The following is a 143,395-nucleotide window of genomic DNA, read 5'->3' as shown; positions in this document are numbered from 1 at the left end:
TTAGTGCGTGTGGCAGAAGCATGTGCCGCCATTTTGGACACATACGGGCACCGCTAGGACGTCGAATGGAAAACGAACGAAACGGAAACTTAACTAGCCAGCAGGTAATCGATAAGACGGGTTCACTGCAAACGCTCCTCTTACAAGTCGGCAAATGTGGCACGAATCTGCAAAAAAGGCTTTCGTGGTTCACATCTTTTCAAGCCAATCACGCGGGTGCCATGACAACGGTCTACCTTTCGTGGAACATGGACCAATGACGCCATCCTGCATCGGAAGTCTTCCATCCCGAGGTGTCACGATGCATGATGTCATTCATGGCATAGACCTGGGGTGACTGAGGGATACTGAGGTGCTTCAACCGCGCAGTGAATCGCAAACGTGAGACGCATTTTATTAAGTCATCAAATCAGCTAAACGTTACTGAAGCTACCTTCCCCAATTGAGGTAAAACAGACGTGCACTGCGGATACTATGAGCGCTGATATAAACCATAACTAGAATTCGTGAAACATTTGAGATGCCCATAACATGCCAGCCTGCATGTTAGGTCAAAACAATTAGCCGATTTCGTTCTCGTTCATGATAAGTTTCTGTAAAAATCGTCGTTTCGTCCCGGTTTTATTCAAAATGGTCATCGCACGTGCCGAATATTTAGCCACAGCGGGTACCTCGAGAAGTGCGTCGGGTGAAAGTGAAACTCAACAGGGTTAGTAATTTCCCTCTTGCGGGTGCTACGGAGATGATCAAAGAATTGTTCTCTCACGGGGCGTATACATTCCCCCACGTAGGTGGCAGGGCGTGGGGTGCGGCTGACTTGATAAACTACGTTGTTGGTAGCACGGGCTATCTCGGAGCCGGACGTGCAGGGAATACGTATTGCTCGTTGATGGAACACTCTGGGTTGTGCATTTTAGTGAGGATGGAATGCTGTCGCGGGCATCATTCGCCTGTCCATTCTATTTTACAGGGCGGACTGCAGCTGCTCGCTAGCTGCTCCAACTTCCCACGAAGGTCAGCGGATGAACGTTCTGTCTTGTATGTTTCGTTTCGTTTGTTCGTTTGTTATTTTCGTTTTGTTGTCTCTGCCAGTGTTTGCTGAGTGCCGTGTCCCTGAGTGCTCTTTTCCCGAATTTTCTTTCAATGACATCCCTCTTTCTGAGTTGTTTCGTCCCCGGACTTTCCGGGTTGTCTTCAAAGTGAATTTGAAGCGAATGAGACACGACTGACTCGGTGAAGTTCACGCTCAGTGCGTGTGTTTTTGTGTGTGAGGCCAGTTGGAGCGTGCTGAAAGTGCAATGATATCCTGGAGCGTGTTTCTTTTAGGTTCGGTTTTGTACTCATGCATGGTATGCATGGTGAACCGTTCCAAAAGTGGGGACCATACACACCATGGTGACGAGGGAGCTGATGAGCCACCCCTGAGGTCTCCTTAAGTAGCTCGGTAATTATCAAAGATATCCTCCATATCAGCTTATTCAGATCAAGAAACACTCACTGCTAGATATAAAGGACTAGATAGGACGACAACTGTCTGCCAGGACGTGAAAGCTACCGCCATATTCGTACAGCCATCGAGCCGTCTATGCGGGTTGCATGGAACGTTGGAGGAGATCGATATATGTTGTTGCTGGCAAGCACTTCGTTGTTTTGTGGCTTTCATTGGATATATTGCGTGATATCATGATCTATGCAAGCCACAAAAATACCCAATTGGCCATGGATTTGTTTTTCATGCTATTGTAGTTAGGATGGTGGTGACTGCGCCCGTTGGAGGCGCCAATCAGACGGCATGATTCCCTGTCAAGTAATCATTTATGGTCTGGTTGGGGTCAGTGCTCCCCAGGTTATATTTTTGATGACCTCTTCCATCTTTCTTAGCGGAGTTGTCATATTTTCTGAAACTACACTCTTATGGTGGAGTCTTAACGACGGTGACACGCGGAAGCTTCGTCACTGGATTATACTCCAGGGTCAGGCCTGGGCCTTAGGGCCATTTCCAAACGGGACAGGGCCGAGGTCTGCGGTTTACGTTGGTCGGGGCCCATAAGTCAATGAGGGGCCCCTGTTCGATCAGTGGACCGCAGCACCTAACAAGGGTCTGCAATTGACAAGGACCCCAGATTCAGCCTGGGACGTGTTCGAGGGCCCGCAGAGGAGGGCCCGAAAGGCGCCTCGGGACCAATGATCAGGTGCCCGACCGGAGGGCACGAAGGCGGGGCTGAACGATCAAATGTCAGGCAGAGAGCCTCCTGCACCGACTGGGGACACCCTAGAACAATGCGTGTCCCCATTTTGGGCATAGATCACCAACACTGCACATTCGGCTCCGTGCCATTCGGAGCCATGTGGTTGCATTTCACAAGCCGGAACAAGGTCGGAACCCGTAAATTGCATTGGTCAGGATCCCTGAAGCAAAAGAGGCTTCTTTGTTGGTCAGGGGCCACAGTGCCTAACAGAAAGCTTAATGTGGAACTGGAGTCTCTATGCCAGTTATTGGACACCAGCGACGATAAGGAACCTTTTGCTTCAGTAAAGGCCTTTAAATCTATCTTGGGCGAAATGGCCGAGTCAGTGCTCTCCGGTGCCAAGCAGGCGATTGGTGATGCATCCCTTTAATGGTTTCCGTATCGTTCAGGGGATCCCACTCTTTTGTCACCGGCATGACAGCCAGCGAGCACGCAACGCTGAAACCGAATGACCCTAAAACTCCTAGCCGGCAAATATAATGTGCTTCTATCGGTTCACCAACTGAAGCCCTTGCGCGGACAAGGAAAGGGGCATTCTTAGTGTTAAATAGGGCGGACTACAATGAGGTCAAAAATGAAAAAAAAGCCAACAAAAACGAGGCGTCCATTCTTTTTCAGGTCCAACACGTGAAACAAATGAAGCGAACAGTTTTGAGCCTGCGTGCTCACAACCTGGGAGCGAGAACACCAGTGCCCGAGGTTGCAGTTTCCGTGGGACGGGGCGACGTTGGCCACTGCAGCTACCACCGGGTGGTGGACGCCTGGTGACCGCGAACAGCCGTCGCGAAATATTTCCAAACATCTTTTTAAGTCAATTCGTACCATTCAGAGATTGGACTGTGGCGTGTATCTAGCTTGAATAATTTTGAGATTACCCTCTGAAGAGATAAACAGCGACAGCAACCTGACGATAGCGATTCTGCCGTTGCTTGTCTAAAATTATGCCATTAAATTCCAGCACCGGTTCGCGGTGCTGTGAATGCTCATACCTTCGTATTATAACTCTAAAAACTGCACAGGTCAGGCATACTCCCGGGGAACCTTCCAAACGTATCAGTTGACATCCTAAAGCGTTCAGAGGTACTTTCTTCGGAAACGTTGTCACTTTCGTCCGGCCATTAGCCAGCACTTAATGTGGAAACGAGACCAACGTGGCGCGGCTTGTAGAGCTTGCAGCGCCAGGCGCCCGGGCTTCTATTGTAAGACTTGCGAACGTGCACAGCCAAAGCTGTGTGCAGTAATTCTTCCACGGCCTGATTCTGCACAAAGTTGAGCATTCTCAGACTATGAAAGGCTGATACGAATGCAAATATATGACCCCACTTTTATGCAGCATCTACGTGTACGATGTCCCTGTACAACCCAGCCAAAAATTGAAAGAGTCTTCTGAAACATTTTGAAGTGAATAAGCACCGGTGACATGCTAAACGCAGCCATTTAGCATATGTTCCCTTCAGTTCAATGGTTTTAAAATACCAAGAGAATGACATTTGTCGGCAGGGGCAGATCCAGAGAGGGGGGAGGGGCACGGGGCCATGTCCCTCCTTGAGCCCCGAAGGGGCCATTGGTTCCGGGGGGCCCATAGCCGGCCGAACAGGTATAATTTTTAACATTAAACGCAACAAAACTGAGTATTTCTGGACTTCCAGACTACCAAAAAACTTTTGTAAGCAAAAATAAAGGGCCTATGAGAAATCCAAAAAATTATTCAATTTTTGGAAAAGCTGTGAATGGGAAATTTTAAGCCCCATCGCACTGTCTAGGGGCCCATGCTGTTTCTGGGGGACCTCTATGCTCACTTGCAGGATCATTTCGATCGTTAAGGAACATTCCACGTTGTCCTTCATTTCGTTGCGGTTGCTCAGAAGGCGCTGTGCTGTTGTTGGGGCCCTTCTTGCTAGCGTGCCGGGGAACTCTTGTCAATCACGGACCCTTCCACAGATTCTTTCCATTCGCCAAAAAGGCTCTGTGGGCTATAACCGGGGTCCCATATCTTAAACTGCCAGGGTATTTTCGGTTGTTCGGAGCCCTTTACGTGGGTCTCAGTTAACCTACCGACACGCTTGCCATAAGCTCATGGGCCTCTACATTGGTCTAGGGCGTTTCCAATCCTCTGTCGCTCGCTTAGGACCTTACACTCTTGGCGGGGACCTATCTGATGGCCTGCTTGGACACACTCAGTCGTTCGGGGACCCTCCACACTGAGTCTTGGGTGCTTCTTTCTGAACGGGGGAGGGGGGGGGGGGGGGCGCCCTACGCTCTTGCGGGAAGGCCTATCTGCTAATCTGCTCGGGCACATTCGATCGTTCGGGGGCCATCTACATTGGGCCTTGGGCACGTGCTCTTTGATTGGGGCCCTACGCACTTGTCGGGGGCCCCCACTGTTCGCCTCCCCGGCCGTGCTGGATTGGTTGGGGGGGCCCTGCACATTGATTCTTGATGCTTGAGTTTAGCGCCTTCTGCCCCTATCGCGGTTATCTGATAAACTGTTGGGATACGCTCCATCTTCCGGGGCCCTCCGCTCCAGGTTTTGGGTGCTCCTTGTTTAAATGGAGGGCCCTACGCTCCTGTCGGGGCCCCTTCTCATAAGATGCTCTGGCCCATTCGATCGTGGGGAACCTCTTCATCTGGTTTCGGGTTCTTCCTTTTTGAATGGAGGGCACACCGTTCTTTTCGGGGACGCTATATGTTAACCTGCTCTAGCGCACTCGATTATTCGGGGCCATCTACACCGTGTCATGGATATTTCATATTTGAACGAAAGGCCTTACGCTCTTGCCGAGGCTCCATCTGTTAACGTGCTCGGAAACACTCGAATATACAAGGGAGGGGGGAGGGGGCCTCCACATTGTGTCTTGGGTACTTCCTATTTTAATGGAGTGCCCTAAGCACTCGTCGGGGACCCCATCTGTTCGCCGTTTCGGCCACACTGGACTGTTCGGAGGCCCTGTATAATGAGTCTTGGTGTTTGAATTTAGGGCCCTACACTCCCACTCCTGTCTGGGCCAGGTGATAATGTGCTCGGGCATGTTCTGTCTTTCGGAGCCCTCCGCACTGGGTTTTGGGCAATTCTTACTTGAATGGAGGGCCCTACGCTCTGGTCGGACTCCTTCTGATAAGCTGCTCGGGCACATTCCATCATTCTGGGGTCATTTACATAGGGTCTTCGGTGCTTTCCGTTTGAATGGAGGACCCTACGCTCTTGTTGAGAGCCCTATTTGTTAACCTGCTCGGGCACACTCAATCATTCGGAGGCCCTCTACATTGGGTTTGGGGTGCTGCCTTTTTGAATGGAGGGCCCTACGCTCCTGACGGGGCCCTTTATGTAAACCTGCTGTGACACACTGAGTCATTTGGCACTCCTCTGCATTGGGTCTTGAATACTTCCTATTTGAACGGAGGGCCCTACGCTTTTTTGGGAACTTATCTGTTAACCTGCTCGGGCGCACTCGATCATTCGGGGGCCCTCTACATTGGGTCTTGGGTACCTCCTATTTGAATGGAGGACACTACGCTCCTGATGGGGGCCCCTATATGTTAACCTGCTCGCGCGCGTTTGATCGTTCAGAGCCGTAGACATTGCGTCATGGGTGCTTCTTATTTGAATACATGAACCTATGTTCTTAGCGAGCCCCACCTATTCAGCTGCTCGGACCGGTGGTGGATGCAGATGGTGGGGTGGGGGTGGGGGTGGGGGGATGGGGCAGAGGCACAGGATCATGACTCATGGACCATGCTGAGGGGACCTAAAGGCTCCGAAGGGGCTCGTAACTGGCTAGACGGACGCAGTTTTCTTAACACAAAAACACAACAAAAGGGATGCCTTTGGGCCTACACACGACCAGGAACCATTGTAAGCGAAAGTAAAGAGCTCGTAAGTAAACGAAGTTTATTCTTCGCTGATTGAGAACGTGTTGCTTAAGGGAAATTTTTGGGCTCACTAAGCTGTCCAGAGGCGTTACGCTGTTGGTTTGCCTGGGCCTATATGTCCACTTATCGGGTCAATCTGATCGTTAAGCTTTCCACATGGCCCTTGATCTCTTTGCATTTTCTCTCAATGCCCAATGTACCGCTGGGACGCTATCTGTCTCCATGCCTGAGCACTGTATGACCGATCGGGCTTTCCTCCACAGATTCTTTCCATTCGCCCAAAAAGCTCTATACACTTTTCCGGGGCCCCATATGCCAGGGTACACTCAGTTGCTCAGGGGCCCTTCATATAAGTCTCGGGTTATTTCCAATTGCTTGGAGGGCCTTGTACTGCTGCTAGGGCTCTTATAAGTTAATATAATTAAATTATATAATATTTATGTATTTTTATGTATTTTTATTTCATATATTTATATATTTTTATATATTATAATATTTATACATTTTATAACTATGAATTATATAAATACAAATAGGTTAATATAGTTAATATATAAGGGCTCTTATAAGTATAAGGAAACACTCGTTGATCAGGGGCCCTCTACTTTGATCGAGGACTCCCTCCCATTGGTCTCATTTGCGGAGGACTTTTCACTTCTGTCAAGGCTCGTGTCGTTAACCTGCCCGTGCACTCTTGATCGCGCAGGGGTATTGATTTATGGTCTTGGATAATGCCCTTTGCTCAGAGGGTTCTGTGCTCTGGCCGGGGCTTTATATGTCAGCCTGCCGAGGCACTGCCGATCGTTTAGGGGCCATCACTTTGGTCTCGGGTTCTTTTTGTTCGCTCTGAGGACCATTTACTTGATGACGGGGGCCACTTTGTTGACCTCCTGCGGCACCCATGATCGCTCAGGTTCCGCCCCTGTTGGCCTTGGTGCCTTCTCCTTAGAGCAGCAGTGGAATATACGCCAATGAATTTTTACGCGCAACGGCCGAACGTAATTTCACATGCTGCCGACGTCGTATGTGTCATTTTCATTGGCTACTAAGTGTGTGCCACGCATTATACTAGCGCATCACGTTCTTAACACACTTTGAATGCTAGGATATGTTGTACTCCTATACAACGTATAAGGAAAAGTTCTGCATTAGTCACCAGCCATCAGCTGATTACATCGTCCAGCCGGCTAGCCGTGATTACATGACCTAAAAATTAATGCCATGCTTGGTTTTGATAGCTGTTAGCAGCCAACTCCAGTTTATTTTGCCTGTTGTTCCGAAATAATTAGCCTCAAAATCACTCATTTTCACACATCAAAACATTTAACATGACCTGTAGACATAGGCTTAGGAACGTTTCAAAAAGCGGGGTGGGGGCAAACTCATGGTCTACTTCAGGCACTTTTTCTGGAAAGCGAGCCCGATGACCAGTTGGGGGGGGGGGGGGGGGGGGGGCAGGCGGAGTAGGGATGGAGGCTGCTATCGCTCTTTATTCAAATGTTGAGGCTGCTATGTTAGATATGCATCTAGAACTGTTTATCCCTGGTGCACAATATTGCCTATTCGACTCATCTGTCATTTGGCATATAAAGCTATCCAGCTTCCCTAGATTATTCGTCCATTTTAACATTGTCTTTCCCGGGGAGGCGAAATCCCACGGGCGGGTAAGTATTTTGAATCATTAAGGAAGCATCTGCCTCCACAGTGTGGGTGCTACAATACGGCTTGGATATAGGCTGGTGAAAATTTTGAAAGTGGATCGATGGCTCACAGTGCAACATATTTTTAATGCACCTTCATTGCGCCGGCTGCTTTTCAAGAAATAAGACTTGTCGCAGCATTTTAGGCGGAAACAAATTCGGGAGCTTGAAACTGCTAGAAACAATGTGACGAAAGCCATAAAACTGGAGATTCTCTTTTAAGCATCAAGCCACGCGATAACGCCCAACTGTCATATGTTTCTCATCTGGACCCTGCTCCTGTCCGCCGTCAGTGGCCACTGCTCTGACCTGGATGTCTCCCGCATGACTGATGGCGAACTGATCGTGTGGCTGCTTTGTTGCATACTTTTGGACCAGCGTTAGTACTACATGGTGTATGAAACACGTGTTGGACACCTGCAACAGCATGTTTTTCCAAATTGTCTTCCCTCACACCACACCATCGCAGAAAAATGGCCTCTGGGAAGCTGTCTGCCTTAGGCATGAATTGGCCCAATGGCCACTGTATTGCCCATCATGTAACATATACGACTTGATCTGCTTTTGTGTGTGAGCAGAGACGTAGCCAGGGCCTTGTCAAAGAGAAACACAAGGTTGACAAAAGCCCATCTTACGGTGATCTCCCCCCCAAATCCCCGGATATAGGTTGCTTGTTAACAAGTGACACGGTTTTCTTCGTGTTATTGTTATTTTCACCTTGTAGCCAGAACAGAAACCAGGAGCTACCGTGAGCTCAATTCTGTTTGCATTTTGAGGTCAATAAACTGCAGAAATCAGGCGTTGAACGACTGCATGGAAGAAGTCACCGGCTCTCTTAATTTAAAAGGGTTAGTTGACTATAAACCAACATAATTCAGAAGATTTGTCAATTTTTTTATCTGGGTTCTACAGACATTGAGGACATCGTGAAGGTAGATTGCAGATCGATATGTTTGATCCAAATTTCAGGATGAAAATTTGATTGCAGATCGAGTGGCCAACAATGTGTATTAATATGGTCAAGCCATGCTTGTCCGAAAATGTTCACCATTCAGTCGGAATCGATTAGTGATGCAACTTATGTAACGTGTTTTTTAACATGCGCGCTCGCAAATCTTAGCAACAAAAACCTTGACATCAGGCGTTGAAGTCTCCATGGTCCTTGGAGCGTTAGCCCAGTAGCTAATGTTTAGCCATGGCCCACCGGTGGACGAAAATGGTTACGCTTCTGAAACTATTACCTTTAAACACTTTATTCAACTAGTTACACAAGTTATGTGACGTAATTTTGAGCATGCACACTCGAAAGTTTTAGAAACACAGGCCTCGCCCCCCAGGCGTTGCAGTCTACGTAGGCCGCGCAGGGTCGGCCTAGCAGCTAATATTAAGTTTTGGCCAACGGGTGGACGAAAATGACCACGCTTCTGAAAAAGAATCCTTGGACGCTTCATGACATCATATCATGTATTAAGAAGGCAGTCTGAACACACATTTCCCGTGTGCAATTTTTAGACTGATGAAAAGAACGGATTGGCCCCTAACGCACCGCGAAGTGGGGCTATAATCTGATTGTTGAACTGGAAGAGTGAATGCAAATTTTTCGTGTTTTCGCAGCTACTTATCTGTCCAGAAGACAGATTAACACGGCGCCTGCCGTCTGGTGGCACTTGCAGTGGCCGAAACTTTTCGGTTTACTGAAGTTGCAGCCCAGACCATCCTTGTCCTTGCTCTCGTGGTTGCGAGCGGGCAGGTTCAAGCCCCTTGGTTTAATTTGTTTCAATAATACATTCTGAAAAAATGAACGTTCTCAGGCAAACATGGCATGACCTTGCTCGCTTTTTAATTCATTTCGACCCGCGCTATTCAACAACAATGGAGCCCCACTCCACTCAACAATAATGAGACCCCTTAGTTCCTTCCGAGCAGGGGGCCTCTTGAGTAGAACACCAGGGGTACATTACCGTTTCCGGTCAAGGGCTGAAGAGCCATTCCGTTCCATCACAAAGTGTCTTCTGACTGTCATTCTGGTGGCACGGGGCGGGGTCTCCTGGTCGATCAGGAGGCCAGTAGGATATGTCAGATCACGTTGTTCCCATCCCTGACACGGGAGGCCAATTCCACACATCAATCAAGACCATGTTCTTGATTGATGTGTGGAATTGGCATTAACCATAAGTAACGTGAATTCGTTAACATTGATATTCACTAGATAAGACAGTAGTAATAGCCTTTTTCCTCGGAGAAAAACCAGGAGAATGGAGATATAGATGAGTTGATAATTCTGCAACATGCCTTTATCAGAGCAATAGCGAAGTGAATTCAAAATTGCCTGCCGATGATCTTACTCGCTTTTCAGGTTTCTTTTTGTGCAACAGCGATCCGTAATTTTTACAGGACACCGACATTCAGGGGACTGAACAAGGAACATTTACTAATTGCCCCTTTTAGAGCTAAAAGTCGTCTACAGAACACATGACCACCCAGGCAGGAAAAAATGTGACCCTTTTCTTATAAAAAGTCGGTGACCAATCGTTACGTACAGGGCTCATCATGGCCGACTATGCGGACCTGATATGTGCCTTTATGTGTGATGTGTCCTGGCCTAAAATCGTTCACATGTGTAAATGATGCCTGACGCGTGCGATGCCCGTTTAATTGAAATCGCTTCCATATATAATTGGTGCATGATATGTGATGCCTGTTTACTTCAAATCGCTTGCATGTTTGAACGAAGCGGGATGCGTGATGGCTGTTCACTTGAATTCGTTTGCATGCACACCCATTTTTGTGCAGTCTAATTCTCAGTTAGATATGGACTGTATCGTAGTGATGGCTGGGAATTGCTCCTTGTTTAATCCCCTGAATGTTGATGTCCTGTAAAAATTGTGGCTCGCTGTTTAAAAAAAACAACAACAGGAAAATGGATCGGGATAATCGGCAGGCAATTTTGAATTCACTTCTGCCGTTTTTTCGATAAAGGCACGATGCCAAAATATAAACGCATCTATAGCTCCATTCTCCTGGTGTTTCTCCGAGAAATAAGGCTATTACCGCTGTCTTATCTATGTGAATAATGCTCCTCCCAGATCCTATTAACAACCTACTTAATATTCGCTATCTAAAATGCATATGTTTTATCGATGAAACTTTGGTGTGTCGAAAACAAGCGTTTACATGGGTTGCGATAGTCACATACATTGCGAACACTGGGCACTCTACCCTTGTGCATGCACGAATTAATGCACGACAAATTACCTAAGTGCATGGTGGTAAATTATGCATAATTTTAACTTTTCAGTTTGCAAGAGAGCGCTGCAACAACGCCAGTTCAGCTTCACAAAACAGGTACCTTGACAAGCAGCTGATGCAATTTACGAGGCTTTCATGTATGATTGCTGCGGCTAAGTACATGACCTTTAGAAAGATGTCCAAGTATTGCATATATATACACACGCATATATACCAACTCACCCACACATGCATGTATATATATATATATATATATATATATATATATATATATATATATATATATATATATATCATAGATAACCAGACAATAGGCACCAAATACGAGACGTTTTTGGACCTGTTCCGTTCTGACGACTTCCACGGACCTGCCCCGCCCCCAATCATTTCAAGAAATCGACACCCATGGCTACAAATATCGATGTAAACAGCATCCAGTGGTAAAACTATGTAAAACTGGGTCACAAATGTTGCCAAACACGCTTGCTGGTGCATAATCGCTTAAGATGATGATGCACGGCCACTCGATGTATGTATATAGTAATGAACTCCATTGTTCCATTCTTTACTACCATCATTGACCTTGATGAGCTACCCAATAAAAGACTATTGATTGGAGTGAAATTAGGCTGTGCTCCTTGTTATGCAGGCTGTATTTTCTGGTTTGTTGAATATGACCTTACCGTTTATTTCTTGCTTCCGCCACCATCCATGGCATCCCCGACCCTCTGCGTTGCAATGACTCTGTAATAGCGAGTTCATGCTTCTTAGTCGTACCAATATGACGGCCGGTTTTACGTACCAGCAAGCAGATCACTGCATCCAGGTGACCTATCTAGTCTTGCATATCTATGGGCTGGACGATGATACCATTTTTGGCCTTGAACCCCACATGGCCAATGGGGTGGCAGAATTTAAATGACGCTGCCATGGCGTCATGCATGCCTGAATGATCTTGAAACAGTCCACACATCTCCGCGAGCGTGTGGCTCAGAAACCGCAGGGTTTAGATCTTAAGAAGGGCAGGGCTGTAAACTGCACATAATGATCCTCAAGATGGCTCTTTCTGTTCAAAACGTCATATAAATGTGGAGCACTCTCTTCTGGAAGAGCACGATGACCGAGCCTGTGAATATAGGTAAATAATTTAAACTCACAGATAAATATGCTAGACTATTACGAAAAGGGGCCGCCATACACGAGTACATACGCGAGTGCATAACGACATTTAATTCAGCACCGTCCAGGACACGCCTCCAGCACCGCCACGGCCACGGCTCCAGCACCACCACGGCCACGGCTCCAGCACCGCCACGGCCACGGCTCCAGCACCGCCACGGCCACGGCTCCAGCACCACCACGGCCACGGCTCCCGGGCGATTGGAGTACTACAAGTCAGTGCTAGGGTGGCAATTTCACACGGCTAGTCTGGCAGCACCTCAACATCACACAGATGTTCTATGACGCCACCAAACGATGATGTACTGAGAAGCACATTTAATAGATAAAGAAACTTTGTTGCCTTGAGCAGTATTTTCCATTTAGAAATATGCTAACGATTATAAGTGAGTTTATTTTACCATATCCAATACTTGCTTTAACTTCCTCAAAAGTGGAATATTTTCCTAGATTATTCAACTGCAAGTCTCATTTCCGTATGAACTAGTAAGGATGTACAACTCATGTTAAATATGCCATTAATAATGCGTATATGCTCGAGAACACATAAAATCTAGGTAACATTGCACTCAGAATTAAACAAGGAACACGCCTATTTACGTTTCGTGTCGCAAGTGGTATGGTGTCATGTATATGAGCAAGCAAAAAGCTTGATCTTCGGAAAAATACGACCTTTGACCTGGCCGAGTGGGAACAATTAGTGACGTAGTAACACTTGGCTTCTTACCAATCGCGAGATCACTTTGAGACCACCCCACTGCTTTTTCGTGAGGCTCTATCTTTCTCGACAACGGGGGTCGCGTCGACCCCCTTCCTATCAGTCCGCATTATGAAAAACTGTACATGAGGTTGTTTTCGACATTGAAAGTTCAAAGTTCTTGTGTTGAACGTAACGGCCTTGTAACTTGTAACGACCTTCAGTATACCGGGAGGGACTGGTATTCGTGCGTACAGTAGGTACGTTTTGCTACTCATCAGGAATTGCTTTGATCCAGACCGGCGGCAGCAGCCTGGAAGGCTTGTTCGCTTGGTTTGCTGTAATGCAGAAACAGCAGAGGTCGACCGCTTACGATAAGCCTGTTGATCGTGTGCCAGTCGGTTGCGGCCAATTTTTCCGAGTGAACCGGCGACATCACGCAACATGTGAAGTGTTGCCTCATAGCGAGGCTTCAAGACCGTCATGGTCGCATCCGTATGAAACAAACCACCGAGATGCCGACCGACGCTTTACTGTTGCCATGGTGCCAGCGACGATCAGACGCGTGCTGGACCAGCTCGTGACGTTGCGGCGAAGATCGTCTATTCCTAAATAACCAAATCAGACGATAGCTGCTCCCACGACCGCAAGGACGCTTCACAAGGAAGGCGGCCAAACAGCAGGTCGTGGATCTAGTTCAGAATCAGAGGAGCTGAAAGCGTACTTTCCACTTTTTGAGCTAGATTTAGGTCGGAGGGTGCCACCGGTCAAGGGCCAGGTGGTGGCATGACCTGTGCGCGCATGCGTGATACAGGACTTAAGGTCATTCGATTCACGCAAGCCAAGACCCAGGGCTCCCAAATTTGGTGGACAGAGATATTTCAAGTCACTCATTCAGTTCAACTCAGGTCGCATTCAAACCGCTCAATGGAATGGTGCAGTGTTGTTAAGTAATTTGCATTTGCGGCTACTCAGGGACAAATCATTGTATCTACTCTCAAAATATACAAAAAGTATTTCTCCCCGTGTTTGGCCCAATTTCCTCTCAAGTCTAGGGAGATGACTTCTCCTTCCCCCTCGAGCTGAACAGGACTACACCTCTGGTCCCTGCCACTGGCAGCGCTGTCCTGATTTGAAATATTTCCAGTCTCACCACTCAAATGAAGTACTTCATCCCCGTACAAAGAACAATTAAAAGGAATAGGTTAGACCCCACTTCAATTAATTCACCATTATTTTTTATGAAATCTTACCTTCCTTATCACAGATAGCACGCATTCTCCGACACTGTTGATGGATTATAGAATTCACCGCCCTGTTTAAACCCATTCACCGTTCCGACGTACAATGTCGCAACCCCCGCCCCACCCGGGCATTCTGCGGCCATGAGTCAGTCCCACAGCCGCATTGGTGAGGGTGACGGCTAGACACCTGCACACAGCCTGAAGATGGGTCCTTGGGCGCGGTCCGGCCCGGTGGCGGAAATCTCCCACGCCACAGCATTACCTCAGCAATCACCTTTCTCCTTAATCCCATAACTCGGAAATGGTCACTGCTGACCGAAAGAGCTGTAATCAAACCATTGCAAAGTAATATCCGTCATGGTTTGCTTATTCACCGCTTCACACTGAGCCTTTGTGGCGTCCAGCGTCATCGAGGCCGGGGCATGCCGCGGCCATGAGCCAGGGGTCGGCTGACGGCCGGCTCGGTCGGCGGCAATCCCTCCCAAGCACCTGCACAAGCCCCACAGAAGACTCCCTGCGCAGCCGGCGAGACTCGGTGGTGCTCACGTGCTACGTCGGTCGCAGCTATTGCTCAAACGCTCCCTTTTTTGCTCAATCCTATGACTTTGAGATAACTATTCCTGGCCAAAAGAGCTATTTCCGAACCGATCACGACCGAGCCGAAGCATTGCAGAAAAGAACAGTCTCCCACGCTTTTGGTTCGAACTGAGTAACCAATAGGCGCATTCCACCAATGTCCTTGAGGACAAAAACCTTCTCAGCCTGCTCCGGTGACATGTTACGTCGAAAACCCTTAAAATCGGGGGCGAAAAAGCGAGGTAAGTGCGTTGTTTCAGCACCAATTTCTATTCAGCGACTAACCTGTTCAACGTCGTGGTCACGTGCTTGTCATGGCCGTCGACCGTCTGACATAGTTCTCTACAGGTAGTGACTGGTTGTTTAGCAGTAGCATGTTTAACAGTGGCAGGCCATGACTTTTTGAAGTAAAAATGACCATGAGGTGAAACAATGACGTCATCACTCTGGGAAGGCAGTCCTCAATTAAATACAAGCCCCATCCGGAAGGCAAAAGTTTGTTGTACTTGACACGCAGCGCATGTTCAAAAAGGTCTCGCCGGATTACCACACGATCAGCGGGATCACCAGTTACGACCTACCGCCCCCGTTTGCGCCGCGTGACCGAGCAGTTGGTGATTAGTGGAGAATGCCGATATCATCGGCATAGCGATCGGCGCAGCAACTGGACGGCCCCCATCGGGCGGCGTGTCTGGCGCGCGCCGTGTGAGTGGCCGCGCGGCGTCGCTCGGACCTGGCCGCCGGCGTGACAGCGGCGTCCCGCGGCCGTTCCACGGCGTCCGCAAACACGCCGCCGTCGCGACGTGGTCAAGGCTGGGAGCAGCGTGCGGTCAGCGGTGATCAACGTCACCGGGCTGAACACATGCAAATCGCACCCAGCCCGTCCGGACCGGCCGACGACCTTCGACTGGGCGGCCGGCGCGGAGCGGCGCGCCGCCGAGCCGGCCGGCCGCACAGGGTCGGGACGAGCGGCGGTCTGGCAGGGGTCCACGGACGAGGGGCCCGCCACCATCGAGAACTCTGGTCTGGGGCCTCTGTCGCTCTTGACGCAGTGGCGAGACTGAGGAAAGCAGAGCCGTCCACGGGGGCAGACAGAAGTAATCGCTAATGGTTTGTCCCCTGTCAACGGCTCTCTTCCTCTCTAACCGAGCTGTGAGTGCGCTCTATTCATCACATGAAATCAAGTCACGAGTACTGGTTACATGAGGTGTAGGTGCGTTGTAAATATCTTCACATGAGACGAAAACCCTAAATCGAAACAAATTATGCATTTTTTCTCACCTGTTCTCGAAGATTCATGGCAGATTATTACATTTTTATATTACTTAGATCTCAAAGCATTTTCCGAGACTTTGAAAACATGTGATCGTTTTTACTTCAACAGCACACAACGAGGGTTCATTATGTCAACAAAAATCATATCATGTAGCGTCAAAAAGTTATTCATTAGCCAACAAAGTATCATATATCACCTATAACATTTCATATAAGTTGAATTCGTACCATTTCCTAGCACATCAGTTCAGTTCATATCTATTGCTGCTTGTGTGATAATACTTGATGTTTGTCTCCCCCATCCCTTAGTTTGAAACTGTCCACTACCGGACCAAAGAGCCGTGACCAAACCTCCTCATTGCAGAATGCTATTTGTCTTGCGTTTCCCATGCATTGGTTCATACCAACTTAGTGTGACGCCTGGCCTCATCGGGGATAATAACAATGATTGGGGCTTAACGTCTCACCGACCATCAGGGACATTACGAGATGGATATCACGGGGGATTTAGCTTTACGGTTGAGGCTTAGTTTTATGGACGCTGTGCGTATCGGCTGATTTGTTTCGCCTATTGCGTCATGGTCATGTCAATTGAACTGATCTTGCACACCTGCGAATCACCCATAAAAACAATGCAAAAATACCAATTAGCAAAATAAGTTTGATAATTTGGACAGCAACAAAGTAATGGTAGACATTAAGACAGCCATTAGTCATCAACAAGGCTGTTTGATTGAAGTATGACCGAAGTTTGGTTGCCGAAGCCTGACAGTACAAGCTGCCTCATCTTAAATTGTCTTTAGTTCATGAATATATGAGAAGCGTTGGATGTCCAAAACGTGTCGCCTTTTTCGTCAGCCACGCAGCGACACCAAGCTCAGCAGACTGTAAACAGGCTTTTGGGGGGGGGGGGGAGGGCAGGATGACAAAAGGAAGTTAGCCTAGGATAGTCAGGTGAAGGTTGAAGACTCAGGGCGGGATGGGAAGCAGAGGCTTGCAGCCCAGGCTCGTCAGTCATGGCCGCAGCACGCTCGACGGGCTGCGGATGCATCATTAGGCATCATTGAAGGTTAGGGATACATGGGAGGCACTGGTGTTGCAAACAGCCCACCCTCTTTTATGCACTTTCCTGCACGCTAACAATTTCTTTAGGATGCAAGCATTGGGTCGAACAGAGTTTGAGCCCTCGTCAAAAGCCTAGGTTATTCCCTCTTGAACGACGCTACGTTAGATAGAATTCTGTGACGTCACTGGTGACGCCACATCGCATAAGCATACTCTCGTCCGAATCGCCTGCCTTGTAATTATACCATAACGTTTAATAACGTTGATAGTTATATATATATATATATATATATATATATATATATATATATATATATATATATATATATATAGTCCGAACATCTTGATTGGATGGATTATTAGGATCAGCGCCCACGCTAAGCAAGTGCTTGTTGTGCGAGCCCTGGCCCCACCATCAGTGATCATGCAATTCCGGGCGACTGCGGAATGTTACAGCGAAAGCCTACCATCTGATCGTGCAATTCCGGGCGACGGCGGAATGTTACGGCGAAAGCCCACCATCTGATCGTGCAATTCCGGGCGACGGCGGAATGTTACGGCGAAAGCCCACCATCTGATCATGCAATTCCGGGCGACGGCGGAATGTTACAGCGAAAGCTGAGCGTGCCGCGATGCTCGGCATAGTCTGCCCAGTCCACTGACGTCACCCGACCTTTAGCACGGCCACTGTGATCGGCGGCAGCCATGCCCCAGTCAGAGGCAGAGAGCGCCTAAGCGACTCGAACCCGCTCCGTCACAGGTGGGAGAATCGGAGAGCAGGCTCACTAACGAACTGAGCTGCCCGGGCGGACACTTCTTAAGATAAAGTCAGGGAAATTGTCTGTGTTTGGACCCATGAGACAGACAGATCGTGTGAGGCCAAGGCCTGTGAGCCAATGTGACCGAGAACATCCCAAACAGTGGTAGCATCTATTTTTGGTGCGCTAGGCTTGGTCAACAGCGATGGGAAAGAGCGGCCGGCTCCACCAGCGCCAGCGCAGCCGCCGACCTCGCTCGTTCGTCGGGGTTTTGCTACCGGAGCTCATGGACAGATGCCGGCATCGTTAGGACCAGTGCAGTGGCTCAACTCTCTAAATCTCGCATAGCGAACCACCTCACCTTAGCCGGAGTGGCGGCCCACCCAGAGCAAACCCCCTGTGTTTCCATATGTATGTCCACAATAAAAGGTAAGACACTCCCATAGCGTTTCAAAAGGGTTTCGGTGGGACAACCCAATTGCACATAACAGTGGGCTTTAAGGGTGTCGTTTTTTAAAATGAGTCTGGGGATTAAACAGTGCAAAGTTGCGTAACCTACTCCGTAAATATGCCAGCAAACATGTTTTCCCAAGATTTAGCCCACTTTTTTCCCAAAGTTGGGTCGGGGTGGGGTGGGGTGCGGGGGGGGGGGCGATCCCTCAGCTGAAAAGAAAACTTTCTCCTGGGCGAGTTTTTAAAGGGGCCAGCTGGCTACTGAAGCTTTCGAGTAAAGGCCGTGACACGACGCCTTTTGCAAAACTAGCACTGACTAAAGGGCAGAAATTGAGAGCAGAATCAAAAAGATATGCTTTTTCTCGGATCATTGGGACACGTCCTAGAGATTTGACTGCCTCGAACACCTTCTACAAAGTAGATCTCGTGCTCATCGAGAAAATGAGCAAACTGTCAAAGAAGATCATCATCCTAAAACGTCGCGGCCAATCGCATAAAGTACCTGACACTGTCGCATCGCATTTGGTCAACGCTATGTGTAATAAATAATTTTTTTCCGCATTCCTGGCCGCAATTTACATGCAAATTACGTTGAAGTCGGATGTCCTTCAGCTAGTCACAAACAGCCCCAGCAAAACATTTTGTTTGTCCCCCAAGTGATGTCACGACGCACAGGCTTCTGGAAGCCCTTAACCACAAAGTTGTCTGCTGCCACGTCTATTTTTGTGCCGCGTTCTGTTGTAATTACGCCTGTAATATAGATTCATCGTGACGTGTTTAATTCTCTTTCTCTGCTGTCAACGAATGTTGACATGAATAATGTGGCCAACTACCCGTTTGAACTGCACTTTAATTGAGCAGGATTACGTATGTGTAGGATTAGTTTTCAATCACTCTTTAACTCAAATAAGCGGCAAAGCACAAAGTTTTTAAAAATAAACATTTCATTGTACCGCTTGGTGATGTATCTACTTACGTCATAAAGCGCTGCAACACAATACTCACCGTTCTACCCTCTTCTACAAGAGAGGAAACGCTGCGTTCCAGCATCACGGCATGGTTTGAACACTAGTTTAACGTCGATGACAAAAACAAAAATGGAGTGACACCGTGATGCTTCGACTACGTGACCAACTTTCCTGGGAACGCTTACCCTGAAACTTTTACACAACATAGGTAAATGCTACCGCCAGCGAGCCGTCACATGGAGATGACAGAATCTGAGAAGACGAACCGGGGCAAAGGCAAACGCAAGTGATGATGGAGCGGTGTGCAGTGATTTGTGTCGCTTTTCGCAGAGAACGTGGTGCCGATCGACCGAAGACGTGTAACCTTGTCTGCTGAGGAGAGTGCAGTCGGCTTCTAGACTACCGCTTCTCCAGTGAGTCAAGACATCTTTTGGCGTTTTCCTGTTCCTTACGGATTTATAGCGTACGGGCAGTACATCAGAGCGAGTTCATCGACAGCAGGGAACTGGGCCCTGAGAGTGGTGAACGATCTTGGACCACGCCGGTAGAGGTTTCGTTTCGCAAAACAGATTGGGGGGATACTGCAGTGAAAAATGACGAGGTCTGCTCTCAAAATACGGCAGCAAGCACATTTCCCTCCTACTTTGGCCCAATTTTATCTGAACGTTGGAGAGCGGAAGATGGAACCTACTCAAATGAACCGGAAATTGAAGCCCTAACACCCCTGTGCACCAACAGATCACTAGAGGCACCCTAGCTCGTATCGTGATGAGCGCAAAAAGCCGCGCCCATTTGCTGGGGCACGGTAGGCAAACATGATAAAATACGGTCTCTGGCAGATGTATAGCTCCCCTATATGTGCCATCCCAGTGGGTCGACACAAGACAGCTGGACATCACAGCAACAACTCAACTCTAACGCAACTCTAAAGCTACACTTCTGGAGCCTCGTATAAAGGGGACATGATAAAGGACATGATGACAAAATATGACAGCCCGACGCAGCGGCGTCATACGAAGCGGGCATCATACCGGAAATGATGCGAAAATGACATATTCCACAATGTTGCGACAAAGGACATACAACACAAAGATGTGACGCATGGCCCGCACTATTTTACGGGCAGCAGAATAAATCATGAGGCTGGGCGTGCAGAAGCCTCTCATCCAAGTCTTAAATTTCGTCTTGAGTACTCTCAGGTACATGAATATATGCTTGCATATATTTTAACTGGGGGCCTCAGAGCGGTCATATTTACAGCGCTTTCAATTACCACCCGCGCACACAGCAAGAGACCGTAAATTATTTGCTCCTGTTACCATGATCAAACAACAGTTTAGTGTTAAGCACCATTTGTTCGATTTGACGTACTGTTCCTCAAAGCCAGCGGCGCAGGCAACCGGGACAATTTATCGTTTTTCTTCGCTGATGGCTCCCGAAGAAGGTTGGAATTGGCGTGATGCGTGCTAAACGAGCACCGCCCTTCCCCTTCCCCACATCCTGAAGAAGCTAGGTTGCGCCCTTGCACAGATACCTGTCAAGATCCGGCAACACGTCTTCAATCTGTATGTCAGCGCCATGGCGTGACATGGACCACGTTTCCATTGGCTGAGTAGGCCGTCCACAGCCTGCGTTCTTAAATGACATCGGTTCAATGTCTCGAAGCATGGGAAGCACCCATGCTGAACGCGACAGCGTAATATGCGTAATATCAATCATCTTCTTCCTTAAAGTCAGGTATCGTACATCACTACCAAACGACGTCCTCAATTCGCGCCATACGGCAGATGTCTCGTGCTGAGCTCGACAGCCTTCCTCCGCGTCACGACGCACGTCACGCCCCATGCCTGATCCAGGGTGGGCTTCCCCGTCGTTTGTCAGCATCGCGTTCTCTCGTGTCAGCTGCAACGGTAAGTTCGAACACTGAGCGGTCTCCAGACTGGCATTCCACAGCTCGGCACGAGTCATGGGCACGGACCACCCACTAACCGGGCCGCGACATCCCATTATGCGCGCGGCGATCTTTCCATGGAATTGGTATGATGCATGAATGCAGGATGTCGGCAAATGTAGTGCACCCCCACTCCTGTTAAGGATCACATGGTCATCATCGAAATACCATTTGACTTTCCCTGGGTTAGTTTAACATAATATCAACGACGTGGACCATCGACCATAAAGCCGTATTCAAACAACTGATAAAGATGTTCTAGATGCACGCCCAGGCGTTGTAGAAAGATCGGCTGGCAGACCTCACGCAGGTGGCTTACAGTGTACTCAGCCATTTCGGCTGTCACACGGTTGGCGCCACAGACGACCGCGGCCTTCAGCTTCTTTCAGTGCAGTTTTTTACACGCCCCCGATCGAAGCGAACAGTTCCGTTACCTTCACAGATGTACAAGGACGATCGTCGCCATAAGCCATGAGCGTTACATCGACGCTGCGCTGGAGCCCTTCTGGACAGAGCTCGGCCTAAAACGCGGCCTGGTCCCAACGGTTATCAGGAATGGCTGCAACAAGATGGTGCAACGCTGTACACTGTCGAGGGTGCACCAGCCTTGCGGCAAGCTCATTTTCCGCCACACCAGCCTAAAGACGGGCATCCCGTGAGTTTCTGACTCACCGGGTCTCAGTCCAAGCGATTTCTTCACGTGGGGCCACCGCATGGCTTGGACGTATGTCGGCAAATCTTCCACAGCAGAGGAGCTGAAGGCCGTGATCGTCCTCAAGGAAGGCTGTGTCGCGGCCCAGATGGTGGATAGCACCATCCCCCACCTGCATGAGATCCGTCTGCCCATGAAACCCATCCCCCGGCAGCACCGGGGCGTGCATCTATAGCATTGTGCCCAGGGAGCTATTGAGCAGCGTTTGATGCCCAATGAAAGACATTGATGGTTGTGCTATGCCAACGTAACGCAAGTCTAAAGATGTCTAGATGTCGATCACGTGAGGTGTAATAAAACAACATATTAATGAGAATCCGAACAGACTTCATGTGCAAACACTCTTTCACTCGAAGCAGGCACTCTTCTAAGACGTCCACGCGAGAGACTCTGAGCCTTTAGTCCCAAGGTGACCGCATAAGCAGCCGCCTGGCTTCCCAGCCTGGTGTCTGATGGGCTCGGCTCGGGGGGCGGGGGTGGGGCACCGCTGACCTCATGTAGGCTCGGTCCCAGGTCCGGGTGGGCAGCAGCACATCCCGCATCTCATCACCGCAAGCGTCTCCGGAAAGTGACGTGGTAACAAATACGCCAGCGGATCTCATGCACGCGGTCAATGTGCGTCTGTGTGGCTTGGAACTTAGGGCCACAAGCTGTCGTGTTGCTGTCCAGAGTTTGGAGCTCTTGGCCACAGGCTGTTGTGTTTCTGTCCAGAGCTTCTTACGGGGATCTAAGGAGAATAGATGTTCGCCAGTGATTTCTTCTTGCGCGGCAAAGGAAATTTATTTGATGTTTTAACACCAAATTACACTATGCGTGGTGAGAAGTGCGCAGCAAGACATAACTGGCTCACAGCACGAGATTCAGCGCCGTCTCGGACGATCAACATCACGTCTGCTTGCATTTCAGGGAGACCATGTCACGCTATTATTGTTCGTTCAAGTGCATGCATGCATTTGGGGATGGTTGGGAGCTATATAGATGGTAGTGTCCTCTATACCACGCCGGCCAGACGCTTGAATGGTGTAGATGACACTACCATCGTGGAGTCTGCCTGTGCTGAGATGTGTGTGCGTGTCATTCGAGCTATACGATGCATTCAGCTCCCGAGGTTGTATGGCGTCGCCGGCCTATCACCGCGGTGGGAATGTTAGACTCCCTGGGGCATCTAGCATACTGAGATGAGAGGCAAGCTATATCACAGCGTGATTGTCACTTAAGAGGACGCGGCAAATATCTCAACCGAGGGCGCGCTGAGTTACCCTACAGACGGGGAGGCTGGATCGGGGGAAGCCTGCGAGAGATGAGTGGGCGGGGTGGACGGGCTGAGGGACGCTTTATGGCTGGAAGGGGGTGCTAGTCTGTGAATGAGGCGGAATGTGGCAATTAGACGCTATAATGTCAGCTGGCAGCAAAAGAGCTGCAATAGAGAAAGACAAGGTGAGTCACCCAGGCATGATATGAAAGCACAAAATATAACGTAGTGAGTTGTTAGGTATCTTCCCAGGTCTTCAGGATGCAGATGGTAGGAATAAGGTATTGGAGCTATTAAGTTTGTAGAAACCGCATTGCTAAAATGGAGTTAAAAGTTGTAATGGTGTCTTTTTCCATATTTTAGCTTATTTCAAATATGTCATTGATAAATCAACGCGGGCTCGATTTCCGCGTTGGCGAAAAGCAGAAAACTATCCGACACCCCACCCCATTTTTCCTCACCAGATGTTGGACATTTTATTTGAAATTTGGGCGAAAGGATGACTTAAGTTATTGAACTATCTAGTATCGACGTTAACGCGTGACCTGGTGCGAGACTCAAATATCAAACATCCATATATATATATATATATATATATATATATATATATATATATATATATATATATCATTTTGCATGTAACTCTTTGTGTCGTACAATGCTGATCTTCCTATGCATATTTTGACCACATTTGGCTATATATTTAGGACGATAGTGGAAAGCATGTGCTATCAACATATTGTAATGTAAATAAATCCTCAGACCCGTGCCGTTCGCTTTCACGATCACGAAAGCCAGCGCCGAATATGAGAGTGCTGGAAATGACGGAAGTTTTTAAGTGCCAACATTCATTTTATATCAAGACTGATCATGAGCGGATGGTCGTTGAATTCAGGTCCATTATTTACCACAGGTGGAGGTAACTCATTCAGTAACGCGGCGCTATAACTGCAATGACCCCGCCACATGTTTTCGCTTCTCACCGTCACGTTTACTTCGAGTGTCCTGCTGACTGCTGTTGTGGCCCGTTTTTGTCTGAATAACAAGGGCCGTTGAAATATTACGAGAAGATGGGGATGCGATTGCATCAACACTTCTAACCCTTCCAGCTCTCTGCAACGTCCGGTCGTGATGGTTAACCAGCTCAGATTACGCATCCACTCATTAACTGGTCCATGACTGGCAGCCGATTATGAGCAAAGTCACATCAATGTACATGTGTTCTTTGCATCGTTGTACATCAAGCTGTACCGGTATTACGCTAGCCGTCACGCTATCGTGTCATACATTAAGCCATACCGCTATTATGCTAGCCGTCACGCTATCGTGTCATACATTAAGCCGTACCGGTATTACGCTAGCCGTTACGCTATCGTGTCGTACATTAAGCCGCACCGGTATTACGCTAGCCGTCACGCTATCGTGTCGTACATTAAACCGTACCGTTATTACGGTAGACGTCACACTATAGTGTCGTACATTAAGCCGCACCGCTATTATGCTAGCCGCCACGCTATCGTGTCGTACATCAAGCCGTACCGCTATTACGCTAGCCATCACGCCATCGTGTCGCACATTAAGCCGTACCGGTATTACGCTAGCCGTCACGCTATCGTGTCGTACATTAAGCCGTGCCGGTATTACGCTAGCCGTCACGCTATGGTGTCCTACATTAAACCGTACCGCTATTACGCTGGCCGTCACGTTATCGTGGCATCAATTTAATGGAGGGAGCGAGCAAGCAACTATAACACTGAATTGATGCAGGTAAATATTATAATATCAGAATTCGAGAGGCGGATGTGAGTGGACGGGCAGGGCAGACGCCGGCATCATCTTCTTTATCACCATCTATTCCTTTGACCTGGGCTGGAAATGACAGCACAGGAAAAAAACTGTGATACAGTGCATCTTGTCATTGCTTTCAAAAACATTAACTGTTGAATAAGCAAGGAAATGAGACTATAAGAAATATCTGGGTAGGGGTAGCGTGTAAATAAACTAAATTTGCCATTTATGTGCACGTAGCTAGCCGAAGATATAAAAAAAACGCTGTCGAAATAGGTCAATCCGCTGAGGTGATAAGCTATTTTTTGTGTCGTGCAGATCATTATGCGTTGCACACACGTATCGTAGGAAAGAAAATCTGGATAACTAATTAATCCACACATAAATTTACTTGGTAAATGGTCACTTAGGTCACCAATTCTGGATAAACACAGCATTGCGAATGATGGATACTGGGTGTTCCGAACGCAAATAACTTTAACCATAGATGCTTTACTCATTGATTGAAGACGGTCAGATTTTCACGCAGTGTGTTCAATGCTCTGTGTATTTGCCCTACCAAATTCTATAGCGATAACACACATTACGTTGCTTTAGAACTGTCTTCTTACATGCCCAAAATGTTTGCCCCGACGGCTCAAGGACACGTGAGTCCACTTAGTGAAATTTGTCACGCGCTGAGCGAGAGGCGTCTCTGCAATCTTACATTCTATTGGTGCTTTAATACCTAGCGGTTATCAGCCGCCATCACCGGCATGTTCCTACAGGTACCCCCACGCAAGGAATTCGAGGGGTGGCAGGTCGTGGGAATGAACCGGCCGCTCCACGTCGAGTCGGTGCCTGGTGGCTTTATCTCCGAAGCGATTCTCGAACCACTCTCATGATTGGGAAGAACGACGGAGTGTGGTCACGCTCCAAGGAAACTGCTAACCGGCACGCCTGCGCGCGAGTGCTCTTCCCAGATGCTCCCAGAACCTGGGGCAGCTAGAGCCTTGGCAAGGGTTGAGGCACAGAGTTGACAGAGGGCCTCTGACGGTGAATGGTCCCCCCGAAGAGAATAAATTGCATGATATTACCTATTTCATTTCGATGGGGTACAATTGTCTTCATTCTATTCATACTTTTACATCATTTAGACTTTCAGAAACATATTTTCACGACGGTTCTTCTCACGCCCAGCGGCACCGCCTGACGCTATCTGCAGCGGCCAGCGCCGTTCAGTTTTACGGAGTCTGCAAACTCTGCCATCGCTGTCCTCGCTTCTAAGGCTGCTTGTGCGCAGGCCCAAAACTGTTTTATGCGATTTATTTCAATGATCACTGCTGCAAAAGTATGGACGTTCTAAGGCACAAATGGGCTCGCGTGTTTCGTCACTTTTGATCTCGTTTCGATACACTCCATTGGGGGCACGTTACCTTCTCCGGTCAAGAACTGAAAGGCCGTCTCCAGAGCCGTGCGCCAGCCGCCTGCCATTCCGGCGAAATTGGGGCGGGTTTCTCCATGTGGCAACCTGGAACCTGAGTCCGCTTCTGTGACCGAGGACCGCCCGCGGCAACCGGCTGGGCCGGCCGGGCCGGGCGGAGGCACGGGAAAGGCGGTAAGGAGGACATGCGGAGTACCTGCATCGGGCGGACTCGCCGTGAAATCTGCCACTCCAGTCGGTCTGGACGTTTTTGTCATGTGATGACTGCAATCCGAACTCATGACGTCCTTCTCGGGGCTTAGTAACACCTGAGCACGCCCGGAGAACTGACCGGCCAAAAGTTTGTGCACGCAGCACTCACCAATCGAGGGCGATTTTGGCCTCGAAGCCCATACACGACCTTGGTCGGAACAATCAGTGTAACCATTTACTGGCTGTCCATGCCGGCTGACCTTTCTCACCTTGCTTGGCCTGACGTGGGCCTGACATAACGATCGCGTCCAGTGACCAGAGGGAACCGGATGCGACTGACGTCAAATTAATAAAGAACACAAGTCACCGATACTATACTACCGTATTTGGAGCCGCGCCGTGTTATGTCACCAGCGCGTCGTAAGTGCAGAAAGCCGCTGTGCGGGAAGTCGGCAAGCCGGGGTGACGCTTATCGAGGGCCTATGATAACCAAGGCCCTAGAACAAATATGATAACGTTCTTATATGACTTCAAGGCCCTGTAACCAGAAACGACTCTGGGGTATTCAGACAGCCTTGTACGACAGACGGGGGATTGTGCGCGGGTGAGTGCCGGTCGCGCACGACGTTACCGTGCCATTTCACTTTTTGGTTGCCTTGAAAAAAACATCAAATTACGTTAAAGCACAACTAAGAGCGCACGCGTACAGCATATAAAACTAGAATGCTGGTAATGAATGCTGCGTGTGTCATTTGGGTTTTATGGTGCACTCAGCTGCTGAGGCTATATGGTGTTGCCTGCCTCTCGCCCTGGCAGGAAGGGTGGGTACTGCAGGGAATCAAACCCCATACCCCTGGTTTCCCAGACATGTAGTGGTTAACACAGACATGTGAACTACTACACTACCAGCATGCTAATGGACTCTGCAAAAGCACGAACTGCATGAAATTTGAGGCACAGTAGAAAATTCCGCCCAAATTTCAGCACATGTCCTGTGCAGATCAATGTGTGGAGTGTAAGTGCATGCTTCGTGCCACTCATTTCTGTGCATGTAGGGCCAATATTGAAGGGAATCAGAATATTACTGTGCAAATTTGAAGCAAAGATGCACACATATTCCTCAAAATATCATTGTATGTGAAGATTTATGGAAAATTTGGCATAAAGTAGTTGGGGAAGCATGCTTTGGGACAGATTTGCACAGCATGTCCAGGCCAGTTTGAAAAAAAATTGTTCCCTGGTTGGATGCCAGCAATGTAGGAGGGCTGAGCCACATGCTTGTGTGCTCCATCCAGGCCCAATTGTGCTTATTTTTTTGTTGATTGAATGCTGCTTCCATAATACCTTTTTACTTGAAATTACTAATGAAACATTACAACTTCCTAAAACATTAATTCTATGCAGTGTGCACTCAGATTGGTACTTATTGTGAACCAATCTCTGAGTACTTGAGTTTGCAACGCATGCATGCTGAAGTTGTTGCTGTGATGTTGATGTTGCTATGGCTCAGCATAAGATGCGTTTTTTGCCATCCAGCATCCAGATCACTGAAGTGATTAGTGCATTGGACGAATTCTCTTGTAGGCTGGATGATCATACTAGACAGGCAGCACTAGACAGGTGAATTCAGTCATCCTGCAGCCATGCATTAGTGACGGTGTGCACCAAGTACTTCTGCTCACTGTGCACCACAAAAGAATGTTTTCATCTGTGGTTTAGCAAGATATTCACCCTCTCCCATTTCATCACAAAGAAACTTTCCCATCTTGCCCTTTGCATCTGCACTCTGTCTCTGACAAACATTTGTAACACTTAAAGTATCTTAATAACTTGACAGTAAGTTGCCTAGCTGAACAAATACTTTGCTGTTTGCACCTTGTAAATGGTTTACTTGGCAGTCAGATGACATTTTTGATGCAAATTAGTTTTTGCACAAGAATTGCTGTCAATAAGGATTGCAATTTGAATTGGCTAATCACCACAGCATGTGCTGTGGGAGGGGGAGGAAGAGGGAGTGGGAGAGGAAAAGGAAAAGGAAAAGGAAGAGGAAGAGGGAGAGAGAGAGGGAGGTCTTTAAGTAACCCACTTGGTGGAAAAGGCCACAAAGCACAGTTCAGAGCACAATTAGAGCTGCCAGCTATCTGTCATGACAGTTTGAGGAACACACAGCAATACTCTCTGCCTGGGTAGACACCTGCTGGGTTTTTGGTAGCTGCCCTGGCTGCACCACAAGCCACAGGCATCATTGGCCAGCACCTGCCTGTCTAGCTGACAGCTGCTGTGGTGCTCTTCCAGTCGCCCCTCAGTGAGCTCTTGCACGTCTTCACCCTGGCCCTCCAGCCTGAGAGCAGCATGGGACAGGAGGGCGTCATCATGACCAACGACGACGCCAGCGCCTGCAAGCGCAGTGCCGTCGCGCAGGGCTACTGGGACGACCCGTTCATCCCCTACTTCGTGAGGAGCTTCGAGCGGAAGGCGCCTGAGATACACCGCGGCTACTACGCGCGCACACAGGCCGTGCAGCGCCTGACGGAGGCGTTCCTGGCGCGCTGTGGCGATCAGTCACAGGTGCTATCGCTGGGCGCTGGCTTCGACACGCTCTACTGGCGGCTGAAGAGCGCCGGCGTCCGCTTCAGCAACTACGTGGAGCTCGACTTCCCGATGGTGACGACCCGCAAACTGATGTACATACAGCGCCAGAAGGGTCTGTTGTCGGCCTTCCAGAGCGAGGGTGGGTGTAGCTCATGGCTGTTCTGAGCGAGTATGCTTTTGAGTCTGAGTGTGAGTGTTCCATGATTTGTGACTGTACTTCGCATGAGTGTGTGTGGGTGCGCGTGTTTGGGTATGTGTGCGGACGCATGTTCTTTTGCACTGGCGATTGACTTGGGGAACATTACTTGCCTTTTGCTCTCTTAAATATATGGTCGTTTGGTACATAGAAAGGCTGCGGCACGTGATCTGGCTACGCCGAGCTGGCCAGCGAAATGTCGCTGTCAGTTGACTTGCCATGCATGGGTTCTCACACCAACCACACATGCCTTGCGCTGCGCCTCTCACTCGCCGGTGAATTGTCGAGATGTGGTGTGATCCCATCAGCAGGTGCCTAACGCTTGCCGAGACTGTAACGTCGTACCCAGCGTGGTGCTAAGACACTGGCCACGGTGGGCGCGCGTGGTCGGCGGGAGCGTTTGTGGCCGCCGTGCGTGCCCCAACATCGCGCCCCGCTTCCTCCGCAGATGGCGAGGTGCGCATCAGCCGGAGCGGCCTGCACGCGGACGACTACCACCTGATGCCGGTGGACCTGGCGCGGTTGGCCGACGTGCGGGACGTACTGTCGCAATGCGCGCTGCGGCCCGACCGGCCGACCGTCGTGCTTGCCGAGTGCGTGCTGGTCTACCTGGAGCCGACAGCCGCCCGCCAGCTGCTCGCCCACCTGGCCGCCACACTCGCCACAGCGCTGTTCGTCAACTACGAGATGGTGAGTGGAGCGGGGCCGCGGCTGGACCGGGCGCGGAGCCCGCGCTCCGGCGGGCCCGCTGCCGGCGCTCCGGCGGGCCCGCTGCCGGCGCTCCGGCAGGACAGCTGCCGACGCTCCGGCGGGCCCGCTGCCGGCGCTCCGGCAGGACCGCTGCCGGCGCTCCGGTGGGCCCGCTGCCTGCGCTCTGGCGGGACCGCTGCCGGCGCTCCGGTGGGCCCGCTGCCTGCGCTCTGGCGGGACCGCTGCCGGCGCTCCGGCGGGACCGCTGCCGACGCTCCGGCGGGCTCGCTGCCGGCGCTCCTGTGGCCCGGTGGGACCGCTGCCGACGCTCCGGCGGGACCGCTGCCAGTGGGACTGAACGTTTGGTGCTCGGCGTCGATGGCGGCCGCCGGTTAGCTGATCTGTCCGGTGATATGCGGGCGAAACTTGCCCAGTCGGACTGTCGGAGCACGATGTTACATTCGATGGCGCTAGGTTTTTTTTGGCTGGTCATTGAGATGTGCACACGAGTTGCGTGAAGATACGTGGTGAGTCTGTCGCCGCAGCTGCTGGAGAGTGCCGTCTGAGTGGCGATGGGTGGTAAGGTCCGAGTGACTCATCGCCTGTCGCCACGGCTGCCGAGGCGCGGCGCGGCATGTGCTGACCAACCTGCGCTGCCCCTGAGCTAACTCCTGAGCCGTCGGCCAGGTGGGCGTCGACGATCGGTTCGGCCAGATCCTGGTGAAAAACGTGCGTGGACGGGGCTGCGACCTGGCCGGCATCGACGCCTGCAACTCGGACGACACCCAGATCCAGAGGTGAGCGCCGGGCGGGTGGAGCGGACCCGGCAGCGCCGACCCGCCACTCGGCCGGTGGGAAACGGCCGGCGGACGGCGCCTGGCCGGCCACGATCTGTATACGCAGGGGTGAGAAACAGGACTGTACCAAGCAGAAATTGGTTAGGAGATGAAGTACGTTAGAGCCCGGTCCCCACCAGTCACTTCGATGTTTGGGATTGAAGAAAGGTAATATGGGGTGACTAACACTGTAGTCACTGTATACTTTGACTCCGGCAGTTTTCGCTCACAAGGCTGTTCCTTGTAGATAAGATTCTGGGTGAGGGGTCAGTGGCCCAATTTGGCCAGCGACGGGCCATCGAGACTCTGTTCCCTGCCGTGTCCTAGGTGAATGTGTGGAATTTGTGCGCATGCGCTTGTTTGGGCGTGGGGTACAAACAGCCGGTGACATTTGCACTAGCAATGGTCATATAACCCTGGATATACCGGTAGCATATACGTACGATGCCGTGTCGGAAGTTTGCGCGTACGCGGCCGGCCGCGGCTGACCCGGCGGCTGTGCGCCCCACCAGATTCACCGACACGGGCTGGGACGGCGCACGTGTCTGGCGCATGGACGACGTGCTCCGGCTGCTGCCGGCCGCCGACGTGGCCCGCATGGAGCGACTCGAGCTGCTGGACGAGCTGGACGTGCTACTGCAGCTGCTGCAGCACTACGGCATCGTGGTGGCTTGGCGCGACGCGGCTGACCACGACCTCGGTCAACTCGACTTCACTTGAGACCGGCTGTTTGTTCACAATTGTTTATCTGGGATAGCTGCTTTTGCCATGGCAGGTAGTGGCCTCAAGACAGGTCAGACACCTTGGGTTTGCGGGTATTTGTGAGTAAACTGGCTTCCTGTGACGTCACGTCACCTGAGGAAATACTTCGCCGGCAAACCAAAACTGGCCTTTGGACGCCTCCAGCCGCCCTTGGTGAGTAGCGCCACCAAGAGCGTTGCCGCGGAGGTCGTTAGAGACCACGGGTGGTAGCACTATTGGCTAGTGCAGCTGGCGGCTGGAATGTGACGTCAGAGGTGGACTGTCATTGGCGGCTGGTGCTGTGTGGCCTGACTGCCGCTGTGAAGTGTCGGAATGTTGGGATCGCGCGTGCTGCGCCCGGCCTGTTGTGATATTTCTTCGTTACGGTTGTGTCTACTTAATTGCCGTCGTCTCCGGTATCAGATCAATGCAGCAGCCTTCCATCAAAATACTGAGGTGTCCATAACGACCAAGTGTAAAGTCGTCCCGGCGTCTGTGTTGCCGTGCTGGCGCGGGAGGCGCTTCAGCGTGCTGGCCACGCCGTGGGTCGCGCACCTCCGCCGACGCGGGCAGTGGGCTCCAGGGGCGACCGCCAGTATCCCAACGAGCGCAGGGGAAGTCGCCGGCTGACGTGGAGACTGGACCGCAGAGGACGGGGAGGGGATGGTGAGCCGCCGACTGGTGTGGAGACAGGACGAACTGAGGGTCGCGACGTGTGCAGCGTCCCGTGGAAGACACCTGGAGTCACGAGGCCGAACAAGGAACCCACGCGGACGGTCGGCGCCCTCGCGCTGTCTCGTCCTCTTCGCGAGGGTCTTCCCAGCCAGCAATTCTGATCGGGACCCAAGCGGGCTGAGCTTATGCTGTGTCAAAGCTGGGTTTTGGGCACAGCCCAGGGAAAGCTTGGATTTTGACTGGCCTTTGGATGAGAAACGTAAATCAAAACCGGATCCAAGTCCGAGCGGCGCCCGCCCAGGAGAATCCGCTCAAAACCCGCACATGTGAGAGGCAACTCGGCCGGTTGTCCGTGCCACAATAGCCATGTATATGTCAGGTCACCATAGCAGGGACGTGGCCAAGGGGGTGCCAGGGGCCATGGCCACTTGCTGAGACGAGTTCTGAAGAGCTTCCTGAAGAGGTTTGCACTGGATATTGAGCAGTTCCATACGTGGGCAGTTGGGTCTGAACAAATTCGGTGTTTGGCTCGCCTGAAAGAGATTCTGGCCACGTGCCTGCACCATGGCAATACCCACGGGGATCGCCGGCGCCGGATCTTAAAACCAAATTGAGGAAACGGCCGTCATTGGCTTCCCTGGTGATCCCTGCCTTATCTTCCTATCTTCTATCAGTATCTTATCAATTTACTTGCTTACACCGCTGTCACGCTATTTTCTATTCTGTAAAACCGCTCGAGAGGTAAGGGAAGACCAGATCTCAACCCAATGGCCGCTACCGTCATTAGGTTGGGTTATGGCCATTCGTATACCACTACAGTCAATACAATACAAAAGATTCCGTTGTTTTGTCGAATGGCACCTGCGCGTTACAAATTTACGTATTCACTGGCGTATGTATAACACAGCGACCAACCATTATTTGCTTGACGCATGCCTCGTGTTACAAATGCGAGCAACCTTGCTGATCCGTTTTATAGAAAACATTACTATTATACCTATGTTTTAGAGAGCGTCCCGCCGCTCGCCTGGTCCCTGCGTTATTCCTCTCACATCTCTCAGAACGATGCACCAGCCGTCGATGCACGGCACGGACCTGCCGCTGTTCAGACTAGCATATCGTCGCTGCAGTCCGCCGCTGCGCCGACCGCACCATGCGCCCTACCGAGCGCACGGCGCAGTGGGTAGGGCGCACCAGTCGCACTGAACGTGATCGATAAGCAAATCAGAAAACCGTTACATTGTGCTGAAGCACTGGCGTAGCTGCGTTTAACTGGGCTCGGCCCATGTTCCTCCACCGGTCCTAACGCGCGCTGATCCACATCGAGCATGTCTGTATGTAATTGGGCCAAGCCTAGGATGGGGGTTTACCCACCAAAATGAGGGCTGCGCCCTGCCAGGCACATGTGAGCAGGGTTGGCCCAGTAGAAGTTGTGGCTCTGCCCAACAAAATGCGGATGGCGCCCATGCCGGTTTTTGACAAAATGACCTTTGCCTTACGGAACCCTGCGTCTTCAATACTCGTTTAAAACACATAAGACTAGATACTAATTGTCCAAACTAAGTAAGGAACACGGCTGTGTATGATTTATGCCACAATGTTGCATATTTCGTATATATTGGCATATTAAGCTGAAATAGCCCATAACTTTCACCAGGCATATAGGAGTCAACTCTGACCCACACAGCACAAAACATTTGACCAATCGAGAGATCTTGCGGAAGCCAAACCACTGTATTTTTTTCTGCGAGGCCCTATCATTTTTAGTTTGAGAATGGCAGGGGCTCGCACCAAATCCACTCCCAAACTCCACGACCCGTTCGCGTTATAAAACCCAACAATCAACGCGAGAGTTAGAGCAGCCTACAGAGCAAAATTGAAGGACACCTGAAGAGTTTGTGAAAACTTATCCTTTTGAATTTAGGCCCCCAAGATCCTCTGCTGGCCCTTTCCAGATCCCCTCTGAACGAATGTGCTGGATCGACTTCATAATCACGAGTTACCACCGTCTGGACAAACGTCGAGCACTGCAGTTGCATCCAATTGAGAGTTAAAGGGATGTTCCACATTTGTATGGGGTTTTGAGCTGAAATAGCCATGTTGAAGGTCATTCGGTGCGGTTCACAGCTCCGCTCTACGGAAGACCTAAACCATTCTAGTTTCGGAGCCACACGCCCGCGAAGATGTGCAGGCTACCTCAGGGTAGACTTCTTCAGGTCACGCAGGCAGCCATGACGCCAAAATAACGTCATTTAAATCCTGCCATTCCATTGGCCTTGCGGTGATCAAGGCAAAGCAAAATATTTGTCGAGTCGTTCATATCCGCCGTTCGTGAGCACGGCTTCCAGGTATAGCGGACGTAAGTTGGCTCCTGATCAATGTTGTGTAAGGTACCATGACGCAATCAAACAATGACGCATTGAGGAGCATATTGACTGATCAAAGAAATCGTGTTGTCTAGAGCAGTTTTTTCCACTTAAAAGTATGCCGGTGATTATTCGTGAGCTTATTTCATCATGTCTCATGTTTGCTTCAGTATCTTGAAATGTCGAAATTCCCGTCAATGCTATCAGCCACTAAACATTTTCAGCCCAAGGGTCCATAGACTGTAGACCATGACCAAACCTGACCATAGATCACGACCATAGACCTTGAACATAATTGTTCTAACCCGCCCATTGCGGGCCTACGGGCTAAAAAGTGTGACCTCTACTGGTATGAATGGCTTCAGTACCAACTAACCTTTGTGATCGATATAGCGTGCGGCTATTTGACCGTGAATCGCATGGGTTGAAGTTTGGACCAGTGCGTCGCTATAGACCGTGTGGTATGTCTGTCTCCCAAAGTCAAAGTGTGCTTCGAAGACAGCCATTGTACTAGCGTCATGGGGAGAACTCAAAGGCACAGTGCAATGTTTCGTTGAATTTGCATGATAATTATCTCGTTTTTGTAGTTTCAAGCTTTCGCATAATTTATGGCACAGCGTCCTGACCAACTAGTATTTTGCAATTTTAGAGGACTTACACGGTGGAAAAGGCAAAGCAAGGGAAGAGTATTACTTTCAAAATGATAAGCAGGGGGTCCAAGAGATTTCTCCCGCCGGAACGGCCACTTCAGATCGAAATTCTGAACTTTTCAGAAGGGTTTCAAGAAAACTGGTATTTCGATCAAATCGGACGCACCGCAAGTGGAAAGTGCGAAAAGGAGGAATCTCCCCTTCAACTTATTCAATACCCCAGTCAACAATGCCGTTTTCATCTTTTCCATTTGCTATCAGCGACAAAGGTGAAGGCCCAAGGCAGACGCGTGAATCATATGTAGTATTAAAGGCAGCACCAATATCAAACTGAAACAAAACTGATCATGTTGATAGTGACGAATGACGATACGTTCGCGAAATTATTGTTTATCAGCCGTTCCGTTCTTGACAGTACTGTTTTCTTATTATGCCATCAAAGATACGGTATGTTGAGAGCCACACCGGTACTGGCTGATGAGCACCACACTCTGTTGCTCCCACGGACTCACATCACATACTTCTCGTCCCTGTGTCATTCGTTTTTCTCCTCCCTCCCCTCTTTCGCCCTGTACGTAGTGCGGCTGCGCTTCCATTTTACCTGTTCCTTCATGCTTGTCCAAATCGATAGCCAAACGGAAACCGCGTATCATATGCAGTACCTATGGGAGTGCATACGGTGAGGCTAAGTTTATTTCAAACGCGTACAATGGGAACTACTAAATGCCTGTTGTGCCAATATGACCTGGATGCGCGCGCTTGTGCCTAATGTGCCATCATGCGCTAAATATATTGCATTTCAAACTGTACTAAACGCCCAACGAGACCTTTTTCATATTGAAGAGTCTCTTCATGGTTAATGGGTGCATTTAAACCACGCTGAGTGTGTCAGCTGGTCCAATGTCGTTGCCGTGTCAGGACCGGAGTGGTGTGGGTCCCATGCCGACGTCCACTGGGCTGAGAGCCGGGAACTCGACCACCGAACCGAGGGCAGCCGTGACTGTGACGTCGCGCTCGCAGGGTGTGGGCAGGGAGGCATGGTTCAGCGCGTGCCCCCGAGCCCTGACCACGTTGGAGGTTCACGCTGCAACAGCTGTTGCGGCGGTGATTTTGGTGCAAAATCATGCAACCAGTCCGGGTGTTATATATTCTGCACTCTCCTCTCATAAATAAATATTGCTGTTTGGAGGACAGGGGAACCACGACATCGGCTTGAATACAGAAGGAACTGTTAACTGTAAGAAACTGTAAACTGAGTCAAAGAGGCACATCTAGTACCTCGGCTTGTAGGCCGGAGCAGGAGCATAAGAGCGAGCAGACTTGTAGGCCGGAGCCGGAGCATAAGAGCCGGCGGGCTTGCCGTAATGGGGCTCACCACTGTAGGTCACCTCGGCGTTGTAACCTCCGTAGCCGTCGTGGTCAGCGACGTACTTGACGTGCTGGGTACGGCCGTCGGGCAGGTTGACCGAGTAGTAGCCGTTGACATTCTTGGCGTCGCTGTTCTCGCTCTGAGAGAAGACGCTACCCGAATAGTGGTCGTTGACGGCGTACTCGAACTGATAGGGTGTGTGGTAGTGGTCCGGCTCCTTGTAGGACGACTGGTGGTAGCTCGGGCCATTAGAGTACGCCGGCTTCGGGGCGTAGCTGTTGGCGGGAGCGGCGGCGGCAACGGCCAGGAGAGCGGCGGCGATGAACACCTGCCAGCCGAACATGCGGCTCTGTGATTCTTCGAGTTTCACGCCGTGGTCAATACAGGGTTCTTTGACGAAATGCATGCTCTAGCTTGGCCAGTGATTTGAAATAAGAGTCGATGATTATTTGAATGGTGTTCACTTATGGATGCCAAATATGTGAATATGAACGTACACTGCGAGCTCACATGTAGTCCACATCCGCGACATGTCGACTTTCTCAGCTGGACCGCAGCGAGAGCGGACGATGCTACTGAGAACGGCGAACACTCACCTTCATGACTGTGGTCTGGCGAGTTCTAGCCTGTTGACTGGTGCTTGGGCAGGCTCCGTGCCCCGGTTTTATCCTGGCCCGCCCGCACGCTCGCGTGACCTTGACATTGGGCAGTGGGTGCGGCAGGTGACCGGCGGCAGCCCCCGACACGCTGCGGGTGCCACCGCCACACCAAAGTCGCCCACCGTGTCTGATGGTCATTGTGCCGCTGTTAACCTCGTTACGCAAGCGTCGCGGGCATATTTTAGCAGACCTTTTCTGGCGAGACAAACGTGCGCTTCGCGAGTCGAACACGTCCCACACGCAGACCCCGCCTGATTAGCAGTTGATTACAAAATGGCGGGGTCGGTTTCCGGGAAACATGTGGCGTGCTTTTGTTCGTCTACAGGATGTTTGGAAACGCGTGATTTCCTAGCCAAGTGGCCTTTGCTGATGACGACAGCTTTGGTCTGATCCCGAATCTCGGCCCAATTGGAGTGTGAAGTGGTGGGATTTTGAGGCAGGCTGCCGTCAGCTCCCCTCGCCGGGCGTATGCTGCGCCTAGTCTCCCTCCCGTTCTGAAACACAAAATGCACCTGAGCAATCTGAGAAAAGATGTTGCATGTGCTGTGCACCACACGATGGATAATATGATTAGCCACAATTAATTTAACCACTTAAATGATTCATAAATCTGAATTATTTCCTGCAAGTAGCGGACACCAGAACTGCCTTGTTCCTATTTTTAAAATGACAGCTTACATTTTAACGGTAGCAGGTAGAGACAAGCCAACGCGATTGACATTGGCTTTGGGTCAAAATCGAGACCCACCATCATACTGCCACCTATCTCCGATTGGCGACTGAAAAACAGCTGCGGTCACCGCACGTACACATTTGACGCTAGAAACTGGAATGCAGCACGAATGAATGTCTTGTATAAGGGTGTCTTTGGCCACCAATCTTCGAGTCTCTAGGTCATGGCCTTGTGACTCGGAGGACTGCAAATCAAGCGTGTTTCACACGCACGCAAGTCACATATTGGCGCTGATCGCCGTGATCCTGGTGAATGTCGGCAGTCTTCATGCCAGGAAAGATATTCGTTAAGTTTGGAGTCTGTAGCTGCTGAGGTACGCCATTTGAGGGCCCCTGCTGTGAAGCGATGCAGGTCAGCGCCAGCGGCCGGTACACCATAGATGGGAGCTATCGCTATCCAAAAAACAACCGTTCATTGACCGACGTGCGTGTCACGATCTTGTCATCCTGATTGACGATTGTTGCCATTCTGTCAATGCAGGTGGACGCCACTGGCAAAGGGGTGCCAATGGAGGGTACCGGTGGTGTAGTGGTTGAGCTGCGCGTGTGGGCAATCAGAAGTGCGGGGCTCGGCTCGCCGCGGTGCCCGCGCTTCCTGCCAGAGTGAGAGGCAGGCGACGCCATATAGCCTCAACAGCTGGCTGCGTCGTGAAGCCTCAGTGGTGATAGGCTGCCAATCTTTGGTCATGACCCACGTGTGACGCACAGTCACTTATCGGCCGGATTCGATCGGAACCGATCCCCCAATATGCTACCTTCAAGCGCGTCGCCGCACCAGACAGTCCTGTCTGAGTAGCTCCAAGGGCTACAAGAAAAAGGAGCGCAATAGTTGAGCACGCGCACTGCGCGAGAATCTTGGCAGGAAACGCCTTAGGCTGGGTATCATTGGAGAGACCTGGCGGCCGGCCAGCCAGCTCGCTGTTGGTAGAGGACCCGAGTTCAGGATTTTGTGCGCGCGTGCAGACCACCTCCTTGCACTGATCTCTTAGTCTCAGTGTATGAAGACAGTCTTTGTGTCAAAGCAGATATTCGTAAAGTGCTGAGCATGTAACTTCTTGAGCTGCCATTCAAGACATCTCCACACCAAAAGGGTGCAAATCAGCATGAGCGTCCACTACAGCGTCTGTTGAAGCCTTGGATCTCAAAACAGCTGTCCATCGACTGGCATGGATGTCAGGCCGGCTATCTCGGCTGAAGTTGGTCCTGCTGAACCTTTCTGACCTGGGCGTCGACGGCGATGACGTCCTCTATCTGTTCCTGGCGAGCCGCTTGGCCGTGCCGGCCGTCGACTCGCCCGAGTTCGACATGCACCGGCTGTTCGTCGGCCTGTGGACCAGCTTCGCACGCACGGGCCGGCCGGTCGACGACTCTCCAAAGTTGCCAGATTGGCCGGCGTTCACGGAGCGCACCCAGCGGCACCTGCAGCTTAACATATAACCCACCGTGGCGGCGCGCTTCCTAGAGGGGCGCGACTTCTGGCAGAGCGTGCCCATGAACGAGCTGTGGAGGCACCCTGTATATCAGGGATGGCGCTAGAGGTGGGGCGGTGGCCGTATGGATGCCAAATGAGCCGGGCATTGGTCGGATGGTAACGTCCCAAATTGGCGGGACGTTAGTCGGTTTGGAGCCAAATGGGCACGGCGTTCGTCGGATGGGTGCTGAATGGGTCGCACGGTAGTCGGATGAGTGCTAGGTGGGCCAGATGTTGGTCTGATGGTGCCAACTGGAAGCACGTTGGTCGGGCGACCACCAACCCGCCGCACTTTACATGTACCTCATAGAGGTATGCTGAGTCCTGCATGCTGATGTTCGTGCCGTCCTCTTTGAATACAATTAAATTGTTCTTAAAGTACACAAAATGCTGGTTACTTTTTGTGCAAGCAATGGCATGTTAAATTGCAAAGGTTATTGTCAACAGCGTTGACGTCAAAAACGAATGAAAGCTTGATGTCTAGCAACGTTTGCTCGTGCTAACAGGAAGCGGACACACCATATTGATCACCCATTTGTAAAAATCAACCGCAACCTTGCGGCAGCAAACAGATGTAGGCTTATTTTGGGCAACAATAGTTCCATCGCGCCTTATTAGTGTCTTGTATTGCCGTCTATGGCTTATTGTTGTCCGTATAGGTCTCACATTCGCTCTTAACACTAAGAAATTGAATTCTGTTTTACGCTCAACTCCATTATTTGCAAGCCTATGGCTCTTACGGTTAGAGGTGACGCTCATCAGCTAGTAGGCACTTAGACGCCTCAGAAAATCACCTAAGACCTCCGCGTTAAAACCGATGTTTTATTCTTGTGACCAGCGAACACAGGCTTGGTGACCAACAGGGCAACACGCAGTTCCGCTGACCACTTACAAAAAACTTGCGTGCTCTCGTTGCAGTTCCGCTGACCACTCACAAAAAAACTTGCGTGCTCTCGTTGAAGCGTAACTTTCATACTCAAAGCGAGCACTGCCGAATGACGTTTGATTTTTCACAGTTAATTAACACTCAACAGGGCACTCGCAAGCACTTACACACATCAGTATACTCTGGACTATGATGTAATCGCCCCCAGGATCAACAGGCCGCAGCGGCGGCCAGCTGCGTGTAATAATGTTGATACTCGTCAAGGCATCCTGTTGGAGACAGTACATACTTCAGAGCAGCAACGTACGTGCCGGCAAAACAACAGAACACATTTCCACATCGTCATGCTCAAGGCTACTAGAGATGCCTGCATGACAATCTTTACTACGTTAGGCTGCACTCCTCAGAACATGATCATGTCACCATCACAAAACGCTCGCCATTTTTCCATGAACCGCTGTTTATTCCACTCGCTTCCGTAAATTTGTATTCATTCGGCTTGAAGGAATTGTTCTACGTGCACCCGAAATGCTCGAAAGAAAAGCTATATTCTTCTCTTTGTTGTATGTGGATATATTTGTAAGCAAGCAGCATCACAAGATTTACAGCACATGGGAAGTTCTGACCACCAAATAGCACAGCGCTCGCGTCGAGAATGATTCGGATGAGTCTAACGTACCGGTTTACAGTAGCTGATGTCTTAGTCCAAAAGGCACGTACGGACTCATAGTTGAAAAATAGTGCACTGACGTATTATTTACCACCTCCCTCCTAGTGCGTGCATATTAGTGATTCTATAACGTGCCTTGCGTGCAAGAATCGTTCAGCGGGTGCACACCAATGAAATCTTTGAAATTGAAGTTACTGTAGCTGGGTAGAGGCACAAAACTGGTAAGCGATTTCGAGGCATTTTATCCCTGCCGAATAGTGCTTGCTTACGGAGTTCCATCACATCCCCTCAAACTATGGCAGGTGATGTTCTTGAGCCAGCGAAAATGCATTCAGTTGTTCACAAGTGAGAACTGTCTACAAACAAACCACATCTGGAACGAATATCGACCAGCATACGAATATAAAAATATGTGCAAAGAATCCCAGCAATTACATGAAAAACGCCATAGAAGTGGTGAATATATAATGGAAATATGCGAACAACAGCTGATCAGTGCAGGCTTGAAAACGTGCCAAAATCGATGGCAACCAGATGACAGTCGCCGGCTTCCGGGATTGCCGGCAAGGCACAGGCTTGCTTGGTTGTCGGGCGGCCTGGATGCCGGCATCTAATCCCACATCGACTGGGCATTCCCTTTCTTCAGGGAAATAAGTGGAGACTCTCAATCCTGATGCCATCTGTTGCCACATGACCTGCACCGTGCAGCATAGTCTCCGACCCTGGCGCTCCTCGGCGTCGGCGATGTCAGATGCTGCTGGCTATCCCACGAATACCATGGAGCTGGAGCCCTTTGTTCTTGTCCCGACAACTGCTAAGTACAAGGTTTTCGACAGTGTCCTGCATCCCAGGCTTGTTTCCCAGTGCTCAGGTAATACGGAATCCAGTTTCGAACCACGAAATATGATTTGTCTGTGAAATTGAATTTCTTTTTAATTTTGTTTTTGTTATTATTATCTCACATACCTAAAAATGTTTCGAAGCAGAGGTAAACGACTTATTCAAACCCTGAAAGTGCTTTGGCGACATACGGCATACGTGACAACATGTGCCAGCAGCAATTTGTGTATCGTTATTTTCACCCAAATAAACACGCCACAATATGCATGTTTATAGGTTGGAATATCTTGAAAATACTTGCGATGCAATGCACGAAACAAAAATACGTGAAATGGAGCCAAGATGAAAATTTTTGATTAATCATTGGAGCGTTCGGACGCGTCGACTGCTGCTGTCATGTGGCGCCAGGAACGACGTCCCTTATTTCTGAGGTTCGTTTAATAACCTGAAAATATAGATCGCCTAGAAAGATGAATAGCTCTTCTGTTTCAAAAAAGTCAGAACTGTCACCCAGCATGACGCACGGCCGACAGAAACAAAGCATGGTGTTCCAAGTGTCCGCATTGGAAACACACGTACCGCGTGGGAAACAGAAAGGCTTGCCAGCCAAGCTAAGCAAATAGCTATGGGTCGCGTATACATGGCCCATGCACGACCTGCAGAAGATTTATTATTTTACAGCTTTTATTTTAAAAAATAAAGTATTGCAAAACCTTACGGAAGTGCAATATGCTGTGCAGTGGGTGTGCATCCATGGCTTCTTAATTCTCTCGTGTTTGACGCAGTTGGGTAACATGGACATGGAAAACATTGTTGCCTACCTATTCAGAGATAGAGAACAGTGGCGAATAATTTTCTGTAACATTACTTCGTCGGCTGAGAACAGCTGTCGTTACTGAATAGCTATGAGCTGCTTAAAGTTATGAACATAAACGCAGCCAACAGCAGCTCACACCTTTACACTGAACCCAACGCATTACCGCGTGGCGAGCAATCAATCCCATCTGTCTCAAATGGCACGACGCTTTAAAACGCTGCGTAGCAAACTGATCCCGTTCGTCGCAGGATGATGTGACCAGCCACGATCCTTACGACTAGTAATAAGTCTATTTATTTGGTATTTTATACTGCGTAGTGTGTGAAGTGAATCTTGGTTGAAAAATTTGTGAAAAACACATCTGAGGGTCATTGGGGAAAACACTGTCACCACTGATCTGTGACGTCAGCACTGATATAGTATAGTTTGTAGTATGCTTCTCTCACCTGCTGAAAACTATCCTGATTAAAGCTACCACGTTTGGCAGCATTTTATGGCTTAACTTGCTCATACAGCGAAACGTCAACGTTTCGAGATATGCTCACGCTGCAAGCGTCAACGAGTACAGACCAATACTAAGCTTTGAGTTTCGTCGAGCTTGGATAATCTATTGTAATGTGGTCCTGTCTGTCGAAATTTGTTTTCATTTTTATAGTTTTGTTACCAATTGCTTTGCAAAACTGTCAGTTTTTGTCAACGACCATATCCGGTAAATCAGAACTTTTTTCCACTCCTGCAGCTGTCATCGGCGGTAGCTCCCAAACGCGGATCACCCACACAGCCCGAGAACTCGACACCGGACCAGCTGAATTCCTACTTCACTTCAGTGGGAGCTGAGGCGAGAGACGCAGTCATCACTCAGCTTTTCCGGCGCAATTGGGCAAAACTGAAAGTGCATCTTCGACGCGTCAACACGGGGACGCTGAATATCACCCCCGTAACTCTAGAAAAGCTGCGATGGATCTCATTATCTATGCCGAGCAAAGGCTCGGGTATGGAGGGCGACATTCCTATCACAATTTTAAAGCCTTGTTTTCGAGGCATTATACTATGTTGATTTAAATAGATATCATCAATTTCGTCACGGAAACGGACCCTCCAGCGGGAAACGCATCACTTTATCCCCTCTTACATAAAAAACGATGCATCGAAAGCTTTAAATTTTCGACCAGTTGCTGTCGTCCCAGCCACCTGTAGGAAAATCCAAAAACTTTTTCATTATCAGCTCACTTCATATCTCACACACCATCATCTTTTCAGTTCTGACCAGCATGGCTTAATGGATAATGACGCAACTTTCACGGCGCTTGTATCGATTTCCGATGAGGTGTTACGAGGAAAGGACCGATCAGAAGTAACCCTTCTGACTTGGATCGACTTGATCACTGTTTCGACGCGGTAGACCACTCAATGTTGATAGCAAGGCTGCAGCAGCCCAGGTATCTACACCCTGGATCCAAAGCTACCTGGAGGGCAGGCGCGGATCCAGAGGGGGGGGGGACGCGGGGTCATGGCCCCCTTGAGCCCGAAGGGGCCCATTGGCTCCAAAGGGGCCCAAAGCCGCCCGAACAGGTGCAGGTAAAAAAACGAAAAACACAAAACGCAACAAGATTGGGCATCTTTGAACTTATAGGCGACCAAGAACAGTCGCAAGCGAAAGGAAACGGCCTAAAAGTAGACAAAAACAAAACTTCAATGATTGAAAAGCTGTTATTTGGGAATTCTAAGCCTCATTACGCTGTCCAGGGGCCCTATGCCGTTTCCCGGGGACCTATATGATCACTTGCAAGGTCATTCTGATCGCTATGCAGCCTTCCACTTTGCGCTTGATTTTTAGCATTTGCTTGGGGGGCCCTGTGCTGTTACTGGTCCTTCCTGCTAGGATGCCGCGGCGCTCTTGTCAAACAGGGGCCCTCCGCAGATTGTTTTCCATTCGCCGGAAAGGTTCTGTACGCTATAGCTGGGGGCACATATGTTAACCTGCCGGGATATTCTCGTTTGCTCAGGCGCCCTTCATGTCGGCCCCGGTTAACCCACCGGCACGCTCATGATATGGTCATTAGGGTGTGTCATCGAGGGGGTGAATGTCGTGGAATCAGCTGAGACAAAGTTTTTCCTTGGCACACGGATTAATGATAAACTTTCTTGATATTCGTGAGACGAAAGCAGTTTTGCTTTCATGGGCCAAGAAAACAGTATTCGATACTATGACCACCTATTTTACGCACTGGGATCATCCTCCAACAAGCCTCAAAGTTGCCACTTTCCACACTACTGGTACTTGGCGGATTTAGTATGAAATAGATAACATGAAGAGCGTCAGCAAAACATTGCCAAACAGCTTTTGAGCTGACTTTTAAGTAAAGAACATTAATTTTTGGTAAAACTCAAAGCTGTGCAGTTATGAGAATGCTCCAGCAGGCTGGGTTAGGTTCAAATTTGTTACTGCTAACGGATAATTGTGATGTTGATTTGCAATATATGTGCTTTTTGCGTGGGAGATATGGGCTTATTAGTTTAGTTTTGCCGGTGCTTAAACATTTCTTTCGAGCGATCACTTGCATGAGAATGCCGAAGGCTACATGGTTGCGCACAAAACATCTTGTGATGGGCCACCCGGCTCTACTGTCCCACCACCAGCTGTCGACTGCGGGAAATTCTTGAGCTACATTAGGTGGCTGAGCGAATCGAAAAAGGAATCTCACTAATACCATCTTCAAGACCATGACGGTAGAAATCAGGGTACGGTGGACCAACGGTGCGATCCCTGTTTATGATCTAAAATGCGTGACAAAATTGATCGAGAGGGATTGATATCATCCCAACAGAGCTATCAGCAAGAAATCAAAGAAAGAAAAAGAATGACACAGCAACGCCGCCACCGCGAAATTCAATGAACTTCTTGATGTCGCGAAATGCAAGTGCAAGCCTCAGTGCGGCTTTCCATGCTCAGCTGCCTGCACAGTGTATCATGAGGAGGTTGCCACGAAGGACCAGTGCAGGCACCGGAAGCTTACCATGGAGTCATATGACCGGAATACGATTGTAACTAGGGAGGCTCACGAGATGTGGAGGTTGACCAGACAACTCCAGGGGCGTCGTGGCTCGGCCGCCAGTGAGGCGGCGTCTGCTGTTGAACGTGAGTCGCCTTCGTCGCCGGCTGCTGAGCCGGCATCGTCTGCTGAGCCAGCGCTGGCTGCTAGTGCTGACCCCGAGCCTGCTCCGGGACCGAGTGGTCTCAGCGCAGGCGAGCCAGTCAAGAGCAAGGATTCTTACACGGTTCCGTACACGGTAGAAGGTGGCGACGACGCTGATTGTTCGTTCCGGTTGAGACCACTGCGACCATAGATTATAGCGTTAACGATCTGACTAACACCGCTCTGGCGGTTGACAGCTACGGTGGCTCGAACCGGGCCGCTGCTGCTATCATCAACGCCTTTCAACAACACAGCAGAGACGGTCTGGCTGCTTGAAATCACATATCGTAGATCCTAAGGAGATCTGCTGCGCAAGAGACAGCGAGAAAGGAGACGGCTCGTTAAAATTTTAAAGCAGTCCAAGAGTCAGGTTTGACCATCCTCTACTCTGACGGCCACGAAAGCAGGAGCTACATGAGCCACACGGAGCCCGACGAATGCCGTCGAAAAACACGTGGTTGTCCTCACCGAGCCGGGCAGCCGCTGCGTGACTCATCTTACGTCCGATTTCGGCCGCGCCCTGCACTTGTTCAACGAGCTACACTCCGTGAGCCCGCAGGGCGACAATCACATGAATGTTCTCAGCTGCGATGGCAGGGCCGTCAACACCGAAACCATAGGCGACGTGTTCCGGCTATTTGAGCAAGCCACCGAGTCACCCGCACGCTGGTTCATCTACCAGCTGCACGGCAACAAGCTGAACCCCCTTCATCTGCTGCTGGGATTGAACGACACGACCACGGGATCGAAATGTTTTTCTGGACCCACCGGCAAGACCTGTGCCGGAGAGGTCTGAGAGAGGGGCGTTGTGGCATTCAAGCCCAGTTTGGGGCACGTGCTAAACCTGCCGGTCTGGGGCACCTGATTCAGCAGCTGAGCACCAACCAGCAGCTGCTATACCCTCTGGCCTCCGGCGTTCAAAACGGCTCTGTCCGAAACGCGGCAGCCAGCGGCGAATCGGACCGTCAAACCATGCCAGGTAAATATGAAAACGCATGATCTTCGGATTTATAGCAATGAGTGTTTAAACTCATCAAGTATCAATTGATATTTTATGTGCTCACTGTTGAGTATTTACTCACTATCACACCTCATGCCGTAGTATGCTGCATCATTTGCTGGTTGGTTCCTGCTCACTAGCATATTTGTTGATATATATATTTTGTCACATTTAAGGACTCTGGATATCGGCATCATTACATACAGTAAAGAGGTGCAATGGTTTTTGTGTGATCTAACGCTCAGTTCGTAGCTAATTGTTCTAGTATACTCGCTTTTGTTTTCAAATGAATGACACTGGCCGCTCGCCTCTAGTTTACATCTCTACCGGGACCTCCAGCAGCGCTCTCAAGAACCTCGTCCAGTGCATGGTCGGCCACTATGTGTCGGTATGGTCCGCCATCCGGCAAAACAGCGGCTGCGACTTAAGCTTACACAGCTTGTTCCGTAGCATCGCGCTGCTTCGCGACCTGACGCAGCACGCATAGGCCACGGTGCAGCCAGCTCTCCAGCGTAACGGGTACTGGGTCCGTCCGGAGCAGTCGCTGCTGGACATGGTGTGAGATGAGAACGGCATGGTCCGCGAACAGGCTAATCCGATCGTCGCGTCGCTCGTGAGCAGTAAACCGAGGGTCTTCTTCAGCCCAGGGTCTTCGCCATCTCAGCGGTAAACTTCTGAACTTCGAGGCCGTGAGGTACACCGAACTGATTCCCTGGTGCGGACCAGTTACACAGCCTCCACTGCGAGACCTCAGCGAATGCGAGTTGCGGAACAAAGTGCAGGCACCGCTGGCCATCTTGCCCTATCTCGTTCACACTAGGAGTGCAACGCAGCGCCGCACTGCCGGGGACGTCTGGTGCTGGAGCTAGAGCTTCGGCAATATGTGGGGCCTAGTTGCGAGGGAATTTCTGCTACTGTGCGATCTCTACCAACAGCGTTTTGGGTTTCCAGTCTGTGAGCAGTTGCTGTTTGGGCCGGCGCATCGAATACACAGGCTCAGCAAAGAGTAAGATGTGCATGGGGTCGCTCTACCGTCACCCCCCCTCCCCACCCTATCTACGTCCGTGGTACAGCCTGCAGAACTTGCTGTATGTTGTACACCAGACAATATATTCTGAGTGATATTCTATACATAGTTTTGTTTGCATCACGCGAGTTGTCTTAGAGAAGTGAAAGTCCAAAGCAATACTAACCACCATACTCGTACGAGCTCATACTCAGTAGCACATAAAGTTTCCGCCAAAAGGCACTCAACCGGGTAATGTCTGATCCGCATATTAGACCTTAGACCGGGACATTTTCGTACGACAGCTTAAGGAGTGCTCGGTAGCATCGTTTCTATACGCAAAGGTATTTTGTGTCAGATGCCGCCCACGGCTTGGTGTTACCTGCGACAACGGACGCCGCCCAGCATGGGTGACTGCAACGCCGGGCGTCGGTTTTCGGTGATATTTTGATCGACTCGCGCCTCACGAACTCAAGTTTTTGGGAAGAAATTCTGCTATGCTGTGTATTTTTGGGATCCAGCGCCAAATAATTTCTTTGTCTCGCTTGGTTTTGCTACTGACGACACACCCTAATGCTCATTGGCCCTGTACATTAGTCTAGGACGCTTTCAATTCTCTGTGACTTGCTTAGGCCCTTCACTCTTGTCGGGCGCCCATCTGTTGATCTCCTTGGCCACATCTGCCTTTCGGGGCACACCAAATTTGGTGTTGGGTGCTTTCCATTTCAATGGAGGGCCCTACGCACTTGTCGGGGCCCCCATCTGTTAACCTGCTCGGGCACTCTGGATTGTTTGGGGGCCCGGCACATTGGGTATTTTAATGTAGGGCCCTACTCTTCTGTCGGGACCATCCGATAGTCTGTTCGGGTACACTCCATCCTTCGCGGGCCCCCCACACTGGGCCTTGGGTGCTTCTTGTTTGAATGGGGGCCCTACGTTCTTGTCGGGGGCCTATCTGATAGCCTGCTCGGGCACATTCGATCGTTGGGGGCCCCTCTACATTGGGTCTTGGCTGCTTTCTTTTTTAATGGAGGGCTCTTCGCGCTTGTCGGGGGCCCTCCGCGCACCTCCACGGCGACACTGGATTGTTCGCGGGCCATGCACATTGGGTCTTGGTGTTTGAATTTAGGGCCCTACATTCCTATCGGGGCATCTGATAACCTGCTCGGGTACACTTCATTTTTTCTGGGCTCTCCGGACTAGATTTGGGATACTTCTTATTTGAATGGAGGGCCTTGTGCTCTTGTCCGGCCCTATTTGTTAACCTGCTGTCGGCGGCCATCTGAGAATCTGCTCGGGTGCGCCCATTTTTTTCGGGGGTCATCCGGACTGGGTTTTGAGTATCTCTTATTTAAATAAAGGGCCCTGCGCTCATGTCGAACCCCTTTTGCTAAGCTGCCCGTGCACATTGAATCGCTCGGTGGCCATCTACATTGGATTTTGGGGCTCTACTTGAATGGAGCGCCCTACACTGCTGAGAGGGGCCCTATCTGTTAACCTGCTCCGGCGCACTCGATAATTCGGGAGCCCTCTATATCATGTAGTGGGCATTTCATATTTGAACGGAAGGCCGTACGCTTTTGACGGGAGCCTTGTCTGTTAACCTGCTCTGGCGCACTTGATCGCTCCAGGTGCACCATGTTGCCTTGAGTGCTTCTTATTTGAATGGATGGTCCTATGTTCTAAGCGGGCCCCATCCACTAAGCCACTCAGGCCGGTGGCGAATACAGAGGGGGAGGGGGGAGAGAGGGGGAAAAGCACCGGACCATGCCCTATGGACCATGCCGAATGGACCCACAGACTTCGAATTGGACGAACTAAACGGACGCAGATTCTTAATAAAAAGCACAACAAAATTGGACGTGTTTGGGCCTACAGACGACATACGGCTGCAAACGAAAGTAAAGAGCTTATAAGCAAGCAAATTCAAATCTTAACTGATTGAGGGGGTGGTGATTGAGGAAAATTGTGGGGATCATTATGTTTTTCAGAGGACTTACGCTGTTGCCCGGACCATATACGTCCACTTCCTTGGTCAATCTGATCGCAAAGGAACCTTTCGTGCCACCCCTGATCTCTTAACACTTTTCAGTTTTTCCGCAGATGATTTCAACGCTACTGTTGGAACGCTGTCTGTTTCCATGTCTGGGCACTCTCGATCGACCAGGGACCCTCCACCGATTCTTCCTATTCGCCCGAAAAGCTCTATACGCTTTTTCCGGGGTCCCATGTGTCAAGGTACACTAAGCTGCTCAGGAGGCTTTCATATTAGTCTCGGGTTCTTTCCACTTGTTTGGAGGGCCTTGTGCTGTTGCTGGGGCTCATATAAGGTAAAGCACCGAGACACTCGATGCTCAGGTGCTCACTCGATGCTCTACTTTGATCGAGGACTCTTTCCTCTTGATGTCATTTGAGGAGGACTCTTCATTTCTATCGGGCTCTTTCTGTTAACCTGCCCGGACACTTTTGATCGCACAGGGGTATCAATTCATGGCCTTGCATAATTCCCCTTTGGTCAGAGAGTCCCGTGCTTTAGCCGGAGCCTTGTATGTCAGACTGCCGCGGCACTACCAATCGCTTAGGGGCACACTACGTTGGTCTTGGGTTCTTTTCACTTGCCCTGAGAACCCTATACTTGTTGACGGCAGCCTCTTTGTTGGCCTCGCGGGGCGCCCATGATCGGTCGGGTTCTGTCCCTATTAGCCTTGGTGCCTTATCCTCAGAGCAGCTGTCGTGTGTGCGCAGATGAAATTTTACACGCATTTGTCGAAGGTAACTTTACGTGCCTCTGACGTCGCATATGTCATTTCCCTTGGCGATTGAGTGTGTGACGCTTATCAAGCTCGTGCATCACGTCCCTATTTCCCATATTTTGGATGCTAGGATATTTTGTACTCGTTCATCACAAATAAAAAATGCTACGTTTGCTATCAGCCACCTGCTGATTACATAGCCCAGCCGGCTAGCCGTAAATAAGCTAAGAACTGGGCCGGCGCGTGGTTTGATGCTATTTGACAGCAGATTCAAGTTTATTTTGCGTGTTTTTCCGAAACACTTAGCCTCAAAATCACAAAATATATATAGCGTTAGAATACTATAAATGTAACATTCTAATGATATATATATATATATATATATATATATATATATATATATATATATATATATATTGACAAAATCGTGGATCTGCCCTTGCTGGAGGGACACACGTAACGTGTAAGGGTGCACCAGAAGATATCTGAACCGAAAGATATCACTATTGGCGCGTTCTAAGGATCTTGTCTCGAACCATTGGCACATTCCAAAGATCTTGTCTCGAGCCATTGGCACATTCGCAAGAATATTGTCTCGTGCTGTTGCTGTACAATATCTTCAGCAACGACATCGCGTGCTTCATCCCACCACACATAGGCGGCTTTCGTGTCGCTGTAGTGCGGTACGCTGGTGACGCGCAGCCGGCCGCTACAGACCCTCGGGGCATATTGGCGGAGATGCAGCAATCACTGGAGTCGCTGCTGGGTGTAGCGTGCACGTGGTTTATTGCGGCAACCGTCCACAGCTCAGCCAGATCCGAGAGTGTCTTTCATTAGTGTTCATGGAGCAGGCGTTAGAGTATTCAGAAACTGTGAGAAATCTAGGAATCGTAATGAACCTATCTCTTCTCATACAGCTGCCACTCAGATCAGATGATAAACAAATGCATCGGTATCTTAATGGGCAGTCTAAATACTAAGCACGAACTTTCTACCGCCGTGCTACCTAGGATCATCGATGCCCTGACTCTGTCCCATGGAAAGCACGCACTTTCTACCACCATGTTACCTAAGATCGTCGATGCCCTGGTTCTGTCACACGTACGTCACTGTGTCCAGGCACATGAAAGTGCAAGTCGTTCGAAAGTATCCAACTGCAGCAAGTCTTCAACTTCACTGCCAGGGTCACCTCATGCTGACCAAAATATGATCACACACTGGATGTGATGTATCACTGGCTGGCTGTCGCACGTGGCATTATTTCCTACTTTGATCTCTACCTACTGCACAGGGTTCTGATCAGTGTAGGGCCTGCCGTGCTGCGCTCTGCGCTAACGTACAATAGTGAGCGTGTGGTCCGAGATAGAAGGCAGTCACACCATCTGAACGTGTGCAAAACCGCCATGAAAAAAGATACATGTATTGCGCGTTGCAGCAGTTTCACAAAAAAAAAAACACCGCTCAAGATCTATCCTAAACTTCAAACCGTCAGTTCAAAACTAGAATTCGTAACATGATTCGACGAACTTGGCCTCAGTAGCTTGTATCGTGTGCGATTTGTGAATGGGATAGGTGGGAGGGTGGCCTAGCGCTTTAGTCACACAGGACCTGTACTGCGACCACGTAAATTGACGAGGATCTGAGAGTAGCCCAATTGTTGTGGACTGACCCATTGTGTGTAATGCAATACAATGCAATGCATTACTACACACCCACGTAGAGAAACAGAGCAGCAATTGGCGCCAGTGGCTATTTGGAACCAACAGTTTTACCGTCAAGTCATGCCTAGTAAGCGACATCAACGGATTCTAGTTGGGCAATTTCCTTGCATGAAGCGTCGTAGGGGGTGAGGTTGCGTAATGAATTCATTGATGTTAAATTGATGTGGGTAGGACAGAGGTTCCCTCATAGTACTGAGCCTACGCTAGAACCAAATGTAGGACCTCTAGCCACCAGGAACTCCTAAATAATTCGTAGTCCATGTTCCATGGTCTGTACGACTCGCACCAGTTCTGACCGTAATCCCATCGTGCCAGGTAAAAAATGAGGGTGCGTTCATGACTGGAAGGCCTAGAGGTGCTGTATCAGAAGTACTCTCAGGGGGCTCTTTCGGCTGTTTTTTCCATGCGCCGCTGTAAGTCAAGCGCTAAGTTTTACCAATTTTGAGGGATAAAGCCCCCCTCCTCAAAGCCCTCCACAACGCGAAAGTTAATGGGCCCATGCTTGTCAGAACAATGCACGGCCAGTACATGATCATATAACAATAGTCTTGTGCTCTCGAGAATATACATGATCAGCATGTAAGCATCGTGCGTTGTTGGTCTTTTGCGGTACACTCGTAAATCGGTGTCCTTGTCCCCAACAGTGGCGTCGAGAAAAGGAATAGCATTTTCCGCACTTGGCTCGTTTGTGCGTTTGAACCCATATCGCTGTTCAGATGTGTCCAGCCGCTCAAGCTGGGCCAGCCCAGTGCACCAGCACAGTGTCCAAGGCATGCTGTTAACACTCTGTGGCCCCATGCGGTGGCGGGAGACCCCGTTAACTTTTACTGCTTTCCACACCACCGCCCGTAGCTGAACATTTCCCAGAGCTGCGGTTGGGGCAGTGCGTACGTGACCTCGTGTTAGCTGACCCCGACACGTACACCAAGGAACCTTGAGCAGGGCCAACAGCCCGGGGCGAGGCTCGCGCGCTCGTGACCTCGTGTTAGTGACCCGACACGTGCACCATGGGACCTTGAGCCGGCCAGCAGCTCGGGGCGAGGCTCGCGCGCTCGTGCCCTCGTGTTATCTGGCCCCGACACGTGCGCCAGGGGACCTTGAGCCGGCCAGCAGCTCGGGGCGAGGCTCGCGCGCTCGTGACCTCGTGTTAGTGACCCGACACGTGCACCAGGGGACCTTGAGCCGGCCAGCAGCTCGGGGCGAGGCTCGCGCGCTCGTGCCCTCGTGTTATCTGGCCCCGACACGTGCGCCAGGGGACCTTGAGCCGGTCAGCAGCTCGGGGCGAGGCTCGCGAGCTCGTGACCTCGTGTTAGCTGACCCCGACACGTGCACCAGGGGACCTTGAGGCGGTCAACAGCTCGGGGTGAGGCTCGCACGCTCGTGAAGGACAGCTATTGGTGGCCAGGACAAATATGACGACCGTTATGCGTCGATAAACCAGCCGAGATAATGTTCCGACGGATATCATAGAGCGTCTTTGACCAACGCAAGGGTTGCCATTTGACAAATGCGTGGTTCGCACTTGGAGCTCTGCAAGCGACAATGATAACACGCGACTGAATCAGGAATCCCTTGCATTTTAAGCGGATCTTGCGGACAGCAACATGGCCGGTCATGTCGCAAAACCGGCTCAGTTCCAGGCCACTTTGCCGCCATCAGCACAGACTTGTTCGGCTCTGAGCTCTGATAGCTAGGAGTGCAAAATTTGATAATGTATTCTTCATTTAATTTGTTAAGGCCAAAATATCACTAGGAGTTGAAAGTCCTTATATTGAGTTAGCGAACTTCAAGATACCAGGAAGTACTGGTTGAACAATATTGTTACGCTAGACAACGAGCTAAAGCTAAATAATGAACAAGCTCGTCAACAATACACCATCCTCAAGACCAAAAAAGTTCTTGGGGACGGGCACTGCTCGAAATATTGAGCAATGTCATCGTAATCGCCATTCAGCATTACAACGTCGTTCGACCAGTACTTCCTATCAAGTTGAACTTTGTTAACTCAACCAAATAATTTTCAGCTCACTTGGTTTTCGCGACGAATGTGAGACATATATTACGTAAACAACTGAGACAAAAAGAACAACAAAGAGACGATGCATTTTCCTGAACCTCAAGTATTTTGCACGACTTTTTAGCTTAGCATCCCGCTAAAAGGTTGTCATCAACACGCTATATATCAACAAACTGCCCTGAAAAGCTTCTGTCTACATATCGCTCGTTGATCAGTGCCTCACGAGCACCGGTCACCTGAAAACACCAGTTGCGTGCATCGCTGTCAAATTTTGTTTTTGAAAAGTGCTTTACTGCCAAGCATAGCCCCACGGAGGACAACCAAAGGTGTGTATGCATCTTGCGCAATCGTCGCCCATGTTCACGAGTGTGATGACCTGCTGTGCTTATACTAATTGGGCTAGTCAAGCGCGAGTGCGCGCACGGCCACCGCCAACTAAAATTAAGAGTCACGACCCGTTGCCACGTGACACCTGGACCGGAACACCACCGGTCCAGGTGTCGTGTGAACGGATTACCGTGTGAACGGATTATTGTGAACGGTATATGACGTGTGAACGGATTACCGTGCTGCCTTCGAACTCCCCGCACGACAGCCATCTACGGTATTACGCGACTTAACCGTAAAATTCGCGGGACCACGATGTAAGGTATCAGTGTCAGATGTCTTTAGTTGCCCACGTTGTCATTCGGTTGTTCGCGGCTTTCAATGTCCACTTGACAGGTTGTCGTGTGAACGCAGTCGGTCGGGTTGCGGGGCCTTCATTGAGACCAGAGCACATGTCACGCTCTGTACATGTGCACACCGGTGCGCATGCTACACTCTGTACATGTGCACACCAGTGCGCATGCTACACTCTGCGTCCGATCCAGTCCATCCAGTTCCTGCGTTGTAATGCATGCTATGCAGTGCCGTCCGGACAAAAAGGCGACTCGAAGTTTGCCGGATGCCCTTTTGTTGATTGCTAAATGACGACTTGCATATTGGCAACATGTTAAATGCCGGAATGCCAAAAACTCGAATCGACAAAATGGCGAACTGCAAAATGGCGATGTGGAAGAATGGCGACATGCCAAAGTGGCGAACTGCTAGATGACGAATTGCAAAATGGTGACATACCAACTAGCGGACATGCAGAAATGACGAACGGCGAAAAAACTTATCGCCCAATCAGGGGTGAAAAAGATTCTGATACATCGGATGTGGTAGATGACAAAAACTGAGACTTTTGCGAGCCAATTGGCGACAAAAATTCGAAATGAAACCAAATTTTAACAGACCATAACAAACTACAACAGACCATCCAAGCTAGATGAGGCTCAAAGCTGAACAATGGTCTGTACTCGCCAACGCTCGCAGCGTGGGCATGTGTAGAGCAAATGGCAAGACGTTGACGTTTACTGCTATTATTACTAGTCGTAAGAAGTGTAGCTGGCTGCAGCATCTTGCGACGCATGTGATCAGTTGGCCACGCAGCGTTTTAAAGCGTCGTGCCATTTGAGACAGGTGGGCGCGAATGCTCGTCGCGCGGTAATGCAATGAATTCAGTGCAATGCTGTGGGCTACTGCTGGTTGTGTTTATGTCGTGAGCAGCTGACTTGCCAGAAAAATGTAGCTAATTGTCAGTTTTGTTAAAGTAATAGCGCTAAAACGCCCTACTGATCAGGAAGGGATGTAGGTTGTGGATACCTGAGCTGTAGCTACAGAGGTAAAAGGAGGACACTGAAGGGACACACGTCAAGGATTCGTCCGGGGCTTCCTGCTGCTGAGAGGAACAGCAGCTTTGAGGATAGGGGCCGGGCATCGCTGGTGCAGGCCTATCACATTGCTCGTTGCACCTCAGAGATAGCGTACTGATCAATGGACACGCATGAGATAAAACGCTTTTAATGCTTATCATATTACATAAATGAAGGTGTTAGGGGTGTTCAAAAAAGTTGTTTGCATCTGTTGATGCCAATATTGCATGGGTTTTGCTCTAAATAGCTGAGATCATGTTAGGAAGGGCGAGTTCTACACCGATAACAATTATGCAAAGATAGTGAAGGTTGCCAACTCTTCCAGCTGATTGTACGGTGACGTCACAAAACCAAAGGTGTTGTCTCCAGATTCTTGTAGAACCATTTTATCGATGAATGTTGGGTTTCAGGGATGCAGTTTTTCAAAATACGTGGGATTGAGACAGGGGAAGGGAGGAGGGTCCAGGAAAAAAAACGACTGCACCTTTTTCCGACATGCACTTAGATCAGTTTTCTCCCAGACTTGAAGCGCTTTTTCACAATTGGGAGCAGCGGTGCAGTATCTCAACATAAGTTTTGGTGGGCTAAGCCCAAAAATTATGAATAATGAAACATAATGGATGGAAATGGTACCTAAAAATAGGAACCTTCACCATTGGTTAGAAGGCATAATCCCCCTCCCCTCAACTGAAAAGGAAACTAAACGCCTCTAGGTTAGTTATGTTAACTATGTCTCTGTCTGATGACTTTATTAGTCTAGTCTCAGTCATCATTCAGTGTTTGATGGCCAGTTAATGATACTTCGGTGCAAATCAACTCCCGAAACGAAGATGTTTGGTGGCTATGCCGCATTTCATTTAAGTTGTCTTTGTGTCCGTGGTTTATCACAGTTTAGAGTTGTACTGCAATGGTTTCCGAAAGATTTGGCTCAAGGTGACCATTTAGACGGCCCAAAATGCCATCGGTGATAGAGCTCAAGTGGGGACGACAAAACACAAGACTTTCCGAGGCTATATGGACTGGGTGAATTCGATCTTTTATGGCAGCTTCGTCAAGTTCCTACGATTCTAGTTACTGACCACCTGGTCCCGTTCCCTGCCTTTGCGGGGAACAGAGGACAGAGAGTGACTGATGTTTTGTTCGCATCTTGACGTCGTAGACCCGCAGATACACATCATAAATCTGTCATCAAAATATTCTAACGACGTCGGTATTTGCGGTGTCCGGACAGATAGCCGACTTGCAGTTTGCCGAATGCTTATTGTCGGCTGTCATATGACGACTTCCACATCGGCGACACGTAAAGTTAACGTGCCAAAATTAAAAAAGGTCAACTGACGAATTGCAAAAAAGCGGAGTAAAAGAATGGCGACATGCCAAAAACCGAAAGGCGACATGACTAGCTGCAAGAAGGTCGCATAACACAAAATCGACGAACCCAAATCGCATGGCCCCGCACCCTCTCCCACCTGTCAGGGCGAGTATGTTCTTCAGAAGAACTAGCCAACTGATGTGAAGTTATCAACAAATTTCAATACAATGCACATGTTTGGGCACGGCCAAACGCGCTCACAAGGCGACACATATGCCGGCCGGCTTGGAGCATACCTAAGGTATCGTGGATAGTTTGGTGACGGTTAAGACAGGGCTCGGAGCCCACACGCGATTTTTATAAGGGTCATGGTCACGAGGAGGTCCACATGTTGGACGTCATCCTCAGAGCTGCCCGCCACTGGTTCGAATTCTGCCATGTATTCTGCTGCGCTGCCTATCATGGTCTTTCGTCGCTTGTTTGCGGTCGAGGAAAACAAATCCAGCCGTATATCGAGCTTAAAATGAGGTCCCGGCAGATCCTGAGGGTGGAAGAAAACTGCTGTTGTGATTGAGCTATCCCACAGTCTGAGGCAGGTGCGCCTGCTTTCCTAGCAGCAGCACTTGTCCTGACTTGTATAATTGAGCGTTGTGGTTGCGTGTATGCTATTTCATATTGCGGAGATAAAAGAGCCTCCCGGTGGTAGCCTGATTCCTGATGACGCTACTGGACATGAGCTTCACCACCATTTTATGTCATATGAAATTGCATTACACCGCTGACGACAATTTTGCCCCAGAAATTCGGTTGGCGACAAAAAGTATACTCTTACCATCCCTGAAATGACTAGTAAATATTTTCCTCAATACGTCATCGTTCAATTATGTCGTGGAATGAGTTTTTGGTGTCAGAGTTGCTGCCAGACTGGACGCGTCATAATAACCACCGTATCTTACGGGCTGACTCACTTTTCATTTTTCAGCTTTTTATTTAAGCATAACAGCCATTTCAGCTCGCCACAGGTGGTTCGGCAAGAACTGTGTGAAATGCACTGAATGTCGTCATTTGCCCATGCTTTGGCCCTCTCTCATCCTGATGTTCTCTTATATTTCTCCATGATAGCCTGCTTTTTTTTACTTGCACTTACTTTCGCAGCTAAGTCGCTATTCTCAAGTTATTAAATCCAAGGTACATTTTCGTCGTAGCTGGTAGAACTGCCAAATGTCTTAGTAATGCTCAAAACTTGCATTAAATGCTTCCAGCCGCTTGAAAGCTAACCGCTGTTCGTTGATGCAACGATCCACGCTGACGTACTTCAGACATGACAAAGTCAATAGTCGCATTTTTCTCGACCTTGAACACCATATGGCCATTGAGGATACGGAATTCGTGTGGAGTTTCTATCGCGTCATATCCAGAAGATTTCGAAATGGGCGGCGCGAAATATGCTGTTTCGAAATGGGCGGCGCGAAATATGCTGTACGAGGTTCCCATTCCTAGCTCAGAAACGAGAGGATTTCAAGTTTTAAGAAGGGTGTAAGAGTGAACTGCACGTCACGATCGTAGAAATGATTAATCTCAGTTGAAAACCGCATACAAATGTGGAACAGTCCCTTCAGCTGTCTTGTTTGATTAAATGACCACATGACAACTTGCCGAATGTCACAAACTAAAAAAGCGCCATGGAAAAAATGAAAAGTATTTTGAGAAATCTGCCACCTAGCTTATGTGGTGGGCGCGAAGGCTGAATCCTGTCGGTGGTGAGATGGAGTGAGAAATTTACATACAGGTGTGCAGTTTCAATTTATTAAGTCGCGGGGCTTCAGCCCCCCCCCCCCCCCCCCACATGGGGCCACTGGACGTCGCAATCATGGACGTTTTGATGGTTCCCCTACACAGCAAACAACGCCCAGCCGCCATCCAGCATTCGCCATGTCCACGATTTTCAAGGCACCACTCACCAGGATCAAATCCAAATATAACCCTTTTGTATTTTACCGTTCTGACGTCCTCCAATATGACACATCAATGTTTTGCTAGGTCGCTATTTTGCAGTTCGCCATTTAGCCGTACGCCAACTTGGCATGTCGACGTTTTTCAATATCGCTATTTTGCAGTTCGCCATTTAGCCGTACGCCAACTTGGCATGTCGACGCTTTTCAATGTCGCATTTTGCAGTTCGCCATTAAGCTTATCGCCATTTTGCCATGTCTTTTGACTTTTTACGATCCACCTTTTCGCAGTTCACCATTTAGACGTTTCGAATTTTCGCCGCGCCGACTTTTTCACATGTCACCATCCCGCATTCGCCATTCAGAATTCGACCAAAAAATCACCAAATGGGATTTTCGACTTTTTGTCCCAGAACTGAAATGCAAGAGCTCACAAACTGTAAATGCAGTTGGATTGAACGAAAGTGCATTCACACATAGGGCTTAAAATCTATAATTTCATATATGAATTGTGCGTGGCAAAGCACCGCCTTGCGATGCTTTAATGAGAACCACCAGTTAGGCTTAATGTCAGATTGAAATATCACAACGAAAGGACGAATAAAGACAACCGAGTTCTTAGAATTGAGTCTCGTGGGTCTCTTACTGGACGCAATGGTAAGGGAAACGCCGCAGCAGTAGGATCATTTTGCCATCTTGACTGTCTACACATACTGTGGGCGTGGGAAACCTCGTCCCACATACACTTTGGTACACCTTCATAACGCCCTACAGGTCATTATCGCACCGGAAGAGAGACTGTCCCAACATGAGGAGCCAGGGGCGTCAATTTGTAAGTAGTTGGGGGAGGGGCCGAGACAAGGGCCTGACGATCTACCCCCCCCCCCGCTTTTTGCACCGGATTTAGCTCACTTAAATTTGATGATAGGTAAGTTACATTTTTTAACTTTTATCATTTACGATACAAATATGTGTTAATTCAAGTAGCATAAGAGTCATACAAGGTGGATATAGAAAGGGAAAGCACTGAAGGAACGTGCAACTTCTAGTCGGAAAGTATAGATACCCCAATTGTGAAAGTGAATACCCTAACCCTAAGGCCGGCTTAGGGTACCGAAGGCGCTCTTCTACGCTGGCCATGGGCGGGGGCCTGTATTTTTTTGTTGTGGGGAACGAGATTTCCGATAAAGGACGCTGATCATCCCCGTACCCCGGAGCTTTTCAGCTTGATCTCTTAAAATTTGCGTGCCTGATGGCACGGCGTGTTAAGTTTGTTTTATTGTTTATCCGCCCAGCTGTTGCCCAGCTGAGCATAGCCCCCCGTGTAAAACTGTCCTGTTTTGCTTACTTCACAATTCGTGTGGGATATACAAGCGGCTGGCGAATTTTCAACTCAACTTCATGAACAGCTCACATTGACTAATACTTACATGGGATTGTGGCATAGAGCAAACCGCTTCAGTTACATCCAACTACATATGGTGTAAAGAAGTGTGACAATAAGTGTGCTGCAAATATGATGTAGATATTGCATATGCTGTTAATAGGACCACCACATGCCTAAGTGGGCTAGTTCTTTATCAGCAATACAAAGTACAAACAGACCGGCGTGCATCGTAACTTAAATGTGTAAGATTGTGCATCATTAAATGGTATTTTGTCGAGCTGTATACAGTGATAAACTTTTCCCTTGCAGCAAGAAAGTTTGATTTAAACCCGAATTGGGGAATTCCCTGAAAATAGCTCAACAACGTAGCGTAACAGATTAAGACACAATGGACACAGGATTCCAGATAAAGCTGAAACCTTCCTATAGCATTGCCCCGAGAAGTGTAGGGAGCTGTCAGAAGAAATACCACTGTTCCAATGAATGGTGTCATGAAGTTATCTAATCTTGCATATGTGAGACTGTTTTCCAAGTCAAAGGTGATATATTTTGGCAAACATAGGTAGTGAAGAGGCAGGCTACAAACACCGCCTGTCTACGAAATCATTGCCTGTAACGTGCAAAACAACTGTGTTTCCCGATTTTATTTAATCATCGGGCCATATAAAAATGAAATTGGGGTCTCGAGTAAAACGGCGATAGGCTCGTGGCTCACCATGGAAGGCCGGCAAAATACCGCTTGGCACAAACGGCCTCCATGAGGCCGGTGAATCATTGGCGTCAATATCACATTTAGGTTGCGGAAAAAGGCGTTTGGGCTTATGTTCGTCGGACAAAGCACTAAAAAAGTACAAAAAATGGTTGATCCCCGATGTCTAACGCTACTCCTCACTTGAGGAGACAATTTTGAGATTGTGGGGTCAAGCTGCCCGGCTGCACCATACATGCGACTCCACTACGCGGAGGAATAAAGCGGACAGTCTTTGTTAGGTGACCAACTATTTCCTACACTTTTGGTAATATTCCAACCAAAAATATTCGGTGGCCAGAGTCAACATTAGAAAGCGTGGGGGGGGGGGGGGGGAGGCAATTCAGCACGGGGGCGGGAATGGACAGGACGCTCACAAAATAATACAAATCGACACCCATGCCAGCATCGCTTAGCTTTTTATTCAGGCAAGGCTTCCTCGCCAAATTTAATGAGCCTGGAAAACCTGAGCATTTTCAAAATTCTTATTCGATCTAAAAGAAAACTGTGGCGTCGCAGCGCACAGGCGCTGTGCAGTCATACGGCCAGAGCCGGCCGGCGCCGGTGAATGTGCCCGCGAGAGCTCGTGTGAAACATTGCGTGATTCTTGAAACACTCTCCGTTAGAACAGCGCACAACTTCGAGTGTCCGACACCACGTTCCGGCAGCGGATCCGACGGCCACTACAAGAGAGTTCAGTTGACATTGTACCCTTGTTTCCAGTGACAATACGTACACCTAGTGCTAATTGCATTATGGTGCGGGGTCAGCTACAAAAACATGTTTCGTTCGGAAATGAAGATCCTTCACCCAGCTCTGTCACACGCGGCATTTTCTATTCAATATATATCTTTATTTAGGTTTCTTGCTTCTTTTCTCGCCTGGAGTTATAGAAGCACTGGCTGCTCACTTTTTTCAGGAACATTGTCACGCTCGCCCGACGGATTTCTCACAGACACCACGCGGCAGTCACGTGGTTTCCAAAGCCCAGCTGACATAACAGTATCAAGCGCCGTAACGGACTCAATTCAGATGAAGTACCTGCATGGCTTTTGAAGGTCCGTGCTCGCACATGACGTTGTGTAGTGCACAATGTTATGGATACCTTTTTAGAGATGGCAGCTGTACTCACAAATAATGCACCTCACGGAAGGGAAAAACAGCTCCTTAGGGGTAATATGTCTACGGGCAATAATCACATTTGCTGATATCATTTAAACATGTTGTTGATGACAGCTGTTGGTTAATTGGCCGACAGTAATGATCTGTAGATAACTACCATGTAGACAATTCCCTGTCAAAACGACTAGCAGGGGGCAACTGCAAATGGTGGCGACAACATGGGCGCACCGACATAACATTGGTTTTTACGAAACAGATGGTTTCGTCCTAACATGGGTAGCATACCTTACTTTACTAGGATTCCGCAACTAGCATTCATACATTCACACTGCCTCATCCATGCTCGTCATCGGTCATATCAAAGAGAGGCATACAGTGTGGTCACTACACACTGTCCGCAGCTTACGTACAGCGACCAGACCCTCTCAATTATAAGCGAAACCCTACAGCCATACACCACGCAAACATCGGAATTTATCCCCAGCAAATAGCAGCCACCTGTTGCAAGGCTCACTACGGCATCACCACGTAGCAGCCACCTCCTTTCGTCACAGAATAACGCCGGAATCCATCATCGGCACGCCGGAATCCCTCATCGCCCTGTCATCCTCAGTCGACGGGATCCCTCATCGGCATCTTATCCTCAGTCGCCGATCCCTCATCGGCATCTTATCCTCAGTCGCCGGAATCCCTCATCGGCATCTTATCCTCAGTCGCCGGAATCGCTCACCGGCTCATGTGTGCGGAACTCGCCTTCCGGGGTCACCGTAACATTCTAACAGCAGTACCCGCAGTGACCGAATTCACTGCTGCTGCTCAGGGTCATTTGCTCATGGTCATCTTAACAGACCGTCTTCTGTGGTCGCATGTTAATCCACCAACGGAAAAAATCACCCAACTTTTCCGACAGCTCATCACCCTTTTCCGCCTTCTACCTTCTGAGAGTCGTAAAAGAGCAGCTAAAAAACGAGCCTCACGTTCTGCAAGTCGCGAGTCCATCAGCGGTACCATACACGTGCTACTGCTACCCTCACCAGCGGCCAGCGAAGTGCACAAATGCGTCTCACCTCACCTGTGAGTCGCGGAGAGATCGACCAGCAGCCTGATTTCTGTAGGGAGTGGGATCTTTCAGCCCACGTCGCATTTAGCCCGTGGCGACAAAAATCCATATATTAAATTCATGGAAAATTAATAGCTGCCCCGCGCTGTGCACTGTATATGAGCTAAGCAAGACAATTAATTTGCCTGGTAAACATGGACCTGACCACGACGCGCTCTCTCTCATGGCACGAAATTCAGGTCGCACATTAATCTGCCATTTTCCTTTAGGCTGTTCACTGAAGCGCAAAGAAAAATCACACGTGTGGGTCGGCACGTCATATAACAGCACACATTAGCGCCAGATTTATATATTAGACACGTTAATTATTGCGATGCGATGCAAGCACTAAAAGAGAGCACGACATACAACAGATCAGCATTGAGGTGCGAGCACGTAATATCGAAAGACCTTCAGAACGCTTATTCTTAATTATCTTAACAGAGAAAAAAGGCCGAGGATCTCAGAACCGCCGAAGGGTCGGTGATTCCTCCGCCGGGCTTACATGCCGGGGTGAAGGCGCCGGGTGTCCAGACGTCGGCGCGCCAGGCCGATATGGTCTCCCATCACCGCCTCCGTGTCAGCATCCCTCTCACTGCTACTGTACTGAACCGTGGCCATGTACTGGTTGAACCTCCAGGTTGGACGTCTCCTACTCCGTTGAGGTCGGCGTTTTTGAACGACCGCCCCCTATTAATCGCCCCGGTGCGCATGTCCGGAACGAGCACTCGGAAAAACGTAACAACAAAAACCGTACCGCACATTGGAAAAAAAAACAGCATATGGCCCTCGGCGGTCAGATATGCGGCGCGCAACAGCTCTGCTGCATGCGACTGCAAATGTATTGTGACGAAACAATAAGGGCGCCGACACAGTGAGCTATACCGAAGTCACATCTCAGAAATATGGTACAAAAGATGCATTTTGAGTGGGCTCATAGCGAGACCACACACCGATGCTCATTTAAATCTAGAACATCGTGCATAGATGGGGAAAAACAAGTGGGGAGCAAATGTAGTGTGGGTGTCACCGTCCATTACGACCGACCACAAATGTCTGTTGCGGTAATGGCACGCGTGTTGGTTTCCGAATCAGAATATCAGAAACCGCGTCTCGGTTTCTATCCTGAGTCATCTACAGCATTGGCAAAGCTAACGGTAAGAAGGTTCAAACCCATTAAGCCATGTCGAGCGATACGCAGGAAAATTTACCGTACTGAGAGTATTCCCGAACTCTGTAAGCTGGACGCAACTAGATGCCATGAATAATTATCACAAGGGTGTAGTTTTGCTAAACACGTTACAGGGCTGGGCAGGGAAATGCTTAAACCTACACCCAAACCACACTAAAAGACGTGCTTCTCTCAGGACTTGACCCACTTGTCTCTCAAAGTTGTGGGGGCGGGGGGACTGGTGCCCTCTCCGCCCAACTGAATAGAAAACTACGTCACTGAATTATTGCTTATATCGGCGATCCGAGGACCAGCATTAGGTCGGCCGTGAATGAAAGGCAGCCCGAACTGCTCCAGCACGTGCGTGACCTGCACTGAGGAGCCTGAAGCCAGCAGCCGACAGACTGCACTGACCACGCCACTGCCCGATCTGGCATGGCGTACGCCCATGCAAGCGATTTGCTGGTGCTATAAGCGTACAGGTTTTGCGTGATTGCTGAGTGGTAACGAATCGCAGCTGCATATGTTGGTGCGGCGACAGCTCACATCAGAAATTTACAGAGGTTTCAATGCATTTCAATATCATGGAATAGTTCTCTTGTCCTGGTTAGAGCACCTGCCTTCCGATCCATCCACCCGTGGCGGAGTGGATTCGAATCGCTTTAGGAGCTCGCTATTTGACCTTAACAGGTATGGCCTGCGGTCGGTATCAGCAGCCGTGCGAAGGGTCAGCTGACGTCAGAGGGCCGGACAAGCCGTGCCAAACATTGTTGCACGTTAACTTTTGCGACTTAATTCGGCCGTCGACCTGGAACTGTGCCATCGAATGGTAGGGGTTAGGTCCCACACAAACAAAGACGGGCTCACGGAAGCACAGCCACCAAGACGCCCGGCCACTCCCAGGCAGCCGCCCGGCTCGCGGTCACAGGCGCTCAGAAACAGAGGCAGCGCCGAGATTCAGTCGCCCTAAGAAGCTTAAGTTCGCGCTGTCTCAAAAATTGTCGAGCAGTGCCTCGCCAACTTACATCGTGTCTCGTTCCAGGGGCATCGCCACAGTTTGGCGCGGAGGGCTGCGAGAGTACTCGGACGGACGGCCGGGCAGCCCGCGGCCGAGGAGTGAAAGCCATGCTGCCTTGCTGCTCTGATGATCTAGATCGTATGCCACGCATCAGATGCGTGCAAAAGTGTATGGGTTCCGGACAATGGCCCATCTCTTGGAGATACATCTTCAGGTCCTGTCCTCGGTCACCTCAAAAGATCAGTGTCCGGCGAGACCAATATGGCCCTAAATATCAGCTCAGTAGGAGCCTTCATCATCAGCTGAAGGTGTGTGCATGTGAAAGGTCCTTAATATTCATAATTATATGACACACCATACTCTGAGTGAGATGCCACACTAACACACCAAGCCAGTGACAAACGCTCTTTACTTGTTGACCGCGTGGTGACGAATCACGACTGCAGGTGTTGGTGTTGCGCCGACTGCTCGCACTAAAAACTTACAGACGGCTCAACGCATTCAAATAAAACAGATTGGGTCTTATGTGCTGTGTTAGCGAAGGAAAATATTTGGATTGGTACGAACTACAAACACAACACACCAGCCTTTCACCTCCACGTTCGTCCATATAGTAAAGGCGCAAGATGTAAAGATGTTCATTGCATCATATATTTGAAATGCACATGTTTACAGAAACAATAAAGCCACCTCGGCAACATAAATAATAAACAAGCTTCACGTTAGTCACTTTTGAATGCTTATTAGCAATATGGCATAGCTGCTGTACAATTGACTTTACTCACGTGAAGTACACTCTGGCTGCTCATTTCCACAACGGTCATTAGACACTTGACAAGGCTTCACAAAAAGCACGTGACATCATTCACCCTCATCTGTGGTCGTCCTCATGCCCTTCCGTTCAGGACCTGGCTACCCTGAATCTGATCTTTGATTGACGGCTCCACCAGGCCCTTGGCGCCGACAGCCGGCGGCTCGCTAGCGCCACCATCCAGACGGTTGTATTTCTCCACAACCCGCGAGATGGCACTGCCACTGCCGCCAGACGGCCGCGCGGGAGGAGAGCGCAGGCCCGCTCGCGGCGCACAGGAGCCCGCCAGGCCGCACGCGCCTTTGAAAAACTCCACCTTGCCGTCCACCACATCGATGGAGTCGTCGCGCACGAAGTCGAGCGACTCGGAGTTGACGCAGTAGCGCTTGCCGGTCGGCTTGGGGCCGTCCTTGAAGACGTGACCGAGGTGCGATGAGCAGCGCGAGCAGCTGACCTCGGTTCGCTCCATCCCTGGGTTGGCAATCAAAAGTAGGAGGTTGCCGCCAACTGAGTCAGAGAACATAAGCCAGTTAGCTTCCTCGTTGAGTTAGTAAAGCAGCAGCGCCACCTATAGCATCCCGGCAATATTTATAGATGGACATCCAGCCACCAAGGAACCGCAGCTAAGGCTCGCCGTACACCCAACGTTAATACTGGCTGGAATGTCAACCAGCCAAAGCTCCGCTTAGCTCAGACTGAGTGTGGGCTAATCATGCTATGAATCTTGTTAAGCCAAAGCATCAAGCCTTGAAATACATCCGCGGCATGATGAGCACAACTGTGCTTGGATTTTGTCGTTCGAGCAAGAAATCATCAAGCGTAGTTAAATCCTTTCAACGAATTGACCATTTTCATTCGTTTATCAACCAAAGCTTCTCTGTACCATCCATAACGCAGTTGAGGGACGTGACACTGTGACTGTGTAGTGACACAAACACCTTTATATAACACGCACATGCAGGCGGCTGATCTCCAAATCCACATGTAAGCACCATCTTCGCATGCATACACGGTGCACAGACGCATGCCTTTGTGGGCCAGTCCATGATAAGACCGCTTCCCACACAGCTCTGATTGTTTGTGCCGTTGATTTTGTCAGCTCAGCAGCCGACCGCCCACAGATGAGCATATTATCGCCACGGCGAGATCATGAGTGACGCGCAGTGAGGGGCAGGCTTCATATCCGGGGACGGACGCGCCACGATTTTGTTCCGATGTTTATGCGTATCCAAAACTTCGTTAACAAATACTAGGAATGAAACTACTCCAGTGGCATGCTAAGACAAAAACAGCGCGATAGCTTATTGACCTTTCACAATGTAAACTGCACGAGTCCCGCGTGTCGGCACTGTTCTAAAAGGACTCTGCTACGTAACCATGTCTCTTGAGGTAACGACCAAACCCCTCATGCTCCGAGCCTTAATCAATTTTTGCGCGTTACAGCGCATCCATATTCAGCTGCAGCAACGCCCAAGTTTAGTTTCTATTGCAGGGATGTGAAGCTGCCATTGTTGGATCTGCTTACGCCGAGACGATATGCCACATGCGTCAAACTGCAGTTAGTCACAACACCAGCCGAACTAAAATTGGTTGCCTTCATAGTGGCGGGAAATCAGATCAAATCCAATCAAAAGTGACATCCAACGCATCAGACGAATACCAAAGCTCACGCATCTCCAGCGCTGGCAGTGTGACCAGGCAAACATTGCGCTATCGACCTTTTGGCACCCATGTTCATCAGCCGACATGCCAGCAGCTGTGCGTCACCGGCCCACCGTCTGCTGTGCGTCGCCGACCCACCCCGTCACGTCCTCTCGTCCGACCAAGTTATTTTTACTACCGACCCCAAATGCCGCACGCGTGACTCAAGCGATGAACTGTTGATAGGATTAATCTGGCAGCTCCCGTCTCTCACCGTATGGCAGCACGAGCCGGATGTCGCAGCCCCATCACCAGGTGACCACATGCAGCCGGCACCCGAGCGCGCGCGCGGCCAGCTCAACGAGTCACCGTATGGCAGCACCAGCCGGATGTCGCAGCCCCATCACCAGGTGACCACATGCAGCCGGCACCCGAGCGCGCTCGCGGCCAGCTCAACGAGGAAGCCAAGAATAGCGACTCGTACAAAAAATCGGGGGCGCCAGGCACAAGAAGATGCGTCGGGGGACAAGGCGCTTGTCCTGCCTTGACACAAGATACGTTAGCTGGTAACGATTTACGATCGATAACAACTGACGGGGGCGGAGATTGACAACAGCTCAAATGTTCGCGAATTAATGCGTATGTGCGCGGGTGAAAAACCATGATTTTTGCGTTGGCGGTTTGGCTCAAACCACCCAAAAATTAATTTACGGGCAACAATAGTTGCTGAATTTCAAAATGTTATCATTTACAGCGAAACATTGTCAACTTGCCCGTGCACCCACTACTGCTACCGTCCCTGTGCCAGTACAACAAGCCACTCCTCCACAACATGCGGTGCAGACACGGCAAACGGTTCAGCACCACCACGACCGCATTCCGCACATACCATGGGACAGGTCTGACTTGAGCTTGACCCGACCGGCGGCGATGACGTCATAAAAGCTGGGCCAGCCAGAGCCGGAGTCATACTTGACCGCCGACGAGAAGATGTCCTGGCCACACACCAGACACCGGTAGATGCCAGGCTCCTTGTGCTTGTTGAAACGCCCCGTGAAGGCACTGCAGGTCACAGGTCAAATTCAATGTGAGTCGTGACCTCACCTGGCCTCGCGGACACCACGCGGTGGGCGGCGCAGCGGGACGTTGTGCGAAAACAAGTAAAGGTGGATGCTGAGCGGCAAGGAGGTGGGGGAGGGGGGGGGGGGACCGCTAAACACACTGCAGGATTGCGTGTGGACAAACATATAGCGAACGGCATCGTTTGTTCCTGAGAAGGCACGACGTTCTCTGACCATGACTCATGGGCCCACCGCTTCTCCTGTCCGTAGAAGCCTACGCCGCATCCTGGCAGTCCGTCTCCGCCCGGTAGTACGCCTCATTCGACAGTCTGTCTCAGCCCGGTGGTACGCCACATCCTGGCAGTCTGTCTCCACCCGGTGGTACGCCGCATCCGACAGTCTGCCTCTGTCAGGTGGTACGCCGCATCGGACAGTCTGTCTCCGCCCGGTGGTACACCTCATACGACAGTCTGTCTCCGCCCGGTGGTACGCCTCATCCGACTGTCTGTCTCCGCCCGGTGGTACGCCTCATACGACAGTCTGTCTCCGCCCGGTGGTACGCCGCATCCGATAGTCTGTCTCCGCCCGGTGGTACGCCTCATCCGACAGTCTGTCTCCGCCCGGTGGTACGCCTCATGCGACAGTCTGTCTCCGCCCCGGTGGTACGCCGCATCCGATAGTCTGTCTCCGCCCGGTGGTACGCCTCATACGACAGTCTGTCTCTGCCCGGTGGTACGCCCCATCCGACAGTCTGTCTCCGCCCGGTGGTACGCCGCATCCGACAGTCTGTCTCCGCCCGGTGGTACGCCTCATACGACAGTCTGTCTCCGCCCGGTGGTACGCCTCATACGACAGTCTGTCTCTGCCCGGTGGTACGCCTCATACGACAGTCTGTCCCCACCCGTTGGTCAGCCTGTCGAGAATCCCCCCCTCCGCCCTCCTGGCCGCCAATCATCCAGCAGGAGCGGCCAAGGTCAGCGGGTCAAGCCCGTGAACTGGCCGCCGGAGCGGGCGCGCGTGGGCGGCCGCGGCACGGGTGCAGAGCTCCGCCGGTGTTGGCCGATCGCTCGCCACCATATGGCAGCCGTCCCAATGCTCACGCACGACGGTAAACATTGTCAGCCGCGCTGAACCACTCCGGCTGCGCTTCTGCCCGCACAAACACGTTTTTGCGCGCACGTTCTGTCATGCCCTCGTTCTTTTTCGAGAGCTGCGAAGTACTCCGATTGAGCAGCGGGCGGTGGACCGGATGTTCCGCAGAAATGCAACGTTGCATTTAAACAACACTTGCCGAAGGGCATGTTATCTGGTTCGGGAAGGATTTGTTCCTCAGACTCGGCTCAGCAATGCCAGCAGGGCAGCGCCGGGCGAGCGGTGCATCATGTTTACCGATCGTACTGAAAGACTGGTTATTCCCCGGCACCCGCTTTATTGACGGCATCCGCAGGCCAGCCGCGGGAGACAATAAGGTGTATTCCGTCACTGTGTCCTGGGCACCGCAAGTAGCACGGCTCCGTGGAGACAATAAGGTGTATGTCGCCACTGTATCCTGAGCACCGCGATAGTGCGGCTCCGTGGAGTGGGGACACCTAACGAGAGCGACGGGATCACCGTCGCTGGTCTCCGCGAAGGCACATTCCCAGATCATGAGCATGCTTCCAACGAGAATATCCACGCACCAGAGCTATCAAGAAGACCTGGTCAACTGCTGCCGCTACAGAGGCGGAACAATGGCTCGCGACTCGTGAACAACGGCCCATTCAAGCAATGGGCCGCGCGGCTTTTTTGATCCGGTCGCGTGGATCTGCGAGAAAAAAAAACACACAACACACAGAATGATAACCGACGTTCATTAGTAACTGAGCTTATGACGGCTTTATTCTGATGATCACAGAGTGATCAGTCAATCACTTGATCACACTAAGTCAGCTGGTTTAGAAAATGCTGAAAACTTTGAACGCACCCAGATTTTTTGGGGCACATACAGATGGATCTAAAAGTTTAGCCGGCAGTGAAGTTCGTCCGGAGGTCGTTTTGTTGATAGCATTGCTCGGCTGACCTGGCAGGTAAGCGAGGTCTGGTCTGTTTGCAGCTAAGATCGGTACATTGGATACATGTAAGCATTCATCCGTGCTATTGTGATCCACGTGTACCGTGTACAATGGGAATGTTTGGTTGCATGTGTGTCACAGTCGACTGGCTTCACGCCTGCATAGCTTTCATAGCGCCCATCTCTCCTGCTTTAGGCCCCTGCGGCTTGTGTTGGTGACTGGTTTATTAAAAGGGGGTTTGACTCGATGTCACTGCGAGCAGGTCCGCCAGAACCGGGTGCTGTTTCACGCTTTCTTGCCGCTTTATGCAGTATGGAATGGTGTTTTTTTTTTAGCATCGCAATATCGCGGAACGACCAATGCTGATGAAGAGCCTGCGTGCAAATGACCAGAAAACATTGCAACATAAGCAATTAAAGAATTGTACCACCTGTGACCAAAACTGCATTGTGATAAATCAGCCGATCACAAACATTTAAGACGACCAATCACGATATTAGCCGAGATGGGCCGGGCCGCTACGGCTGCGGTCTTTGCGTGATTAACATAGCATGCTCGCCCTACGACCTCGCAAGCAACGCAAACAGCTGGATGCGTATATAACCACTCCATTGGCACCATACACGTCGAACCATCAAGAAAGCAAGAATAGAGGCCTAGCAAAGTATTTCGGCCCAACACGCATGGTGCGTGCCTGCGCATTCTCTACCATATCGTCTAGATTGTCGCACAATCAGGTGGGGAGCTTGATTGGCTACACCTGCGCTTCCGAGCAAACTGGGGCAGTAGGGCCAATTTCACTGTTATCTGCGCGTGAACGCAAACAGAGTGCGCGCGACCGGGGAGGCCCCGGAAGGACCACGCAACCAGCGGCGCCCAGAGCGCATGGGCAGTACACAGTCCCGTCGGCCACTCTCAGCAAAACTACGCCAGTTTTTCAGACACCAGCCGGGGGTGCTAAAACGGGCTTTCAGTCACGAGGGAAGCGTCCGCCCTGCGTGCGAACTTACAGCGTCCCCTGGTCTCCAGAGGGCTCCGGTTTTGACGTCCAATCTCGGCGCAGCCCCGTGTCGAGCGATAGCTTCGTTTGGTTAGGATTAAAGCCGTTTAGGCCAGTAATGACCATTTCAGGGCTGTAGGATTAAGGCGAGAGGTCATTAATGGCGCACGCCTGCGGCCGCCGTGCGAGGCCTCCGCCAAGCAGCCTTACCCGGCACGGGGACCCTTCTTTGGTGCTTGAGCGCGCTCTCGGGCGGGGCTCGCGCGGCGAGGCTGTAAAGCCGGCTCACGGCTGGCAGCGAGGCCCGCTGAGATGGGCAGCTCCAGGATTCGGAATGACACGACGCAGCAGGAAAGCCCGCCCAATGACCAGTGAAGGTGGCTGGCTGGATGCTGATGGGAATGGCCCGATGCCACCAGACTGAGTTTGGCGCTGTCGGCACCGACACATTGACATCGTGGCGTGTGAAATCTCCAAAACACAACTGGACCAAAAATATCCGTCGACATCAATATGACATCAATTTATGCCACCTGATTGGTGTCACTCTGCGCCACCCGCGGCGGCCCGCCACGCGCGACACGGTTACCATCGCTCCACTCGGGACTTCCACCCCGGACCACCGCCACCGGGACCGCTACACCCCGGACCACCGTCGCCGGGGCCGCTCCACTCTGGATCATCGCCACCGGGACCGCTCCACTCGGGACTTCCACCACCGAGACCGCTCCACCCCGGACCACCGCCACCGGGACCGCTACACCCCGGACCACCGTCGCCGGGGCCGCTCCACTCTGGATCATCGCCACCGGGACCGCCCCACCCCGGACCACCGTCGCCGGGGCCGCTCCACTCTGGATCATCGCCACCGGGACCGCTCCACTTTGGACCACCATCGCTGGGACCGCTCCACCCCGGACCACCGCCACCGGGACCGTCCCCACCCCGGACCACCGTCGCCGGGGCCGCTCCACTCTGGATCATCGCCACCGGGACCGCTCCACTTTGGACCACCACCGCTGGGACCGCTCCACCCCGGACCACCGCCGCCGGGACCGTTCCACCCCGGACCACCGGGGTCGGCGTGGCGTGTCTGGGCCTCGTAAAGTCGGCGCGCCAACGAGCGGGCCGCCCAATGGGCTTGTTGATATAGGTCAGTTTGTGTTGGCGCCCGCCGAAAAACGCCGATGTGTGCCGGTCAAGGATCGCGATGACAAAAGGCAATATGACCTCTCAGACCGCTGGTGGCGCACTGGTACGGCGTGGTGATCTATGCATGGTCGCAATTCATGAGCGCAGATGTAAGACCTTCGTGTAGACGTACTTATTGCCTGGTGTACTTGATGTAGGGCGGCATGCCGATCATCAGATGCTCGTCCGCTCCCGCGGGATTTACATAAAAACGTGGCATGTGTTGACTTCTAAATATAGCTGAACAAAAAACATTCGTCTGAGTGCGAGTGAGACTGAACTAACAAATATCACTAAAAGTACGAAATTTTACAATGTGATTAAATTCACCGGATGGCCAGGACATACAGTGAACAGCAAGAAACAGATCTTATTTTTACCAGTCGCCCTGAAATGACAACCTCTATATTCCTTAATTACCAATGCCATCTCCAGCACGTAACACCGTCTGCCTCCGTCTCTGCGTAACGTCACCGGGCCGGGCCTGACGTGACGTCATGGGGCCGGGCCTGACGTGACGTCGTGGGGCCGGGCCTGACGTGACGTCATCGGGCCGGGCCTGACGTGACGTCACCGGCCGGGCCTGACGTGACGTCACCGGGTCGGACCTCACCGTTCCGTGCCCTTCTCCTGGGTGACCTGGTACTGGAGCGGGGTGAGCCGCTTCCTCAGGGCGGTGCGGTCCAGGCTGAAGGCGTCGCCAGCAGGCGCCTCGACCTTCTTCGGTGACCCCTGTCCGCTGGCGCTCGCCGGCTGGCTCATCGTCTGGCGAGCGAGAGCGTGGTCAGAGGCATGCGTGAACCGCCGGCTCCGCAGCCTGGGGTGACGCGCAGTCACACCGGCCAATGACGTACGAGTTGTCGCACCGAAACATGACGCGACAACACAGTCGTGAGATCCTGGCGGCTGTCGAAACGGCTGGCACGTGACGGGCGGCTATGACAGCGGAAAAGTGACAAAAACTCATCACGTTGAGCTTGCACAAAAGTATGGAAACTGCGTCAACTGTGGTCATTAGCGTGGTAAGCACCGTACCCACCACGCAGTTGACGCCTCCAACAGCACAGACAAGCCCTCTCCGAGGCGAGTCGATTAGTGTGCGTACAAATACAGGTGGGAGGTCTTTGGTTCAGACCCGACTTTGGCAGACTTTCCCTCGACTAGCTCCTGCCCAGGAGAGACAGCGAACGGAGAGTGTACGCCCTGCCGCGGGGCTAACACTGTACCAGCCAGCACCCGCGGCAGTGGGTCCACAGTCGTGATCTGCCTTTCCATGTACCCCACGGTCTGGTGGCCCAACTTGATGACCCGGCCTCGCTGTCCTCTGTCGCCGGAGCGGCAGACACCAGAGCAGTCCCTTGGCCACCGGGCCCAAAAGATCGGCATTGGCGGCCGCTGTGTGCGTTACACCGGCATCCTTACAGCAAGCGCGCCGTCCAGGCTGTTCCGCGGCGGTGAAAGAAACAAAACCCCTGCCGTGCATATATATTGTGCGGTGTTTCTGTGCCCGTGTATGCAACCAGACAAATGCCCTGGGCGCGAAATATATCCAAAGACCAACACAGACAATCGAGACATTTAGCGGCGCAAGCCCACACCCGTAATCTCCAGCTATCCGGACAGCGGGACAGCAGAGGAAAGGACCACAGCTGTAGACCGTGGGCGGACTGGGCGCGCTCCCGGGCAGCGGGACAGCGGAGGAGAGGACAACAGCTGTAGACCGTGGGCGGACTGGGCGCGCTCCCGGGCAGCGGGACAGCAGAGGAGAGGACAACAGCTGGAGACCGTGGGCGGACTGGGCGCGCTCCCGGACAGCAGGACAGCAGAGGAGAGGACAACAGCTGTAGACCGTGGGCGGACTGGGCGCGCTCCCGGGCAGCGGGACAGCAGAGGAGAGGACAACAGCTGGAGACCATGGGCGGACTGGGCGCGCTCCCCTGCCACCAGGCCGACAGGCCGCCGTCCGGCTCCGGCCGCTGGCCATCCCGGCCTCCGGTTTGGTGGCTGCCGAGCCTGCTGAGCGCGGCGCCAGCGTCACCACTCGACGGCTGCGGACGGGTGTTGACCGGCACGGCGCTAAGTCACCGGTCAGCTTCCCCCGGCGCTCGGATCGGTGACAGGATGTGCCAGGCCTGGCGGCCGGTGACCGGCGAGTGAGCCGACCGGAGGGCACTGACGTCTGGGTGAGCCGACCGGAGGGCACTGACGTCTGGGTGAGTCGAGCGGAGGGCACTGACGTGTGGGTGAGTCGAGCGGAGGGCACTGACGTGTGGGTGAGTCGAGCGGAGGGCACTGACGTCTGGGTGAGTCGAGCGGAGGGCACTGACGTGTGGGTGAGTCGAGCGGAGGGCACTGACGTGTGGGTGAGTTGAGCGGAGGGCACTGACGTCTGGGTGAGTCGAGCGGAGGGCACTGACGTGTGGGTGAGTTGAGCGGAGGGCACTGACGTCTGGGTGAGTCGAGCGGAGGGCACTGCCCTTACCCATGCGGAAAGGAGCGCCCAAACTCAGAACAAGAGCTCACGGGTACATACCAGGGCGGTCTGGGATGGATCCGTGCTTAAACCCTCTGGCTTTTCCTCGTAAACTGCTTCACAAACCTCCAGTGCAACTCTTCCTCCCTCAGAACCGTCAATGTCCGAATGCAAAGAAAAGTCACAAAAAGCACACAAACAATACACCTGGAGCGCAAAGCACGCGGTTTGTACTGGCACGGAGGCGTCCGCGCCACGTGACCGTCATCGGGTGCCGGTGCTGGGCGCGGCCGCCTTGCAGCCCGTGCGGGAATGTCACAGCGTGACGCCACACCTGGCCACGTGCCAAACCGACACTCGTGTGAAGCCCACAGAACAATGGCGCTCTCCCGTGGCGACAGTCGTGGCCCGCGCTTCCTGCGAGACCGGCAGGCGCGGTGGTCACGGCTTCCCAGCGCGGAGAGGGCCGACCGGGACTGGGCAGCTATAGCCGGCGCCCGAACAAGACTGGGCAGCTATAGCCGGCACCCGACCGAGACTGGGCAGCTATAGCCGGCACCCGAACAAACCATGCAGCTGCACAAGACCACAATTAGCGACAGCGGCACTGGCCTGTTTCTCGCTTGGGTGAGTCCGTCTAGCTTGCCGGCGCGATACGCTTGAAATCTTGCTAATATCGAACCGCTCCGGGTTCATCTTCCGCGCCATTGATCAGCTCCGTAATTTTCATATAGCTAACATATATTCTGCAGCAGTTGTTTCGACCATTGGCGCCCAAAGCCAGATATTTGCCCGGCTGCCCGATGGCTCGACACGCACCCAAGCCCGCGCCCGCCGCGCTGCCGCCGGTCGGAGAGGAGGGTGAGTCGCTGACGATCTGGCGGAGGGACGACGGCAGAGGGGAGGACACGCGCCGCGGGCCAGCGACCGCCGCTCAGTGCCGTCCCCGCCGGCGACCAGAAAGGGGGGGGGGGTCCCGGGCCCGGGGCCAGCACGGTCGATACCGACACAAGTGCGGCCCCTGTCGCGCCCGCGCGGTGCCCGGCCGGCACCCGGAGAGCCGAAGCAGCCGCCAGCGAGGGAGCGACGCGCCAGGTGACAGCAACCGGCGCCGCTGGCATGGAGGCCCGTCAGCACAGGTGGAGCTTGTCGTGTGGGTGGGCGACAGGAGCGGAAGGAGGTCGCCAGCGAGAACACGTGAGGAACGGCACTGAGGTGACTGACATCTGGCCAGGAGCTTTTTAAAGCGAACAGCTGCATATGGGGATACAAATGTGCGACAAATGATTCACAGTGTGAAGTAAATATGTTAAATGGGTGAGCACTGACAACAACAAAGGCATGCGAGTCATGACCCCGAGCCCGCCCCGGATCTGGGTCACTGTTGCTGCGTGCACGGTGTCCACTGGTTTTCGCCGGTCGCCCGGGTCACGAGCAGCACGGCGCGCCGGTCCAACGCCGCTTTTTGCGTCACGATCGGTCGCACCGCCGGCGTCACGCACCGTGACCGCACGTGCACAGACTGGGCTCCGGTGCGGCGAGCGCAGGACGAGCCCGGCGAGGCAGCGGCGGGCAGAGGCCAGGACGCAGAGAGAGATAGATAGGGAGAGAGTGGAGGCAGCGAAGCGAGGAGCCGACGGACAAAGGGTAGAGCTCCGCGGCGGGGGGCCGGACGGATCGGGGCCAGCAGCAGCGACGCACAGGGCGGACGGTACTGCGGATGGGAGAGGGGCGGCAGAGAGCGAGACCGCCACGGCTGCAAGGCGCCATTTGGGAGGGGGGGGGGGATGCTGACATTCATGGGAGCAGCGTAACAAAGAGCGAGACAGACGGGGGATGGCAGCAGTGTAGCGGATGATAGAATGTCAAAAAAATGAAAAAATAGGAGCACAGTAGAGAGCAAAAAGCACTTCTCAGAATTTATGAAAAGTTGTCATATCTTCGCAAAAGCCAGGACTGCAACGAGATCCAACACCTACCTCAAAACAAAACGTTTCTGTCCCCAACATTACCGTAAAGGGATTGAGCCCACTGAAATGCTGTTCAGCTGCACGTTAAGAACTTTCAAATGTCTCCTGATTACCTTTTACATTGCAATACTCTTTTTACGCTTTGACCACTACAAATACAATATGAGGAGCGCTAAGCAAAGGCGCGGCCAGATGCGCTTACCGCCGTAGTTTTGGCTTTCGCATAAAACACGGGTACTTAGGTTTCTTCTGGTGAGAGCTGACTTAGTGCCGCCCCCACCCCATACAAAATCATTGCCGCTCCCTTTGCGGCATAGTGCGGATAGACATGACACCTACGAAAGTCTTGGTATTACGGCACAGTCCCGGCAGAGCGCAGCGCTGGTATTACGGCACAGTTCCGGCAGAACGCAGCGCTGGTGCAGCCGAGCTGTCATCAGCGGGCGGGTTGACCAGATAGGCAACCGATGGATCTGCGTTGTGTCAGGCGATGTCAGGTCTCCTGGCACGGCACGGCACGGCAGACGACCGTCAGGTCTCCTGGCACGGCACGGCACGGCAGACGACCGTCAGGTCTCCTGGCACGGCACGGCACGGCAGACGACCGTCAGGTCTCCTGGCACGGCACGGCACGGCAGACGACCGTCAGGTCTCCTGGCACGGCACGGCACAGCAGACGACCGTCAGGTCTCCTGGCACGGCACGGCACGGCAGACGACCGTCAGGTCTCCTGGCACGGCACGGCACGGCAGACGACCGTCAGGTCTCCTGGCACGGCACGGCACGGCAGACGACCGTCAGGTCTCCTGGCACGGCACGGCAGACGACCGTCAGGTCTCCTGGCACAGCACGGCAGACGACCGTCAGGTCTCCTGGCACGGCACGGCAGACGACCGTCAGGTCTCCTGGCACGGCACGGCACGGCAGACGACCGTCCCGACGTCAGAGACAGCTCGTGGCTCGTCCAAGCAGCTGACCTTGAGGACTGGCCTCAACACAATGGCGTAGTTTGTCCACCATTCAGCATTGTTGCCGGTCGCCTCACGGGAAAAGACACGGCGGGCAGGTTGCAACGCCGCAGCTGACGCCTCTAGCAAAGCGCGTGGGATGAACTTCGGGTCTCCTGGAGAACTGCCGGAAATGCGGGCTGTTTAGGCAACCACCGAACAGCATCTAGCCAGGCTGGCTGGTTTCCCATAATCCACTCGACCCGCTAGTCAGGTGTAAAGGTCAAAAGCCACTGACGAAACACAACGTTATGCGAACACAAAAGCCGCAGCTATCAGCTAGCTCTCATCCCTTACCTAACCTTGTGCCAGCTGTGCCCAGCCTTGCTGAATGATCACAATTGAGGCGGGAAATGCTTCGTGCATCTAACCGGGCCAAAGCCAAATCAAATCGAATGCAACATAGAGCCCATTATCACGTGCCCCATCGAGCACGTGCACCCATAGCGCGTCCACCGGCTATCAGGGAGGGGCGGCCGACATGTCGGGCGTGCCGGCCACGTCTCCGCGTCAGCGGGGAGCGCCGCCGCTGCGGCGCCGCAGTCCCACGGTCAAAACTGCAAGCCCGGCCCGGCCAGTGCACGTTCATGATGACGCTGGCTCGCGCGGCCCTCCACGCTGACTGGATAACCACCGCGTCCGTGGCCGGCGGCGGCTGCCGACGCCGACTCGTGACGCTGTGCCCCTCCACGTGTCTGGAGCCCTCTTGTGTACAAGGTCGGGCTCACGGCGGAGGACGGCTTGCCGTCGCAGATCCCGGACTTTGGTCACCAGGCATCTACGTGCTCTTAATCACCGCCCTGCAGCTCCGACCGGCGAACCTTTCCACACTATCTGCTGAGATCGCTCCCAGATCTGCTGAGATCCCGCCTGACATGGAGGGCATCCTGGTAAGTCTTCTCGATCGGCGCGTTATCGCAGTGTGCTCAGGCTGCAGATGCGGCGCCGAGCAGACGCAGGTGCGCCCAGTCAGGCGTCGCCACGCCACCAAGACACGGCTCTGTTATCACGCTGGGCGGATTCCAGTCGGCTTTAACCGGCAGAGCTGAGCGCGAGCAGTCCTTGGAACGGAGGCCGCACAGCCGCCATGGGCGGGACGTGCCCCGCGCCTCGGATCCGGCCCGGTCCGGTCCGGTCCGGTCCTGCCCTGGTTGCGGCGTGGTCTGCCGACGACGGCACGCGGTCGGCGCCAGCCCTGGGCCGAGACGAGCCCCGGCCCGGAGACCGGAGCCAACAACAGCAGCACGCGGCCCGAAATACGGCCGAGTCGGCGGCGCCACGGGCCCGGAGCGTGCTCCGTGACCTTTCCCGTCTATGCATCGGTCGGCGCTACGCTCAACCTCACGCCGTCACGAACTGTTCCGCAAAACACAGCTGATTCAGTTGACGACAAAACTCAGCTGTGCTGTCGTCGCTTGCGAAGCTTTGGCGTTCCATGCAAGTCTGCGCTGTTAAGGTATATCGCAACGAAAGTCGTCAAGTGGCGTGACGGAGGCGTGTTCGCGTCGCCGTTTCAGCCACGGCTGATAACATTTTCGCTGCGGTGCATACTCCACCCAGACGGCCAGGTGGCCTTCGGCGGCGCACCAGTGCCGGTCTGCAGAGGGGATCAAACGCCCCTGGAGGTCAACTAGCACCCCAGTGACGTCACCTTGCTGCACTCCAGCTGGGTAAGGCGCATCACATTAATTAACGAGGGTCATGAGCCTGCACCACTCCCTGGCATGGCTGCTGCGATGCCCTCAAGCCTGATGATCTATCCGCATTGTAATCCTGAAACAAGTGACACACTGCGTCTGATTCCATGCTGATCAACGGCATAGACTATGGAGGCCAGCTGCAACCAGTGACATCCCTTGGCCGGGTTCGGGCGAGGTTTCGGCCGGCTCGGCAGCCTTGATCTCGAGGAGACGCGACATTTGGGCCATGGCCCGGAACACAGACCTCAGCGGCTGACTTCACGAGAGATTGCCCGCTGACAACGGGCACACCCCAGTGGCGCGCGACGGGACAAACCCGCTCTGCGGCGGGCCAGCACGCGGAACTGAACCAGTCAGGAAGGACAGCACGGGCCGACCTTCGGGCCAGGCATGAGGTCAGCCGCGCCCGGGACGGCCGACCTGTCCAGCACGTGACCAGAATCCCACCCGGGAGTGCCGGACGTGACCGGCGCTGCCGCGTCCGGCCGCGGCAGGTCGTCATATCTGCCCGGCGCTACATCACACAGGGAATGGTAGGGCTCCTGCTGCCTGGCAGCGGGTTTTAGGGGGATCAGTGCCTTCATGACCATGTTCCACATTTGAAGATATTTGAAGAAAGCATCAGATATGATGGAATAAGCTCACTTATAACTATTGTTATACTTTCTTACAGGAAAAGACTGCTCTAGACAACAAAGTTTCTCTTTCCTTCACAGCACTCCCTTGATACAACGCTTCAATATCCCATTCAGCTTTCCATCAGAGGAATCGCGTGATTTTTAAAGCAAGGACAGTCAGTTGCTTCGAGTTGTATCACTCTGTTGGCTGCACTAAATCACGGGGACACTAGATGGCCCATCCTGCTGGAACTCCATTGAGAGCGTTATGTGCCGGACGCAGCTGGCGTCTCTCGGTTTAGGGAGGTTATGCCTTACCACGCTTTTACAGAACACATAAACCCGCAGTGTTATGACGGCAAACAGCAGCTCGCGCACGTTCCATGGGCAGACAACGGTCCACGAAAATATTCCAATCCTCACGATAAAGTACAGAACGGTGTCTCGACTTCTCGCGACGGGCGAACGACGCATGCTAACCGAGGACAGACCGGAGCCGTCTTCATCCTCCTTCTCTTCCTCACCACTTCCTCCACTCTATTATCCAGACCACCTCTCTCTCTCTCTCTCTCTCTCTCTCTCTCTCTCTCTCTCTCTCTCTCTCTCTCTCTCTCTCTCTCTCTCTCTCTCTCTCTCTCTCTCTCTCTCTCTCTCTCTCTCTCTCTCTCTCTCTCTCTTTCTCTCTCTCTTTTAACCACGAATGCTAAAGCGTAGACAATTAGGGCTCAAATAAGGCCCTCCGCCCGTGCGATACCACACCCGCTCAGGTTTCAGGTGTTGGGCGGCGAGCGAGGCCGGGCACGTCAGCCAGGCGGCCGCAGGCGCGCTCACGCCGCGTTAGAGCGTGCTGCCACACGTGGCCTGGCTGGAAACGGGTCACATTATGCACGGCCAGGCGCCCGCAGCGCCTGAGCATGCGTCAAATTGGCAGCCATCGACAGATGTGTGTGGGAAGGAACGCTCCGTTGCCACGGAGACCAATGTTGGCAGAGGTCAGGTGGATTACAGCGGTCACAGAAAGTCAGGGAGAACTCGAGACCAAGCAGGCCACAGGATCCGAAGGCTTCAGTTGGTCCACAAAGCACGGGAGCAGGAGGTCAAACTTTTGGGGGGAGCGCTATCCAAAATAGCGTTTAAAGCAAAATAAGAATATGCCAAGCAAAAGTATCGATAAAAATGCCAGTCAATACAAACCGACTACGAACATAAACACGTAAAATAATATATAAGGGGGTGTAATACGCGCTATGAGGAGACAGGCGTGCCGTGGTTTGAATCAGCGTTGAAAGCAGCTATTTCCTTCCGGGAGACCGTCACTCGCCTTTTTAAGGACCTCTACCACCTCATACAGGATTGGTATTCAACATAAAGGGACGGACTGAGTGGACTTTCGGGGGAGCTCCTCCCAATTTGTAAGAAGGCCCCACTGACCACTGAAAAGGCCCCAAGGTTGGAAAAGGGCACGCTGGAGTGTATATAGGCCGTTGCTCGTGTACAAAGATGCTTCCACCGACCTGTGAAAAGTACCAACCAGCTCAGCTGGACCATCTTCACAGGCAAGCAGGAGCTGCCTAACACTGCAGAAAGCCTCTCCGCCAGCAGACATGTGTGGATATCTCCACTGCCCAGAACGGCCTCTTAACAGGCCGGCGGGAGCTGCTCACCACTACAGAGAGCCCCCCCCCCCCCCCCCACCAGCAGATATGTGTGGATATCTCCACTGCCCAGCAGGGCCCCTTAACAGACCGGCGGGAGCTGCTCACCACTACAGAGAGCCTCCCCACCAGCAGACATGTGTGGATATCTCCACTGCCCAGCAGGGCCCTTAACAGGCCGGCGGAAGCTGCTCACCACTGCAGAGAGCCTCCCCACCAGCAAAAATGTGTGTATATCTCCACTGCCCAGAACAGCCTCTTAACAGGCCGGCGGCAGCTGCTCACCACTACAGAGAGCCTCCCCACCAGCAAACATGTGTGGATGTCTCCACTGCCCAGAACGGCCCCTTAACAGGCCGGCGGAAGCTGCTCACCACTGCAGAGAGCCTCCCCACCAGCAGACATGCGTGGATATCTCCACTGCCCAGCAGGGCCCCTTAACAGGCCGGCGGGAGCTGCTCACCACTACAGAGAGCCTCCCCACCAGCAAACATATGTGGATATCTCCACTGCCCAGAACGACCTCTGAACAGGCCGGCGGGAGCTGCTCACCACTACAGAGAGCCTCCCCACCAGCAAACATGTGTGGATATCTCCACTGCCCAGCAGGGCCCCTTAACAGGCTGGCTGGAGGTCCCGTCGGAGGCTGACAGGACCGCCCCTTATCGACCGGTACAGACCCTCTCCAACGAACGGTGAGTCCCCAACAGGCTATCAGGCGTCTCTGAACGTTTCTTCTGGAGACCCCTGCTTCCCGGTAAAGCGCACCCGCTGACCTGTGAGAGACACCTATCCGGTCGGCAGGAGTATCTTCACGAGCGTGCAGGAGACCCTTAATAAGACCCCGTTGAATGAAGACTCTCTGTCGACTTGAAGAGAGACCCATCTGGAGTGCAGCGGGTCGGTAATCGGGGGTCCTTTACAGTTCGGCACGCAAATGTATATGTTCAAACGAGGAGGGGGAGGGGGGGGGGGGAGCTGAGAGTCTCTAGCGGATTTGTGGCAAAGTCCTCTCGGTCCAGGTCCTTCGGGTCCATCCGGGGCCGGCCTACACCGGGATGGTCCTCACCCTCTCCGGGTTAGTCCATGATACGTATATGATAAGCTTCACAACGAGAAAACCAGCGTGTTTTGGAAAAGAGGGCAGGACTGCCGTAAGAAGCCAATTGCTTGTATTTCATTAGGTGCATGAAGAATACTAAGTCTTTGAAGGTACTGCAAATCGTAGTACCTGGCTGCACACAAACATGGGATGCAATCATTCTTCCACATCGGCCGTTGTTTTATGCCATAACATGATTCCAAATGCATGGACCCGCCTGGTCGCCGGGGTCTCTGAGCCCAGCTCGTCCCCTCCCCCTCCTTGCTGGGTAAAATCCTCGCAACGCCACTGGCCCAAGGCTCTGCACGCGAAGGCACTGCCGCTCGAACGGACTAGCTTCCAACCATCGTCGTCATTCCAGCTCACGCCTGAGTTATGAATGTGCACAAAGTAAGTCATTTTTTCTATTGCTGCCCTCCCCAGCCATTCCACGCCGCCCTCCACGGACGCCTGTGCGTCGCCAGACGGCGCCCCCGGGTCGCCCGCGGCTCACGAGCGGGACCCGCCCGGAGCACACCTCGCGACGGCGGCCGACGCGTGCCACGGGCGTGCGTCCGGTCGGTGCGTCGGAGCGGATTAGCGCGGCGCACGGCCGCCGGGCGGACGCCAGCGCGGCCGATCAGGGCTGCTCAGTGGAGGGCGTTCGGCGCCTGGCCGATACGCTTTCACGTCTGCTGAGCTGCGGCGACCCGATGCCGACTTTTTGCCGTAATGTTTTAATCGTTTCGCCGCATTGTGGAGGTAAACGGTACGGTATGGTAAGTAGGTGGGCGTCCGACTGGAAAAAGTGGGACGGAATAAGAAGGCTTGGCCCTCCGGCTGGTGGGATTGTTCCGTCCCTGTTGTTCACTATGGATACATCGTCACGCGACTTGTAGACAAGGCACTGGGGCGTGGGAAGCAACACTGAAGGGTGGGAGTGTCGAAATGGTTTTGTGGAGATGCTTGTGTTTGCTACAGCAATCACACGCCACTGTAATGAATGATGTACAAGTTTGCTGCGCAGTCTCCGAGCAGTCGAACTGCCCATATATCACACTCACCCTGCCAATGAACTCTGTTCAGATATCCCCAGTGGTTACGCAATGCCCACCACCACCACGACCACCACACTCCCACCCATAAACCCGGGGCGCCTGAGCGAGTCTGCGACGGGCGGGGGACTGTGCTCCACGGTTCGTGGGACCTCACCGGCGGGCTAGGGACAAGGTCGCTGTGGCGCGGGCGGGGCCACCGCAGCCGCAGCCGCGGGAGCTGCAGCCCGACCGCCTCCAGCGCAGCCAGCCGACCTATGGGCTGCAGCTCGGTGCCGGCTCGGGGCGCAGGGTCATCGCTCAGGCCTCCAGCGCAGCCAGCCGACCTATGGGCTGCAGCTCGGTGCCGGCTCGGGGCGCAGGGTCATCGCTCAGGCCTCCAGCACAGCCAGCCGACCTATGGGCTGCAGCTCGGTGCCGGCTCGGGGCGCAGGGTCATCGCTCAGGCCTCAGCGCCAGCGCCGACTCGCGGCGGAGACCAGCGCAGCCGCGGCCGTCGCCCGCCGAAGCGGCGCTCATCTGACCAGTCTCCCTCCCCTAGGCAACAATCACGGCGCAGTCTCCCTCTCCCGGGGCGGCGATCACGGCGCAGTCTCCTTCCCCCGGGGAACGACCACGGCGCGGTCTCCCTCCCCCGGGGCAGCGACCACGGCGCAGTCTTCCTCCCGGGGCCGCGATCACGGCGCGGTCTCCCTCCCCCGGGGCAGCGACCACGGCGCAGTCTCCTTCCCCCGGGGCCGCGATCACGGCGCGGTCTCCCTCCCCCGGGGCAGCGATCACGGCGCAGTCTTCCTCTCGGGGGCTCCGAGGTCAGGAGGCTCCGGCCGAGCCCCTGGGGTGACACCTAACGGACGCAGCCGCCCGCCTTGTCGGAGGGGTCAGAGTGGGCCAGAGGGGACCAGAGCCGCCACTTCTGGTGCATATCTCACTGGCTCTCTGGGTGCTCGGTGGTCGGGGCGCGCGGAGTAGGGGCGAAGGCCTTTGGACCTGGTCGGAGCGGCACTAGCCGACCTGAGGGCAGAAGACTGTCTGGATGGACAACAGTCGGCTGGAGTAGGTCAATTTCGCGCTTGCGGCACACGTGCCCATTGACATATCGATGACTGCATAAAACACAGTCCTTCGTGTACCGAGTTGCATAACGTATCTCTGGCATGCAATAGTCGGATGAATTTTGATATCGCGTTGGGTTTGACCCAGCAAGTGGTATTTCAGTGAATCCCGCAGTCAACCCCAGATGAATGGATACCGATCCGGCCCAGCCCCAGACCTAGTGACCCCCGTCGGCCGGATCTGTCCGCGCGAGGTTTGTGGGGGGGGGGGGGTCATCGATTTCTGTCCTTCGACCGACACAGGGCGGACGAGGGCCCTCCGACAACTGGAGGCACTCACCAGTCAAAATATCTTAAAGACCACAGACCCTTCAGACCCACAGACCCAAAGACCCTTCAGAGACTGGTCTGGCATGCGCCCCGGTACCCCGCACGTTCCTCCGCCTCCGCCGTTCGGTATGCGACCGCCGTGACGTGAGAATGCGCGCGCCGCCGCCCCGTCTGCGCCGTCGTCGCACGCGGCGCGCCAAAACCGATGGCGCGAGCGAGCGCGTGCGCCGAGGGACCACGCGATCAGAACGGGAGGCCCACGCGACTCGAGCCAGCCATTGTCAGCCGCGCTGGCACGAGGCCGCAGCCGGTGCAGGCGCGCGACGGGAGAACCGGGGAGGGCGGCGGGTGCAGAGCAGCCCTGTTATCGACGTCCGGCTTCAGTGGAAGCGCTATGCGTGCCGGTGGGACAACGCATCGCAATGCTCAAGGTTAGCGCAGTGTCAATGTCGACCTCAATGGTCCGGACGTGATGCTTCCCCGCCAGCGAGTTTGGCAGCATCACAACACGCGCAAGCGAAATGCGAAACGCTGAATGCGAAATGATGCTCGCGTTTCCACTCCAGTGGCGCGAGTAAGTTGAAAGAAAAAGGCACAACTGATGGCAGTTAAAGACACCCGTCCAGGTCGTTCTCTAGCAGCTCTCAACACGGTTGCCTGTTCCAAAGACCAGTCGCACAGCCGGCCAGGTGCGATGCCGGGTCGCACGCGGCACCGGCCGGCCGTAACTGGGTCAGGTCCCGATCGATCGGCGACGGCCGCTCACCTTCGCCTGCGCGCCTCGCGCTGTCGGCGGTCAGCTGCCGGGCTCGCTGCGGTCGGCGGCGACGGCCTGCCACCTCGCGCGCCTCGCTGTCGGAGACGGATCGACGCGCGCCCCGCAGCCTCCGCACCGCCTACTGCCGCGTGCCGGCTGGTGCGGCTGGCGGCGCCGGCCGGCGGCGCGCGCGCCCGCCGCCAGGAGGCGCAACAAAAGGTCTGACGTCACGCCTGCGGCGGAGGCGGCGCTGCCCCGCCGCAAGCGAGGGCTCGCCCGGGAACGGGCCACCGGGTCACGGGGCGCGCGAGCCCAGGTGCGGGATGATGCTAGTCGAGACTGACACGGGCTATCGCTCCGAAGGGCATGTAACGACTATATACATGAGTATCTGAGCATATCAAAATGGTCACCAGTGAGATCACCTCACCGAGGCAGCACGCAACCAACGGGGCTGCACCTGCAGGGAATTGGCTGAAATTTATGATAAATCGTATAACGCGGGCGGCGGTCTGGAGGAGGCATCATGGACCACTGCAGTTTTTAGATGAAAAGCATAAGTTCAGTAGAAAGAACGCCCCATGACTCACCAGTAAGACGCGATGCGCGGCTATGGGAGCCAAGGGGTCCATGACAGCGTGAGTGTTCTCGTGTACACGAAACCACAACCCGGAATGAACACGGTGAAACCGCGCAAATAGGCGTATCAAAGCAGTGGATAAATTCAAGTGTAATATCAAAGGCAGCAAAATTTTTTCGATACGCTACATCGATGTAATTCGAACGACTATCTTACGATGCCTGACAATGTAGTTACGCGGCGGGCACCATCGGAACAGATGCAGTATGAGCATGATGAAAAACAAACCGACAGCAACTGACGGACGACACTAACGTTCTATGGACCTGCTATAGCAGATTATGCCATAAAATCGGGAAAGCATATATATATGTTTATACATATATATATATAATATATATATATATATATATATATATATATATATATATATATTTGTCTCTCTCTCTCTCTCTCTCTCTCTCTCTCTCTCTCTCTCTCTCTCTCTATATATATATATATATATATATATATATATATATATATATATATATATATAAATTCTACCCAGCCCTAAACAGCCAAATTCTGGCACAGTTCTGCGGGTTACTGCAGGTGTTGGGCGTTAGGTTCGGTTGATGTGATGGTGGCTTCCTGTCTTTGCAGTGTTTCCGATTGCTGATAGTTTTTATACACATTCAGGCAGCCTTTGTTCGTAGGCATAAGAATATTTGCTTTCTGCCGTAGGACTTCTTGTACTCTCCGTACTTTAACATGGTATAAAAATGCGGTCGGAAAACCTCATTCCTTAAAACACGAAACATGCCACATGTGCCAGCTTTATTTCTCCGACGAAGAAACAAAGTGTCAAAATATTAGAATGTACGACACCTATGCAAATACGGTCATTTGTATCAGTAGTATGCCTACCTGTTCATTACAGTTAGTGCCATGAAGGCTGGAGACCATCTCGAAGAATGCCAGCTCTCACAGATCATGTCAGCAGGGTACAACGATCAGGGCGTGAAGAAGCTGTTTTGTGGGAGCAGGGAAAGCGTCGATGTAATGACATATCGGAAGATGTAACGTTGTGTCATACGGCCGCGCAAACACCAACAATCCCAACCTGTCGCACTGGCGGGAACGCACACTGTACAGACTACGTCCTATTCAGCGAGATGAGCCGGCGTACGCAGTGCGCCCAGCCTGAAGCGTTGCACTTTAACCCACTTTATCAAGGTGGCCTGCATGCGACACATTTCAAGAGGTGAAATAACAGGCACGCGACAAAAACAGATACACGGCGCCGAACTACCTCACGGAACGCAGTTCATTTCTTACGGCTCTGCAACGTTGACAAGACCTGCCACCATCAGAGGGAAATAAATACATAGCGGGTCGATATCTTTATAGCAGAGCCACTGTTAGAAATCGATATTACCATGATGCACCCCGTTCTTGGTACTTACCAGTACCAAGTATTTAGAAAGGAGTGCTTACTTCGCATGTGATGAACACATTTAGTCCTGAAATCTTGTCTTTGAATTTAGAAAACTTGTTCAGCAGTTTTTCGTTCGCGCCCGAAACTCACGACCCAAGCTGTGCTTTCCAGTTGAACGGATTGCCCACGGCTTTCCAACCAACAAGACTGCCAAGGGTTTCACGTGCCACAGGATGCCACGGTACGACCGCCTCGAAGCTGGGCTAGCTCTCGTCGGACACATGACCTTTCCACGTCAGTGACGTCACAGTGTGTGCTTGCTCCGGGACTCGTACACATCGCCGCTGCCACGGTAGCGGCAGATCTTCGCAATATTTGGCCGTGGAGCCACCGACCGTAGAGGTCACGTGCTGTGCGTGCGGCGCGACCGCATACTGAGAGGACACCGGACCCAGATTTGGCCTTCGCTACGCCGGCTCCAGTCGGCGTCGTCTGCGACCCGGAAAGCCAGAGTATCGAAGGACGAGGCAATGGCTTGTGGTGACATTATGATCTACTCATGACATATATGACGACTCGCTATTATGAACGACAATGACGTTGTTAAGAATGGCAAACTTGAAAACAGCTGGCGTGACACCGATGTATTGTGAAGAAAACAACAACGCATGTTCCAGATGTATAACACAGATTCATGGCTAAATTATGTGCAGGGCTAAACGTCCTGAACACTATAAGGGCGGCCCAGCGAGTTGCGAATTTCACGACGTACAGACCATATGTTTCACGGCGTACAGACCATATGTTTCACAACGTGCAGATCGTCTTCGTGTCACTCGACGTTCGTAATGATCCTGGTGACACTAACTGGACAGCATGCTTCCAACGCTGCCAACTCACAACTCTGCGCAGACAGACACGCGCCGCCGGGCCGCAACTCCCTCCCAAATTGGAAGATTCCCTAAACAATCATCACAGCTCGTCACACTCACACCGATTCACCATCACCGCCTTCAGCACAGTTTGCCAATCACAGAGATTGCCAGCGCGTCGCGGGCAAGCCTTCTCCAGCCGCGCCGGCGCCACAGTCGCCCGCCTCACTTGACCCGGAACTTCTTGAACAGCGGATGCTTGATATTGCGGCGGTACTCCATGTACACGGCGTCGTCGGCGCCTGACATGGAGGCCATGTTGCCGGCGCGCCGCTGGAAGCCGCCGCCACCACCGCCGCCGGGCCGACCCTGCTCGCCGGGCACACGCTCCTCGTCGGCGTCCAGGTCGCTGGCGGCCAGCACCTGCTGCAGCAGCTGACCCTGCTCGTCCTTGCTGTTGTACAACAGGTCACGGTCCTGCGGCCGACAAACCGCGGGTGAGGGGTCACTGGGGGGGGGGGGGGAGCGATGCGGGGGCGGTGCATCACGTCACGGGCCGAGGGCCGAGGGGGCAGGCCCGTCGGCGTGGGAGCGATGCAGGGAAGGGCCGGTTCACCGCGAGGACATCGGGTCACGGCTCGGGCCGAGGTGTTAACTGTAGATAGGCACATGGTGGAGTACTGGCGGCATCCTCCGCTGGGACACGCGAGCACGGAACGACTGAGATGGCGTGTCAGCAGAGAGGATGGCGTGGGAAGAAGCGGGGCGGTGCCCTTCGAAGATACATAGGGTCGCGAGAAAGAGAGAGACGGTGAGCTCGGCAGAGGGGGGGGGGGAGCGAGGGAGGGAGGGAGGGAGGGACAGTGCGCCCCCTTCGCAGTCACCATCTCCGACTAATGTGAGTCACCATCCTGTTAGATGGGACAGGTCGGAGCGATCTATCGTTATCCGAGGTGCGAAGTGCCATACAGTGACCGAGCAACAGTGACCGAGCACTGCGAACGAAGGAGCGGCAGCGAATTCAGCTTCAGAGAACTGAGTGCTGGAAGCGGTTCCTATGATGACGAGATTTGAGTGCGACATGAGGAGCGTGAGTCGAGATCGTACCAAGACTCCAGACTCAAAACTATAGCTCACTGGGAACTGGAATTCAAAAATGGCGATGATTGACGCCACTCAAGGCTGGCAGCACGACGGTAAGTCCCGGTTCGCCCCTGCTCTCTCAGTGCGGCCTGCGTTGCCCCTGCTCTCCCGGTCCGGCCTACGTCGCCCCTGCTCTCCCGGCCCGGCCCACGTCGTCCCTGCTCGCCCGGTCCGGCCTACGTCGTCCCTGCTCTCCCGGCCCGGCCTACGTCGCCCCTGCTCTCCCGGCCCGGCCCACGTCGTCCCTGCTCTCCCGGTCCGGCCTACGTCGTCCCTGCTCTCCCGGCCCGGCCCACGTCGTCCCTGCTCTCCCGGTCCGGCCTACGTCGTCCCTGCTCTCCCGGCCCGGCCTACGTCGCCCCTGCTCTCCCGGTCCGGCCTACGTCGCCCCTGCTGTACGTCGTCCCTGCTTTTCCGGTCCGGCCTACGTCGTCCCTGCTCTCCCGGTCCAGCCTACGTCGTCTCTGCTTTCCCGGTCCGGCCTACGTCGTCCCTACTCTCACAGTCTGGCCTACCTCGTCCATTCCGGCCAGCCGGGTGATGACCTTGTAGCTGTAGCCCTGGTTGACCAGGAAGCGCTGTCGCTTCCTGGAGAAGCTCATCTCCACCGTGTCCTGCGATACGAGCGTGTAGAAGAAGGCGTTGTACTCCTCGGCGATGGCTCCTGCGACACATAGCTCGCTGTCACCACCGCCGAGCCTCAGACAAAACGTAAGCGCGGCTAAGAACGCGCAGGAAGTGGCGCAAGAAGCTGACGCGTGGTCTCGCTAAATAGCGCTCTACTCTCGCCGCCTCTGAGGTCTCGTGGCCGCTCCTCCCCGACGTAGAATGATCTGCCCCGCCACCGAGTCACCCATCCCGTCTCAGCTATCATGCCTTGGCGAGTCCGTTGCTACCTCTCATCGCGCTCAATCATGGGAAAAATCGCCACGCGACACGAGGCTGCTCAGAGGCCATTTGGCAGGCGCGCCACGGTCAACTGGCCTGACCTTTCTTAGCACGCAAGATGCGGCCCAGTCGCTGCGCCTCCTGACGCCGCGAGCCGCCGTGCGACGAGATCTGGATCAGCACGTTCGCCTCCGGCAGGTCGAACGACGTATCGGCCACCTTGCTCACGAAGATGGTGTTCACCTTGGGGTTGAACTTGAAGTTCTGCAGGATCTGGATGCGCTCGCTCTGTGGGCCGGGTTTGTTATGACCGGCCGCAGCTGGGAGGCTCTTGTCTGCGGGACAATACGTGATATGTGCTGGCCGGACTGAACCCCCGCCCAGGCCTATACATCCGGGTCGCTCCGTGGTTGTTTACTTCCATATAAATAGTTAATTGTTACGAATGCTTGCAAACGTTTGGCGTCGAATTTTGAGATCGCCTGTCCAGTTATCGATGGATCGCGGCCGGACGTCGCTTAGAATGGACAAGCCTCGGTCAGAAACATGCCGCCATAGCAAAAGCGGGCACAAGGACCACCCCACGTCCATAAGAGACAGGTTGCAGCACCTCCACGGCGCACGTCCAGACCCCAGCGCTCCCTTCCACAGCCGAAAGTCTATCACCGTTGACAGCGAATCACACGGCATGTTTTAAATCCCTCCTCGAGTTAGCAGCACGCCGCCCCCGCGGGCCCCGGACGAATCACACGGCATATTTCAAATTCCTCCTCAAAAGAGCAGCACGCCGCCCCGCGAGCCCCGGACGAATCACACGGCATATTTCAAATCCCTCCTCAAGAGAGCAGCACGCCGCCCCCGCGAGCCCCGGACGAGGCATGTTTCAAATCCCTCCTCGAGTTAGCACCACGCCGCCCCGCGAGCCCCGAACGAATCACACGGCATATTTCAAATTCCTCCTCAAGAGAGCAGCACGCCGCCCCCGCGAGCCCCGGACGAATGATACGAAATGTTTCAGATCTGTCCTCAAGTGAGCAGCACGCCGCCCCCGCGAGCCCCGGACGCGTCGCAGACCTGTGACGTGGGACCGTAGATGTAAGGCTTGTTCATCTTGATGGCGTAGTGCTTGAGAGCGAACACGTTGTCGGAGAAGACGATGATCTTGTCGGAGCGCTTCTCGTGGTAGCGGATCAGAAACTGGCATGCCCGAAACTTGTTCGGGTTCATCGCGTACAGAAGCTGCAGAGGGACGAGCTCGATCACATGGCCGCTTCTGACGTTGTCCGCGCCGGTTGCTTTGTTTGAGGCGCGGAAAAGTGGTCGTATGAACATCTGCCTGAGCCAGATGTGCATACCAACAATACAATGACAGTAAACAGCAGCAAAACATAAAAGTAAGTGAGCAAAATGTCGCAAAGCTGTCGGGAGCAGCAATGCCACGATCTTGACCAAAAACAATATGTTAAAAAATCGTAGGCAATGCCATTAGCGACTGGAATCCAAAATTGACCGTAGAGCCCAGCCCAATGACACAGCAACACTGCCGGGAGCCCCACGGACCAGCACCGAGCCGGACATGTGGACGGGTGGCATCCGACCAGACCGACGGCGCGCACAGAGACCAGGCCGGACCGGGCCGTCCACCCGTCACACGTGGACACGTCACACCTGTCACAGCTGTCCGACCAGACCGCGCGCACGGAGAGAGGGCCATACCGGCCGCCCGGCCGTGATGGCGGGACGGCGGCCACTGACCAGCCGTTTGGTGCTCCTGCAGGCGAGGTACTCGCGGTAGAACTCAGGCGCCATCGGACACCACACCTCGGCGCACTGCACGCGCGCGATGTAGCCGTTTTTCTGCAGCTCCAGCCAGTTGGCCTCGTACAGCTTGGGACCTGCGAGGCGAGGCCAGCGGCAGGCGTCAGGGGACGGGGGAGGGGAAGGGGCGGCCTGACGGACGAGGGCGGGCGTCTGCCGCCCGGCGGCGGCGCTCAGCGCACTCGACTGACCACGAGAGGCACGGAGACATGACAGCGCCACGCCAGGACAGACGGCGCCGCAGCTGTAGGCGCGGAGCGGGTGACGACACCGCAGCCCGCCGCGCCGCGTCTGACCAGATGAGCCGCGATCGCAGCGCATCACAGCTGAAGGCGGTCCAGGCACGCCATCCAGACTGGTGGCAGACGGGACAGCGCAGCCCGCGGCCGGCGGACCGGCGCACAGTCACCCGGCGCGGCCGACTGACCGATGAGGAAGTTGAGGTCGGCGATCTTGTCGTCCTCGCGCACCAGCGTGGCCGTCAGACCGAGCTTGCAGTGGGCCTGCACTATGGTGAGCACGCGCCGGAACATCTTGGCCGGAATGGTGTGCACCTCTGAAACACGCGACGGCCGGGTCACGCGACGGCCGGGGTCACGTGACGGCCGGGTCACGCGACGGCCGGGGTCACGTGACGGCCGGGTCACGCGACGGCCGGATCACGCGACGGCCGGGGTCACGTGACGACCGGGGTCACGCAGCGGCCGGGGTCACGCAGCGGCCGGGGGCACGTGGCGGCCGGGGTCACGCAGCGGCCGGGGTCACGCAGCGGCCGGGGGCACGTGGCGGCCGGGGTCACGCGACGGCCGGGGTCACGCGACGGCCGGGATCACGCCGCCGGTGCACCGGGGACGCGTCCGCCAGGCCTGGTCAGCAGAGTACCACAGCAGCAGGCCGAGAGCAGCTTTAATTCAGCAGTCACGAACGTGAAGGAGAGTCGCGGCTGCTCATGCAAGAATTGCGTCTGCGTATAGACATGAGTGAGACTAGCACAGATGAGCTCACACCCACATGTCCGGAGCCAGAAGACAACGCTCCGCAATGGGATAAACTTCGTACAAACTGCACCAGAAAGGAACTTCGCGGTTCGAAGAATCTAGCAGTCTGGTGAAATCAAGTCAAGTCAAATCAAAGGACTCCAGCAGCCTGGCCCGTTCGCCGTCTCCGGCCGCCACTAACCGTCCAGCACCATGATGCCCCACTCCTGCTCCTTCAGCCAGTTCATCGTCTGGTCGGCCTCCCAGGAGCGCTTCTGCGTGTGTGTGATCATGTTGAAGGTGGTGATGAGGATGCTGCAGCCCATCGGCTTGTCCTTGGCGTCCGAAGTGAAGCGGCAGATCATGCTGTCGTCCGCTGCCGCCGCCCGCGTGCACGGGGTACGTTAGCAGGCGTGGTCACAAGACAAGACAAGGTCGCTGTCGGTCAGGGTCGGGTCCACCCACTGTCTGCGCACAAAAAGACACGGGAACGAAAACGGAAGACGATGGTCCATTATTCAGTTAACTTCGGGTAGCCCTTTGTGCAAAATAAGACAGCCACGAGGCGAAAATTTACTTCGAGTGGATCCAGCGCAACTTGATGCTGGAAAAGAGCAGCTGCATGGGACGACCAGCCAGCAATCAAGATGTGTGAGTGAGCTGCTCAGAAGTGCGTACAGTACACAGTACACAGAAGTACACTTGGCACACGGCAGAGTTCTCGGAGTGGGGTGCATCCGCCCACTGCAGCAGACACCCAGCCACCGCACACCCACAGCACAGCCGTCCTCGCCCGCCCACTGCAGCGGACACCCAGCCACCGCACACCAACAGCACAGCCGTCCCCGCCCGCCCACTGCAGCGACACCCAGCCACCGCACGCCCACAGCACAGCCGTCCTCGCCTGCCCACTGCAGCAGACACCCAGCCACCGCACGCCCACAGCACAGCCGTCCTCGCCTGCCCACTGCAGCAGACACCCAGCCACCGCACGCCCACAGCACAGCCGTCCTCGCCTGCCCACTGCAGCAGACACCCAGCCACCGCACGCCCACAGCACAGCCGTCCTCGCCTGCCCACTGCAGCGGACACCCAGCCACCGCACGCCCACAGCACAGCCATCCTCGCCCGCTAACCTGTGGACCACATCTTGAACTGGGCTTTCCACTGTTCCACGGAGACGCCCGAGTTGCAGAGGACCAGCGCGCGCTTGCGGACCGTGCAGCAAGCGGTCACGCCCACCAGACTCTTGCCAGCACCTGCGGGTCGGCAGCAGATGTGAGCCGCCTCACACCACTGGACTGTCGCCTTGTGAGCAAGGCAGTCATAAGGACAGCCACCAGGCCGGAGAGTCACACAGACGGGCATGATAACGGTCCCGAGAAGTCACTGGGACGTTCATCAGGCCAGTCATCACGACGGTCGTCGGCCGGTCACCAGGTCACTGGGGCCATCAGCAGGCCAGACATCCGGGCAGCTCCCGGCGCCGGCGCCGCCGGCCACCCGGGCCATCCAGACGGATGGCCAGTCACGGGAGGGACCCACGGATGTGCCGGGCGAGACGCTGAATCGAGCGTCTGCTCCGGCCGTGCGGAGACCGACTAGTGACGTCGCTCTGAAGCCCCGCGGTTGACGCAGGGAGCCGTCATTGACCGCGGTCACAAAGAGTAGCCGCTGGATGAACACACGCGCACCACGGCTGGAGAGCCAACGAAGACAACACCGCACATGCATCGCAAGGCATTGCATCGCATATTCATCGCAGAGATTACACAGCGAGGTCCCTCCGCACGACAACTTGCTGGCACCTGAAGAGCAGCTCCGTCCGGCCCACCGTCCAGAGACCACACAGCGAGGTCCAGGGGACTAGGCGGAGACAATCCGCCCGAAGTCAAGGCCCGAGGGGGAGGGGGCATGCGCAGAGACCCACCGCAGGGCAGGACGATGACGCCGGAGCGGGCTCTGCCATTGCCGAACATCTTCCTCAGCGACTTCTCCTGGTAGGGGCGCAGCACGGCCACCGGCTTGAGGTCGATGTTGATGTCGCGGTTGACGGAGTCGTTGCGGAAGTCGTACTCGGCCAGCAGCGGGTACTCCAGCTCGATGCAGCGTTTCTGTATCACCTCGATCCTGTCCTGGCGGCGCGGCGCGGGATGGGTGACGCACCGGAGCCGGGACAGCGGCCGTCGAGCTCGAGCGAGGCGGCCCTCCCGCGCCCGCCCTCGACACCAGACTCCGACAGGGCGGCGCTCACAAAGGTCCGGCCACAACACTCGGGTCAGGCTCACAGAGCGGACAGCGGCAAACATCCGGGAGAGTGGTCGCAAGTCCCGTTACCATACCTCCATGCTCGAATCGTCACCCATGGTGAGCGTCCAGCATGTGCCAGTCAGCATACTGGCGCATGGCTGGTGTGCCTACAGCTATGCGTTTGAGCACAGTTAGCATAGTTACAGCGGTCTGCCAACGCGGGGTCGGGCAAGCCAGCCTCTACCAGCATCAGCAGGCTGTCTGCCTGCTCGGCGTCAGCGTGAGGACACCTAACGGGCTTGGCACCGGACTCCGACTGGACTCACGGGACGCTGAACCTGCCATTCTCCAACCAGCCGAACATTCTCCCCGTCAGAGGTCTCCATTCTGCCGCGAAGAGCGGTCTTCGTCGGCCACGCAGCGCAGACGACACCGCAGCGCCGCCGACCTGCCTGACCTCGGAGGTCGGCGTCTCGGCCCGCGCAGCCCTGCCACCGCCGCTGCCTACCTGCTGGACCTCGAACGAGACCGTCTGCGTCTCGGTGGCGTCCTCGTCCTCGTCGTCGTCCAGTCGGCCGTAGAAGTTGGTGATGTCGTCCGGCACGGCCTCGGCCGCCTCCTTCTCGCCGGCCGCCGCCGCCGGCTCGCCGCCGGCCGGCTCCGCCTTGCTGCCGAACTGCGGGCCGCGGGGGCTGAGGTGGCGACCGGCAGACGCGGCGCGTCACGCGCAGGGGAGATAGCGCTGATCTCCACGTGGAGCAGCTCCGCGGCGCGGTCGGGACGCGGTCCAATGTCACAACACGGAGTGTCGCGACGCAGAATGACCTCAGAAGCCGCGTCAGCTGACCGAACCGACGGCCAGTGCGCAAACAGTCGCTGGCAGAATGCCGGACACGAGGGTTTGGGATGCGACGCCCCGCCAGCGTCGTCAGCCCCTGCACTGGCCCCAGACACGGCACGGCACGGCACGGCACGCCAACCTCCGCGACTCTCCTACCTGACGGCCGGCCGGTACACGGCGACACCCCAGTGTGGACGGCACGGCTCGCTAGTACAGTGAATGCCCGGTAGCGAGCCCAATAGGAGGCCCGCGGACAGCGCCCACAATCGTCGCCGGCAGGGCCTGTGTGATCCGCTGCCACCTCCTCCCCCACCCCATTCCCTAGACATCGGAGTCTGGCGGCACCTGCACTTTGTCGGTCTTCTGCTGCTTCTCGGTGATGAGCGCCTCCGTGTCCTCAGCCGACTGGCGTAGCCGGCAGTCGGAGATGACGGCGTCCTTCAACAGCTTCTGGATCACCTCCGGGTGCTGCGACTCGATGAAGTAGCGGTTGTGCTTCAGCACGAGTTTTGCCTGCGGCAGTTCCGCCCGTACTTACTGCCTCGTCTCAACAGCCGAATGGAGAAGACAACTCAGCAAGTCGCAAATCAATTTCATCCCACCGATTGTCCCTAGGTTTTCCCTTATATAACCGGATGATGGTTTTCCGGAGAGACGTCGGGATCGTACCCCTCTTCAACTTTGGTATGCTGCGGGTGCCTGGCATCCCGCACGGCACAGTATTGCCACGGCTCGACCAGCTACAGGGACGGATCAAGAGGCCGACCTTGCCGTAGGAGACGGTGCAGAGCCGGATGAACTCGATGATGCCGTCCGGAATGGATGTCTTGCTGAGCCGCTTCAGGTACTCGATGATGTCGTCCGTCTGCAAGCCCACGCTGACGGCCGCGTACAGCGAGTACGCCGTCAGCTTGTACTGCAACACGACAGCCCGTCGTCACACCGCGGGAACGTCAGGCGCGAGCCCCACGAGCTCGACGCCACGGCAGCGTGCAGCACAAGGACCGAACACGAGCCAATGGCGCCGCGCAGCATAAGATCCAGATATGCGGCGTGGAAACGAGAAATACACGATACAAACGCCCATTGGTGTCCACGCGGACCACCGAGAACCAATCCTACGAGCAGGAGAGCGGGAGCTCAGGCGGGTATCACTCGTCAACTCGTGCTAGGACACGGCGACCCAGCAGGGGAGCGGGAGCTCAGACGGTATCACACGTCAACTCGTGCTAGGACACGGCGACCCAGCAGGGGAGCGGGAGCTCAGACGGTATCACTCGTCAACTCGTGCTAGGACACCGTGACCCAGCACGAGGGCGCGAACGAAGCAAGTTCAGTCGGAAATAACAGACAGCAACCATACAGTGGACATAACAAGAGCATATCATGTAAGTATATCATGTATAATATAAAGCGTATTGAAAAAGAGCCGAGCGTGGCTGGCCGCCCAGAGGCCGACAAGAGTACACTTCTGGAGTTCCCGAATCCGTCATAACGGGTGTGCCGGGTCCAGCTCTCAGACGTCGCCTTCTCTTGGTCAGCTGGCAATTGGCCCCCCAGCCAGATGGTCCCTGACTGCCCAGTCCGCTGGCGCACGGGACGATCGCCTCCGTCCGTCACGCGGTAACGTCACGTCCGTTACGCGGTCACGTCACGTCAGCCAGGCGGTAACGTCACGTCCGTAACGCGGTCACGTCACGTCCGCCACGTGGGGGCGCGCCCTCGGACGGCGGGCGCCTCACCTCGTGGATGTGCTCGGGCCGGCAGACGGGCTCGGCGATGGCGATCAGGAAGTCGTGCGCGTGCCGGTACACGGGCGAGAACGACTCGAGGAAGATGTGTCCATCCGGCGCCTGGTGCAGGGCGTCGTCACAGTCACGGAGCGCGGCTCAGCATAGTGCGACACTGTCACGCGCATGAAGCAGTGTGGCCCATGGTAACCAGGCCAGTAGACATGGTGCTCTGGTTACTGACTGGCTAACCACAAGTGAGCACCATAAATCATTTGGATCAGGGGCTTATTATGTGAACTAGCACAAATTTCTCTGATTGATGCTAATACAGGCCATGTGCACCAATCGAGGTCACCTACAGTTTTTCTGCAGCTATTGCATATATTTGAAAGGGATTGGTTTTAACCCTGTATGATTGACTACATTTTGTTTGCACACAAAAAAAACAGCAGTCATGTGACTGATACAGCTGTCCTAAAAAAGCAATACCTTTTGGTCTTACTGCGGATACCAGAAAGAGAGTGAGTTGGCTTGGAATGCCAGTGCTTCACACATCCTCTTTGCAGGAAAAAGTGGGTGAATTGGTCAAATTGCAATAGAATCTAGACAAAGACATGAGAACATGTTCAAATAAAGTACAACCAAACAAAGTAGAAACCAAATGTTAAAGCAAACATAAAATGCCAGCTTACCACCCACAGTGGCCGAGAGACATGATCAGGTTTCAACAGCATCTGAGATCTGTAATCCTTGGCACCAAACTCATCCTCAGCTGCCTGAACTTCCTTCTCTGCATCATGCTTGGCAGCATCTGGGACTCCATCTGTTATGAATTCATAAGGTTATTATCATACTATGAGAACAAGACTCCACCAACAGCCAACATAACATATATAATAAAATCTGCCTTGTGTTGCATCTTACCATTAATAAAACTAGTACAGACAGATTACCTGCCATATAATAGCATTACCTAGCTATCTGCATAATTTGAAAAGTAAGTATACAAACAATCCCTGTTAAAAGTCACAACAATACAAATGTGATCCATAACAGAAAAACTATGCATATAAATGTGTATATACATATATATATATATATATATATATATATATATATATATATATATATATATACATGCATATGTATACATGTGTATACGTATTATTCACTTTGACACACTTCACTTGGGCTGAATGTTACTGGCTGACCTTGCTCTGGATCAAATCCATCCTCTGAATTATCATTTGATGGTGGATCATACTTCCTCTTGCCACGGAAATCTGCCAATCAAAACACACGTTATCCTTTGACATATTTTATTTGGTAAAATACTCCTCTCATCTGTTGAGATGGATGTCACACCTTTGATAATTAGTTTCTATAAAATTCAAGCATGTTTTATAATGTTACTTCAATCACACCTTAAGGCTGCCAAACCAGCTAGCTTTGGAAAAAACATAAATGCTAAAAAACAAAATAAAAATGCCTAAAATCGAGGGAACTTTGCATAAAATGGCATTACTTTGTCATGATTTAAGTGAACATACCCAATTGGACTTACCAAACTTCTTAAGAAATGAAAAAATTGGATTTTTAAGTAACTCAATATCAATATCCTTGTTGATTATCAAATAATCCAGTTTCCCTAACTTTTTTTCAAGCCACTCTCAATGAAGCTGCTCATTCTTAAGAAATTGAATGCAAATGTACCATATTCCAAAATTCAAGGCTACAGGTGTGTAGTCCTGGTTGCAACACCAGCTTGTCAACAGAACTCTGCACTTCCAAAAAAAGTTCCATGGAACTCCATTGGAATTGTTCCTTTAATCTAGTAAGAGCTATTGTTATTAAGCAACTTATTTCAATTTGATCCAGATGTGATCATCATATGAAGTGTAAAATGACATGATCAAACATTATAGCATACATAACAGGCATATTTCTGTGATACACATGATTAAATATTCCATGTCTAAAATGAATCTCATTCAAATCATGTCAAAATCAAAATTTATTAATATCATTATGATCAAGCAAGTCCCTCCTCCTGCACATTATGATGTGGAATGCAGGGGATTTGTTGTTGTTAATTAGGGTTTTTGGGTGAGCTGACTGCATAGGTCATATTGCTCCCATAATGTTGTCATTTAGTTACAAGGTGAATATATAGAGCAAAATCCAATTTTTGCAAGGAATGAAAACAGTCGGCCATCTTCATGAAGTTGAGTGATTTCTGAGAATGTCACTTAGTGTAAGGTTGAGAATGCAGGGGATGTGAGGGAATGATGAGCTGATGTGGGATGCTCTGAATGTTAAGGATACATGCCTGAAACAATTATCTAACCTGCAGCACCACAGCCTTGACACAAGCTGTGGCAAATTGGTCAGAGCCCTTAAAAAACGCACATATTGTCCTGTAACTCGCCACAAGCAGGAGCACTAGTGCTGGCACACAAGCGCCCTGAAAATAAATGTTGCTTACTGACCTTAGTGTTCTAAAGCTTACAATTTAACAACATAACTTGCTTTGATACCCTAACAAAGCCACACACATAATTTATCATGCACCATTAAGACCAGCTCTTCACATTCATTCTGCCATTCTTTTGTGATCCATTCCAGGGCTAAATCCTCCAACAACAACAGAACTTTCACCTTTTTCATATTTCCCTTTCTTTCCACCACCCATTCTTAACGTGGCAGGATACCGAGGCAGCCAGGTAATATTGCCTCCAGCAGCCTAATGTTCAAAATTGAATAAGTTCAATCTTCACAGAACCAGCATTCCCATTTTTAAAGTAAATTATGAACTCGAAAACGGTGTGTGAACCAACACACCACCAATGCAAACGCGGCCCCCCAGCACGCAACACAACTCGGCTTTTTTTACTTGGGTACCTGTATTGCCGACGGTGGGGAGAGAGCTACGCTGGCTGCAGGGTTCCTGTACTGCCATGATGGAGAAATGCTGTTAGGTATCAGCCGACGTAGTGACGTCACTGAAAATGGGTTTGCATCGATCTGGGTTCTTTTGGGCCGACTGAAGGCTACAAGGCTTTTGCTAGCGATATGATGTCACTGGTATTCGACTGGATATGTGACGTCACTGGTTGTGAGGCTTTAGGGCTCTTTTGGGTGCAATGAATGCCGTAAAGCATCACCTGACGATATGTCGTCGCTGGTATTCAATGAAACATCAGGCGCAACGGGCCTTATTCCATCTTTACCTTTCGTACCTGTCTGCTGCAAGCATTTGCGTGCCGAATAAAAGCTTGACCGAATCACCTGAATGTGTGACGTCATCAATCACCACTTGATACGAGTGCACTTAGGCCCCACGGCCGCGGTGTATCATGTTCCGTGAAATATCACTGGGTATCGTGACGTCAGTGATATTCGACTAAATATTGGTCGCAACAGGTCAAGGTTCATTTTTAGCTTCGTACCTGTCTACTGCAAGCACTGGCGTGATGAATAAAAGCTATCAAATCACGTGAGTGTGTGACGTCACTGGTCATGCATTTTTATGGATCTTTGGGGGCCAACTGAGGGCCGTAAAGCATAGCCTAATGATGTGACGTCACTGGCATTCGACTGCGTGTGATGTCACTTGTGATCAGATTTTACGGCCTCTTTTGGGCCGACGAAAGGTCATACTACATTAACTGAAGATGCGCCGTCACTGGTATCCGAATACAATTCAGGCGGCCATGGCCATGCTCCATCTTTACCTTTGGTACCTGTCCATTGCAAGTATTTGAATGCTGAAGGAAGGGTCTGCCGAATTACCTGAGTGTGTAACGTCACTAACCATTAATTTGTATAGACTGTTTTGAACCCACTGTAAGCCATACCACATCAGCTGACCATATGACGTCACCGGTTTTCGTCTAGGTGTCATGCGCAACAGGCCATGCTCTATCTTTGCCTTTCGTACCTGTTTACTGCAAGCATTCGCGTGCTATATCAAGGTGATGCTGAACCATCTGAGTGCGTGACGTCACTGGTCATGAGTTTATACAGGTTCACTTGGGCAGCCCAATGCAACAAAGCATCATATCCTGTAAAGCATCGCGGGATGATATGACGTCACTGGTATTCGACACAACATCAGGCGCAACAGGCCATGTTCCATCTTTACCTTTCGTACTTGTCTACTGCAAGCATTCGCGTGTTATATCACGTCATTGGTTAAGAGTTCTTACGGGCTCTTTTCAACCCCCTATATGGTATAATGCTTCAGTTGACGATATGATGTCACTGGTGTTCGACTTAGCATCAGGCACAACATGTCATGTTCCATCTTTGCCTTTCGCACCTGTTAAAGTATTGGCGAGCCTAATGATGGCTCTGCCGAATCATCTGAGTCCGTCATCATGAGTTTTTACAGGCTATTGTTGGCCGGGAAAGCCATTAGGCATCATCTAACGATATGTCGTCACTGGTAATCCACTAAGTGTGTGACGCCATTGGTCATGAGTTTTCCCGCGCCTTTTTGGGCCGACTTAAGGCCATTAGGCATCAGGTAACGATATGACGTCACTGGTATTCAATTAAGCATCAGATACAATATGTCATGTTTCATCTTTACCTTCCGCACCTATCTACTGCAAGTATTCGCGCGCCACATAAAGGCTCTGCCCAATCACCTGAGCGTGTGGTGTGACTGGTTATGAGTTTACGCGGGTTTACTCGGGCTGACTGAAGGACATCAAGCATCATCTGGCGATGTGACGTCACTGGTATTCAACTTAACACCAGGCGCGACAGGCCATGTTCGTCTTTACCTTTCGTACCTGTCTATTGTAAGCATTGACATGCTTAAGGAAAGCTCTGTGAAATCTCCTGAGTGTGTAATGTCACTGGTCATGAGTTCTTTACGGGCTGCTTTTTTGTACCTATAGGGTACAAGACATCAGTTGACGATATGACATCACTGGTATTTGACTTAATCTCAGGCGCAACAGGTCATGTTCCATCTTTGCCTTTCGCACCTCTATACTGCAAGTATTCGCGCGCTACATAAAGGCTCTGCCGAATCACCTGAGCATGTGGTGTAACTGGTCATGAGTTTACGCGGGCTTACTCGGGCTGACTGAAGGACATCAAGCATCACCTGACCATATGACGTCACTGATATTCGGGCTGTGGCCCAGACTTATGGCCGCTAGGCGGCGCCCTTGATTATTATTTAGCCATCAGGGCATTCCGGACCGTAGCTGCTCAGGGGCGCATCCTGTGATGTCGGGCGGAATAGCTTTGCATATACGTCGGTTTGTGGGCTGGGATCACCTTTGTTTTGTGTTTACGTTTGTTCAAATTTTAGTCGTTGAAACAGCCCGTTGCGTTTGAAGTTGTTACTTAATGGTGCGCACAATAAAATTAGTGTGCTTAACTATGGTGCATCTCCCACCTCTGCTGCGGAACTCCGTAGCCGTAGGTGGCCAAGTGACCTGCTACCAACTGATGATCAGTGACGTCACATACTCAGGTGATTCGGCGGAGCCTTCATATAGCACGCGAATATTTGCAGCAGCCAGGTACGAAAGGCAAATATGGAGCATGACCTGTTGCGCCTGATGTTTAGTCGAGCACCAGTAACGTCATGTCGTCAGCTGATGCATTATAACCTAAAATGGGTTCAAAGGAGCCCGTAAAAAACTCGTGACCAGTGACGTCACACACTCAGGAGATAGATTCGACGGAGCCTTCATTCAGCACGTCAATACCTTTAATAAACAAGTACAAAAGGTAAAGAAAGTACGTGGCATGTTGGACCTGATGTTAAGTCGAATAACAGTGACGACATATCATCCTGTGATGCTTCACGGGAGGTGTTGCTTTGTGGCCTTGGGCGGCCCAAGTGAATCCGTATGAACTCATGACCAGCGACGTCACCCACTCAGATGATTCGTCTGGAGTTTAGTCGATTACCAGTGACGTCATATCGTCAGCTGATGCTTGATGTCCGTCAGTCACCCCGAGTAAACCTGCACAAACTCATGGCCAGTTACACCACACGCTCAGGCGAATCGACAGAGCCTTTTGTAGCGCACGAATACTTGCAGTAGGCAGGTGCGAAAGGTAAAGATGAAACATGGCTTATTGCAACTGATGTTAATTCGAATGCAAGTGACGCCATAACGTTATCTGATGCCTAATGACCTGAACTCGGCCAAAAAAGGCCCGTAAAAGCTCATGACCAGTGACGTCACACACTCAGTGGATTACCAGTGACGTCATTTCGTTAGCTGATGCCTTATGGCTTTCGCTCAGCCAAAAATAGTTGGTAAAAATTCATGACCAGTGACGTCGCACACTCAGGTGACTCGGCAGAGCCATCATTTAACGCACCAATACTTTACAGGTACGAAAGGCAAAGATGGAACATGACCTGTTACGCCTCATGTTAAGTCGAACACCATTGACATCATGTCGTCAACTGATGCATTTTTCCCTATAGAGGGTTCCAAGGAGCCAGAAAAAACTCATGACCAGTAACGTTACACACCCAGGAGACTCGACAGAGCCTTCATTCAGCACGTCAATACTTGTAATAGACGGGTACGAAAGGTAAAGATAGAACATGGCCTGTCGCGCCTGATGTTAAGTCGGACACCAGTGACGTCATATCATCAGCTGATGCATTATACCGTTTGGGGGTGCAAAAGGTCCCGTAAAAAGCTCTTGACCAGTGACGTTACTTACTCAGGAGACTCGACAGAGCCTTCATTCAGCACGCCCATACTTCCAAGAGACAGGTACGAAAGGTAAAGATGGAACATGGCCTGTCGCGCCTGAAGTTTAGTCGAATACCAGTGACGTCATATCGTCAGCTGATGCTTGATGTCCTTCAGTCAGCCAGAGTAAACCCGCGTTAACTCATAACTAGTTACACCACACGCTCAGGTAATTCGGCAGAGCCCCTGTGTCGCGCGAATACTTGCAGTAGATAGGTGCGAAAGGTACAGACGAAACATGGCTTAGATGGAGCATGGCCTGTTGCGCATGATGTCTAGTCGAAACCCAGTGACATCATATCGTCAGCTGATGCCTTGTGGCCTATAGTAGGCTCAAAAGAGTGTGCAAATTAATGGTCAGTGACGTACACACTCAGGTAATTTGGCAGAGCCTTCCACGGCAATGCTTGCAATGGACAGGTACCAAAGATAAAGGTGGAACATGGTCTGTCGCGCCCGAAGTTCATTCGAATACCAGTGACGTCACATCTTCAGTCATTGCCGTATGACCTTTCGTCGCCCCAAAAGAGGCCGTAAAACCTCATGACCAGCGACACGCACAGTCGAGTGCCAGCGACGTCACATCGTTAGCTGATGCTTTATGGTCTTCAGTTGGCCGCACAAAAAATCCGCCAATACTTGCAGCAGACATGTACGAAAGGTATAAATGGAGCATGACCTGTTGCCTGATGTTCAGCCAAATACCAGTGACGTCATATCGCCAGCTGATGCCTAACGGCATTTCGTCGGTCCTATAGGGCCCGTGGAAACCCACGGCCATTGACGTCTTACAGTCGTATAGCAGTGACGTCGTTAGCTGACACCTTGTGGTCTTCAGTTGGCCGAAAAGCACCGTTGGAACTCATGGCCAGTGATGTCACACACTCAGGTGGTTCGGCAGCTTTCATCCAGCACGCCAGTGCTTGCAGTAGACAAGTACAAAGGTAAAAATGAGGCACGGCCTCTTGCGCCCAGTTTTTATTCGAATACCAGTGACGTCACGCTATCCGGTGATACTTCGCGGACCACGACACACCGTGGTCGTGAGGCCTAAGTGCACTCGTATGAAGTGATGATTAGGGACGTCACACATTGGGGTAATTCGGTCAAACCTTTATGCGGCACGCAAATGCTTGCAGCAGACAGGTACGAAAAGTAAGATGGAACGAGGCCGGCCGCGCCTGATGTTCAATCGAATACCAGTGACGACACATGGCCAGCTGATGCATTATGGCATTCAGTGGACCCAAAAGAGCCTTACACACTCACGACCAGTGACGTCACATACCCAGCCGAATACCAGTGACATCATATCACAAGCAAAAGCCTTATGGCCTTCAGTCGGCCCGAAAGAACCCCGATCCCGATCGATGCAAAACCATTTTCAGTGACGTCACAATGTTAGCTGATGCCTCACAGCTTTTGCCCCGCACGACAATACTCGAAACCCTGCAGCTAGCGTAGCTCTTCCCTCCGTCGGCCATACAGGTACCCAAGTAAAAAATTACCCACAACTCTGCCGCGGAGCTAAGGGGCCCCCGAGTTATATGGCCTTGGCTCAAGCTTCGCCTCGGGCGTCGCTTTATTCCATGTTGCGTCACATTACGAGGTCGAAACCTAAACGACGGCGATACTTGGTTGATGACCTTGTGCTCCGAGCTAACGTGATCAATCACCACAGAGCTCATCGAATTTGATACAACTTAATCAATAATCTATTCTTTCTGGTAGATAGTGATCTTTAGGCTAGATCAAGTTCCTAAAAATGTCCAAGGGCGGAAAACTTCCTTGCAGATCACCCAACCCACTAATCTCATTGGACCAATCATCACAAGTTCCTTACCATTTGTCAGCAAGTTCAGGACTATCAGCGAGTTCCGTCGGTCATCTTGACTGTCCGTTACGAGAAATTGAGCGGGCCCCCATTTGTTAGCACACCACATATGATGAAATGCGTCAAATGGTGAAAGCAAGCAATAACTTGGGGTTCATAAAAACGGCGCAAGTACCGAATCTAAATATTTGGATACCAGTTTACCGCTTTCGTGCACCAGAAACAGTTCCCACGAAACTGAACCAATTTTGGTCAACCAATTGGTCAACTGCCTCACACCAGAAAGAACACCCACCAGGGGGCAGGAAGGGGAAGCAGGACGTGCGTGCCATTGCCCTTTCTAGGTTCCGAAGGGTCCCCTGGGACTGAGATCAGGGGTGCAATTAAATGGCCCAAACGGTCCAAAGGGCAGGACGGAAGCCGTAGAAAGGCTGGCCGAAGGTAGACACACCCGGCCCACAGGGCCCAGGACCTTGAATGCCAATCAGGCCTCTGGTGTTGATCGGGGGCTACCGGGACGGCGAAGGCCCTACATCGGTCAGAGTCCACCTTTTACAAACAGCCGGTACCGTATCGCCTTCCGGAGACAGTGAGGGATCCCTGTGTTACTCCCAAGGCACGCGGTGCCTATCGCGGGGATCCTGTGTCGGCAAGAGGCCCCGGGTCAGTGAGGGGTCCATATGCTGGGAGGGGACAGGAATCCGGACGGGACCCCGAATATGTCAAGGGACCTTTGACGTTGGTCGAGACCCGCTGACAATGAAAGATATACGATAAATCACGATAACAGCGCCCACAACAACACTTTTGAAGGACCCTGTGTCTAACAGGGGCCCCTGACAACAGACGGGAGCCCTGGCACGTTGCGGCCGGTGGTCCGATAAGCCGAACTAGGGTCCCTATGTCAATTGTTAGACCCCTGTGCCGCTAAGATCCCCATTATGCGACATTGAGGGCCACTGCGTGGATCTGGGATCAACTGCTACGGCCAATGGAATGACATAACCATGCTCCAGAAAACGGCCGGTCGCCCGTGGGGACGGAGCATATCAAAGCCATGCGACAGTGGGTGCTGGCACCGAGCGCATCCGGAAGCTCAGCATGCACGACGACATGAAAGGTTGGAGGGACAGGAGCGATGCTCGTTTGAACAGCTGGCCTCCTGAGGGGGAGGGGGAGGGGCAGAACAACGTCGGTACCACGCGACCCTAGGCACGGGCGCCGAGCGCACCCGATAACCGACGGACGCAGAAGTGACCACGTATCCAAGGGGGTGTCATGACATAAGTGCTGCTGCAAAAACTCTTACCGACAAGAGTGCTATGACATCACTTACGCGTGACCAGTTGGATACGCTTCGCTCGGGTGGGAATTGAGATCAATTTGACCCCTGAGATTTCAGAAACTATGAAATTCACATGGTGTGCTGTCCTGTACGTAGTCAACGTAGTTGAGTCAAGGTTTGAGATTCCTCAGTCCTGACCTGCGGGTCAAATGAGGCCAAACAAGGCGAACCTCCAGGGTGGCGTCCAAGTGCCCCCAGAACCTAGAAACCTGTTCTAAGCAAAATGTCACATGTTCAATCAAGGTCAGTGACGATCTTTGACCTTTGGAAGATCACGGCCGCCAAAATTATGCAAAATCGCTTTGAGCTATATTTGAAGAAGCGACAAATATTACACTAGACAGTATGTTCCCAACAAAAAGTAAAGACCTTGGTCATTTTATGCTAGTGACCTTCCCCGACCTTTATGAAGCCCATAGAAGATAAATGTTGTTTTTCCTGTGATCAATAAATATGAAATGAGTGCCAGAAGCTAACTCATACAGCAAGTCTTATAGTAATAAAACAGGCTCCTTTTCACTTTGGCCTGACCTCCATACCTAACCCTAAGTCAATGTAATTTATCCATCAAATTGTTGTGTTGCCTAAGAGAGTATCTCACAGATGTATTGCCTTATCTAACACTTCGTCGTTGCATCAGATTGGATGATTCCCTTCAGTTTGACTTCGCTGAATCCATGGCCTGCCTTTGACCTGTCGCAATTCAACGACTTACAAGGTACATATAAATTTTTGATACCAACCCATCCGCTATTTAATTGATTACAGCTAAGCAAAATTGAAAATAATTCCGGAAAAGCCTCCGGGGGTCAAATTAACCCCCATCCCCGAGCGCGTGTCACGGTGCGCTCGATTTCATCGGTTTCGATTTGATGTAGCCGCTCCGGTGGGAGAAATCTTGTCGGACTCCCTGATCATCATTATGAAAGCAATACTTTTCCTTTGCTTTGCTTTTTCCAATATGTACGCTCTCTAAAGCTGCAATACACCAATTCGTCAAAATGTTTGTGCAAGGAAGGAAGTCTATGAAAGCTTGAAACACTCCATGTAGGAAAAAAGCAAAAAAACGAGACTACTATCATGCAAATTCCACGAAGCGTTAGCCCTTTGTCAACCACAGGGTCGACGAAGGGCCCCCTGATAGTTAGAGGCCCCCAAAATCGCTGGATGTGACCCATTTGGTAATTTGGCAGCGCGATTTATATATATATATATATATATATATATATATATATATATATATATGCTGCACATTTTTATCTTCGTAAGTTGTTCAGTGCATAGGCAAGGAACATTGTTCACATAGAAAAAACAGTAGTCACAGCCATATTCCTCAGTTGCAATATGCTAGTTGTAAAATGGCTCATCTAGCTGCACTAGCTAGTCCCATTTTTACCTTCCATAACTGGAATATGGGCCAGATGCCATCGAGAGATCAATTCTGTTTAAGTTTAAAGTAAATAAACTAAAGAAATTATACTATAACTGGCTGCATGAAATAAATGGCCGGCGCTCTTCATCTTACAACGGGGTAGTGAACTCTTTTTAAACCCATCAAACTCAGAAATTTTGTCAGAATTTTTATCTGGGTTGTACACAGATATCAAGGATTTCGCGAATGTAAACTGAAAGTCAAAATGGGTCACAAGTTGTATTAACATGGCCAAGCCACGGTTGTCCGGATATGTTCAATCTTCAGTCAGAATCGATAAGTGGTACAAATTAGGTGACGTAGTTTTGAGCATGCGCGCTCACATATCTTAGCAACAAAAACCTCGCCGCTAGGCGTTGCGGCCTCCTTAAGCACGCAGCGTCGGCCCCGCGGCTAACACTAGGCCGTGGCCAACGGGTGGACGAAAATGATGATACATTTGGAAGAAGTACCTTTAGACGCTTTTGGACACAACATTGTACATTTGGAGATATTCCGGGCGTATATCTCACCTGTGCCGTTTTTAGATTGATGACAACAACGCATTGGTATTTACAGTACTGCGAAGTGATGCTGAAATCTGGCGGTGGAGCTGGAAGAATAAAGGCAAAATCTGTTTGCTTTGTGTTGCTGTAACTGTTGATTTGTCCAGACAACAAGCTCAAAGTTAAAGAAAGATTCCCCCAGTGTTATCTTTGAACCGTACGAATCAATTTTGAAAGACATTCAGAGACATTATTTACGCCGGATGTTGTTGCGTGCAAGGCGCCCGCCGCCTGGTGTCACATGCAGTGATCAAAGCTGTTCAGTTTTAGAAAAAATGTCATCCAAGCCATCGCTACCCTTGCTCTCCAGGATTACGGGCGTGCCATTGGGGCTTTATGACACACCCAGCTGCTGGGGCTGTGTGGCGTCACCAGCCTCTCACCTGGCGGAAAGGGCGGGCACCGCAGGGAGTTAGACCCCGGGCTTGTGGTTTCCCAGATGCGCTGTTGTTAACGCAGGCGCGTTAACCTTTACACTTTTGTCACCTGGCGCGCAGGCTCAAACCTTCTGATGTTATTTGTTTCACTAGTCGATTCTGCAAAAGAATGAACGTTCTCAGACGACATGGGATGACCTTGTCCGTTTTGAACTCATTTCGACCCATTCCATTCAACACTAATGAGACCCTTTGTTTCTTTCCGGTGAATGGCCCCCCTTGAGTACAAAACTGCGGGGCACATTACTGTTTCTGGCCAAGGGCTGAAGGGCCATTCTGTCTCACCGCGGTGTGTCTTCCGGCTGTCCTTCTGGCGACACGGGGGGGGGGGGCATCCCCTGGCTTATCCGGAGGCCCTTAGAGGGATACATCATATCACATTGGTCCATTCCCTGACACGGGAAGCCTTCTGATCCGCTCAGTTGACCCCGTACCGTCGCGTGAAGCGTCATTAACGCAATAAGATCCCTGATCGCCGCAGGTGGTCAAATAAGTGGCACACAGACTCCAGTCGGACTTTTTTAATTTTCACGGCATGGTCAAGACGGAGAATCTGTTTTCGCCATGCATAACAATAACCTTTGGCTGTGGATGGCGTATGGGACACTAATCTTGGAGATAATTTCCGGACCGGTCGAGTGTAAATGGAAAATCTCCATGGATGATTACTGAAGAGATTATTATTCGTTGAATAATTTTCCCTTCGGCGACCACGCCCGTGACTGCATACTCATTCCTCAAACTGACAACAATGGAAAGCGACCGCACACCATACTCGAGGCTGCATGCCATATTGAGACGTGCATACCCGGAAATCATTGCTGAGATGTCAGTGATACGCCAGACATATTCGGCGTGAACCGTTTTTACAGATTGGGAGCGAGGTACTTACGCGAACACAGTCAAATCATATTCTTTGGTCCTGCGATCACCGCACACACATCACCCCATGTTCGGCATCCCCCACCGATGCAAAGAGGACACTGCCTGGGAGTGGGGGGAAATGCCCCGTCGACAAATGCCGCACAACCCAAAATTGCTCACGCCTATGTTCGCGATCTTATGATCTTAATAACAGCCAACCACCTTTCGCGTATTGTAACACATGTGCAGAATCATCGCCTTTGCGAATGAATCAGCAGCCATTTGGCTTTTATCATAAACGAAACATAAACCAACAGACAACCAATCATATCACGAGTATCTAATGGCATTTCTATGGAGTCATCAATCAGAAGGCGATTTTGAAATAGGGGAACTATACACATTTTGACACTTTGCGGTCGTGCAACTCAGGAGCCAAATCGTTTTGGGTCTTAAAAATGACATGACCGTGAACTGCATCAACAGGTCGTCAAGATGGCTATCTCAGTTCAAAACGCCATACAAATGTGGAACATTCCCTTTAATGGGACCATGCTGGACTTGGTTGGAGGACCCACCGTTCGGTACTGGGGGTCCTGACGTGCACAGGGGTCTTTTATTGCCTCAACGTGAACACTCATATAAGTTCTTACGTTTCCTTCGATTGTCCGACGGCCCCACCAACGTAAGAGACCCTCTGTCGTTCGTGCTCCCGTCCCCGTCCCTGTTGAGCAAATCTTCCCTAGCCGATTCGAGGCCCCTTGTTGACACAGAATGCCCTGTTAGGCACTGAGGGCCCCTGAATGATAGAGGGGCCCCGAGCAATGTAAATCGCAGTCCCGGCCTTGTCCCTGTTTGAAAAATGGGCCCCCACAGTTTAGACCAACACGTAGGCGCCTGTTGGTAGTTTGTGATCGCTGGCCGTAATACAGGAACGCTCTGTCTCAGGGGTTCCTACCGGTGCAAGAGATCATCTTACTGCCATTTAGGATCACAGCCCTTATATGCGTGGGCCCTTACTGAGACCTACAGCCAGCCCTTTGGACCCTTCAGCCATCCCATCGGGACTTTGATCTGTGGTCTCAAGAGACCCTCCAGCCCCTCTTCTGATCTCCCTCACACACCGCTCCGACTCGGGGCCACTTGCCACCACAGGACCCCCGGTCGGCAATGTCGTCCTTAACAGACACAGGAGCCCCCCACTGTGCCAGAGACCGCGAACATTGCAAATCGCGAACCCCGGCCTCGTTTCTGCTTGGGAAATGGGTCTCAATGGTTCAGAGGACATGGAGCCGATTGTCCGGTGTCCGTGGTCTCTGACCGACTCACACCCGCACTGTCTCAGGAGTTGCTCAAACGGTGAGAGGACTTCTGAATGATACTTCAGGTCACGACCCTTCTGGCCGCCATTCTTTATGTAACCATCAGTCAACCCTTCGGGTCTTGACGCCCTCTAACCGGGCCTTTGATCTTCGGTTCCCGTGGACCGCCCGGGCCCCTCTTCGGACATCACAAAACATTTCGCTTGGTCGGCTCGGGGCCCTTGCGAGCACAGGACCTTCTGTTAGATACTGTGGGCCCCTGACAGATGCAAGACCCGGACCAGTGTAAATCGCTGGCTCCGGCTTTATAGCTCATTGGGAAGTGGGCCTCTCAGATCCATGTCGACACGGAGCCAACTGTGCCTTGCTGTTGATACCTGATCGACATCTAGGCCAATATAGACTCAGGGGTCCCCGATCGGCGCAAAGGGTGGTCAGGCGCCCGCCGCCCAGTATTGGCCCACCAGCATCGCCTGGTTTGATAAAAACTGCCACCCCGGCCATCAGTGCTCTTCAGGATTTGAGGGCAGGTTAAATCAACTTTATTGGCCCAGCACCCCCCCCCCCCCCCCAATCCATTGTATAAAATTGCCTGCCTGCGTTTATGCTTGTTCCGGAGTAACAGGTGGCACAAATTACTTAAAAAGTTTGAGCCCCTGCGCACTCTAAGATCTGTGCCGTACCCGCAGTTCAGACACTAGCTGAATTGTCTTTGTCCCTGTGTTTCCTTTTTCGCTCATATGCGTTGGAGACGGGGGCTCAGAAAAGCACTGAAGTGGATTGAAGAGAGTGTTCCACATATGTGCGGGGTTTTGAACTGAAATGGCCATTTTAAAAATAACTTGGCGCAGTTAACTGTCTTGCCCTTCTTAAGACATAAAACGCTTTAGTTTCTTAGCTTAACGCTCGCGAAGATGTGCGATTATTTCGTGCTGACTATTCCAAGGTCATCCAGGCATGCATGAGGCAATAGTAAAGTCATTGGAATCCTGCCACCCCACAGGCCATGCGACGCTCAGAGCCAATGACAGTATTTTCGTTGGGCCATTTAGGTGTGGCGTTTGTGAGGACGATTTCCAATTTTAATGGACGTCAGTTGGCCATCTTTAAATTTCGAGCAAGATCCTAAGTTCTCATCACGAATTACGTTTCGCGCTACGTAATGTAAGGAGTTGGACATGATTAGCAGTTATTACGGGAATAAGACTTATGATCGAATAGCTTAAGAATAGCACCATAACCAAGCATATGAATGCAAGTGAACTTCTTAAACTTTCAGAAAAATGTGCAAAATCACCACGAGCAACAGCCAAAAACACGAACACGGAACGATAGTTCGCTCAGCAAACAACTTCTACACCGGCACTGCCATCTTTCGGCGAGTTGAAGTACTTCATGTGAGTGCTAGGGTGGCAACCTCGCAAGGCAAATTTGGCAGCACCTCAACATCATACAAACGTTCAATGACGCAATCAAAACAATTTTTTCATTTTTTACCTCATTCGTGATCTGTCTTTTTTTAACACAAAGGAAGCCCGTTTCCTCATTCCGAGCAAGGGGCCCAGTGAGCAGAATACTAGGGGCACATTCTGTTTCCGGGTCAGGGGCCGAAGGGCCATTCCGTCCCAGCCCGGGGTGCTTACCATATGCCTTTCTGGCGAAACAGGGGCTGTATGCATTAGGGTGTGTCCATCAGTAACAAAATCAAGTGAGACAAAGACATTATTTGGCGCTGGAGCCCACAAGTACACGGCATAGCAAAGGTTCTTCTCAAAAACTTACATCCGTGAGTCGCGAGTCGATCGAAATATCGCCGTAAATCGACGACCGGCGTTGCAGTCACCCGATGCTGGGCGGCGTCCGCCGCCGCAGGTAACACCAAGCCGCGGGCGGCAAGCGACACAAAAATACCTTTGCGTGAAGAAACGATGCTACTGAGCGCTCCTTAAGCCGTGAGTGCGATAATGTCCCGGTCTAAAGTCTAATATGTGGATCAGACATTGCCCGATTGATTGCCTTTTGGCGGAAACTTTATGTGCTGTTGAGTAAACTCGTACGAATATGCTGGTTAGTATTACTTTAGACTTTCACTTCTCTAAGACAACTCACGTGATGCAAACAAAACCATGTATAGGATATGACTCAGAATATTTTTCTGGTGTACAGCTTAATACATACAGCAAGTTCTGCAGCCTGTACCACGAACGTAGATAGGGGGGGGGGGGGGGGGTAGGGTGACCCCATGCACATCTTGCTCCTTGCCGAGCCTGTGTAGTCGATGCACCGGCCCAAACAGCAACTGCTCACAGTCTGGAAACCCAAAACGCGTGTTGGCAGAGATCGCACGGTAACAGAAATACCTTCGCAACAGGGCTCCACATATTACCGAAGCTCCAGCTCCAGCCCCAGACGTCCTCGGCAGTGCGGCGCTGCGTCGCACTCCAGTGTGAACCAGATAGGGCAAGATGGCCAGCGGTGCCTGCACTTTGTTCCGCAGCACGCAGTCGCTGAGGTTTCGCAGTGGGGGCTGTGTGACTATTCCGTGCCAGGGAATCAGTTTCGTGTACCTCACGGCCTCGAAGTCTACCGCTGAGATGGCGAAGACCCTGGGCTGAAGAAGACCCTCCGTTTGCTGCTCACGAGCGGCGCGACGATCGGAACCGCCTGTTCGCGGACCATGCGGTTCTCATACCACACCATGTCCAGCAGCAACTGATCCGGACGGACCCAGTACACGTTACGCTGGAGGACTGGCTGCACCGTGACCTATGCGTGCTGCGTCAGGTCGCGGAGCAGCGCGATGCTCCGGAACAAGCTGTGTAAGCTTAAGTCGCAGCCGCTGTTTTGCCGGATGGCGGACCATACCGACACATAGTGACCGACCACGCACTGGACGAGGTTATTGAGAGCGCTGCTGGAAGTCTCGGTGGAGATGTGAGCAAGGAGCAGACCAGTGGCCGGTGTCAACTATCTTAAAACAAAAGCAGATATATTTGAACGATGCGCTACGAACTGAGCATTAGATCATACAAAAATTATTGCGCCTCTTTAGCGTATGTAACTATACCGATATCTGGTGTCCTCAAATGTGACGGAATACATGTCAAAAATATGCTAGTAAGCATGGGCCAACCAGCAAATGATGCGACATACTACGGCACAAGGTATGATAACTAAGTAAATGCTAAACAGTGAGCACATGAAATATCGATTGATACTTGGTGGACTTCAAACACTCATTGCTATAAATTCGAAGATAATGCGTTTTCATATTCACCTGACATAGTTCAATGGTACGATTCACCGCTGGGCTGCCACGTTTCGGACAAAGCTGTCTTAAACGCTGGAGGCCAGAAGGTACAGCAGCTGCTGGTTGGTGCTCCGCTGCTGAATCAGGTCGACCGGCAAGTTTGACACGTGCCCCGACCTAGGCTTGAATGCCACAACGCCCCTCTTCCAGACCTCCCCGGCACAGGTCCTGCCGATGGGTCCAGAAAAAATTTCGATCCCGTGGTCATGCCATCCAAGCTCAGCACCAGATGGGGGGGGGGCGGGTTCAGCTCATTGCTACGCAGCTGGCAGATGAACCAGTGTACGGGTGACTCGGTGGCCAGCTCAACCAGCCGGAACACGTCGCCTATCGTTTCGGTGATGGCGGCTGTGCCATCGAGCACATTGATGTAACCGCTGCACTGCGGGCTCACGGAGTGTAACTCATTGAACAAGTGCAGGGCGCGGCCGAAATCTCAAACCCGACTCTTGGATTGCTCCAGCATTTTAACGAGCCGTCTCTTTTCTCCCCCTGTCTCTTGCGCAGCAGATCTTCTTAGGATCTGCGATATTTGATTTCAAGTCGCCAGTCCATCTCTGCTGTCTTGTTGAAAGACGGTGATAGCAGCAGCGACCCGTTTTGAGCCGCCGTAGCTGTCAACCGCGAGAGCGGTGTTAGCCAGATCTTTAACATTATAATCCTTAGTGGCAGTGGTCTCAACCGGAACGGACAACCGGCGTCGCCGCCATCTTCCACCATATACGGAACCGCGAATGAACACGTGAATCCGTGCTCTCAGCTGACTAGCCAGCCCTGAGACCACTTGGTCCCGGAGCAGGCTCGGGGTCAGCACTAGCAGCCAGCGCTGGCTCAGCAGGCGGCGCGGGCTCAGCAGTCGGCGGAGAAGACGACCCAGGTTCAGCAGCAGACACCGCCTCACTGGCGGCCGAGCCATGACGCCCCTGGAGTTGTCAGGCCACCCTCCGCATCTCGCGAGCCTCCATAGTCACAATCGCATTCCCGTCATATAACCCCAGGGTAAGCTTCTGGTGCCCGCATTGGTCCTTCATGGCAACCTCCTCCTGATACACTGTGCAGGAAACTGGGCATAGAAAGCTGCACTAAAACTTGCACTGGCATTCCGCGACATTAAGAAGCTTGTTGAATCTCGCGGTGGCGGCATTGCTGTGCCACTCGTTTTCTTTCTTTGATTTCTTGCTGATAGCTCCGTTGGGATGATATCAATCCCTCTCGATCAATTTTGTCAAGTATTTAGATCATGAACAGGGATCGCTTCGTTGGTCCACAGTACTCTGATTTCTACAGTCGCGGTCTTGAAGATGATATTAGTGATATTCCTCTTCGATTCGCTCGGTCACCTGATGTACCTCAAGGTTTCCCCGTAGTCGGCAGCTGGTGATGGGACAGTAGGGCCGGGTGGCCTGTCACAAAATGTTTCATGCGCGACCGTGTAGCCTTTGGCATGCTCATGCAGGTAATTGTTCGAAATAAATGTTTCGGTACCAGCAAAACTAAACTAATAAGCCCATGTCTCCCACGCAAAAAGCAAAAACTGCAAATCAACATCACAATGATGCGTTAGCAATAGCAATCTTGAGCCTTCGCCGGTCTGCTGGGGCAATCTCGTAGCCGCACAGCTTCGGGTTTTATCAAAAATTAATGCTCTTTACTAAAAAGTTAGCTCGAAAGCTGTTTGGCAATGTTTTGCTGGTGCTCTTCGTAATATTATTTCATACTTAATCTGCCAAGTACCGGTAGTGTGGAAAGCGTCAGCTTTGAGGCTTGTTGGAGGATGATCCCAGTGCGTAAAATAGGAGGCGCTAGTATCGAATGCGGTTTCTTGGCCTATCAAATAAAAACTGCTCTCGCCTCACGAATATCAACATCGGTACGTTGCGACAGACCTGAAAGTTTATCATTAACACACGTGCCAATGTAAAAACTTTGCCTCAGCTGTTTCCAAGAGATTCACCCCTCGATGACACACCCTACTGTGCGTGCGGCCGCCCTTCGGATGTTGCCTTCCTTGATGTGTAGCAGGGCTGACAGGATTGCTGTTAGCTCGGCCGTATACACAGTATTATGATTTGACAAGCGGCTTGATTTAGGATGATTGTGATGAATGAAGGCGGCCCCTGTGCGGCCGTCACGTCATGAGCCATTAGTATATATATATATATATATATATATATATATATAAAGTATACATATATAAGTATACATATAGTAGGTATATATATATATATATATATATATATATATATATATATATATATATTATATATAATATATACCTACGGTATGTATACTTATATTGTTACTTACTCTATATATATATATATATATATATATAATATATATATATATATAATAGATATATATATACTATGGCTCATGACGTCACGACGTATATATATATATAGATATAATATAGATATATCATATATATACCTACTGTATGTATACTTATATATGTAACTTATATATGTATACTTACTATATATATATATATATATATATATATATCTATATATATATATATATATATATATATACTACTGGCTCATGACGTGACGGCCGCACATATATATATATATATATATATATATATATATACATATAAGGTGTGCTGGTTGTGTTCCTCTTTGAACTCATCGAAGAGTGCACGCACTTCGGTTTCTAGTACGTTTTGTTTGTTTTTGTTTTTGAACAGAAATAATACATTTAGGTGCAAGGTACGTCCCAAAATAGTCGGGGACTGGTCGTTGGGCTGCAGGGAAGGTCCGGGAGATTAAGCGCTCGTTGCGCTCGAATAATGCGGCTGCTGATGGTTTGGTACTGGAGTTCCGCGCTGGTAACTGTGCGGTTGGGGCGGAGGTGTGCGAGGGTGTTGTATGTGGGGTCACCAAGGTGAGCCGTGACGTGTGCATGAAATCTGAGAGGTTGCAATTTTCTCTGGTGTTATAGGGAGGGGATATTCGTGTCCGCGAGCAGATTTGGGACCGGGGAGGTGCGAAGTGCACCAGTCGCTTTACGTAGGGCTGCATTCTGAATGGTCTCCAGGACTTATATTTTTTGGAAGAAATATCACCAAGAAGAAAGCCATTATAATCCAAGATCCGGCGTATCAGGGAGGCATAGAAGAGGAGGAGAGTGCGTCTGTCGGCACCCCGCTCCCGTCCCGAAATGCGTTTTATTATGTTGAGTCGCCTGGCGTAACGTTGCTTGAGTTCGGCAAAATGAGCACTGAACGTAAGACGACGATCTAGTGCTACGCCAAGATCTTTAAAACTGTCAAGAAGAGGAATTACTTCACCGTTAAGGCTTATGGGGACCGCAGATTGTACGTTATTTCGTTTAGAAAAGATAATTTTTGTTGACTTTGCTGGGGAAATCTGTAGTCCCCACTGTGTGCACCACGCGCGGATATCACCTACAGCTAGTTGGATATAATGCACTGCCTGGTCGACATAAGCATGAGTGTACCACACCACTAGATCGTCCGCATATAGAGAGTAATGGAAACGAAAATAAATATTATTAATGTTAATGAAAACATCATTAATCATCACGAGGGAGAGGGCTGGAGATAAGACACTGCTCTGCGGAAGGCCGTGGACCTGCGCCGTCGGAGAAAAATAAGTATTTCCACAACGCACAGAAAATACCCGATCATTTAAAAAGCTTTTAATGAAACCGGCGAGACGGTCGCAAACTCCGATTTCATGCAGCGTAATGAGGAGGGCACTTTTATTTACCCTATCAAAAGGGGCCTTTAAATTCACGAAGAGCGCTACCGTACTTGATTGAGTCTGAGATCCGGGCTGAACTAAATCTATAATGTGCACCAGACCATCCGCCGAGGAGCGACCGGGAAGGAAACCATTCTGAAAAAGTGAAAGAAGATGATTTGACTCTAGGAACACCCTGATACGTCCGTTGACCATTCGTTCGAATATTTTAGAGGCACAGCTAGTGAGAGAGATGGGGCGATAGCTCGAAGGGTCAGAGGGAGGCTTAGAATGTTTAAATGTAGGTATAAGCGCACTGGAACGGCAAGAGGGAGGGAGGGACCCGTTAACCCACACATATCATTAGAAGCGGACAGAAGATTGGCGAGTCCAGAACTAGAAATATTTTTGAAGAGAGGGTAGGCTAACTGGTCTGGACCGACAGAAGTGCTTTCACACTTACTGATTGCAAGCTCTAATTCATAAGGGGTAAAGAGTGCGTTGAGTACCTCAGTGTCAGCACACGTGAAGTTGAGTGTGAGCAGCGTGGCAATCAATGTGTTGGTGACCTGTTGTAAATATTGTTCGGATGATGATGCATGTCGAAGTGTGCGGCAAATCTTGCCGCGATGTCGAATGGGATGCTGTAGTGCTGGTTGCTATCAGGTGTGGCATTTTATAATGCGGCGTGCGTTTATTCGTGAGGCATCGAATTAGTGACCATATTTTAGATAGGGGAGCTAAGCGGTTGAAAGTATTTAAAAATTGCTCCCAGCTTTCCTGTTTTGCGCGTTTAATGATTATATCGGCTTGACGTTTAGCTCTACGAGGCTCCTCATCGTGGGTTATGCCAAGGCAACTACGAAAAGCACGCATAGCTCCGCGGGGCAGCGTTAGTGCGTGCTGACACTCATCTTTCCACCGGGGCGCATGCTTATGCCCCGATCGACGACGAGTGTGTGGAACAAACTGGCGCGCTGAGGCTAAAATATTATTTATAAATGTGGGAAGGCCGGGAGCTGAACCTGGAGGGTGTGCCTCGTCTAAATAATTTTGAAAACATGCCCAGTCCGCTTTGCAGACATTCTATCCCGGAAGAATATTAAATCCAATTGTCCTGAGGGACCTCTAGATTTATGTGAATCGGGGAGTGGTCAATAAAAAGCGGGTCAGGTTGAACGTTGTTCGTAAAGGAGTGGTGCTATGCGTGGTGTTGACAGAGCCAGATCTACAACAGGGTGTGTCACTGTACCTTCATGGTGATGTGTATGTGTAGGTGTTAGTTCGTTGATGCATATGAGGTCGTGAGTGTCCATGAGTGCATGCAAAAGTCGTCCTCTTACTTACGTGGTGTTACAACCCCATGCGCGATAATGACCGTTCATGTCCCCAAGTAGCAGACAGGGCGAGGGAATTTGCGGTAGCAGGGCGGAAAATCAGCTGAAGAGACAGGATTAGTGGGGCTGAGGTACGTAGATGAAGAGTAAGATCCAACTGTGTTGATTTTGCCTTGATTGCAACTAAATTGAAATGGGTATTAAAGTGAACTTGACGATGTCACAGGTTAGTTGACACAAACAAAGCCGAGTCGACTCGGCGCGGGGTTTCGTTTACGTTCATTATGTAGAGTCAGTAAGCGTTGATATCGAAATTATAATTAAAATAATCCGAGTCATTAAAAATGTCTCTTTAACGGCGGCTATCCGTGGTTTGTTTTTGATCACATACTCTCTGAATTCTGCTCAATGGGATACCAGAGACCTCGTATACCACTGGAGCAAGAATTCACCGAATTGGGGATTCATTTATGGAGGAGAGGGAGACCATCAAGCGGAGCTGCGGTGGGAGAGAGATCGAGGGGAGCGACGGCGGGAGCGCGTAACGCGGCGGGCTCGACGTTCGAGCGAGGGACTGACCCGGGGGCTGGTGTCAGCGGCCCGGCGGCCCAGGCATCAGACGGGGCTTCCTGGGACGCCGGTGCGGGTGAGGGACCAACACCGACGTTCTGGGATGAGAGAGAGGCTCTCTGGGTCGGGTGGGGCAGGCCCTCCTCAGGGGACCTCGCAACCACCGGGTTTACCTCAACTGGATCGGTCGGCGCGGGCTTCCGCACCAGACGTGGTTGACTTGAGGAAGAGCGGCGTCCTGAGGGGAGGCACTGCGCCGTGGAGTGGTGCTCGCTCAGTATCTCAGGCTCCTCAAGAGGACGCGGAGGGGAAAGGGGCGGCGCTGTGGAGCTGGTGTCAGTGGGGGAGGGCGAGGGCGAGGGTACGCCTCCTGTGGTGTGGGCCACTCCTGAGAGTGGAGCTCTCGTTGACCGGGTGCGTGAGCCGCTGCCGCTGCCTGCTGCTGCCGCTCCCTCAGCGCTTCCTGCTGCATATCCCAGGTGGGACAAACCCGGCGGGCCCAAGCTGCGTGTGGACCCTTGCATGGGGCGCAGCGCAGGTGTTCGGTGTCACACTCCCGCGTGTAGTGGGAGTCCGCGCGGCAGCCGCAGGTTGGGTGTGCAGCTCGGCGGGTCCGTTCAGTATGGCCGAATCGTTGACATGTGCGGCATTCATGGGTGAGGGACCCAGGCCTTAACCGGGACCACAAGGTACCCGCAGAAGATGGCCCGTGGGGGCTTAAGCCCTTTCAACCGCAGTCGGACCATTGGATTGGGACCCATGCTGGGACGACGGGAGGGTAGGCGCACAACCTCACGCACGCCCTGCTCAGTCAGCTTCCCCAGCAGCTCTCCCTCTGACAGCTCGGTTAGTTCCGGGCTGTACACAACCGCCTGAATGGTATTCATGCGGTCTGCGATAGTGACTGTTACATCGCGCTCCATGAACTTGCTTAATTTCAGCAGGGCCTTGGCCTGGTGTTCAGTAACCACCCTTACTAGGAGGGCTCCTCGCTGGAGCGGTTTCGCGGCTTCCACTTCGCCAGCGTTCAACTCTAGTCCACGACGGATGGCGAAGGGGTTCGTTGTTCGAAAGCTTCTTCCATCCACGTCTTTAACCCGCGCAAAGCTCGGCCCCACCGGGGGAGAGGTGGAAGGGGGGGGGGGGGCAAACAAGTCCCTTGCCGGAGGGAGAGGACATCTCTTAACGTTGGCCTTCTAACCTTAACCTGAAATTAATCTTGCAAACAAGTTATTACAATGGCTTGAAACTAAACAACACAGCACTCACACACTTTCAGCTTCTGAGCACAAACCCGATGAGTTCCCCGCCTCGTCAGTTCTTACAGCAGTTGGCAGATGGCAGGACTTTCTGGCGACCGGAATAGGCAGGGAATAGGCGGAGCGTAACTTGCGGCGGGCGTACTGGACTCTGAGGGCGCTCATGCTTACTGCTCTTTTGAAGTTAAATCCACGATAAAAAACAATGTAAGCTACCAGGGCGATGAGAGATGGAGTCCTAACAGGAAAACCGCCACCACATTGCTCCAAACGACAGAAAACTAACAAAGCACCAGAGCAGGCCCTCGCGCGCTGACCGCCCACACGCCGCAGCCCGGAAGCCTGGCAGCTCGGGCGCGTATCAACACGCTGCGTGGCAAACTGATCACGCGTCGCAAAATGCTGCGGCAAGCTACGATTCTTACGACTGGCAATAAACCTGGCTATTTGGTATTGCATACAGTTAAGTATGTGAAATGAATCTTGGCTACAAAATATGTGAAAAACGCCGATCTGAGGGGCATTGGAAAAACACTGTGTCACCGCCGATCTGTGACGTCAGCACTGATATAGTATAGTTCGCATTATTTTTCTGACACCTGCTGAAAACTGTCCTGATTAAAACTACTATGTCTGGCAACGTCTCATGGCTCAGCTTGCTCATACATGTGCTCTACACATGCTAACGCTGCAACGGTTAGCGAGTACAGACCAATACTCAGCTTTGGGTTTCATCTAGCTGGAATGGCCTGTTGTAATTTGTTCTGATCTGCTGAAGTTTGTTTTTATTGTCGAATTTTTGTCACCAACTGGCTCGCAACAGTCTCAGTTTTTGTCTCCCATCATATTCGGTGAATCAGAAGGTTTTTCACCCCTGCTTAGGAGACAGCTTGACACGCGGTGGGACGGTGCAGGGAACAACTTCAACAGGCCGGAACAACGATATTTGGTTCGCACCATCATAAACCAAATTGCAGGAACTTAAACGCGCTCACCTCCTCCTGTTCCCTATTTTGCTACAGCGACGGCGTTTTAAAATCAAGCGAGAATATGTTGGTTTGGAGTCATTCCCGCACGTATTTAAATAAGCCAATGTGTACTCACACCTGCCACTGACGACTAAAACGAGGCGAAGCGTGTTTTCCAGCTTAGAGACCTGTCCGTCACGCCGCTGCTGGCACGGAAAGCCCGCACCATTAGCGGACATGACGCATCGGTTTACAGCGGTGCATCGGCTGCAGCCGCTGTGCATCATGCCCGCATGGATGCTTTCGCCACTTTCCCACGCGACCATCAGCAGAACAATCAATGCGCTCCATGCAAAATTTTAAAAGCCAGCACGACGCCGTTCAGCTTCCACGAATGCTGGTGGCCCGGGTATCCCCCTCGTGCAGCCGAAAGCTCCAATGAAACTGGCGTTTGCCACAGTTTGCCACAGTGCTCACAAAGGGCCTGTTTTCCACCAGCATCGTACCGGTTAACATGCCTGCTATTTGACACGATTCAGCTGGGACAAGGACTGTCGTGAGAGAACCGAATGACATGTGGATGGGGTTGGATGTGGGTTCAATGGTCAGCTATGACAGATACTGATCTTGTGCTGACCTGTGGCAGACGATGAAACCTCACTTCTGTGCAAAGTTGCTGGCTTTAAGTCTGCTCTGCTTCAGACTTCCGCATATTTTCCGTGTGTTCCGACCTTCCACACAAGACAGATCCGGGACATATCTTCACGCCTCTGCACATTCGATCTCGCGAGATCCCCCGGCGAAGCTCACCGGTCGAATGGCGGGGCAGATCCGGCACCAGCACATTAGTTCCAGCCGGCCGCCCATCACCTCCGGGCTTACAGGCACAAACAGGACGGGGCGGGCCAGCGTGCAGCTGCCGCCGCCACACACGGCCGTCGGACCGTGGCTTACAGCTGATGCTGCGCAGCGGGGCAGACAGTGCCGCGGAGTGGCCCGCACCGCGCGGACGCGCAATGGCTCCTCTTGTAACAGTTGCACTGGTGTGCGGCGCCCTGGGCATCGCGACCACAGAACCGCAAGGTGAGACACGCTCGTCTGCTTTCAGTAGGTCCAAGCGTAAGTGGGGCCATTCCCTGCCACCCAGGCGCAGGGTGAAATCGCGCCATCCTGCTGTAGGGTGCCAGTGCGCAGGTGTAAACTGGCGGTGCGCGCGCGCGTCAGTATCTCAGTGCTGGGAAGGGCGCAGGATTCTCCGTCAGTAATAGGCAGCGGACGCGCGTCATCTCCAGCTGATAAGCTATTTAGTTACAAGGTCTTCCTCCGTTATTAAGCCGCGCAGGCGAAGCCGGTTACCTGCCGCCAGAAGCCACGGAAGGGGGGGGGGGGGGGGCCGTCAGTGCGTTATCCGCTGTCAGTAAGCCCATGGTAAGTCATGTCGTCCTCAGTCAGTTAGCCGCAGCGTCAGACATGTCACATCACACCCGTAAGTCGAGGAGTACGTCATAACGGCTTGGCCAGTGAACGATACACGCCGGGTCGTGTCATTCTTTGCCGGCTGGCTGCAGAGAGAGCATGGTGACCCTCCCTCAGTAAGTCGGTTGCTTGTTCGTCGGATCCCTGACTTGAGGTGCCGGGCGGGGAAGACGTGAGGTAACGCAGTGCACGCGATGTCGGGCCCCGCTTTCGCGCAAGAGATACCAACGTCTTTTTTCTCATTTAAAGCGATTGACCCTTGCCTATGGCTGTGCTTTTGGACCACCACCTTCGGCGATGATTTCTGTCGCAGGGGGTAAGGACTATGTGCCAGAGGTTTACCTCGTCTTCCGCATTTTTTTTGAAGTTTTTCTTATCCAGTTGTCCATGGCCAGGGCCCGAATGTCTCGTTTTGTGGGTTGTTTGAGGGCTGTTGGACACGACAGCCGGAAATGTCCCGTTGCCCTAGGTCCACCTGTGCCGCCTCCTCACGACAGCCGGAAATGTCCCGTTGCCCTAGGTCCACCTGTGCCGCCTCCTCACGACAAGCGTCTCAGAACTCCTCATCGACCCGAACAGCCCGGCACCCCTGGCGAGGAGAGCGCGTCTGGTGCCGGCGGCGAGCCGAGTCGTCCTGGCGCCGCCAGAGCACCGTCCAGCGACCCCGCAGCCGGCCTCGAGGGTCCGGTCGGACCGGTGCCGCCGGCTGGCAGCGCGGCCCGACTGTTAGCAGTGCCCGGTGCACCTGGCCAGCCCGGCCAGCCCGGCGGAGGATGGGGGGCCGGGTGGGGAGGGTCCGGAGGATCCGGAGGGTACGGTGGCGGATGGGGATGGTGGGGAGGAGCCGGACAACCCGGGCAACCCGGGGGAATCTGGGGAGGCGGAAGGGGTGGACCGGGAGGTAGCGGCAGCGGAGGTGGATGGGGAGGATCCGGGGGAGGGAGAGGGGGATGGTGGGGAGGATCCGGTCAACCCGGACAGCCCGGGGGAAGCTGGGTAGGCGGAAGGGGTGGATCGGGAGGTAGTGGCGGCGGAGGTGGATGGGGAGGATCCGGACAAGGGGGAGGGAGATGGTGGGGAGGGTCCGGTCAACCCGGACAGCCCGGGGGAAACAACGCTGGATGGGGAGGATCAGGAGGTATTGGTGGTGGAGGTGGATGGCCTGGTCAACCCGGACAGCCCGGGGGAGGCAACGCTGGATGGGGAGGATCAGGAGGTAATGGTGGTGGAGGTGGATGGCCTGGTCAACCCGGACAGCCCGGGGGAAGCAACGCTGGATGGGGAGGATCAGGAGGTAATGGTGGTGGAGGTGGATGGCCTGGTCAACCCGGACAGCCCGGGGGAAGCAACGCTGGATGGGGAGGATCAGGAGGTAATGGTGGCGGAGGTGGATGGCCTGGTCAACCCGGACTACCCGGTGGAGCTTCAGGCACAGGTCAGCCTGGCCGACCGGGACTACCCGGTGGAGCATCAGGCGCAGGTCAGCCTGGCCGACCGGGACTACCCGGTGGAGCATCAGGCGCAGGTCAGCCCGGACAGCCGGGACTACCCGGTGGAGTATCAGGCGCAGGTCAGCCTGGCCGACCGGGACTACCCGGTGGAGTATCAGGCGCAGGTCAGCCTGGCCGACCGGGACTACCCGGTGAAGTATCAGGCGCAGGTCAGCCTGGCCGACCGGGACTACCCGGTGGAGTATCAGGCGCAGGTCAGCCTGGCCGACCGGGACTACCCGGTGGAGTATCAGGCGCAGGTCAGCCTGGCCGACCGGGACTACCCGGTGGAGCATCAGGCGCAGATCAGCCTGGCCGACCGGGACTACCCGGTGGAGCATCAGGCGCAGGTCAGCCTGGCCGACCGGGACTACCCGGTGGAGCATCAGGCGCAGGTCAGCCTGGCCGACCGGGACTACCCGGTGGAGCATCATACGCTGGCCAGCCTGGACAGTCGGGACTAACCGGTGGAGCATCAGGCGCAGTTCAGCCTGGTCAGCCTCGCCAGCCTGGACAGTCGGGACTACCCGGCGTAGCATCAGACGCTGGCCAGCCTGGACAGCCTGGAAAGTCGGGACTACCCGGTGAAGCATCAGACGCTGGCCGGCCTGGACAGCCTGGAAAGTCGGGACTACCCGGTGGAGCATCAGACGCTGGCCAGCCTGGACAGCCTGGAAAGTCGGGACTACCCGGTGGAGCATCAGACGCTGGCCGGCCTGAATAGCCTGGAAAGTCGGGACTACCCGGTGGAGCATCAGATGCTGCCAGCCTGGACAGCCTGGAAAGTCGGGACAACCCGGTGAGCATCAGACGCTGGCCGGCCTGGACAGCCGGGACTACCCGGTTGAGCATCAAGCGCAGGTCAGCCTGGCCAGCCTGGTCAGCCTGGCTAGCCTGACTAGCCCTGGCCAGCCTGGACAGTCGACATGAGAGGGCCCCGGCCTGGGGAGCCGTCCACGTCGACCTCTCTGCCCGGCCAGCAGACATCCCAGGCAACCAACAGCGGGCAACCCCGCTGATGGATCGGTCGAAACGCTGACCGCTGTCATCGGGCGACACTGCTCGTCGCCACACAATACAAAGGCACAACACCCAACGCAGTATTGCCTGCTATATTTATTGGCAAGTATGCATGGCATAAACCACCACAAAAGAAGCACCTCCGCAGAGCCTATGAGATTTCGCGGGTTCCTGAACTGCAGCAGCATGACGCGAACATTGACACGCAGACCCGTTGTCTTAGGCGTCGTATGTATAACTTGAGTGTGGTAGTGGTGCTTTTTTTCTAGTGCGACGAGACATCGACGCAGCGGCGCTCATTTCTTAAAGCATGGATGTTCGTTCAAAATACACGTGTTCGGCTTCTGAAGTCTTTGAGCTACCGTTTACAGGAATGTACCCTCGCGAGGTGAGTATTGGCAAGATAGATACGCCTCCGTTGTGATAACGCGCCTACGTTTCACACTTGGCCACCAGGGCCGCACATGCCGCTGAAAAACAACGCAGTGACCCGGCTTCCTCGGACGGAAGTCCAGCGGGCGGGCAGGTTCCGACGGCTTGCTACACGGTACCCGTAGCACTGCTGTACCGCAATGCTCGCCGCGTAGGTTTGAAGTCCGGTGCAACACAGACCTTGGATGTGTCTTCCGCTATAAATGACGCTGTCAGCGGCCTCGAACGGAGGACTCCGGTTCGGGGGCGGCCATTTCCAAAAGGAAGAGCCTTGTGCCATATGATGACTCACAGGTTATATGATGCACCGCTACACACTATATATGTGATATGTGATTGGAATATAAGTAACCTAGCCCTGCCTTATTGTCTTACAGTCGATAAATGCCGGTAACATCCGAACACACTGTATGATGTACGTGCCACTACAGTGACTGGGCGTGCGACAAACATGTTCGACATCGTTATAAAACACTAATGAATCGCGCAATGTGGGAAAGAGCTCATTCACAGCCCGGTCCGACGAATGCTTCGACGCAACAAAGCGCACCAACAAGTGCCTTGTGCAAACCCTCTCCCACTCCCCAACCCGTGAAAGATCTTCGACCGGTGCGGTTCCGGCCAAGACGACACAGCAGGGCGGGTGCGCAGGTCAGGTGCCGACGTTTTGGCACCTCTCACAACTGTCGCCGCGAGCTTCCCCACACCAGAATATCACCACGGGCGCCCATCGCCAACGTACAGCCACGGTCCGCTGGGCGCCCGGCGCGGTGCCCTGCTCACAGACCACAGCCACAGCCACAGCCAGCCGGCTGCCCAGCGGCTTTGCACCACGGGCCGCCTATCCACGCGGGAATCCCGCCGAAGCTGGCGTAACCCCCGCCGTATGACGTCCGGCAGTACCCCAGCAACGGTGCAGCACCGGCCCGCAGCCCGACTGAGCGTCGCCGGCTGGCTCGTCGCCGCTCTCCGCCTGGGCGGACGGCGGACGGCGACGCTAGGCCTCCTGGACGGCGGCGCGCCGCAGCGCCAGGCGTCGGCAGCGCACGCAGCCGGCCGGCTCCGGGAAGCAGAGGTAGTGGTAGCAGGCGCCGCAGGTGGCGCACTGGCGCACCTCCGGCAGCTCGAACGGGAACAGCGCCTGGTGGTGGCGGCACGTCTCGCAGTGGAAGCCGCGGCCGCAGCACAGCTGGTGAAACAAACGGCAGCACTGAGCGCGCACCAGGGCGCACACGGCGCGCGCGCAGCAGAGCGACAGGCGCCGCCGCCGCCGCCGCCGCCGCTCCTGACACGCCTCGCAAAAGTGTGCCCGGCCGCGGCACAGCTGGAGGCAGAGAGGGACATGGGGATCGGTCAGGGCGGGCCGCAGCCTAGCGGCACCCGGCGGCCGAGCACAACCAAACAGCAAGCGGCACCGGAAGCGTTAGCCAGCGGCGAAACCAAACAGGTGGCAGTGTACCCAGCGTGTGGCGATGGCAATGAAATGTCGCAGGCGACCGAGAAAAGTAACGCAGTGATGGCAAAAGGGCGAAAGTGGCGGCTTCATGCTAAGTCAGCTGAAAGGATAGAGAGGAAGTATTGGATCCTCATAGACCCTCGGTCAAATAAAAGAAGCATGCAAATGAATGATGGATAATGCAAAGAAAGCGAAAACCCTGAAAACATGCCTACAGACAAGCTTTTAGACGCAGGCGTAAGATATCAAATGCAACACCGGGCAGGCCACAGGCAGTTCCTTGCGCAGCCGATACCACACTGATGGCGGCGCTTCTCAAGCTGTATGGGACAGGCGAATACGGCTAGTCGCTAGCATACATGGCACCGCTCGGTCACGTGTCAGGAGGCAGCGAAAAAATAGTTCAACACTAAATCGCTTCGGGGCGCATTTTTTCCGGGCGTCATACGTTATCAAGAGAACTCTGGGAAAATACGTTCAGCCATGGCATGCACGCCTTGCAAAAATGAAACGAAATGCTATCAGGATGTGTTCTCCAAAATGAGCAGCTATTGACATAGCTTTTGACAGCAATGAGCACAAATTAATATAGGAAAGCCCAATAAAACATTGGGTTTATATTACAACAGTACAATATTGGGTTTACGTCCAGACGATGCCACCTTACATGTGACATCCGCATAACAAAAATAATCAATAGTATTTGAAGCCCCAACTTTCACGAAGTTTGAACAAAAAACATCTAAGACAGACTTCTAAAGCGGATCGTGATGATTTGCCACCACACTTTCCAAACCCGAAGATGCAAAGCGTTGTATTTGTCACAATATGCGTGGCAGCCGTTACACCGTCGTCGCCAGGTCCAGCACCCTGGGCCCTGGCACCGCCACCAGGCAGGACCCAGCCGGAGGCGGCGGCGGTGTGGACACCGGGAGGAGAAGGTCGGCGACGGACCCGGTGGACACCGGGAGGAGAAGGCCGGCGGCGGACGTCAGGACGGACGGGAAGCCAGCCGGAGGCGGCGGTGGCGGCGGCGGGCGGCGGGCGGCGGCGGCGGCGCGGGTGGACACCGGGAGAGAAGGTCGGCGACGGACGTCAGGACGGACAGGAAGCCAGCCGGAGGAGGCGGCGGTGGCGGAGGAGGCGGCGGTGGCGGCGCGGCGGCGGCGGCGGTGACACCGGGAGGAGAAGGTCGGCGACGGACGTTAGGACGACGGAGGAAGCCAGCCGGAGGCGGCGGCGGCGGTGGTAGCGGCGGCGCGGACAGGAACGGACAGGAAGCCAGCCGGAGGAGGCGGCGGTGGCGGAGGAGGCGGCGGTGGCGGCGGCGGCGGCGGCGGCGGCGGTGGACACCGGGAGGAGAAGGTCGGCGACGGACGTCAGGACGGACAGGAAGCCAGCCGGAGGAGGCGGCGGTGGCGGAGGAGGCGGCGGTGGCGGCGGCGGCGGCGGCGCGGCGGCGGCGGCGGGCGGCGGCGGCGGTGGACACCAGGAGGAGAAGGTCGGCGACGGACGTCAGGACGGACAGGAAGCCAGCCGGAGGCGGTGGCAGCGGCGGCGGCGGCGGCGGCGGCGGCGGTGGACACCGGGAGGAGAAGGCCGGCGGCGGACGTTAGGACGGACAGGAAGCCAGCCGGAGGCGGTGGCAGCGGCGGCGGCGGCGGCGGCGGTGGACACCGGGAGGAGAAGGTCGGCGGCGGACGTTAGGACGGACAGGAAGCGACGCCCCCACACGACCCTGACTCGGGGCACACCGCGTGCTGAGACATCACAGCCAGTCAGCGTCACGTGACCCGGGGACGTTCAGGCCGGCGGGCTCCACGGGACGTCACGTGCACAGCGGTGGCCGGGAGCCCCGCGGGAGCGTCCGCGGCGGCGCTGACGAGAGGCCGGGCCGGCCGGGAGCCCCGCGGGAGCGTCCGCGGCGGCGCTGACGCAGAGGCCGGCCGGCCGGGAGCCCCGCGGGAGCGTCCGCAGCGGCGCTCACGAGAGGCCGGGCCGGCCGGGAGCCCTGCGGGAGCGTCCGCGGCGGCGCTGACGAGAGGCCGGGCCGGCCGGGAGCCCCGCGGGAGCGTCCGCAGCGGCGCTCACGAGAGGCCGGGCCGGCCGGGAGCCCTGCGGGAGCGTCCGCGGCGGCGCTGACGAGAGGCCGGGCCGGCCGGGAGCCCGCGGGAGCGTCCGCGGCGGCGCTGACGAGAGGCCGGGCCGGCCGGGAGCCCCGCGGGAGCGTCCGCGGCGGCGCTCACGAGAGGCCGGGCCGGCCGGGAGCCCCGCGGGAGCGTCCGCGGCGGCGCTCACGAGAGGCCGGGCCGGCCGGGAGCCCCAAGGCTCGGCACAGCGTCCCGGCCCGAGCCACACACTACAGCCGCCGGGCAGGGGGCAGCGCTACGGTGACCACAGTCAGCGCAGACACCCCGACAGCCTGGCCAGCACAGACACTGCAGCTGCTGTCCGAGGATGCTGGAGCAACCAGAGTCAACAGACCTCTACCACTAGTGTCAATAGAGCGACAGGAGAACTACTACTCTGGTACAGGAAAACACTCAACATCGTTAATGGGATCCAACGCCAAAGACGACGTGAGCAACTAGCGAACACAACAGTGGCCTTGTAACCCCAGCCAACACGAACATGAACTAATGGACAACCCATTGCATCCAATACACCTAACAGCATCACTGCGGTTCAACTCAGCGGTCACCACACCAACACGACAGCCGGAGAGCTGCAAATACATTAATATTGCAGCAACATGTTGCAATATTGCGATGCATGTGAATGTCACAACGTTGCATGTTACGGCATATGACAACAGTGACACCTTGCACTCTACTTGTCGTTGTTTCGTATGTTGCACTTTCGGTGGCATGGGGCAACGTACCAAACGGAATTACGAACACAGCGACAAAACGGCAGCACAGTGGAGCCGCTACAAACAAGCTGATAGCGACAGGTGCGTCACTGGCAACACTAGAGGAGCCTAGCACATCACATCCCAACTACGTCATACCTATTTAAGAGGACATACCTTTAGTAGTACAAACTGTCAAATGGTAGCCAAAGCTAGTGTTTACGAGTAAGCCAATGAGAAGCATGTAAGGGGATCTGGTGTTCAGTGGGAACTAAGAACTACACTCTGGTCTTTACGAAGGGACCAGTGGAAACAAGGAACCAGAGCCTGGTGTTCGTGAACAAAAACAGTGGGAACTACGAGCCATTGTCAGATGCTGGCTAACAGCCAATGGGATCAACGAGCTAGGTCCCGGCGTTTGTGTTATGTATTTCAATCACTCGACAACCGTCCACGAGGTAGTTTTTAGGTTTCGGCTCGTTTCAACCTTCGCTTTCTTCGGGCCGCTACATCACTCACTCACTCGTTACAAAAAATGCAATATATATGTATGTAACAGTCGATGCTTCAAAACATACCCTAAAACACCATACCACGAACTAGACTAAAATATGATAAAATAAACCAGGCAATTGAACCAGGCCATATCTTGTGTTTGCAAACAAACATTAAGGTAGTAGGAATTAGAAACCGGTGTTGCAAAACAACCGATGGAATATCTTAAAAGGTCTAATGTGTGTTACGAAAGAAGCAGTCAGAACCACGAGGCAAGGTCTCATTTTCATGTAGGAAACCAGTCACCCGGCAGATGTCTGGCGAATACTGCTGTAACACTTCAGCAGCATTGAAACACACCCCATACCAGTAAAAAGACACCACTGACTATCACGAAAGACTCGACCGCGCTCGACAGTGAGGACAGCACCTCGACAACACAGCCAATCGGAGCCGACCCGCGGCCACTCACTAACGCAGAAATGCCACTCTACAACGGCAGACACCGGCAGACACACCCACTACACGGAGCGCATCACACGACATCATGGCTGTCACTGGCGTAACAGCTAACGTGCACGCTTACTTTTGACTACCACTGCAACAGGATGCTCATCATACTATCACGGCACCGTCGTCCTTGCATAGCGTCGCAAACCGAGTACTGCTTATTCCTTACCTATCCATCGTAACCCGCAGCATGCGGCTCCGAGTTCTCACCAGCACAAACATCGATGCTCTGACTCTTACTCTGCTGTGTGTTTGGCGAGCAATAAGGGAGATGATGACAACAACCAAACAAGCTGCACCCAGCTTACCCGCGGATGCAAAGCCGCCGGAAGCCACGTGCCAGCACGGAAAGCACGAAGCACGGACTACTCTGGTCAGCAAACACACTGCCGGCACTCGCACCGCACAAGGGCCCCGCCCCTCCAGGCGATGAGACACAATGGCCCCGCCCCTCCAGGCGATGAGACACAATGGCCCCGCCCCTCCGGGCGATGAGACACAATGGCCCCGCCCATACTGGCAATGAGACACAATCGCCCCGCCCCTCCAGATGAGACACAATGGCCCCGCCCCTCCTGGCGATGAGACACAATGGCCCCCATACTGGCATGAGACACAATCGCCCCGCCCCTCCAGGCGATGAGACACAATGGCCCCGCCCATACTGGCGATGAGACACAATGGCCCCGCCCCTCCAGGCGATGAGACACAATGGCCCCGCCCCTCCAGGCGATAGACACAATGGCCCCGCCCATACTGGCGATGAGACACAATGACCCCGCCCCTCCAGGCGATGAGACACAATGGCTCCGCCCCTCCAGGCGATGAGACACAATGGCCCCGCCCCTCCGGGCGATGAGACACAATGGCCCCGCCCTTCCTCGCGATAAGACACAATGGCCCCGCCCTTCCTCGCGATGAGACATAATGACCCCCGCCCTTCTTCGCGATGAGACATAATGACCCCACCCCTTCTCGCAATGGGACACAATGTTCCCCCGCCCCTCCTCGTGATGAGACAGTATGGCCCCACCCCTCCTGACGATGAGACACAATGAACCCGCCCCTCCTGGAGATGAGACACAATGACCCCCACCCCTCCTGGTGATGAGACACAATGACCCCCGCCCCTCCTGGCGATGATACACAATGACCCCGCCCCTCCTGGAGATGAGACACAATGACCCCGCCCCTCCTGGTGATGAGACATAATGACCCCACCCCTTCTCACAATGGGACACAATGGCCTCCGTCCCTCCTCGTGATGAGACACAATGGCCCCGCCCCTCCTGGTGATGAGACACAATGGCCCCGCCCTCCTAGCCATGAAACAATGGCCCCGCCCATATTGGCGATGAGACATAATGACCCCGTCCCTCCTGGAGATGAGACACAATGGCCTCCGTCCTTCCTCGCGATGAGACATAATGACCCCACCCCTTCTCGTAATGGGACACAATGTTCCCCCGCCCCTCCTCGTGATGAGACACAATGGCCCCGCCCCTCCTCGCGATGAGACACAATGGCTCGCCCTTCCTCGCGATGGGACTGCTCCTTTCTACAGTCACTTACCCTCGAGAACCATCAGCATAACCAAATACATGACGGACAGAATGGTATGAAGTGGGCCTGATGGCCGGGTAGGCCGGGGTAGGGCTGACCTGGCAGAGTCTGCAGTGCTCCAGGTAGGCTGTGTACTTCTTCTGCAGGTCGTTGGTCAGCGTGCGGTTGGCGGCCTCCACCAGGTCCCGCAGCGAATACAGGTCGATTTCGTCCATGATGTACTTGTCCGGCAGCGGGTGGGTGCGCAGCAGCCTACCGAAACACAAGCCGGGTCAGGGAGTCCCCTGGACAGACGTCAGTCCAGAACAGATGGCGTCAGACGGAGTCCCCTGGACAGACGTCAGTCCAGAACAGACGGCGTCAGACGGAGTCCCCTGGACAGAGGTCAGTCCAGAACAGACAGCGTCAGACTGAGTACCTTGGACAGAGGTCAGTCCAGAACAGACGGCGTCGGACTGAGTACCCTGGACAGAAGTCAGTCCAGAACAGACGGCGTCAGACTGAGTACCCCGGACAGAGGTCAGTCCAGAACAGACGGCGTCAGGCGGACTCCCCTGGACAGAAGTCAGTCCAGAACAGACGGCGTCAGGCGAAGTCCCCTGGACAGAGGTCAGCCCAGAACAGACGGCGTCAGACGGAGTCAGAGATCAGTCCAGAGCGGAGGTGTGGCGCAGCCTCGCAGCAAGCAGAGGTCATTACAGCAGGTGATGGCGCTCCGAACGGGCCACTCGCTTTCGAGCTACCGCGACTCCCCGTAAAAACCCGTTGGTCACACACTTGCTCCATCCGTTTGCGATTGTACATTTGTTTAGCCCAGTCAGCTGGCTCGCAGCTCCCTCTGGAACTGTCGGCCCATACAGAGACCAGAACATAGGGTTGATACACAGCTTCATTTTCTGTCATTGTTACTTGAGATAGAAAATGTATCGTTACTTTCCGTATGCTACACGTCCCTTTCCAAAACAAAGCCAGCATCTATGTGTGGTAAAACTCTGATTTAACCGGCAGTTACGCCAGCCGAAACGCCGACCGCTTGTCAGCTTACCGCATCAAGACGAGTCCGTTTCAACAATCGCCACTCTGCGCAGCGGACTACCAGCGTGGCAGGCCACCGATCCCGTCACGGGCTGCGACGGAACGGCGCCTGCTGGCAGCCGCCCCCAGCCAAGCGCCGGCGACACTCACTGCTTGGCGAAGCGACAGGTGCCGACGTACTTCTGGGCGATGCTGAGTCTCTTGCGCAGCACGCGACACTGGTGCAGGTCCGAGTAATTCAGCACCGACGGGTTGATTGTGTTGACGTGGAACAGCGGGATCGCGCCAGATGGAGACCAGCAGCTGGTACGAGAACAGCGACACCGGGTACCTATGAGCACGCCTCTGGGTCAGGGGCGGAGATGTGGTACGAGACCAGCGACACCGGGTACCTGTGAGCACGCCTCTGGGTCAGGGGCGGAGATCTGGTAAGAGATCAGCGACACCGGGTACCTATGAGCACGCCTCTGGGTCAGGGGCGGAGATCTGGTACGAGATCAGCGACACCGGGCACCTGTCAGCACGCCTCTGAGTCAGGGACGCCTCTGGATCAGGGGTAGACAGCTGGTACGAGAACAGCAACACCGGTGACCTGCGACCAAAGGACGACTCTGGGTCACGGGTGGAGGAGACCGCCTGGCTGTGAGACGCACTACCCAGCACTGAAGCCGGCAGGGCTGTGATCTCATTCAGACCATCAATTCAGGCCATGACCGGCAACATTTTATTTGGGACCGTGTTCTTCGCCACGAACACCCTTATTTGATTGCATTACCACTGAAATAATATCAACCGCGCAGCGCAGAAGACCAAGCCGAACAAGCTGAGCAGTCAAGCATGGCCCAAGCGCGCTGAGCGATACAGCCTGAGACGGACCGCCGTTCCACCACTCGACCTCCCTTGCGATGATTCCTCGCGATAGCGGCCTTCCACAGGACACACACGGCTACCAGGCCGGCCTGGCGACCCCGGCCTTCCACAGGACACACACGGCTGCCCACCCGGCCTGGCGACCCCGGCCTTCCACAGGACACACACGGCTGCCAACCCGGCCTGGCGACCCCGGCCTTCCACAGGCACACACGGCTGCCCACCCGGCCTGGCGACCCCGGCCTTCCACAGGACACACACGGCTGCCCACCCGGCCTGGCGACCCCGGCCTTCCACAGGACACACACGGCTGCCCACCCGGCCTGGCGACCCCGGCCTTCCACAGGACACACACGGCTGCCAGGCCGGCCTGGCGACCCCGGCCTTCCACAGGACACACACGGCTGCCCCCCGGCCTGGCGACCCCGGCCTTCCACAGGATACACACGGCTGCCCACCCGGCCTGGCGACCCCGGCCTTCCACAGGACACACACGGCTGCCCACCCGGCCTGGCGACCCCGGGCCTTCCACAGGACACCCACAGGCGCACCCGGCCTGGCGACCCCCGGCCTTCCACAGGACACACACGCTGCCCACCGGCCGGCTGGGCGACCCCCGCCCGCCCACCCCCGGCTTCCACAGGACACACACGGTGCCCACCCGGCCTGGCGACCCCGGCCTTCCACAGGACACACACGGCTGCCCACCCGGCCTGGCGACCCGGCCTCTTCCACAGGACACACACGGCTACCAGGCCGGCCTGGCGACCCCGGCCTTCCACAGGACCACACACGGCTGCCCACCCGGCCTGGCGACCCCGGCCTTCCACAGGGCACACACGGCTGCCCACCCGGCCTGGCGACCCCGGCCTTCCACAGGACACACACGGCTGCCCACCCGGCTGGCGACCCGGCCTTCCACAGGACACACACGGCTGCCCACCCGGCCTGGCGACCCCGGCCTTCCACAGGACCACACACGGCTGCCCACCCGGCCTGGCGACCCCGGCCTTCCACAGGACACACACGGCTGCCCACCGGCCTGGCGACCCCGGCCTTCCACAGGACACACACGGCTACCAGGCCGGCCTGGCGACCCCGGCCTTCCACAGGACACACAGGCTGCCCACCCGGCCTGGCGACCCCGGCCTTCCACAGGGCACACACGGCTGCCCACCCGGCCTGGCGACCCCGGCCTTCCACAGGACACACACGGCTGCCCACCCGGCCTGGCGACCCCGGCCTTCCACAGGACACACACGGCTGCCCACCCGGCCTGGCGACCCCGGCCTTCCACAGGACACACACGGCTGCCCACCCGGCCTGGCGACCCCGGCCTTCCCAGGACACACACGGCTGCCCACCCGGCCTGGCGACCCCGGCCTTCCACAGGGCACACACGGCTGCCCACCCGGCCTGGCGACCCCGGCCTTCCACAGGACACACACGGCTGCCACCCGGCCTGGCGACCCCGGCCTTCCACAGGACACACACGGCTGCCCACCCGGCCTGGCGACCCCGGCCTTCCACAGACACACACGGCTGCCCACCCTCCCTGACCCCGGCCTTCCACAGGACACACACGTCTGCCCACCCGGCCTGGCGACCCGCCTTTCGCCCACCATTCCCCACAGGACACACACGGCTGCCAGGCCGGCCTGGCGACCCCGGCCTTCCACAGGACACACACCTGCCCCACCCGGCCTGGCGACCCCGGCCTTCCACAGGACACACACGCTGCCAGCCGGCCTGGCGACCCCGGCCTTCCACAGGACACACACGGCTGCCCACCCGGCCTGGCGACCCCGGCCTTCCACAGGACACACACGGCTACCAGGCCGGCCTGGCGACCCCGGCCTTCCACAGGACACACACGGCTGCCCACCCGGCCTGGCGACCCCGGCCTTCCACAGGACACACACGGCTACCAGGCCGGCCTGGCGACCCCGGCCTTCCACAGGACCACCACGGCTGCCCACCCGGCCTGGCGACCCCGGCCTTCCACAGGACACACACGCTGCCACCGGCCTGGCGACCCCGGCCTTCCACAGGACACACACGGCTGCCCACCGGCCTGGCACCCCGGCCTTCCACACATGCCTGCCTGCGACCCTGGCCTTCCACAGGACACACACGGCTACCGGCCGGCCGGCGACCCCCTGCCTTCCAACAGGACACAAACGGCTGCCCACCCGGCCTGGCGACCCCGGCCTTCCACAGGACACACACGGCTACCAGGCCGGCCTGGCGACCCCGGCCTTCCACAGGACACACACGGACACCCAGCCGGCCACCCACTCACATGTTGTAGTCATGCTTGTGGATGATGCGGGCGGGGACGTAGAACTGCTGGTTCTCGTGGCAGCCGGCGCAAAAGTAACGGCCGAGGTACTCGCACCAGCGGAACTTCTTGGCCAGCGCTGGTGAGACCTTGAGGCCACAGCCGGCGCAGCGGTGCGACTGTCGTGCCATCGCCGCCGACCGTCTGCCGGGCAGCGCGGCACCACCACGTCAGGGGCACTATCAAAACCTATACCGACGGGAGTGCTACAAGATTCCTTCTACTGCCAATACTCGTGCAGGACATCAGTGCCACGCGACAAAACTTCCACCGCAAAAATATATACCTGTCATTGCTTCTACTGCGAAAACCGCCATTACCTAACCACGACATTACTTCTGCTAAAAGGACTTAGATGCAGCATGAGGGCTTCTCAGTAAAACTTACAGTTCAAAAAACTATACCAGTCACTACTTCTGCTGAAAAAAGCACACACACACATTTTTCTACAACAGACCTACACGCGCCTCAAGCGCCACAGGACGAGCACTATGTATCAAAATCGTGTAAATGGCATTACTTTTACTGAAAAAAAATGATAGGCCTTTACGCAAACACAACATTACTTTTATTGCCCATACTTATGAAGTGTAAAGTGCATGGACACCTCGCTGGGTTGTATGAATAATTAACGTATTAGAAGGGAACCCCGACTGAAAAATACTGCAATACAATGTTCGTGGCGCTGACACGAAAAGGCATTTATTCATAACGGTGCATGGCTGTTCATTTGTCTGCTTGGTACATGTGCAAAGGTTGCTGTTTTAGTAGTAAAATCTCAATGACAGGTATATTTTTTTGAAGCAATAGTTTGGCGCATAATACCAGAGGTTTACATAAGTAATTGTTGTAGAGGCAATGTCGCGTTTCAGTGAACATCCAGCCAAGCGTGTGGTTTCGTATTAAGTTGAGGACCCCATCCACCCCTCACCTGCGATAGGAAAGTATGTCGCATTTGGGACAAACGCCGTGCTTTGTTGTGTTTGGAGCCGGTTTAGCCATTTTTCACTGCTTAACCCTCAAACTGGTTTTGCAACCCTGCGAAAGTGCACCATAACTTTGCATAGCAAAATGTCACGTAGACCTAATGTCGTCGTGTGTCCGTCAGTAGAGACATTTGCAGCAGCTCGACCTTGGACAATCTTGATATCTACATAATGTACCGACACTATGGGGTGGACACATGCAGGCTGATTTTGCCCAGCCAAGTGCTCCAATGTGTCCGTTTCCTCCGGGCTTTTGGTGAGGCCTTATGGGGCCGGGGTACTGGCGGTTACAATTTGTGGATTATGACCCGCATCATATTACACAAGTGTCGCACCTAAGTATTAACCGAATAAGGAAAATTGCTAATACGTTTAACAATATGGATTTTTACAGGAGGCAAATGACAGGCATAAGCCTTTTTAAAGAGATGTGCTTCACTATTTTCAAGCTCAGTTGAGTGGCAATAATGTCACATATAACTCGTTGCAGCAGAAGTAATGTTGCGTATAAGTAAAGCTTTTAGAAGTCTTTGCTGAAGAAGTAATGACTGGTAGTTTTTGCAGTACATGTTAAGTCATGTAGTGCTCATGTCGTGTATGAACTTTGCAGAAGAGGTAACGTCGCATATAAGAAAGGACTTAATAAGTCTGCTGTAAATGATGGGCGTAAATTTTGCAGTACAAGTTGTGTCGTGTAGCACTCATCTCACTGTATAAGTCGTTTCACTAGATATGATGACGCGTAAAAGTTTTTGAAGTACGCATATTGTGCAGCAATCATGTTGTGTATAAGTCTTTTCAGTAGAAGTAATATCGCATACAAGTAAACCCTGCATAGGTTCTTACAAAAGAAGTAATGCCGCGCTGTAAATGATGAGGTAGCACTGCTGTCGGGAGGAGTTTTTGCCGTGGCACTAATGTCGTGACACCGGGGAGCGGTGGCTGCGCCCCGCCGGCCAACACCACCCACCGCTGGCAGACGAAGCACCATGCCAGTGTGTACAGGGCATACCACAACGCAGCCCATGCCCAACCACCGTGCACGGGTTAGGCCCAGCAGCCAAGTAAAACGTTAACTGGGGTTATGCACCGGCACAGGTGGGAACCACACATAAAACAAACGAGGTTACCCACAGATCCACCTCAGTAACTACACAGGTTTGACGGCCCTGACGTCTACATAA

General features: G+C 53.1%; 6 protein-coding genes across 8 annotated transcripts in view; 2 read left to right on the top strand and 4 right to left on the bottom strand.

Moving 5' to 3' along the window:
- The first annotated feature begins 27,049 nt into the window (after positions 1-27,049).
- LOC119097145 (leucine carboxyl methyltransferase 1) lies at positions 27,050-33,357 on the top strand. The gene is made up of 5 exons (XM_037220206.1): positions 27,050-27,205; positions 28,897-29,332; positions 29,838-30,079; positions 30,767-30,876; positions 31,428-33,357. Exons 2-5 carry the CDS (start codon positions 28,954-28,956, stop codon positions 31,633-31,635), a joined length of 939 nt encoding a protein of 312 aa, XP_037076101.1. The 5' UTR covers positions 27,050-27,205; positions 28,897-28,953; the 3' UTR covers positions 31,636-33,357.
- A 2,032-nt stretch (positions 33,358-35,389) lies between these two features.
- Positions 35,390-37,369, bottom strand: LOC119097034 (cuticle protein 19). The gene is made up of 2 exons (XM_037220054.1): positions 37,313-37,369; positions 35,390-37,044 (listed from the first exon to the last, which is right to left on the bottom strand). The coding sequence occupies exons 1-2, from the start codon at positions 37,316-37,318 to the stop codon at positions 36,619-36,621; spliced, it is 432 nt and encodes a 143-aa protein (XP_037075949.1). The 5' UTR covers positions 37,319-37,369; the 3' UTR covers positions 35,390-36,618.
- A 29,293-nt stretch (positions 37,370-66,662) lies between these two features.
- Positions 66,663-87,632, bottom strand: LOC119096790 (peptide methionine sulfoxide reductase MsrB). Of its 3 annotated transcripts, none has more exons than XM_037219720.1 (4): positions 87,495-87,632; positions 74,402-74,553; positions 69,375-69,547; positions 66,663-67,351 (listed from the first exon to the last, which is right to left on the bottom strand). In XM_037219720.1, the coding sequence occupies exons 2-4, from the start codon at positions 74,548-74,550 to the stop codon at positions 66,921-66,923; spliced, it is 753 nt and encodes a 250-aa protein (XP_037075615.1). In that variant the 5' UTR covers positions 74,551-74,553; positions 87,495-87,632; the 3' UTR covers positions 66,663-66,920. The 3 variants fall into 3 exon arrangements, with proteins under 3 accessions (XP_037075615.1, XP_037075617.1, XP_037075616.1); XM_037219722.1 differs by having other exon boundaries at positions 66,663-67,315; XM_037219721.1 differs by lacking the exon at positions 87,495-87,632 and adding an exon at positions 85,356-85,373.
- A 2,478-nt stretch (positions 87,633-90,110) lies between these two features.
- hay (ATP-dependent DNA helicase hay) lies at positions 90,111-102,882 on the bottom strand. The gene is made up of 16 exons (XM_037219783.1): positions 102,666-102,882; positions 101,219-101,290; positions 100,700-100,830; positions 100,017-100,127; positions 99,041-99,190; positions 98,620-98,787; positions 97,942-98,109; positions 97,114-97,318; positions 96,320-96,442; positions 95,386-95,559; positions 94,634-94,762; positions 94,144-94,283; positions 93,463-93,627; positions 92,490-92,676; positions 92,016-92,164; positions 90,111-90,834 (listed from the first exon to the last, which is right to left on the bottom strand). The coding sequence occupies exons 1-16, from the start codon at positions 102,697-102,699 to the stop codon at positions 90,583-90,585; spliced, it is 2,358 nt and encodes a 785-aa protein (XP_037075678.1). The 5' UTR covers positions 102,700-102,882; the 3' UTR covers positions 90,111-90,582.
- Positions 102,883-128,381: 25,499 nt separating this feature from the next.
- Positions 128,382-131,045, top strand: LOC119097518 (uncharacterized). Its single transcript, XM_037220551.1, has 3 exons — positions 128,382-129,074; positions 129,189-129,384; positions 131,005-131,045. Exons 1-3 carry the CDS (start codon positions 128,382-128,384, stop codon positions 131,043-131,045), a joined length of 930 nt encoding a protein of 309 aa, XP_037076446.1.
- A 54-nt stretch (positions 131,046-131,099) lies between these two features.
- Rubicon (run domain Beclin-1-interacting and cysteine-rich domain-containing protein rubicon) overlaps positions 131,100-143,395 on the bottom strand; it is a 17,117-nt gene continuing 4,821 nt past the window's right edge. Inside the window, exons 6-10 of the mRNA XM_037220550.1 lie at positions 141,187-141,369; positions 138,417-138,467; positions 138,165-138,359; positions 137,078-137,231; positions 131,100-131,293 (exon numbers count right to left, since the gene is read on the bottom strand). Coding sequence (XP_037076445.1) covers positions 131,102-131,293; positions 137,078-137,231; positions 138,165-138,359; positions 138,417-138,467; positions 141,187-141,369 — 775 coding nt within the window. The 3' untranslated portion in view covers positions 131,100-131,101. The remainder of the gene's footprint in view (positions 131,294-137,077; positions 137,232-138,164; positions 138,360-138,416; positions 138,468-141,186; positions 141,370-143,395) is intronic.

Source organism: Pollicipes pollicipes, unplaced genomic scaffold (genome assembly GCF_011947565.3).
Source record: "Pollicipes pollicipes isolate AB1234 unplaced genomic scaffold, Ppol_2.1 Scaffold_4295;HRSCAF=5057_pilon_pilon_pilon, whole genome shotgun sequence".
Classification (NCBI taxonomy): Eukaryota; Metazoa; Arthropoda; class Thecostraca; order Pollicipedomorpha; family Pollicipedidae; genus Pollicipes; species Pollicipes pollicipes.
Note: the sequence above shows the minus strand (reverse complement) of the source record. Positions and strands in the feature narration are given on the sequence as shown.

Coding starts and splice junctions, on each gene's coding strand:
- LOC119097145 (XM_037220206.1), top strand. CDS start 28,954: ATGGGACAGGAGGGCGTCATCATGACCAACGACGACGCCAGCGCCTGC. Junction 29,333..29,837: donor GTCGGCCTTCCAGAGCGAGG/GTGGGTGTAGCT, acceptor CTTCCTCCGCAG/ATGGCGAGGTGCGCATCAGC. Junction 30,080..30,766: donor TGTTCGTCAACTACGAGATG/GTGAGTGGAGCG, acceptor GCCGTCGGCCAG/GTGGGCGTCGACGATCGGTT.
- LOC119096790 (XM_037219720.1), bottom strand. CDS start 74,550: ATGAGCCAGCCGGCGAGCGCCAGCGGACAGGGGTCACCGAAGAAGGTC. Junction 69,548..74,401: donor CAGGAGAAGGGCACGGAACG/GTGAGGTCCGAC, acceptor TGTGACCTGCAG/TGCCTTCACGGGGCGTTTCA. Junction 67,352..69,374: donor CAAGTCAGACCTGTCCCATG/GTATGTGCGGAA, acceptor TCTCTGACTCAG/TTGGCGGCAACCTCCTACTT.
- hay (XM_037219783.1), bottom strand. CDS start 102,699: ATGGGTGGTGGAAAGAAAGGGAAATATGAAAAAG. Junction 100,128..100,699: donor TCTCTCGGCCACTGTGGGTG/GTAAGCTGGCAT, acceptor GCCCTGCACCAG/GCGCCGGATGGACACATCTT. Junction 94,763..95,385: donor GGGCATCATGGTGCTGGACG/GTTAGTGGCGGC, acceptor CGCGTGTTTCAG/AGGTGCACACCATTCCGGCC.
- LOC119097518 (XM_037220551.1), top strand. CDS start 128,382: ATGGTGGTGGAGGTGGATGGCCTGGTCAACCCGGACAGCCCGGGGGAA. Junction 129,075..129,188: donor TGGCCGACCGGGACTACCCG/GTGGAGCATCAT, acceptor TACCCGGCGTAG/CATCAGACGCTGGCCAGCCT. Junction 129,385..131,004: donor CGGCCTGAATAGCCTGGAAA/GTCGGGACTACC, acceptor GACGTCCGGCAG/TACCCCAGCAACGGTGCAGC.